Source organism: Budorcas taxicolor, chromosome 14 (genome assembly GCF_023091745.1).
Source record: "Budorcas taxicolor isolate Tak-1 chromosome 14, Takin1.1, whole genome shotgun sequence".
Taxonomy (NCBI): Eukaryota; Metazoa; Chordata; class Mammalia; order Artiodactyla; family Bovidae; genus Budorcas; species Budorcas taxicolor.
This window is the reverse complement of record NC_068923.1, coordinates 56,342,186-56,468,059: the sequence shown is the minus strand read 5'-3', so window position 1 is coordinate 56,468,059 and position 125,874 is coordinate 56,342,186. Positions and strand designations below refer to the sequence as shown.

At 42.9% G+C, this 125,874-nt stretch overlaps 1 protein-coding gene across 1 annotated transcript; it reads right to left on the bottom strand.

Moving 5' to 3' along the window:
* Positions 1 to 23,782: 23,782 nt before the first annotated feature.
* On the bottom strand, positions 23,783 to 74,205 carry LOC128059191 (uncharacterized). The gene is given in 18 exon segments (XM_052651577.1): positions 23,783 to 24,008; positions 24,098 to 24,285; positions 24,467 to 24,580; positions 71,393 to 71,746; positions 71,748 to 71,967; positions 71,969 to 72,020; positions 72,023 to 72,050; positions 72,096 to 72,257; positions 72,260 to 72,677; positions 72,679 to 72,779; positions 72,781 to 72,944; positions 72,947 to 73,055; positions 73,058 to 73,188; positions 73,191 to 73,367; positions 73,370 to 73,458; positions 73,460 to 73,663; positions 73,665 to 73,735; positions 73,984 to 74,205. Coding segments are annotated over 18 exon segments (3,030 nt in total).
* Positions 74,206 to 125,874: the final 51,669 nt, after the last annotated feature.

The following is a 125,874-nucleotide window of genomic DNA, read 5'->3' as shown; positions in this document are numbered from 1 at the left end:
AGGTTTATTTCCCATTCCCAGTAGTATGTCCCTTCCGCAGGGCCTGGACAGGATTTGCATATTGGGGTAAAACACTGTAGTCTTCACATGTGTTGCAGCGAGATATTTAGAGGCATGTTCTCCAAACCTCGGGGCCTCACCTCTGGGGACCTGCTTCCTCTTTCCACCACAGTCCCTGTGCAGTGGTAATGGGGAAGACCAAATGTGACTCCGTACTGGATCCCTTTCTCTTACTTTAGCCTTTGTATCTATTGCTTTTGCTACAAGGCTTCCCTGGTGGCTCAGCTGGTAAAGAATCTGCCTGCAATGCCAGAGACCCGGGTTCAATCCCTGGGTTGGGAAGATACCCTGGAGAAGGAAATGGCAACCCACTCCAGTATTCTTGCCTGGAGGAATCCCATGGACAGAGGAGCCTGGCAGGCTACAGTCCACGGGGTCGCAAAGAGTCAGACGTGACTGAGGAACTAACACACAAAACAAGTTAATCACCAAAGGGCTATTGCCTATATATAGCTTGAAGTACACATAAGGGTCCATCTCTGGGAGTTCTGCCTCCCATGCCTGAGTGTTAAGTTAAAATACCTCTTTTTAGCTCACAGGAAACATCCTGACCTGGCCAACCTGTAAATGGCTGCAAGAAATTAACACATCCCTTCCAGAGTCTTGGCCGGAACCAGAAAATATTCGCAGCAGTTTACTGCCTTTTTCGCTTTACCTCCTTACCACCCTTTCTTTGTTCCATGAAAGAAACTAGCATCCAAACCAGGGCAAGATGGAGACACTCGTCCACCATCATCTCAGTCTGCTGGCTTTCTAAATAAAGTCACTCTTCCTTGCCCCAACGCCTCTTGACTGATTGGACTGTCATGGGCTGAGCAGTACAGACTTGGTGGCACAGTGAGCTCATACTAGCGTTAGCAAAGGCGCCGAAACACCACAGAGTCTTCAAGTTGTTTTACTGCTTTCCATGTTCTCCCTGTCATCTCTCATCAATACACATTCAACACAAAATGCCTCCCCCAGTATAAGCCACATTTATACCTAAAAATAATTTTAGGGGTATATGGAAAATGTATTTTTCTGATTAGCCATTTCTAATTATACATTAACATGTGTGGTATTTATTAAAGAAAATTCTTTAAAATTTTTATTGATCCAAAATATGGTAAACTCCTGTTTAATCAGAGAGATGTCAGTTGCTCGGAAAAATGAAAATGTCTACGCAACCAAATCTTGCCTGCTGCTGCTGCTGCTGCTAAGTCACTTCAGTCATGTCTGACTCTGTGCGACCCCATAAATGGCAGCCCACCAGGCTCCCCCGTTCCTGGGATTCTCCAGGCAAGAACGCTGGAGTGTGTTGTCATTTCCTTCTCCAATACATGAAAGTGAAAAGTGAAAGTGAAGTCACTCAGTTGTGTCCGACTCTTAGCGACCCCATGGACTGCAGCCCACCAGGCTCCTCCACCTACGGGATTTTCCAGGCAAGAGTACTGGAGTGGGGTGCCATTGCCTTCTCCGAAATCTTGCCTAAAAACCTCTAAAATGGATTACTCAGTCTTCTGCCCCACTCCCACCCCCAGACATTTCCTGCTTTTCAAAATAGAGAATACTGAACAGGATTTAAAGTTTCCCTTGATGACTCAGGGCCACCATTATGGAAAACAAATTCATAATGATGTGATTTCCCAGGGATTATGAAGGTGAGTAGAGTTGCCAGTTCCTACTGAGTGGTCCAGGACCATTGCACTATTTGAAATTTTTAAACTTGTTACCTGTCACCTCCCTTGCTATTGCCTGAAGCTTTTTACTTATGCCAGTGTACCTGTTTCTTCTCGTAATCCCCATGCTGCCCTTAATCTAACTTCGCGGGACTGTGGCTGTACACTAACTGAGTCTCAGTGACTGTCCTTCAGCTCTTCTGTTTGCTTCAGGCATTTTGGCCCCTTCCTTCCTCTTCTGTCAGCTGTCAGTTTTATTGATGTCAGTGTTCTTTTCTGTGTCTAATTTAAATGCTTGTTTTACAGTAGTTTGGAAGAGGGTTGAGAGATATTTTGTAGAATTGCAGAAATGTGCACACATTTTGTGATATCTATTTTTCTATTTGAAGCCTTTTAACCCATTATTTTCAGGACCACCTCTCTGTTTTAGATGCCAAAAATTGCTATCAGTCTATCACTGAAATGAAAGGTTTTAGAAAAAAGAGAAAACAAATAAGAAAATAATTGAGGAGATTTTAGATCAATTTTAAGAGTATTCTGATACAATTTTCCAGGCCCGAAGCATCTAAGTAAATAAGTGATGGATGAATGGTTTGATTAATTATTTCTGCTTTGAACACTATTAGTACTGTACTTTGTGGATTTATTTCTTAGAGAGTTATTTACACTTTCTTAATAAATTGTAAATATCTCCAAGATGGGGATTATGTTTTACTCATTTTCGTGTCTTCTGTGCTCAACACAGTATCAGACACAGAGGAAATATCCGTCTGTATCTGTTTAATGCAAGCTAGTTGCAGTGTACACTGAATGGTCTCATTGGGTCTCATTTTGTCACCACTGTAGAAAAACCTCTATCAACAGAAAAGTTTAGATGGTCTCTGAACTCTGCCCCCCATGGTAGGAAGCAGACAGTTAGCAATGAGATTGGTACCAGTAATCTCCTGGCTTCCCTTCCACGTTGCTCTTCCCCACTCCCACCCCTCCCCTCACTGCCACCCCGTGCTTTCCGAGCCACCACTTGTTTTAGAGGCTTTGAACAGAAGCTCTGAGAGGCGATGCTATATGAACAGTTTTTATGTGTCCATCTGAGTCTCGTTCATGTCTCCTAATAATTTTCTAGCAAAAAGTGGTTGCTGGGCCTATATCTCCTACTTCAGCATTTTGCTGGCCTCCAGAGCAGGGACAGAAGCAGTAACTGTGTGTGTTACTTGACAGGACCTCTCATTATTTTATGTTAACTGGGCTCTTTTACTTCTCTGTTGGCACAAACATTCGAGTAGTCACTATATTCATTGCAACCAAGGAAGAAGTTCTTGAGCCTAAAGGATGTGGGAAGTTTGAGGAGACAGGAGAGGAAGGCCTGAATTCCATTTTTTGGGGGGTGGATCTTTCTGGTATGTTCATGAACTGCCCACAGGTCTGGTGCTTCAGTGCCCACTGCTTTTCTGCCTCTCGGTACTCTTCCCTCCATCACTCAGAGGTGCTGTTTACCCAAGTGTTGACAAGCAGCTTTTTCCTCAAGGATGCTGGAAAGATGGTTCCACTGAAGCTCATCTTTTGACTCCCTGTTCAATGGACCCCAAAGTGAACAAGAATGCCTCTTAATCTAAGTTTTTCCTCACAAAGAGATAATCTCTGCTCTTTGGTTTGAGAACCCCTCCTATGCCACCGTTCTCATAATTAACAATGGCTTGTTAAGCTTTTCTCCATGTCTATACACAAAACAATGTCACTCAGACATAGTGAGTAATTGCATGATTTACACAGTAAAACTTCCATCCGTTCCATCTGTGTTTCTTCTAGCCCAAGTCCCACGGATTAAGCTGTGACATGGTAGGTGAAATATTTCTATTATTTACCTAAAAATGTAAGCAGTGGGAGCTATGAAAGAGGCCCGGCTAGACTCACTTATGACATCAGACAGTCTTCTTACATATACCCTCATGGGCAAGGTCTAGGAATTTATTCATTCATTTATCTATTAGAACTTCAGAACATATATGTAGAACTGTTCTTTTTCTGTGTTCATCCCAAGTTGTAGTTAAAACAAAACAGCAACAACAATTAAAAAAACTTTTTAAAAGCCATTATCTAAACTTTTTTGGCGCTGATATAATCTATATGCTGGAAGTTCAGCTCTATGTATCTGATCCCCCAGGGATTAGATAAAGAGAGGGCACCCTGTTTTTGTGGACTTGAAAGTGACTTTAATTATAAGTACATAACTTCTAGATGGATATTCTGGCCCATTTGGCTTTAAAAAAATTGTTTTGATGTTGAATTGTATGAGATATATATATATATATATACACACACACACATATGTTAGATACTCACAAGTAAACTAAAAAATGGGAAGAAGACCTCAATAGACATTTTTCCAAAGAGGAAATTCAGGTAGCCAACAGCCACATGAAAAGATGCTCAACCTCAGCAATCATCAGGGAAACGCAAATCAAAACCACAATGAGGTATCACCTTACACCTGTCAGAATGGCTATAATCCAAAAGCACACACATAACCAAATGTCATCGAGGATGTGGAGAAAAGGGAACCCTCATACGCTGGTGGTGGTAATGTACATTGGTGCAGCCACTGTGGAAGACAGTTTGGAGGTTTCTCAAAAAGCTAGAAATAGAACTACTATATGACCCAGCAGTCCCACTCTGGTGTAGACATCCAAAATAAAAAAACTTAATTCAAGAAGATCCACGCACCTCAAAGTTTATAGCAGCATTATTTACAATAGCCAAGATATGGAAGCCACCTAGGTGTCCAACAACAGATGAATGGATAAAGATGTGATTATGTATGTCTACAATGGAATACTACTCAGCCATTACAAGAATGGAATTTTGCCATTTGCAGTAACATGATGGACATGGAGGACATTAAGTGAAAGAAGTCAGAAAAGACAAAGTCTATATGATATCTCTTATATGCAGGATCTAAAAACTACAGCAAACTAGTGGATATAAGAAGAAAGGAGCAAACTCAAAGATACAGAGAACTACTGGTTACCAGTGGGGGGGGGAGGGGCAATACAAGGTGGGGGAGGGGGAGGGAGACTCTACTGGGTAGAAATAGGCTCAAGGATGTATTAGATGACGTGGGGGATGTGGCCGATGTTTTGTAATAACTGTAAATGGAGAGTAACCTTTGAAAGTATATTAAATTTAAAAAAAAATTAAAACATTTTTTCCAGTGGAAAAACATCCAAACTTAATATTTCTGTCTCCAGCAAAGACAACACCCCCTCTTTGAATTTAAACCTATTACCCTTGTTATAGAAAGTACAAAAGTATACAATTCTCTATCTTAGATTTATTATCTCCATGTTTCTGGTGTTTCCTGGTCAATTCTTTATGATATGTTGTCACCTCTGTGGTAGATAACTTACCAGTAACCTTCGATAAGTTCTTGTCTAAAAGGCATAGAAAAGTATTATTAGTTAAAAATTGTTATTTTGTCACTGTATTTTTAGGTATTGAGGTTACACTACGAACCTCAATAATAGTATATTTTCCCTCTTCAAGTAGTTATCTCTCAAATACTAAAGGATTCATAAGTTGATTTGTGTCCCTCCTCATATAGCCTACTTTTATGTTCATTTTTAGTCATTTAAATGTTAATTTTGTAGGATTTATATCCTAAAATTCCAGGAGAAAATGAGCAATTTATAAAAATTACTACCTTGAATTCAGTCACTGCTAAGGAGGTCCAACCAATCCATCCTAAAGGAGATCAGTCCTGGGTGTTCATTGGAAGGACTGATGCTAAAGCTGAAACTCCAATACTTTGGCCACCTCATGCTAAGAGTTGACTCATTGGAAAAGACTCTGATGCTGGGAGGGATTGGGGGCAGGAGGAGAAGGGGACGACCGAGGATGAGATGGCTGGATGGCATCACCGACTCGATGGACATGAGTCTGAGTGAACTCTGGGAGTTGGTGATGGACAGGGAGGCCCGGCGTGCTGCGATTCAGGGGGTTGCAAAGAGTCGGACACGACTGAGCGACTGAACTGAACTGAACTGAAGATTTAATTTGTTCAATAGAATTATTCTCCTTGGCTCCTTTGGAACCTGAGTTATCTGGATATGTGTTTTTGTTGTTCAGTTGCTCAGTTGTGCCCTACTCTTTGTGACCCCATGACTGCAGCACACCAGGCTTCCCTGTCCTTCACTGTCTCCCAGAGTTTGCTCAAGCTCATGTCCATTGAACGATGATGGCATCCATCCATCTCATCTTCTGTTGTCCCCTTCTCCTTCTGCCCTCAATCTTTCCCAGCATCAGGGTTTTTTCCAGTGAGGTAGCTCTTTTCATAAGATGGCCAAAGTCTTGGAGCTTCAGCTTCAGCATCAGTCCTTCCAGTGAGTATTCAGGCTTGATTTCCTTTGGGACTGACTAGTTTGATCTCCTTGATCTGAATATATAAGCACCCAAATATCTCAAAACACTTGTCTCCAAGCTGACCCACTGTAACTAAGACCTCTCAGCCTCACATTGTGTAATCTCTGCCTGGAGATGCAGCGTCCAACCAACCTCTTCCTCTTCACCTCTCTTATATCACTTCCTGCCTCCTCATCATTGAAGCCTCAGATGGTCTGGCTTAATTAGACTTCTGGGTAGGCAAGACTCACCTAGGGCATTTCTGTGGTAGTAGGTGCTTAAAAGAAACAGAAGCAGCAGCAAACGATAACATATTTTCCAAGTAAGTAATATATTTTTAAATTTTCTCATGGCTTGTTGGATTCCTTTCCAGTTTTTCCTGGTCTTTTCACTTTGGTTTGTGCATGCATGTTTTAATATTCTCAAAATAGCTTATCTTGTCTTTGAATTTGTAGAGAACCCAGAAGGAGAATGGCGTCTTTCTGAAAAGCCAAATAACTCTGTCATATTGTAACAAACAGAACCTTTACTTGGGAGCAAAGTATGACTGTAGTTAAATGTTCTCCAGATGCTTGCTCTGCCACCAGAGTGTAAACAGATACTTTTCAGTCTGTATTTACCTCTTCAAAATGCATCCCTTTAAAACACACACGGGCACACACGCTTACAAAAGCCTTAAGAGGCTCTCGTCTCTAACTTTGGACAATTAGTAGTATTTTCCCCCTGTTTAGGGAGACTGAGGGATAAGAACCTGGCCTGTCCCCTGGAAGCTTGACCAGTTGTCTGGACTTCATGGAAACCCACCTGGACTGTGTGGTGGAGGTCCCTATTCCTGGGAGTAATCCTGCTCCCTGGAGGATTTCAGCGAGAAATACTCAACAAAGAGAAACAAGTGGAAAAGCTTAAACATCTCAATGAGCAGAATCCAGTATGAGCAACACCTCTGACAGTGTCTGAGTTTTCTACATCCTCAGAACAAGAGCATGATGCTTGAACTTTTCAGGGTTTCCTTGAAAGATAGTGTGGCCATTACAGTCCCTCTGGCACTACTGTGGAGACTGGGCTACAAGGGTGAGCCAAGCTGGTACAGACCTGGCCTCCCCGAGCTTCATTTCAGTGAGGAAACAGACTAGGTACACATATTCTCAAAAATAAATATATTAGCAGAAATTTGATAAGTGCCGTAAAGAAAAAGTTGTTTACATGAAACTATAACTGGGTGACTTGGTTTAGATCGAAGAACCTCAGTAAGGAAATATGGGGGAACCTGGGGGCAGGCACACGTATGAAGACCTGGAATTGTGGAAGAGCTTGGCCAGATGCAGACTGAAGAAACATCAGTGGGCAGAAGTGTCAGGATTATCATGGGGAGAGTATTTTTTCAGGAGAAAATCAATAATGATGGTTTTACAAAACTGACAACTTTGAAACTGTTTCTTTGAAGATGAAGAAAAATGTTAAATTTTAACTACTGCAGTCAAATTGTGACTTGGTTGTTGAAGCTGTGTAGTTACTAAGTTGTGTCTGACTCTTTTGCAACCCCATGGACTGTAGCCCACCAGGCTCCTCTGTCCATGGGATTTCCCAGGCAAGAATACTGGAGTAGATGGCCATTTCTTTCTCCAGGGGATCTTCCTGACCCAGGGATCCACCCTGTGTCTTCTGCATTGGCAGGTGTATTCTTTACTACTGAGCCACCAGGGAAGCCCACTTGGTTAGGGGTGACCCAGAAATATTTGTGTGAGCTGTATTTATCAAGGATTAGGTTCAACCGTCTGTAAGAGAAAAGCCAACGATAGTGGCTAAAGCTACAGAGAGGTTTCTTATTCTTAGTGACTGGTTGTTTGGTGGTTCAAGGTATCTGTGATTCTTGGGTCTTTTCCTCCTAGCTACATGGAGCTGCTTACGCTCCAGCTCAAGTCACTATCTCAATTTTCCAGGCAGTAACAGTGACTTGTGTGTCACAGGAAAGCAAAACTTCAGACAGAGTTTATCAGCAGACTTCACATAAATTTTATTGGTCAGAACAGTGGCACGTGACCACTCCACTTTGCCAGAGAAGATGGGAAACTTTCTAAAGCTAAGTATGAAAGTTAGGTTTAGGTTCTGTAATTAGGAAAAGGGGAAAGATGGGTGTTGGATGGACAATTAGTTGTGTTTGCAACTTACAGTTTTTAAGCCTACTCTGCAGGTGAAAATGCTTTTTTCTACACCCACGCAAAATTTGTCACATGTATTTCAATGACTCCCAACAATCTGAAAGAGTCTGTTGCAGCACTAACTGGACTTCATCCAAAATGAATCTTCTTTGATGAATCATCATTTAATTAACATTAGTGTTTTAACACAAATTTGCTTCCCCTTAGGGTTGTGTTTTGCCCTGTTCCCTAAAACTTGAGCATCAGATCAGCTTTGCTCCCTGTTACAAGCAGACAGTCTCGTATTGGCTTCTGTAGCCTGTTTGCTGTAGGTTCAGAGTGAAAGAAAACCAAGAAATAAACTTTCTGAGGTGGTTTAATCAATCCAAGATGCATGCCGTTTTCAGATCATCTGATCATCTGTTGCATTTGTATTTTAGAACTCTATAGCTTAGCTCTGCCCATCAGTATTTTCTGAAATCTTTGTTTAATTTGAACATACTTCTGGGTTGAACTGGAAGAGCTCAAGAAATGATCCGATCTGAGTGATGGAAGGTTCCAAAAGGTATCTGGACACCGCAACTTTTATCTTCATGGTCTCATGTTGTTACTCAGCCACGGTTGGGGTAGACAGTTCTGTGTGGGTTTTGGTATATCTTGTGCTGCCAGTGCCCCTTCAGCGCATAATCACATGTGGTAACCAGCCTAAGGGATGACCCTTGATTATCTCCACCTTCTGATATTCCCACTCTTGCATAGTCCTTCCCCACACTGTATCAGGATTGGTCTGTGTGGCCAACAGCATAGATACTACTGGCTAGGTCACAGACGACATCATAGCTTCTGCCTTACTGTCTGTCTTGGAACTTTCATACTGGGAGAAGCTAGCTGCCATGCTGTGAGGACACTCAAGCAGCCCTACGGAGAGACCCAGTGATGAGTAAATAAGGCCATCTGCCAACAGCCAGTGAGGAACTGCCACCAGCCGTGTGAGTGAGCCATCTTGGAAGCAGATCCCCCCCAGCCCTCATTGAGCCTTCTGTTGACAGAAGCCTGGGTCAACCTCTTGACTCCAACATCATGAGTGACCCTGAGCTAGAATTGCTCAGCTACTTCTATATACCTGACTCACAGAAACTATGAAATAATTGCTTGTGGTTTAAAGCTACTAACTTTGAAGGTTATCGATCAGGCAGCAGTAGCGATTATATCACGTGTTTTTGCTTTCTACCCTGGAGAACCACAGATGGGATGACTGTTGGCTTGGCCAAAGCATTCGCATAGATCAGGAAGTTAACACTCCTCAAGGTGATCTTTGACTGATGGGATGTGAACTAATGCACCTACGTCCTGTCTTTCAAGAGGATGATTCTGAAAGGCGTTAAGTGGGTTTCTTGGGTGGTCTCTGGACAGAATGAAGCCCTTGTTCCCATAGTTGTGTGTTCTCTTTGTTTTCTTCCTTTCTGTCTCTTACTCTCTGTCTCTTCCTTCCCAAGATCACCTCCCAAATTATCTATTTGCACACAAACCCTGGTGTCAAGCTCTTCCTCCAGGGAAACCCAAGCTGAGACCAGGAGTGTGTGAAAAATACCACCTGCCCCCAGGGCTGTTCTAAATGAAAACGTGCACTTTTGACTCGGTGGATGAGAGCAGCTGCCTAGCCTCGCTTGCATGGATGATACAAATAAAAAGGTTATTTTATTGGAGGGCTTCTTTAGCCATATAATAATAAACTCTTGTTTCTTTTTCTTGACTTAAAAAAAAATTGAGCATTTTAGACAATGTCAGCTTTGAAAATTTCCTAATTATACGTTTATATGTCAAGGGCCCTTATAACCCCTTTGTCTCGGCATTAATGAGGAATAAAATAACTCCTGAACCAAAAAAAAGAAAAGTACATTGTACATATTGCATTCCTCGGTCCTCAAAAAAAGAGAACTCATTCTCAATAGGCATCATTGCCAAGTTCAGGCACAGTTACGTTGCTTAGGAATTTGGTGTCCACAAAGGGAGTGCCCTCACCCTGCCAGCCTCCACGGTGGTCTGCTGGAAAAGTGTTTTCCTAAGGATAAAGAATTCGCACTTCTTTCACTATGGGGCAGGGAGTATCTTTCTTAATCTCTGTCCACATACAGTCATTCTGTATGTGGCATGTTTTGGGGTAATGGTGAAAGGAGTTCTTTCACCTGATCTCATTTTTTTAAAGCCAAAACCATTTTGTATTGCGGTATAGCCAGTTAACAATGTTGTGATAGTTTCAGGTGAACAGTGAAGGGACTCAGCCGTACATACACATGTATCCATTCTCCCCCAAACTCCCCTCACATCCAGCCTGGCACATAACACTGAGCAGAATTCCATGTGCTGTACAATAGGTTTTTGTTGGTTAGTAACAGTGGGAGGAGTTTTTTCAATTTCACACCAGCCATGGAACCCCAAGGACAAAGGTGGATCTTTTTTTTTTTTTTCTTTTTTCCAAACTTTAAACTTTTTATTTTGTATGCTGTATAGTGATTAACAATGTTGTGGTAGTTTCAGGTGAAAAAGGTGGATCTTTCAATGGATATCTTGGTCCATATGTCTCTTTCCCATGAAAAGAATTGTCATCATGCACTAGAATTTCTTTTCCTTAACCAAAAGAATTCTCTTGGAGCAACCTAGTTTTATGAACCTTCTGAAGTCTAAAGCCTTAAGTCCACTGTAATGGTCAGGTTCCTTTGACTTGGACACATCTTTACCAGTCTGAGAGATGGTCAACGAAAGGAGGACAGAGCTCGAGTCTAAGTCCTTTTTCAACTGATTCCCATCCAGGCTTCTATAAGCACCCATTTCCTTTTCATAGCTCCCACCCGCCTTACAATTCAGATTCACAGCTGTGAGGACCCTAACAACTATTCTGGTCAGGGATAACATTTTACTGTAAATTTGGGCTTGAATATGAAGATTACAGAATGAGAGAAAATCAAGTGGTAATGGAACAGAAACAGGGGCCACAGTGGAGGATAATGGGTTTTGGAATTACAGGATCTGAAATCCTGGTGAAGGACTATAGGTCATTATTCATTTATAGAATGCCACTAAGTGCCTGGGGCTTCCCAGGTGGTGCTAGTGGCAAAGAGCCTGCCTGCCAACCCAGGAGACATGAGAGACGTGGGTTCCATCCCTGGGTCGGGAAGATCCCCTGGAGGAGGGCATGGCAACCCATTCCAGTGTTCTTGCCTGGAGAATCCCATGGACAGAGGAGCCTGGTGAGCTACAGTCCACAGGGTCGCACAGAGTCAGACATGACCGGAGTGACTTAGCATGCACGCACGCATGCACTAAGTGCCCAATGTTGTACTGAATTAGGAAGGCAATGAAGGCACGGACCCTACCCTCAAGGAGCTCAGCCCAGTGAGAAACAGGACTCAATTTTTTAGAAGAATAAATGCAATTCTTAGTTGGCACCACTTTTGAAATTTTTCCAATGGGATGTTGGCAGACAAGAACAGTGGGTAAAGTCAGAGATCGATGCTATTATGTCCGTGACCATGATTCTAGTTCCAAACTCCTCTTTCCTGGTGGAATAACTACCGGACTATGTAATTGAAAGCTTTTTTGGAGAGTACCTGAAGAATATTAAGTCTCCACCAATCTCACCAAGTGGTTCTCCAACTTCAAGTCATTTTCCCTCACGACACAAAACCCTAGTTTCCGAGAACTTGCTTTCTCCTCCTTATCGCTCAGTGTTTTCATCATGACCCCCACCTTCACTTGCTCCTTCTGAGGGCAAGGCAGAGACGGCCGCCCTGGAGCTTGCCAGTGAACTGAGCCCCATTGAGAGCTGATCCTTTGACCACAGTATCAAAGCAGTCCAGCTGCAGATTAAGGAGAAGGCTCTGAAACTTTGGTTTAAGAGTCAGGTCATGGAGCTCTTTGAAGAGCTTGAGCTTTTGGAGGAAAAAAAAAAAGGTGAGGCAAGTTCCAAATGCACATGCATCATATTGAGATAAAAAGGAAGGGATATAAAATAAAGTGACAAACAGCAAGGTCACACTGTATAGCACAGGGAACTACATTCAGTATCTGTGGCAAGGCATAATGGAAAGAAACATGAAAAAGAGTACATACATATATGCATATATATGTGTGTGTATGTACAACTGAGTCGCTTTGCTGTACAGACGAACTAAACAACATTGTAAATCAACTCTACTTCAATAAAATTTTTAAAAAATAAAATTAAGTGACAGACATTTTAGCAAATATAACAGAGCATTCATATCTTACTGAGTGTTATTTCCTTCAGTGTAAGTTACCATGGTAGACAAAATACTCATTTCAACTCTGTCGCTATTGCTCAAAACAAATTCCTTTCAGAAGTGCCCATGAAGTTGGCAGAGTATTCTTTTGAATATGCTCAGTAGAAGGCATTTTTATCCTTTAAGAGAGGATTTACTTTTTTGTTAGAGTCAAAAGCCATTTAGAGCCAAATGTGATGGAATAAAGCTAGCAATTAAACTGGCTAATATTGTTTGTCACTCTAAAACAACAGGGCTGGTTTGGTACCTGGGCTTAAGCTAATTCTGAGGCAATTCCACAAAGCACCCTAAATGTATTTTGGTCACAAGTTTGTAGGGCTTCCATAACAAAGTAATATAGACAGAGGAGCTTCAATAACAAAAGCTTATTTTCTCACAGTTCTGGAGGCTAGAAGTCCAAGGTGAAGGTGTGGACAGGTTTGCTATCTAAAGTAGGGAAAACGGCTAGACCATTCAGGTATGACCTAAATCAAATCCCTTATGATTATACAATGCAAGTGAGAAATAGATTTAAGGGACTAGATCTGATAGATAGAGTGCCTGATGAACTATGGAATGAGGTTCGTGACATTGTACAGGAGACAGGGATCAAGACCATCCCCATGGAAAAGAAATGCAAAAAAGCAAAATAGCTGTCTGGGGAGGCCTTACAAATAGCTGTGAAAAGAACAGAGGCGAAAAGCAAAGGAGAAAAAGAAAGATATAAGCATCTGAATGCAGAGTTCCAGAGAATAGCAAGAAGAGATAAGAAAGCCTTCTTCAGTGATCAATGCAAAGAAATAGAGGAAAAGAATAGAATACGAAAGACTGGAGATCTCTTCAAGAAAATTAGAGACACCAAGGGAACATTTCATGCAAAGATGGGCTCGATAAAGGACAGAAATGATCTGGACCTAACAGAAGCAGAAGATATTAAGAAGAGGTGGCAAGAATACACAGAAGAACTGTACAAAAAAGATCTTCACGACCCAGATAATCATGATGGTGTGATCACTAATCTAGAGCCAGACATCCTGCAATGTGAAGTCAAGTGGGCCTTGGAAAGCATCACTATGAACAAAGCTAGTGGAGGTGATGGAATTCCAGTTGAGCTATTTCAAATCCTGAAAGATGATGCTGTGAAAGTGCTGCACTCAATATGCCAGCACATTTGGAAAACTCAGCAGTGGCCACAGGACTAGAAATCATCAGTTTTCATTCCAATTCCAAAGAAAGGCAATGCCAAAGAATGCTCAAACTACCGCACAATTGTACTCATCTCACATGCTAATAAAGTAATGCTCAAAATTCTCCAAGCCAGGCTTCAGCAATACGTGAACCGTGAACTCCCTGATGTTCAAGCTGGTTTTAGAAAAGGCAGAGGAACCAGAGATCAAATTGTCAACATCCGCTGGATCATGGAAAAAGCAAGGGAGTTCCAGAAAAACATCTATTTCTGTTTTATTGACTATGCCAAAGCCTTTGACTGTGTGGATCACAAAAACTGTGGAAAATTCTGAAAGAGATGGGAATACCAGACCACCTGACCTACCTCTTGAGATACCTGTATGCAGGTCAGGAAGCAACAGTTAGAATGGGGCATGGAACAACAGACTGGTTCCAAATAGGAAAAGGAGTACATCAAGGTTGTATATTGTCACCCTGCTTATTTAACTTATAGGCAGAGTACATCATGAGAAATGCTGGACTGGAAGAAACACAAGCTGGAATTGGTTCCAAATAGGAAAAGGAGTACATCAAGGTTGTATATTGTCACCCTGCTTATTTAACTTATATGCAGAGTACATCATGAGAAACGCTGGGCTGGAAGAAACACAAGCTGGAATCAAGATTGCTGGGAGAAACATCAATAACCTCAGATATGCAGATGACACCACCCTTATGGCAGAAAGTGAAGAGAAACTAAAAAGTCTGTTGATGAAAATGAAAGTGGAGAGTGAAAAAGTTGGCCTAAAACTCAACATTCAGAAACCGAAGATCATGGCATCCAGTTCCATTACTTCATGGGAAATAGATGGGAAAACATTGGAAACAGTGTCAGACTTTATCTTTTGGGCTCCAAAATCACTGCAGATGGTGATTGCAGCCATGAAATTAAAAGATGCTTACTCCTTGGAAGAAAAGTTATGACCAACCTAGATAGTATATTCAAAAGCAGAGACATTACTTTGCCGACTAAGGTCTGTCTAGTCAAGGCTATGGTTTTTCCTGTGGTCATGTATGGATGTGAGAGTTGGACTGTGAAGAAGGCTGAGCACTGAAGAGTTGATGCTTTTGAACTGTGGTGTTGGAGAAGACTCTTGAGAGTCCCTTGGACTGCAAGGAGATCCAACCAGTCCATTCTGAAGGAGATCAGCCCTGGGTGTTTTGGAAGGAATGATGCTAAAGCTGAAACTCCAGTACTTTGGCCACCTCATGGGAAGAGTTGACTCATTGGAAAAGACTTTGATGCTGGGAGGGATTGGGGGCAGGAGGAGAAGGGGACGACAGAGGATGAGATGGCTGGATGGCATCACTGAGTCGATGGACGTGAGTCTGAGTGAACTCCGGGAGTTGGTGATGGACAGGGAGGCCTGGCATGCTGTGATTCATGCGGTCACAAAGAGTCGGACACAACTGAGCAACTGAACTGAACTGAACTAAACTGAGGCCTCTCTTCCTGGCTTGTAGACTGTCATCTTCCTGCTATGTCCTCCCGTGGTCTTTCCTCTGTGTGTGTATCCCTGGTGTATCTATGTGCATTCAAATTCTTTTTTCTTATAAGGACATTAGTCAAAATAGTTTAGAGCCCACCCTAACAGCTTTCTTTAACTTAATCACCTCTTTGAAGGCCCTATCTCCAAATACAGTTATATTCTAAGACATGTGGGATTAGTGTTTCAGCATTTGAATTCTGTATAGAAGAATTCAGCCCTTAACACAATTCAGCTATTAACAACAGTCATCACTGAGTAAGTGTATAGCTTTTCATGTGCTCTAATCTGAAAGAAAGTGAAAGTTGCTCAGTCGTGTCCGACTCTTTGCAACCCCATGGACTATACAGTCCAAGGAATTCTCCAGGCCAGAATACTGGAGTGGGTAGCCTTTTTCTTCTCCAGGGGAGCTTCCCAACCCAGGGATCGAACCCAGGTCTTCTGAACTGCAAGTGGATTCTTTACCAGCCACACCACATGGGAAGCCCAAGAATACTGGAGTGGGTAGCCTATCCCTTCTCCAATAAATCTTCCCAATCCAGGAATTGAACCAGGGTCTCCTGCACTGCAGGTGGATTCTTTACCAACTGAGCTATCAGGGAAGCCCCACTCTTACCTGAAAGACCATGTAATTTTTACATGTAAGTACTGGCATGCTTGTTAAAAACTAATTACTTCCATCTATAAATGAGTGGGTAAACAAAATATTGTATATACATAAAATAGAACATTATTCAGCCATTAAAAGGAATGAAATTCTGACACATACTACAATGTGGACAAAACCTGAAATCGTTATGCTAAGTGAAATAAACCAGATATGATTCCACTTCTGTGAGATTCCTAGTCAAATACATAAAGACAGAGAATAGAAAGCATCTATCAGAGGCTGGGAGGAGGGGAGGATAGGGAGCTATTGCTTAATGGGTAGAGTTTCAGTTTGGGAGGATGAAAAAGTTGTGGAGATGGATGGTGGTGATGGATACACACAAGGCACTTAATGACACTGGACTACACTTAAAAATAGTTAAAATGTTAAATTTTAACTAACTTCTAGGTCTTTCTTAAGCATCTTGTATCTTCTCGATCTGTGCCTCTATTCTTTATCCAAGATCTTGGATCATCTTTACTATCATACTTGTAATTCTTTTTGGGTAGATAAGTTTTATGGTATTATATATATTTTCCCACAATAAAAAATGTTTTTAAGTGATTACTCTGTAGTTGTTGGTCAAGAAATAGAGCCTAAATTTTCCAGGAAATTAGGCTTAATATGGTCTGTCTATTAAAGACAAATGTGTAAACCTAGGGGTGTAGCTAGCCTAGGAACCCAGGAAAGTTGAAAGATTATAATTTAGGGTGTGTGTGTGTGTGTGTGTGTGTGTGTGTGTGTGTGTTTTCAACTGCTCAGTCATGTCTGACTCTTTGTGACCCCACAGACTGTAGTCCATCAGGCTCCTCTGTCCATGGAATTATTCTGGCAAGAATACTGGAGTGGGTTGCCATTTCCTTTGCCAGGGGATTTTTCTGACCCAGGGATTGAACCTGCATCTCCTGTATTACAGGTAGATTCTGTACCACTGCACCACCTAGGAAGCCCATAGTTCAGGGTGCCATGCTTTGATTATTTCTGAGCAATAATTGTCTCAATCATGTATAATAATAGCAGTTCTGTAGCCTCTGTTTCTGGCTTAGCAAGTAGTGCTATGAAGGTCCACATGAACCTTCCTGCCAAGAGTGGGCTATGTCCCAGTGTTGGTGTGCGATACTTTTGCCCCTGCTCAGGACCTGCTACTGCTACTGCTACTGCTGCTGCTAAGTCGCTTCAGTCATGTCTGACTCTGTGCAACCCCAGAGACGGCAGTCCACCAGGCTCCCCTGTCCCTGGGATTCTCCAGGCAAGAACACTGGAGTGGGTTGCCATTTCCTTCTCCAATGCATGAAAGTGAAAATTGAAAGTGAAGTCGCTCAGTCATGTCTGACTCTGAGCGACCCCATGGACTGCAGCCTACCAAGCTCCTCCATCCATGGGATTTTCCAGGCAAGAGTACGGAGTGGGGTGCCATTGCCTTCTCCTAATCTGGTTAAACCATAAAGCATATAAAATCTGGTTTATAATTCCCTTCCTTTCCTCTTTATCTGTCTGCTGAAATCATATTTCCCCTTCCCACTGGACAGTAAAATGCCTTCAGTGGTTAAATTTTGAAGTCCTAATCCTCTTGCCATCAGTTACTCATCTTACCCTCAGACTTGCCATCCAGGAAGCCAGGCATAAGCAACTAGAATTATCTTGACTTGCACCTCTTTCTGTTATAGCAAAGCTTCTAGTGATCTAATAATAGGTTTTCAAAGTGCCTGGAGATCATGGAAAGAAACACTCTCTACTATAAACTATATAGTGATTTTTGAAATGATTAAACTGGGGCAAATATATTAATTCCATCTATCACTTAAGAGAAAAACAAGTTCACATTAAGATGTAAATGACTGAAGGGTTTACTAGCAGAAGGCAATTCTTTAGGTCAGTGTTATAGCCATCACTTCTTATCGTCCTTGGGCATTTGGGGTCTCAGGGAACACTTTTTCTTTTCCAAGCATTGCGGTCAGAGAGGAATTTTATTAGAATGTGGCAGCCGTTAGTTCCTAGCTCTTTCCCACAATCAACCCAACCTACAGAAAATGTCATCAGAAAGCAAACAGGAAATCATTCCTTCTGTTGTCCTAATGCTCAACTAAGATAAGCCTTCTCAATTGGATTCTTCTTTCACATATGGAGAAATATAATCAATTTCCTGATCAATCTGGCCTCCCTGGATCTGTTTTTTTAAATAAATGAAAATTATACCAAAACAGACTTGCCTGTGAGTGTCCAGGAGTCCCCGGTGGAGGTGTGGGTCGGCGGTGGCCTGCTGCAGTTGGGGGCATTGAGTGTAGCCATGCGTGCATGGGACCTTTTGAAGGAGGTCACCATTATCTTCATTACCTTCACCATAGCTTGCTACTGCTAAGTCGCTTCAGTCATGTCCAACTCTGTGCAACCCCGTAGACAGCAGCCCACCAGGCTCCCCCATCCCTGGGATCCTCCAGGCAAGAATACTGGAGTGGGTTGCCATTTCCTTCTCCAACACATGAAAGTGAAAAATGAAAGCGAAGTCACTCAGTCGTGTCCGACTTCTAGCAACACCATGGATTGCAGCCTACCAGGCTCCTCTGTCCATGGGATTTTCCAGGCAAGAATACTGGAGTGGGTTCCAGGTAAATAACAGGGAGGGAATGCAGCCCCATCCATCAACAGAAAATTGGATTAAAGATTTACTGAGCATGGCTCCGCCCATCAGAGCAAGACCTAGTTTTCCCCTCAGTCTCTAACATCAGGAAGCTTCCATAAGCCTCTTATCCTTCTCTATCAGAGGGCAGACAGAATGAAAAGTACAATCACAGAAAACTAACCAATCTGATCACTCAGTGAAACTATGAGCCATGTCATGTAGGGCCACCCAAGACGGATGGGTCATGGTGGAAAGTTCTGAAAAAACGTGGTCCACTGGAGAAGGGAATGGCAAACCACTTCAGTATTCTTGCCTGGAGAACTCCATGAACAGTATGAAAAGGCAGAAAAAGATGAACTGATGATGAACTCCCCAGGTCGGTAGGTGCCCAATATCCTACTGGAGATCAGTGGAGAAATAACTCCAGAAAGAATGGAGATGGAGCCAAATCTAAAACAACACCCAGCTGTGGATGTGACTGGTTGTGGAAGTAAAGTCCAATGCTGTAAAGAGCAATATTGCATAGGAACCTGGAATGTTAGGTCCATGAATCAAGGCAAATTGGAAATGGTCACACAGGAGATGGCAAGAGTGAACATCGACATTTTAGGAATCAGTGAACTAAAATGGACTGGAATGGGTGAATTTAACTCAGATAGCCACTATATATACTACTGTGGGCAAGAATTCCTTAGAAGAAATAGGTTGTCATAGTCAACAAAAGAGTCCAAAATGCAGTACTTGGATGCATCTCAAAAACGACAGAATGATCTGTTTGTCTCCAACGCAAACCACTCAGTATCACAGTAATTCAAGCCTATGCACCAACCAGTAATGCTGAAGAAGCTGAAGTTGAACGGTTCTATGAAGACCTACAAGACCTTTTAGAACTAACACCTGAAAAAGATGTCCTTTTTATTATAGGGGACTGCAATGCAAAAGTAGGAAGTCAAGAAATACCTGGAGTAACAGGCAAATTTGGCCTTGGAGTACAGAATGAAGCAGGTCAAAGGCTAATAGAGTTTTTCCAAGAGAAAGCACTGGTCATAGCAAACACCCTTTTCCAACAACACAAGAGAAGATTCTACACATGGACATTACCAGATGGTCAACATCAAAATCAGACTGATTCTATTCTTTGCAGCCAAAGATGAAGAAGCTCTCTACAGTCAGCAAAAACAAGACTGGGAGCTGACTGTGGTTCAGATCATGAACTCCTTATTGCCAAATTCAGACTTAAATTGAAGAAAGTAGGGAAAACCACTAGACCATTTAGGTATGACCTAAATCAAATCTCTTACAATGGAAGTGAGAAATAGATTGAAGGAAAACAATAGAATGGGAAAGACTATAGATCTCTTCCAGAAAATTAGAGATACCAAGGGAACATTTCATGCAAAGATAGGCTCAATAAAGGACAGAAATGGTATGGACCTAACAGAAGCAGAAAATATTAAGAAGAGGTGGCAAGAATACACAGAAGAACTATACAAAAAAGATCTTCATGACCCAGATAACCATAATGGTGTGATCACTCACCTAGAGCCAGACGTCCTGCAATGTGAAGTCAAGTGGGCCTTAGGAAGCATCACTACAAACAAAGCTAGTGGAGGTGATGGAATTCCAGTTGAGCTATTTCAAATCCTAAAGGATGATGCTGTGAAAGTGCTGCACTCAATATGCCAGCACATTTGGAAAACTCAGCAGTGGCCACAGGACTAGAAATCATCAGTTTTCATTCCAATCCCAAAGAAAGGCAATGCCAAAGAAAGCTTAAACTACCACACAATTGCATTCATCTCACACGCTCAAAATTCTCCAAGCCAGGCTTCAATAGTACCTGAAATGTGAAGTTCCAGATGTTCAAGCTGCAACAGGAAAAGACAGAGGAACCAGAGATCAAATTGCCAACATCTGTTGGATCATCAAAAAAGCAAGAGAGTTCTAGAAAAACATCTACTTTTGTTTTATTGACTATGCCAAAGCCTTTGACTGTGTGGATCACAACAAACTGGAAAATTCTTAGAGAGATGGGACTACCAAACCACCTGACCTGCCTCTTGAGAAATCTGTGTGCAGGTCAGGAAGCAGCAGTTAGAACTGGACATGGAACAACAGACTGGTCCCAAATTGGGAAAGGAGTATGTCAAGGCTGTATATTGTCACCCTGCTTATTTAACTTTTACGCAGAGTACATCATGAGAAACACTGCGCTAGATGAAGCACAAGCTGGAATGAAGACTGCCGGGAGAAATATCAATAACCTCAGATATGCAGATGACATTACCCTTATGGCAGAAAGTGAAGAACTAAAGAGCCTCTTGATGAAAGTGAAAGAGGAAAGTGAAAAAGTTGGCTTAAAACTCAACATTCAGAAAACTAAGATCATGGCATCTGGTCCCATCACTTCATGGCAAATAGATGGGGAAACAATGGAAACACTGACAGACTTTATTTTCTTGGGCTCTAAAATCACTGCAGATGGTGATTGCAGCCATGAAATTGAAAGATTTGATCCTTGGAAGAAAAGCTAGACAGCATGTTAAACAGCCAGAGACACTACTTTGCCAACAAAGGTCTGTCTAGTCAAGGCTATGGTTTTTCAAGTAGTCATGTATGGATGTGAGAGTTGGACTATAAAGAAAGCTGAGCTCCGAAGCATTGATGCTTTTGAACTGTGGTGTTGGAGAAGACTCTTGAGAGTCCCTTGGACTACAAGGAGATCCAAACAGTCCATTCTAAAGGAAATCAGTCCTGAATATTCATTGGAAGGACTGATGCTGAAACTGAAACTCCAATACTTTGGCCATAATGCAAAGAACTGACTCATTTGAACAGATCCGGATGCTGGGAAAGGTTGAAGGTAGGAGGAGAAGGGGACAACAGAGGATGAGATGATTGGATGGCATCACCGACTTATGGGACATGAGTTTGAGTAAGCTCCAGGAATTGGTAATTGACAGGGAGTCCTGGCGAGCTTCAGTCCATGGGGTCACGAAAGGTCGGACACGACTGAGTGACTGAACTGCACGACATATTAGCCTGAACCCAAACTGCTCTATTTCTCTAGTGTTCTAGTGGTTAAGAATTTCCCTTGCAATGCAGGGGACATGGGCTTTATCCCTGGTTTGGAAACCAAGATCCCACATTCTGTGGCGCAGCTAAGGCAGCTTGGCACATCTACTGAGCCCACCCACACCCTCTGGAGCTGACCTGCTATGAGTAGAGAGTAAGTGGGCTGCAGGGAAACATCCCACATGACACAATGAAGACCTAATACAGCCAAATAAATAAATAGTAAAAAATAAAAGCAATAATGCCCTATTAAAGAAATGATTCTAGCTTTGTAAAAAAGTAAGCTTGTGTAAGTTGCTTCTAGCTACAAGAAAAACTTTTGGAAATACGATTCTCTGTAATGCAGAGTGTATTTTCCTTTCCAGAAAAGAATCTAATTTTTGAAGTGTCAGAAGCATTGTTATACAACAATCCATATTGAAGAAGGTCTCCTGGTATCAGACCCTGAAGGTCGCTTTAAGCTATGCTTTATGGAATATGCAAATAATGAATATCAAGTTATATCTTCTAAAATGTAAAATGATTCTACAGCAGCAACAAGGGCATCCATCACTTCTCTTCTCTCCTGTTTACTCCTACCCCTTTTCCATTAATATCAATGCATTAATGAATATCTAAGTATTTGTTGCTGTAGAAGGTATCACAACATCCCCGCCTCCCCCCGTGTTATTAAGATATACGTTCATACATCACTGTATAGGTTTAAGGTATGTAATGTAATGTTTTGACTTAGATATGTCATGAAATGATCACCACAGGTTTAGTTAATATCCATCACCTCATATGGATACAATTTTAAAGAAAGAAAAAAATGAAAATGTTTTTCCTTGTGGTCAGAATTCAGGATCTACTTTCTTAACATTTTTTGTATATATCATATAGCAGAGCTGTATGCTACAGCTCTGTTAGCTACAGAGATCATGTTGTAAACAACATCCCTAGTACTTGTTTATCTTACAACTGGAGGTTGGGTACCACAAGTTTGAGTTCTGGATCTGTGCTGAATCACTGGTACTATTGACCAAATTGTATCCCCTCCACCCAATTTATAGCTGAAGTCCTAACCCCTAATGTGAGTACATCAGAGACAGGATCTTTACGAAGTTGTTGTTTAGTCACTAAGTCGTGTCTGACTCTTTTGCCACCCTATGGATTGTAGCCTGCAAGGCTCCTCTGTTCACGGAATTCTCCAAGCAAGGACTGGGGTGGGTTGTCATTTCCTTCTCCAGGGTATCTTCCCAACCCAGGGATCAAACCCATGGTTCCTGCATTGGCAGGCGGATTCTTTACCGCTGAGCCACCAGGGAAGCCCCTTTAGGAAGTCTTTAAAGTTAAATGAAGTCCTAAGGGTGGGTGTTATGGGACTGTAGCCTTATAAGACGAGGAAGAGAAAGCCATTATGACAGAGTCGGTTAAACCTGATACTAACTGCAGCTTGAATGAGTTTCTGAATCTCCACCCACAAAACAGATGGTTGTGAGAGGTAAGGTAATAATAAATGGTGCATGGTAGGTACCAAGTAAATGGTGCTGCTCTGTTTTTGTTGGGAGGTGCAGAAATGGGTGTGGGCTTCCCGGGTGGCTCAGCGGTAAATAATCTGCCTGCAAAGTGACAGACCCAGGTTCCATCCCTGGGTGGGGAAGATCCCCTGGAGAAGGGAATGGCAACCAATTCCAGTATTCTTGCCTGGAGAATTCCATGGACAGAGGAGCCTGGCAGGTTACAGTGGTCGCAAAGAGTCGCTCTCCTAGGTGGGAAGCAGCTGTTCCCTTAGGCCTGTTCCTGAGGCCTAACACCAGTTAGGGAGCCCAGACACCGCAGGGCAGTTAGTGGTGACCCCTCAGCCCCTAAGAGTGAGTGATGCTGAGAGGGGTAAGGACCTCCTGTCTTTCCCAAGAGCTCAAGCTCTCTCTCCTGAAGCAGAATGAAGGTGATGGTGAAAGAAGCCACGTTTCAGTGGCTGCGTCAGAGAAGACTAAAAAATGTTGGGCAATTACTAATCCCTGAACAGGTAGTAGAAATTTAATCTAGGCCAGGGCCGGCTTGGGTTGATCCAAGTGCATTCCGGTTCTGACAGTTTCCAATGAAATGACTTTAAGATGGCTAGCATCTAATCGAATTGAGTGACAAGTCCCCTTTGAGACACACGTTAAATAAAAGGCAGAGGCTAATACTTGACCAAAGTGAATCTGGTTATCTCTGGAGGGCTGGCCTAGACGACTGGGTCAGGTTCTCCCCAGGGTTTCCTCTTGGCCTGTACGTTTCAGAGGAGTTGCACCAGGATAAGAGGCTGCAGGGGTATCTTGGGGGCGGGGGGCGATAGAGGACAGAGGCCAAGCGGGAGCCCCCGGGAGGCACCGGAGGCCGCCAGTCGCCGCGGGCAGCGCAGGGCTCGGGGCTGTGAAAGAGCAGCCTCGCTCTGCAGCCCCACACACGCGGGATCACCGGGGAACTGACGTTTCATTTACCGAGTGAGCGACTCTGAAAAAGGCCCCTGTGCCCAATTACCGCGGCGCGCGGTCTGCTCGGCGGCGGGCTGAGCCGGGCGGGGGACGGCGGAGGCATTCCCGGGAGCCGCGGGGAGCCGGGAGCTGGTGTGAAAAGCCGCCACCACGAAGCGGAGTCGTCACCCCATCGCCCCCGGCCGCCTGGGAATGCGCTGGCCCCGCCGCGGCCGCCAAAGGATGCTCGTCTCCCTCCCGCCCCGCAGTTCAAGCTCCCATCGTTTCTCAGGACCTTTCTCCTTCCTCTTTTCTCTTTCTTTCTTTTTTTTTTTTAAGGAATGTGCCAGTGGCATTTGCGAATAGGAAAAAAAGAAAAAGAAGAACAAATGAGGCTTGGTTTTCAGTCTCTCCCGCCCCAGGACTGGGCTCGCACTAAGGGGGTCCCCCGGGGCGGCCGCTGCTCCCCCAGCGACCTCGCGGGGTCCAACCGGTTCCCCGCCAGCTCCTGACGCCCGTGCCCAGATCGAGCTTGGTCGGAGCCAGTTTTCTGCAATTAGAGACAATATCTGAATCTCCAGCTTCACTGGTTTGTACTGAAAGATGTCGTGTTAATAAGGAAAAGCTGCACTCCAGCAGTCCCTTTGGCACGTAGGCGGGAGGCACCCTAATCACCGGATCGGTTAACCTGTTTACAGACACCTGACAGGAAGGTGGCCTGGGGGAAGGGACGGGACAATGGCCTGCAAGTCAGCAGCCTTGGGTTCGGTTTCCAACCTCGCCGCAGGCTCGCGGTGCCTTGCTTCCTCCAGTGAGAGAGCCTGGATAAAGCCGCTTTGAGAAAGCTGCATTGAGGATTAGCGAGATCCTATCTGCCTAGAGCCCTGCGGTTCTTGAAGGAAAATGCGGTGTAAATACAACTTGCTGAGCTTCTTTTCATCAGCAGCATCCTTGTTGCTGTTAATCTTGACTTCCTTTCCTTGTCAGTTTTGGCATCGTTACATAACCCGATGTGGAGATGCGTGTGCGTGCGTGCTTCCATGTGTGTTTGGGAGGTGGAGTGCATCTGGGTTCAGAATAAACGTTAACCCTTTAAAAACTAGTAAAACCAGGTAAACAACAGGCTGAGAAACTCCTTAAGTTGACAGATGAAAGTAATGGCTCAGTTTCATCTCAGTTGGTCCCTATTAATACATTTTTTTTCCCTCTCTTTCTGTGCTACATTCATTTTCAGAAGACTTCACTGAATGAATGATCAAGGGCATCAAAATTAAAGTTTTTTTTTTTCTTTTTGCTTGCTTGCTTCTCCATATGCAAATGGATAGGTCTAAGTTTTAAAAATTGTAAGGGACATGAGCAGAATTTAATATAAGAGATAATTAACTGCACTGAGTGAAGCATTCACCTGACATTACCTTACTCCTTTTGGACAACAAGGAATTAACCTGTACTCTGTCCAGTGCTAAGAGCTTGGTGTTGGGCTGGGAAAAACGAGACCTCTTGCTGTTAAGTTGCTTCACTGGTGGTTGACTCTGCATCCTTATGGAATATAGCCTACTCGAGTTTGAGTGAACTCCGGGAGTTAGTGATAGACAGGGAGGCCTGGTGTGCTGCGATTCATGGGGTCGCAAAGAGTCGGACACAACTGAGCGACTGAACTGAACTGAACTGAGGTTCCTCTGTCTATAGGATTCTCCAGGCAAGAATACTGGAGTGGGTTGCCATTTCCTCCTCCAGGGAATTTTCCTTGACCAGGGATGGAACCCAAATCTTTTACGTCTCTTGCATAGGCAGGCGGGTTCTTAACACTAGTGCCACCTGGGAAGTCCCTTCTAGGAACAGTATTCCACTCAGCCTGGGAGAGCTATGGCACGATGTTCAGTGACTACCTTGCTTTCAGCTACCCACATTCCCAGTGTCCTCCCATCCACCCCCCAAAGCCTTCGCATCAGTTTGCCTAGGGTAAAGCAGAAATTTCTGGACTAATAATGCTTTTAGTGTATTTTCCTGTTGGGGTCTGTGGGTCTGGTGCTTGCAGTTAAAGGAAAAAAAAAGATACAAACAAATAAACCTGTTAATCATAGATACTGCCACATTTCAAATAAAAATGTTGTATACTGGATTGGAGCAAGATATTAACAAGTAAACTACTATTATATATAAAATGAATTAGCTACAAGGATATATTGTACAGCACAGGGACTATAGCCAATATTTTATAATAATGGTAATGGAATATGACCTTTAAAAACTGTGAGTCACTATGTATGCCTGAAACATAATACTGTAAATCAACTATACTTTGATTTTTTTAAAAAAAGAACCTTTTGTTCTAAAGATTTAGACTGAAAGTGCTGTTTATTTTTCTGCAGTATTTTACCCTCCTAAAAATCCAAAAAAATCAACTCAATGCCTTTTATGTAACAGGTGGAATTATAGACTCTTAACAAGAAATGCATATCTCCTTTTATTCTAGTGCATGTTCTTGAGGGGTCACATGATAAGCAGTTACTTGCATTTAAAGAAAGTCTAAATCATATTCACCTCCGAGTCCCACATGGCAGAGACAGGTACCATGAAGCATCCTGTCCATTGACACAACTGGTGAAGCCCCTCTGTGTATGAAAACTGATCATTTTAGGAAATCACTAAATATAATATTGTCATAAACAGGTATCAGTCTGTCCATTGTGTTTGATTTATGCATGAAACAAAACAAAATACCTTAACTGAAATTTCAGGTAAGTGAAAGTCCTATAGATTATTATGAGTTTGCTGAATTGATCAGAAAGGTTAAAAGATGTAGTTTCTGTGTCTGGTTCTTACTCTCATGTTACTGGGCTTGCTTAAGTCACTTCACTGGTTAAAATAACGCTGGTGGTGATAAGGACAAAATGCTTTCTGTTTTCTTATAACGAAGTGAATTCACTCAAGCAATTGACTCCTACCTGAACAAAATTCTTATCAAATTAGAATGTACTTAAAAAAAAAAAAACCCAAGAAGACCACACAAGAGATTATATACCTTAATATTAGGACATTCCCACAGGCCTCCTCTCAGAGTCTATTTGCTTTACCTTGAGGTACAATGCAATGTGGTGTTGGAGAAGACTCTTGAGAGTCCCTTGGACTGCAAGGAGATCCAACCAGTCCACCCTAAAGGAAATCAGTCCTGAATATTCATTGGATGGACTGATGCTGAAGCTGAAACTCCAATACTTTGGCCACCTGGTACGAAGGGCTGACTTGTTGGAAGAGACCCAGATGCTGGGAAAGATTGAAGGCAGGAGAAGGGGATGACAGAGGATGAGATGGTTGGATGGCATCACCGACTCAATGGACATGAGTAAACTCTGGGAGTTGGTGATGGACACTAGTCCTGGCATGCTGCAGTTCATGGGGTCTCAAAGAGTTAGACATGACTGGGCAACTGAACTGAACTGAACTGAGGTACAATGCAAATGGTGTTAAACTTTTAATTCTCCATGCCACAATAGATAATTAGAATGGGGAAGATAAGATGTTGGCTGTAACTGATAACCTGAAAGTTTAAAGCCTAAAAAAAGAAGTGATAAGTATTAATAATTTTAAAAACAAGTAGTCATCTGTAGCTTTTGTGACTGTGCCCAAGCTTTTCAACATAAACTATCTGGGGGTCATCAGTATACATCAATATTTGTTGTTGTTTTCAGTTGCTAAGTCGTGTCTGACTCGGCAACCCTGTGAATTGCAGCAAGCCAGGCTTTCCTGTCCTTCACTATCTCCTGGAGTTTGCTCAAACTATCCAACCATCTTATCCTCTGTCATGCCCTTCTCCTTTTGCCTTCAATCTTTCCCAGTATCAGGGTCTTTTCCAATGAGTCAGCTCTTTGCATTAGGTGGCCAAAGTATTGGAGCTTCAGCTTCAGTATCAGTCCTTCCAATAAATGTTCAAGGTTGATTTCCTTTAGACTGACGGGTTTGATTTCCTTGCTGTCCAAGGGACTCTCATAATGCTCAATATAAACGATGATAATTATGAACTTTAATCATTAAGATCAAGTGAAACAGTTCTTTTTTGCACATTGTTTAGAAAACTGGAGATATAGAGAGTAATTTTATAAAGGTTTTTTATTGAAAATAGAAAGTTTCAGCAGTTAAAGAATAAGCTTCAGTTGGTTGTGAAATATACAAGTAGAATTCCTTACTTCTCAAGAATGTTAGACAAATGAAGCATTGCAATAGGAAAAACTAATAGCACCTTAGTTTTACATATTATAATGGATGGCCTCCAGTTAAACTCAGATTACAAGGAATGTTTTGTACAGTGCTGATTATAGGAAAGATTATCATCCACTAAATAATTCCCAGCTCACATCCTCTTTTCCTCTAGTTTTCCATCCAGGAAGCATCAAGGCCTGGCTTTGCTTAGTTTGTGAGATTCTGATCCAGAGGTGGTTGGCTAAAGATCATGAGTTCTAGACATGTTAGATTTGGGTCACCACATTGTCTGTGTAAGTCATTAAGGATTGGGATGCAGTTTGATAAAATCACAGAAAATATCTGGGAAATGAAAATTCAGAACTAACCACAAGAATTACATGGAAAGTTACATTAGAGGTACATGGAGCATATCAGACCACTGCTGGTTATGATCCAATAAATATGAAAAAAAAGAAGATCTGGGTTTATCTAAAGAGCTCAAAAAGGAGGAAACAATATCATAAGAGCTTGGTTCCTCCTGAGTCATACAAAGCGGAAAAGAACTTAGGTGGATGGAAATATAGTTTCAGAAATGAGATTCTGATATTAAGATTTTGTTTGGCTTAGCTCAGTTTCAAGGATAGCTAATGATTGTTTAAAAAATTGATTTAACACTTTAGTTGGACCTGGAAAATTTTTCATCTGGCATCTAATTTAAAGGGGAAAAAGCTCACAGATTTCCTTAGACTAAAAAACACAAAGTTACATTTATAAATTTGGTAATGGCAAAGCTTTCCTTTCATTGAAAAAAAAGATAAAGCAAACCACAACATTTAATCACTTGAAAAATAACTATATGTTTTCCCTCTAGTCAGTAATGTCTATTTTAAAACACAATAAAGTCCTCATCACAAGAAAAAATTTTGTAACTGTGTGATGACAAATGTTAATTGGTCTTACTGTGGTGATCATTTTGCAATATATACAAACAACAAATCATTATGTTATACCCCTGAAGGGCTTCCCTGGTGGCTCAGATGGAATAGAATCCGCCTGCAATGTGGAACACCTGGGTTTGGTCTCTGGATTAGGCATATCCTCTGGAGAAGGGAATGACAATCCATTCCAGTATTCTTGCCTGGAGAATTCCATGCACAGAGGAGTCTGGTGGGCTATAGTCCATGGGATCGCAAGGGTTGGACATGACTGAGCGATTAACATACACACACAGACACACACCTGAAACTAGTAATGTAATATGCCAATTATACCTCAATAAAACAAAAATCTAATGAGAAAGATATTTATTATCTTCTTCTTTAAATGAGAAAGCTAAAGCTTAAAAATGTAACTTGCCCTTGTATTCATTAATAGTAAAAGTGATGGAGGTCTGGTTTTGTTTTTCCATTTTTTAATTGAAGTATAGTTGATTTGCAATGTTGTGTAAGTTTTATATATACAGTGCAGTGATTCAGTTATACATATATATTATTTTTCAGACTCTTTTCCCTCATAGGTTGTTGCAAAATATTAAGTATAGTTCCTTGTGCTATACTGTAGGTCCTAGTTGGTTATCTATTTTATATACAATAGTGTGTATATGTTAATCCCAATCTCCTAATTTATCCCTCCACTACTTTCTCCTTTGGAAAACCATAAGTTTGTTTTCTATGTCTGTGGGTCTATTTCAGTTTTGTAAATAAGTTCATTTTTCTTTTTAGATTCCACATATATAGTGATATCATACGATATTTGTCTTTGCTTTGCTTTACTTCGGGAAGATCCCCTGGAGAAGGGTATGACAACCCACTCTAGTATTCTTGCCTGGTAAATCCCATGGACAGGGGAGCCTGGTGGGCTATAGTCCATGGGATCGCAAAGAGTCGGACATGACTGAGGCAGCGAACACTTTCACTTTCCCTCACTTTACTTAGTATTATAATCTCTATATCCATCCGTGTTGCCTGAGATGGCATTATTTCATTTTTTTTTATGGCTGAGTAAAAAGGCCCATGTTTTTCTACGGCCTGTGTTTCTCCATGTGCCTTCCCAAACAAATGAAACTCCATTTGCTTATACTGGCATCCAAGTCCTTGCATACATGTGTGCTAAGTTATTTTAGTCATGTCCGACTCTTTGCAACCCCATGGACTATAGCCTGCCAGGCTCCTCTGTCTATGGGATTCTCCAGGCAAGAATACTGGAGGGGATTGCCATCTCCATCTTGAGATCTTCCCAGCCCAGGGATCCAACCTGAGTCTCCTGCAGCTCCTGCATTGCAGATGGATTCTTTACTGCTGAGCCACGAGGAAAGCCCCATCCAAGTCCTTAGGCATCTACAAATATACAGACTAGGTTTTAATATTCAGTATCAACGAAGTGTCAGTTCTCTTTTCCCTCTTTTTTCAATAAAGACTCAAACTTTTCAGAGTATCAGTCTGGAGATTTTGTCAGGTGTCTGCACCTCCTTCGTTATTGCTGCGTTTGCTTTGTAGAATGCAGTTAGAGACACCTGATGAACGCAAGTGTAAGTTAAGAGACCTGTTCTTTCCGCGACTCAGAGAGCGGGAAAGAGTCCTATGTAATTGGACAAGAGGCTGGTATTGTATTCTGACACAGAAAAAGGATTTGGAGCCTTTTGTAGTTGTCTACTTTCTACCTCTTTGTTTAGTGGTTTGAGAAATTCTGAGGAGTACAATGAGGTAATAACGCCAAGTTTAGGTTTGTGAAAAAGAAAATTAGGAAGCACTTTACCCATGATATCAAATTTTCTTTTCTTGTCTTATTTTGTTAATCTACGTTCCTCATGATTTCTTTCCAAATAATAGTGTTTGTTCCTCAATGAGCTAACATTTTAATGATTCAAACTTCAAAAACTAAATAGGGAGAAGGTGGTGGCCTCTGGGAGGGCTCCTGCCAGTGGGTGCTCCCCAGAATTTCCACCGCCAGTGTCTTTGTCCCCTCAGTGGGCTGCCACTTCCCCTTGCCTCTGTAGGGGACCCACCAATACCAGCAGGAACATTGTGATCAGACTCATGTTGACCAAAGGCAACTGACTGGGAACAGAGTTTTCACAACCTTCCCCAGGAGGTGCTAGTGGTGAAGATTCCTCCTGCCAATGTAGGAGTTGCAAGAGGCATGGGTCTGACCCTTGACTCCGTCAGATCCCCTGGAGGAAGGCATGGCAACCCACTCCAGTGTTCTTGCCTGGGAGATCCCATTGTCAAAGGAGACTTGCAGGCTACAGATGGGGCCACAAAAAGTTGGAGATGACTGGGCAATTGAGCATACACTTTAGCATCTTGCTGGCACTCAGATATCTTCCATTGTTAGTCACTTACTGAACTTAACCCTCTCCTGCTTTCCTCTTCCCTAGCATAAAAGAAGCTTGAATTTTACCCCAAATTAGATGGTTCTTTAGGACATTAGTCTACCATCTTCTCCATTTACTGACTTTCCAACTAGTCTTTTTTCCTTGCCCCATCCCACAAATCAATACAAAATACATAGAAATTCAATTCTCTTCCTACTTCTCTCCCTTTCCAGTGTTGGTGGGAGAAGAGGGCAATCCGAAAATAACTCATGCGTTCTATTTACTATAATTTTTATATTAAAAAATTTCTTAATGTTAAAACCTCAAGAGCCAGACATAACATGCACATGAAATAGTACATTGTAAAAGGTTTCCTTTGTAATAAGAGAATCTCTGGTGTGGCAGGGTTCAGGCTCAAAGTTTCTGTGTATTCTTCAAGAATCCAGCCAAACACAGATGCATTGATCCTGTTTCTGTCTTTTTCAACAAAAGTGAACAGTGTCTTAACTAGCAGGATAAGAGAACTTACATATTATTTATTTTTGCTGCACCTCTTGGCTTGTGGAATCTTAGTTTCCCAACCAGGGACTGAACTTAGGCCACAGCAGTGGAAGTGCGGAGTCCTAACTAACCACTGGACTTCCAGGAAATTCCAAATATGTATTTTGCAGCTGAACATTCCAGAATGGATTTACTTGGGAAATATTATTGAAGGGCGATCAAGGGACACCCCTCTCCATTTTCTCACTTTTACCCTCCAAAGAAAAAGAAAGAACATAGGATTAGAATATAGGGCCCATACACAGAACAGATGGTTTTGGTAGCCAGTTCTGAGGTGACTTTCTAGAAAATTATAGCTAACAAGCTGCCACTTATACAAGTTATTGGCCTCAGAGAAGAAGGATCCCAATGGGTTTACTTTAGGGGATCTGGTAAATGTTAGGGAATTGAGGAATACAATTTAGAAACAGATTCAAAATGTGCAAACACATTTTCACTTCCTGTTTCCCTACATCTTAACACTGGAGTGTGCAGACTCAATCCTTACACCTTTTATCTGCTGATATACACTCACTTCTGCTCAAGTGATCTCATATGGTCTTATGAGACTTTTAACTAGACTTTAAACTATATATACATATGTATGTATATGTGTATATATCGCTTACACAACATGTGCTCCAGTATGTTGTCTGGTCAGAATTGTAAAACATTGTTATGAATGTCTGATCCCTTTATTTCTAACCTCCCACAGACTTCTGTCTCCACTTAACTGGGCCACTCACTCAGGCCAAAGATCTTGGAATCACCCTCCACTCCTCTCTTCGATGTACACTCCATGTCTGATTTCACACTAAATCCTTTTGTCTCTACCTTCAAAACATATCTAGACTCTAACCACTTACCACCTCTGCTTTATCCTCCTGGTCCAAGCTGCCATCGTCTGTCACCTGAGTTTCTGCACTAGCTTCCTAAGTGGTGGTCATCCTTCTCCCTTGGCTCCCGTAACAGTCTTTTCTCAACACAGAAGCCAGAGTGATCAATTAAAAACCAAAGTCCAGGACACTTTCCCGGTGGTCCAGTGGCTAAGAATCTGCCTTCCAATGCAGGGAACATGGGTTTGATCTATGGTCAGGGAACTAAGACCCCACATGCCCCAGGGCAACTGAGTCTGAGTGTCATAACTACTGATGCCTCTGCTCTCTAGAGCCTGTACTCTGCACAAAGAGAAGCCAGTGTATCACAACTAGATAAAGCCCACATGCTGCAATGAAGATCCAGCACAGCCAAAATAAGATAATAATAATAATAAAGTAAAAATAAATAAATTGAAAGCCTAAGCCAAATCCTGTCATATCTCTACTGAAGATGCACCATCTCATTCCACATAAATCCTGGTGTCCCTAGCACGGCCTAGAAGGTCCTACAAAACCTGCCATTAGCTCCCAAACCTCATTCCCACTATTTTCTCCAGCAGCCCCTCCATTCCAGCCACTCTGACCTTGAAGTTCATTAAACTCAGCAAAGCTAGTCCACTCAGGGCTTTGGCACTCACCAGTCCCTCTACCTGCAGTGATTTCCCACCTCTGCCTACTTAGATATCCATAAGCCTTCCTCTCTCATCTCTTCAAGTATTAATTTCTCGAGTCCTACTATGATCACCCGCTGCCCCACACTCTCCATCTCCTTCCCTTCGTTCTCTCCACGCACTCATGACCTTCTGTGATCATATATCATATACTTACTTACTTTGTTTATTGTCTATCCCCCTCCACCTTAGAATGTAAGCTCCATGAGGGCAGGGATGTTTTTCTTTGTTTTATTCACTGCTGTATCTCCAGTGCTTAGAATAGTGCTTGGTAATTGGTAGGTGCTCATTAAATACTTGTTGACTGAATGGATGAGTGTTTTAGGACCAGTAAAACTCTAGTTGGGTCAACAGTACTTCTGCCATTTCTCTCAATGCTTCTCAAAATCAAACAGATTACTCCGAAAAAACTCTTAGGTTAAACTTGTTATGCTAGTAGAAATGCGGTTTGTCTAGGTAAATAGCAGTTATAGCACGTTTTTGCAAAGGGTCTGGCCCTGGAACATTCTATGATCATCTTCTGTCAACAAGTATTTAATAGGTGTCTATTATGTGATTTCAGAGAAGGCAATGGCAACCCACTCCAGTACTCTTGCCTGGAAAATCCCACGGGCAGAGGAGCCTGGTGGGCTGCAGTCCATGGGGTCGCTAAGAGTCGGACATGACTGAGCGACTTCCTTTTCACTTTTCACTTTCATGCATTGGAGAAGGAAATGGCAACCCACTCCAGTGTTCTTGCCTGGAGAATCCCAGGGACGGGGGAGCCTGGTGGGCTGCCGTCTCTGGGGTTGCACAGAGTCGGACACGACTGAAGCAACTTAGCAGCAGCAGCATTATGTGATTTGGAGGATATAAAAAAGAAAAGAAAGAGACCTGGCTTTCAAGAAGCTTCTTTTTAGTAGGATTATTACTGCCTATAATACTGCATGTGATAAGTACCAAAAAGATCATAATAACACATAGCTCTATGGATAAAGTCGATATAGACAATACTTCCATAGCAGTGGTCACAAAAAGCTTTATGTAAGAGCATATATATTTTTTGCAAAAAACTAGTTTTCTGATTCCAATAATGGATCTTCTCCATGAGGATTTTTTAAATAGTCCAATTTATTTGTTTTTTAAAATAACTCTATTTATTCATCTATTTTTGGCTGTGTTGGTGTGGCCTTGCTCCAGTTGCAGCTTGTGGTATGAGGGCTTCTCACTGCAGTGATTTCTCTTGTCACAGGGCACGGGCTCTAGGCAGATATTTTATGAGTCTTGAAGCACCGTTAGGACTTGACACGTGGAGACAGATACTGAGATGCAGAGAAGATAGTGGCTGAGTGGGTGAAAGTTCATCATCCTTAGAAGGTTCCTCTTTGGGGGAGGAGGGAATAGTTTTGTCATTTTTAGCCATTTTTGCTTAAGTTCAGTTTGGCCAGAGAGGGTTATGTCTCCTGAAGAGAAAGTTTTGTAGGAAGAGGAATAGGGCTCCTTTCAATAACATAAAGTATCCAATAATACTTGGATATTCAGAAACTCAATTTGACAAATATTTATGCAGTCCCTAATTTGTATATTAAAAAGCAGAGACATTACTTTGCTGATGAACGTCTGTGTAGTCAAAGCTATGGCTTTTCCAGTAGTCATGTATGGATGTGAGAGTTGGAGCATAAAGAAAGCTGAGCACTGAAGAACTGATGCTTTTGAACTCTGGTTTTGGAGAAGACTCTTGAGAGCCCCTTGGACTGTAAGGAGATCCAACCAGTCAATCCTAAATGAAATCAGTCCTGAATTTTCATTGGAAGGACTGATGCTGAAGCTGAAGCTCCAATACTTCGGCCACCTGATGCGAAGAGCTGACTTGTTGGAAAAGACCCAGATGCTGGGAAAGATTGAAGGTGGAAGGAGAAGGGGATGACAGAGGATGAGATGGTTGGATGGCATCACTGACTCAATGGACATGAGTTTGAGCAAGCTCCGGGAGTTGGTGATGAATGGGGAAGCCTGGTGTGCTTCAGTCCCTGGGGACGCAAAGAGTTGGACATGACTGAGCTACTGAACTGAATATGTGCAAGGCTCTGTTTGGAAGAATACTGAAGTGGTTTGCCAATCCATTCTCCTTATTGACAAGTTCAGACTTAAATTGAAGAAAGTATTTCCATACTTTCTTCCCATACTTCAGAAAAAGAACGGTCTGAATACCTAGACCACTCAGTTATGACCTAAATCAAATCCCAGTTATACAGTAGAAATGACAAATAGATTCAGGGGATTAGATCTGATAGACAGAGTGCCTGAAGAACTAAGGACAGAGGTTTGTGACACTGTACAGGAGGCAGTGATCAAGACCATCCCCAAGAAAAAGAAATACAAAAAGGCAAGATGGTTGTGTGAGGAGGCCTTACAAATAGCTGAGAAAAGAAGTGAAAGGCAAAGGAGAAAAGGAAAGATGTACCCATTTGAATGCAGAGTTCCAAAGAACAGCAAGGAGAGATAAAGCCCTCCTCAGCAATCAATGCAAAGAAATAGAGGAAAACAATAGAATGGGAAGACTAGAGATCTCTTCAAGAAAGTTAGAGATATCAACGGAAAATTTCATGCAAAGATGGGCACAAGAAAGGACCGAAATGGAATGGACTTAACAGAAGCAAAGGATATTGAGAAGAGGTGGCAAAAATACACAGAAGAACTGTACAAAAAAGATCTTCATGACCAAGATAATCATGATCTAGGTGTGATCACTCACCTAGAGCCAGACATCCTGGAATGTGAAGTCAAGTGGGCCTTAGGAAGCATCATACGGACAAAGCTAGTGGAGGTGATGAAATTCCACTTGAGCTATTTCAAATCCTAAAAGATGATACTGTGAAAGTGCTGCACTCAATATGCCAGCAAATTTGGAAAACTCAACAGTGACCACAGGATTGGAAAAGTTCAGTTTTCATTCCAACCCCAAAGAAAGGCAATGCCAAATTAGTCGTGTCGGACTCTGTGCAACCCCATAGATGGCAGCCCATGAGGCTTCCCAGTCCCTGGGATTCTCCAGGCAAGATCATTGGAGTGGGTTGCCATTTCCTTCTCCGATGCATGAAAGTGAAAGTGAAAGAAAGTGAAGACACTCAGTTCTATCCTACTCTTAGCGACCCCATGGACTGCAGCCTACGAGGCTCCTCTGTCCATGGGATTTTCCAGGCAAGAGTACTGGAGTGGGTTGCCATTGCCTTCTCCAAAAGTGAAAGTGAAGTCACTCAGTCATGTCCGACTCTTTGCAACCCCATGGACTGTAGCCTACCAGGCTCCTCTGTCCATGGGATTTTCCAGGCAGTAGTACTGGAGTATATTGCCATTTCTTTCTCCAGGGGATCGTCCCGACCAAGGGATCGAACCGAGGTCTCCCGCATTGTAGACAGACGCTTTACCGTCTAAGCCACCAGGGAAGTATGTTCAAACTACCGCACAATTGCACTCATCTCACATGCTAGCAAAGTAATGCTCAAAATTCTCTAGCCAGGCTTCAACAGTATGTGAACTGTGAACTTCACAGAGATCAAATTGTCAACATCCGCTGGATCATAGAGAAAGCAAGAGAATTCCAGAAAAACATCTACTTCTGCTTTATTGCTTATGCCAAAGCCTTTGACTGTGTAGATCACAACAAACTGTGGAAAATTCTTACAGATGGGAATACCAGACCACCTTACGTACCTCCTGAGAAAACCGTATTCAGGTCAAGAAGCAACAGTTAGAATTGGACATGAAACAATAGACTGGTTCCAAATTAGGAAAGGAGTACGTCAAGGCTGTATTGTCACCCTGCTTATTTAACTTCCATGCAGAGTACATCATGCAAAATGCCAGGCTGGATGAAGCACAAGCTGGAATCAAGATTGCCGGGAGAAATATCAATAACCTCAGATATGCAAATGACACCACCCTTATGGCAGAAAGCAAAGAGGAAATAAAGAGCCTCTTGATGAAAGTGAAAGAGGAGAGTGAAAAAACTGTACTAAAACTCAACATTCAAAAAACGAAGATCATGGTATCCTTTCCCATCACTTCATGATAAATAGATAGGGAAACAATGGAAACAGTAAGGCACTTTATTTTTGAGGGGCTCCAAAATCACTGCAGATGGTGACTGCAGCCATGAAATTAAGACTCTTGCTCCTTGGAAGAAAGGCATTTTGCCAACAAAGGTCCATCTAGCCAAAGCCATGGTTTTACCAGTAGTTATGCACAGATGTGAGAATGGGACTGTAAAGGAAGCTAAGCACTGAAGAATTGATGCTTTTGAACTGTGGTGTTGGAGAAGACTCTTGAGAGTCCCTTGCACAGCAAGGAGATCCAACCAGTCCATCCTAAATGAAATCAGTCCTGAATATTCATTGTAAGGGCTGATGCTGAAGCTGAGACTCTAATACTTTGGCCACCTGATATGAAGTGCTGACTTGTTGGAAGAGACCCAGATGCTGGGAAAGATTAAAGGCAGGAGGAGAAGGGGACGACAAAGGAAGAGATGGTTGGACGGCATCTCCGACTCAATGGACATGAGTTTGAGCAGGCTCTGGGATTTGGTGGAGGACAGGGAAGCCTGGTGTGCTGCAGTCCATGGGGTCACAAAGAGTCAGACACAACTGAGCGACTGAACTGACTGTGTGGAAGAGGGGCACTGAGGGAGGCAGGAGGATGGCCCAGGAGCCACAGGATTGAACAGGCTGCACTTAGAAAAGGAATTAGCCTTTTGTAGAGTGGAGAGGGTACAAGACACATGGGAAGCAATAAAGTGCAAATGAATGCTTGGACGGCGAGACAAGGAAGGCAGACTGGTTTTTCCAAGAACTATGCTGGTGTTTGGAGAAAAGAAACTTGAAACACTAGTAGATGAAGGAGTTAGCTGGGTTCGTGGCTGGCATTTTCTGGAAGCATTTCGTATATATCCGTCTATCCACCTATCTATATCTATCCATCTCTCATCTATCCATCCATCTACCTACTTGCCTATCTATCTATCAAGGAAGATGGGGAAGGAAGGAGAGTGAGGAGGACAAGTGGAAGATGCAATGTCTTAGAATATCCGATCTTTAAAATTTTCTACCTTCCCCTGAAGTTAATACATGTCTCTCTAAGGTAAGAGACCAAATTGGATCAATGATAAAATTGACCAGATGCGACAACTACATAAGAGTAGTTTTCACCTGTTTCCTGTGGAATCATCATCATTGGAAGCGGTATTAGAAACTGCCTAGTCCAATCTGCTCCTAAGTGGGAAAATTGAGACCAGAGAATTTACTTTCCACCCATGTCTTTAACTTTTCCAAACTCAAAGAGCCAGCTTGTGATATGGCAGAAACCAACACAATTTTATAAAGCAATTATCATCTGCCAATTAGAAATAAGTAATAAGTAAATTTAAATTAAAAAAAAATCAAATAGCCAACTTACTGGAACGGTCCTGGTTCCCAGCCCTAGTCCACTGGTTGTTTCCCTTTACTGTGCCTCAGACCTGCAAGAGTCACTGCTTATTTTTCCAACTGGCCAATATAATTCTGCATTCTACTTTATAAAGTGTATATTTTTGTTTTGATGTTTATAAAGATCCTGTGACTTTATGTAATCCTCATATACAGCTGCGTTAGACCCCAATTAAGAGAAGCCTTGCTCTACACAAGACACTGCTTGTTGTTCTGCAAAGAGTCATTCCTTGGTGATTCAGGTCCTTAGGCTCTCCTTAAAATAAAGAATTATTCTCTACTTAGTGAGATTTTAGTTTTCAGTGAGGCCTCATCTTGTCTTTTATGAGGGAAAGAATATTCTCTCTTCCATTTAGCAAGCATTTGTTGCAAGACAGACAGGTTCCCAGCTCTTGGGGAATGTACACCCTTGACAAGAGAGAAATAATAAACTATGAACAGAAACTCCTTGTCATCACTTCCTGCATGAACTCCACATGATGAAAACACAATGAATCCTTCAGTCAAGGTCATTGGTTGGAAGGCAAGAAATGATACATAAAATGAAACCCTCTAAAGCAACATTGATAGAGAACAAACTAGTGGTTACTAGTAGGGAGAAGGAAGGGGAGAGGGGCAATATAGAGGTAGGGGATTAGAGGGGCACATTATTATGAATAAAATACATAAGCTACAAGAATATTGTACAACACAGGAAATATAGTCAGTATTTTATAATGACTGTAAAAGAAATATAACCTTTACAAATTGTGAATCACTATATTGTATACTTGCAACTTGTATGATATTGTGTATCAATTGTACTTCAACGAAAAAAAAAAGATTTTTGCCTGTTTAGAAAGAAAGTGACATTGATCTGGGTATAATTTTGACTCTGCCCAGACAAGTAAGGCTTTAAGGACTTTGAGATGAGACATTCACTTCACTTCAGTCTGTTTTCAAATATGATACAAGTGAGGCTGTGTAACTTGTTCCAGGTCACTTGACTCATTAATACCAGAATTAGGCTCATTAATACCAGAACATGGGCCGTCAGAGTCTTTTCGCCGAATCGCCCCTTGGAATTCCATGGCCAAATGCTGGCTGGGGGCACCCTGAGGACACAGCTCTCGCTGCCTGTGGTCTCAGGCGCAAGGCTGAGGATGTGCCGATTTTGTAGTTGGGAATGCCCCTGCTCTGACTTCTTCACAAAGCAGGAAGACTTCCTCCCTAGAATTAGAATCTGAGCGGCTCTTTCTTTTGAATTTTGAATCCCTGTCTTTTTTCCATTTAAAGAAAAGAGAACAGTGGCTGGCTATGTGCCTGTTCATGCTGTGTTAAGTGTCAAATCCATCACCAAGGGTAAACAGCTACAATAGGTGAAGTGGGATTAAGATAGTCCAGGCAAATCCCCACACCCTGGCACTTTTAATGGTTGAACAGAAAAGTAGAACAGAAGACATGTTGCCTAATGCTGCATTAGTTGCCTAATGCTTTATCTATAGACTGAATGCGTATCGTTTCATCTGAGCATGGAAGATAAGTGTCTCTGGGTGCAGAGTACAGCTTGTGCCCGTACTCTCAAAGGCTGGTTATTGTTGAAGATTATGTAAAAAGGCTGTTGAGAGCTCAAAAAAAAAAAAAAAAAAAGGCAAAAGAAAATCACAGAGTTCCGTTTGTTCCTGTTGTCAGACTGAGATAGCAGCCAAGAGAAGAAGGAAGGAAAGAAAGCCTAACACCCTGTCAGATAGCACATGAATGCACTGTGTGAGCCAACCTGCTCCATCTTTTAATTAGCACAGACCATGCCACTTACTGTCAGCCTCACAACCCAAGAGCCGGTGTTCTCACCAGCCTGTGGGTGACTGGGTTGGGGAACAGCTATGAAGTTTCCAGATTCACACTTTTCCACTGCATGACTGGAATAGGAGGCCTTCTTCCCATGCTTCTGTCTAATTGATGGCATCTTGTCCACCCACTCTCTCACAGGTGACCCTGCTGCTCCCTCCTCTCCCAGCCCCCATCCGTCATCTGGTCCTGTCAGTCTCTCTGCTAAACTCCTAAATCTACCTGCTGTTCTTAGCCTTCAACGCCACCTCTTAGTCTGAGCCACACTCATCACTCATGCTGAACTTCTGCAATACCTTCCTAAATGTTCTCCCAGTGTCCAATTTTGAAGTTTCCTTTAATCCATCTTCCACTCTGCAGGCGGTTCCCTTTTAAATTAGGAGGATGGGATGAACACGCACACACCCCTGTACATAAACTAGAAAAGCAACAAAGACCTAGTGTACAGCACAGGGGACTATACTCACCATTTGGTAATAGCCTATAAGGGAAAGGAATCTGAAAAATAATATATACATATATATTTAGAATATACATAGAGCATTCTTTATTTGCATATACATGGCTAATACGGACTGGGGGAGCATTTTGGGGGAGAAGGAGATCTGAGAAGGGGCACAGGAAGACCTTTGCAAGATAACTTGGGGGCTGTATAATTCTCTTCCTCCCCACCAACCTGTCCCACCTCCTCCCTTCTCAAGCCTCTAGGACTTCCCTTAACTTTCTTACTTCCAGAAGAACCTACTCAATAAGAAGGTATATCAAGATGAAGCTCTAACTTGCTTATGTCCACTTGGTTGGATTTTTACCTAATATTCCATTGTTTCTTCCTTTTCATTTTTTCATCTTCTTCTTCATCCTACAGTTACAGAATAAGTGGCTTTTTATTCTTTTCCAAAATTTACTCTCCACCCATGTCTGAATCCCAGCTCTCCCATCTCCCTTAAGACTTTAATCTCTTTATTGTGACTCCCCTCTTTTATTTCCATGTTCTCTTTCTCCACTGGTCCCTCTTCACTGCCTATACCCACGCTGTGTTCTCAAAAATCCTTCAAGTTTTTACTTTTGTCACGATTCTTTTTTCTACCTCCAATTTTTCTTCTATCTTGATTTCTTTTTTTACCATCAAATTCCTTGAGTTGTCCACACTTACCACTGTGGCCTTCTTTATATCTGCTATTTTTACACTCGTTGTACTGTTGTTTCTGTTTCCATAGTGACCTCCAAATAGCTACATCTAATCAACACGTGTGTGCATGCACATGATATTTTTGTATACTTTGTGTAAAGGATCATATTGGGTATGCAATGAGGTAGAGACATCATTCCAGCCCTCCTGGAGCCTAGATGCAGAGCAGTTAATACAGATTTACAATACAATAATTGGTTTTGGATATACTCACAGAGTATGATGAAATCACAGGGCAGTCTACCTAGAAGAAATAATAAATGCTTCACTAAGAAGTCAATCCTGGAGGAGGGAAGGAAGGATAAAGGGAGATTCGGATTGACAAATACCCACAATTATACAGAAGATAGGTAACTAATAAGAACCTGCTAAATAGCACTGGGAACTCGACTCAATACTCTGTAATGGCCTATATAGGAAAAAAATCTAAAAAACAAGAGTGGATATACGTATATGTATAACTGATTCACTTTGCTATACACCTGAAACTAACACAACATTGTAAATCAGCTATACTCCAATAACAATTAATTTAAAAAGAAAAAGTCAGTCCTTCAGCTGAGAGTTGCAGGAAGTAAAGGAGATTGATAAGGTTGAAAGTTCTAAGTGCTCTAAGGAAGGAGAGAACTGACACAATGATAGAGCAAAGCAAGAGACCTTCAAAGGGATGCAAATGAAAGAGGTGGACAAGGCATTCTGGAATAAGGTGATCCCTGAGCTGGAATTCTGAAACATGGGTCTGATGTGAGCATTTTGGAAGTCAGAAGGCTAAAAGCCTGAGTCCATGTCGAAAAGACTGCAAAGACTGCGAAAGGCCAGAGAGAATGTCATTTCCAAGTGGGAAGGCTCCATTTGTTTGAAGGAATCAAACGTGGAAAGGCAACAGCACCTGCACAAATGGCCTTTCTTAGGAGATTATCAGTTAGGCTGTCTCTACCTTTAATCATAGTCTTTCCAGGTGCTGCAATGCAGGAGCCTACCAATGCAGGAGACTCAGGGGACATGGTCCCATCCCTCGGTCAGGAAAATCCCCTGGAGGAGGAAATGACAACCCACTCCAGTATTCTTGCATGGAGAATTCCAAGGACAGAGGAGCCTGGTGGGCTACAGTCCATGGGGTCGAAAAGAGTTGGACATGACTGAGTGAGCACACACAGCTTTAATCACATGTAGTGCTTTTGCTGAATGAGAACACAGCAAAAGGGGTTGAGGGGCAGTGGGGATTCTGTAAATTCCCTTTCCTTGCAAACTGCCTCCATCTGCTTCATGTGATTTAATCTGCTCTAAATGAGGGAGGAACTATGTAACCAAACAGGTCTTTTTCCCTCCCTTGTTTCTATGTATTTTATTCATAAAGCAAACTATTTTGTATACCTTTCCCCTTTTCCATTTCTTAAATTCTCCCTGTCTTTTCCCCTTTGGGTCTTTTGGCAGACAGAAAGGGAACAATATTCCGTTTGTGAGGGAAAAGAGGACATGCGACAGAAAGGTTTAGAAACGGAAACAATGCCCCCCAATAAAGGACTTGTTCTTGGCTTCTCCCTCTCTGCACCCCACAGAGTTTTTCTGAACGGTATAGGACACTTCCCTTCATCCACTGACCCCAGGGAACCAGGAATGGTTTCTGTTGAGTGGTTTTTAAATTTCGGCCAATGTCACTATCAATTAGAACATCACACATTAAGAAGCAGGATTGCCCTGTGATCCAAATACAGTAAGCGAACATAAGAGTAAAACTGAGAGGGGGAAAAATGATTTGGATTTTGATCAAGACTTGGAGCCTTGCTGTTTTTCTTAGACATGCTGTGGCCGCTCCAGGATCAGTAAGGAAAACATTACCGAATGTTGAGTGAGGCTTAATCCCTGTGGGGAGGACACAAAGCGCAAGGGCCTGCCTTGGGCTGGCAGCCGCAGGTAAACAAGACAACACAATAAACGGTGGAGGGGAACCAGGCTGGAGGAGGAAGAATTTAACAACCTGGGGTTCTCTTGCCAGAAGAGAATGGTCCCCTTAGCAAGCACCTGCCAACTCCTTTTTAGCCAGCCATTAGAAATAAGGGGGCTTTCGGGGTAACGCAGTCTCTTTCTGTCTTAAAAGCTTTATCCAGATCACGCAGTTTATTGGCTTCATGAGAAACATTTCGTTGTGTGTCATGCACTATGCTGTTTGAATGAACTAAAGCCTCCATAAATAACTTATAAATGTAATTTGAATTCTCTGATAATCTAAATGTGGCAATACCATTTGTCCTCAGCACAGTTGCAAACTTGGTGAGGTCAGAGACTTAACCACTCGAGCACGTCTGTGTGCATATGTTTAACTGAGGTATAATTAACACCTATTAACAGATACAGATCTTCAGTATGCAGTTTCATGAGATAGGGCCATTCTGTTCCCTCATGTCACATGACCCCCATTCAAAACAAGTTATAAAACATTTCCATTATTCCAGAAATTTCCCTCATGACACTTTTCAGCCTTTCCTCATGCCCCCATCCCCAACAAAGCAACCACTTTCTGGATTCTGTCACCTTTGGTTAGTTTTGTCTGTCTTTGGATTTTATAGAAATAGAGTCAGATGGCTGATGGCCTCTTTGATCTGGCTTCTTTCCTTTACCGTGATGTTTCTGAGAGTGATCCACATGATGTGAATATTAGTAGTTTGGTTTTTTATAAGTAATATTCTATTGTATGACTATATTAATAATGTATCCATTCTCTTATTGAAGAACTTTTGGGTTGATTGGCATATCTCTTATCAATAAGTCTCCTTTTGTGGACATATATTTTCCTTTCTATTGGGAAATACCTAAGACTGAAATTGCTAGTTCATAGCAAACACCCTCTTCCAATAACACAAAAGAAGACTCTACACATGGACATCACCAGATGGTCAACACTGAAATCAGATCGATTATATTCTTTGCAGCCAAAGATGGAGAAGCTCTATACAGTCAGCAAAAGCAAGACCGGGAGCTGACCGTGGCTCAGATCATGAACTCCTTATTGCCAAATTCAGAATGAAATTGAAGAAAGTATGGAAAACCACTAGACCATTCAGGGATGACCTAAATCAAATTCCTTATGATTATACAATGGAGGTGAGAAATAGATTTAAGGGACTAGATCTGATAGACAGAATGCCTGATGAACTATGGACGGAGGTTCATGACATTGTACAGGAGACAGGGATCAAGACCATCCCCATGGAAAAGAAATGCAAAAGAGCAAAATAGCTGTCTGGGGAGGCCTTAGAAATAGCTGTGAAAAGAAGAGAAGTGAAAAGCAAAGGAGAAAAGGAAAGATATAAGCATCTGAATGCAAAGTTCCAAAGAATAGCAAGAAGAGATAAGAAAGCCTTCCTCAGCGATCAGTGCAAAGAAGTAGAGGAAAAGAACAGAATGGGAAAGACTAGAGATCTCTTCAAGAAAATTAGAGATGCCAAGGGAACATTTCATGCAAAGATGGGCTCGATAAAGGACAGAAATGGTATGGACCTAACAGAAGCAGAAGATATTAAGAAGAGGTGGCAAGAATACACAGAAGAACTGTACAAAAGAGATCCTCACAACCCAGATAATCACGATGGTGTGATCACTCACCTAGAGCCAGACATCCTGGAATGTGAAGTCAAGTGGGCCTTAGAAAGCATCACTACGAACAAAGCTAGTGGAGGTGATGGAATTCCAGTTGAGCTGTTTCAAATCCTGAAAGATGATGCTGTGAAAGTGCTGCACTCAATATGCCAGCAAATTTGGAAAACTCAGCAGTGGCCACAGGACTGGACAAGGTCAGTTTTCATTCCAATCCCAAAGAAAGGCAATGCCAAAGAATGCTCAAACTACCACACAATTGTACTCATCTCACATGCTAGTAAAGTAATGCTCAAAATTCTCCAAGCCAGGCTTCAGCAATACGTGAACTGTGAATTCCAGATGTTCAAGCTGGTTTTAGGAAAGGCAGAGGAACCAGAGATCAAATTGCCAACGTCCACTGGATCATCAAAAAAGCAAGAGAGTTCCAGAAAAACATCTATTTCTGCTTTATTGACTATGCCAAAGCCTTTGACTGTGTGGATCACAATTAACTGTGGAAAATTCTTCAAGAGATGGGAATACCAGACTATCTGACCTGCCTCTTGAGAAACCTACATGCAGGTCAGGAAGCAACAGTTAGAACTGGACATGGAACAACAGACTGGTTCCAAATAGGAAAAGGAGTATGTCAAGGCTGTATATTGTCACCCTGCTTATTTAATTTATATGCAGAGTACATCATGAGAAACACTGGGCTGGAAGAAACACAAGCTAGAATCAAGATTGCCAGGAGAAATATCAATAGCCTCAGATATGCAGATGACACCACCCTTATGGCAGAAAGTGAAGAGGAACTAAAAAGCCTCTTGATGAAAGTGAAAGAGGAGAGTGAAAAAGTTGGCTTAAAGCTCAACATTCAGAAAATGAAGATCATGGCATCTGGTCCCATCACTTCATGGGAAATAGATGGGGAAACAGTGGAAACAGTGTCAGACTTTATTTTTTTTGGCTCCAACATCACTGCAGATGGTGACTGCAGCCATGAAATTAAAAGACACTACTCCTTGGAAGAAAAGTTATGACCCACCTGGATAGCGTATTAAAAAGCAGAGACATTACTTTGCCAACCAAGGTCCGTCTAATCAAGGCTATGGTTTTTCCTGTGGTCACATATGGATGTGAGAGTTGGACTATAAAGAAAGCTGAGCGTCGAAGAATGGATGCTTTTGAACTGTGGTGTTGGAGAAGACTCTTGAGAGTCCCTTGGACTGCAAGGAGATCCAACCAGTCCATTCTAAAGGAGATTGGTCCTGGGTGTTCTTTGGAAGGACTGATGCTAAAGCTGAAACTCCAATACTTTGGCCACCTCCTGCAAAGAGTTAACTCATTGGAAAACATTCTGATGCTGGTAGGGATTGGGGGCAGTAACAGCAGGGGATGACAGAGGATGAGATGGCTGGATGGCATCACCGACTCGATGGACATGAGTTTGGGTGAACTCTGGGAGTTGGTGATGGACAGGGAGGCCTGAGATGCCGCAATTCGTGGGGTCGCAAAGAGTCGGACACGACTGACCAACTGAAATGAACTGAAGGTAGACATAAATTACATCACAAGACTCTTCCAGTCTTTCAAAGTGATTGCAACATTTTACATTTCTACTAGCAAGGCATGAGCATTTCAAGTATTCTAAATCTTCAACAATACATATTGTCAGTCTTTATTTTTCTACCATTTTTTGGGTATGAAATGGTATCTCATTGTGGTTTTCACTTGCATTTCCCTGTGCATTTTTGCATACTTTTATTGGACAATCATATTTTTTATTTTGTGATGTGTCTTTTTAAGTCTTCTGCCCCCTTTTAACATAGGTAGTTTGCCTTTTCATCGATAGTTTGTAAAGGGATTATATATTCTAGCTATGTCTTTGATCAGATACATGTATACAGTTACTTTTGCTATTCTGTGATTTGTCTGCTAATTTTCTTAATGTTACAGATAATATTAATTTCAGTAGAGTCTAATTTTTTTGGTTAGTGCTTTTTGTATTCAGTCTAAGAAATCTTTGTCTACCTCAAATTTGTAAAGATATTCTACGTTTTCTTCTAGATTCTTTATGATCCCAGTTTTCGTGTTTCGGTCTATGATGGATTGCAAATTAATTTTTGTATATAAAATGAAGTAGAGATTGCATTTTTGTCAATATAAACATTCAACTGTTCCAACTGTGCTGTGCTTTGTGGCTCGGTTGTGTCTGACTGTTTGTGACCCCACAGGCTGTAACCTGCCAGGCTCCTCTGTCCATGAGGATTCTCCAGGCAAGAATACTGGAGTGGGTTGCCATGCCCTCCTCGAAGGGATCTTTCCAACCCAGGGATCAAACCCAGGTCTCCACATCGCAGGCAGATTCTTTACTGTCTGAGCCACTAGGAAAAAAAACTTACGAAAAAAAAGACTTCTTTCCCTGTTGGGTTGACTTGGCACCTTAATTTGGAAATAGATTAACCATATATATGTGGATCTATTTCTGGACTCTGTTCTGTTTCATTGTTCTCTTTACCTGAAATCAACTCTGAATATCCACTGGAAGGTCTGTCGCTAAAGCTCTAATAGTTTGGAAAACTGATGTGAAGAGCTGAGCTGACCCATTGGAAAAGACCCTGATGCTGGGAAAGATTGAAGACTAAAGGAGAAGGAGGCGGCAGGGGATCAGATGGTTAGGTAGCATCACTGACTCAATGGACATGAATTTGAGCAAACTCTGGGAGATAGTGGAGGGTGGAGGAGTCTGGCATTCTGCAGTCCATGGGGTCGCAAAGGATTGGACGTGACTTAGCAACTGAACAATAACAATGTTGTTACTTATATTTTTGTTTCTAAATTCAGACCTGCAACTGCTCACATTGCCCACAAGCCAAATCCAAGCATAAAGCCTTTAATAGTACTTACATTTGTCTAGGGCCTAATACTTTTCAAAGCCTTTCTTATACTTACAGTAATACGTTAGCAGCATCGTTGTCATTGTTTAGTCGCTCAGTTGCGTCCATCTCTTTTGAGACCTCATGGACTGTAGCCCACCAGGGTCCTCTGTCCATGCAATTTCCCAGGCAAGAATACTGGAGCGGGTTGCCATTTCCTTCTCCAGGGGATCGTCCCCATGGAGGGTGGAGAACCCACATTTCCTGCATTGCAGGATCCTTTACTGCTGAGCCACTGGGGAAGTATTGAGTGAGTGAAGTCGCTCACTCGTGTCCAACTCTTTGCGACACCATGGACTGTAGCCCGCCAGGCTCCTCTGTCCATGGGATTTTCCAGGCAATAGTACTGGAGTGGATTGCCATTTCCTTCTCCAGGGGATCTTCCCAACCCAGGGATCGAACCCGGGTCTCCTGCATTGTAGACAGATGCTTTACCATCTGAGCCACCAGGGAAGTCCATTAGTAGCATTAATGCAGTTGGCTGTCTTTTACGTGCTAATATTGCTCTCTGTTCTTCCTACACATTTTTTCTCTTTAATCCTTATGAACCCTTTTACATAATATTATCTCCACTTTATTGATGAAGACACTGAGGTGTAAAGCAGTTGAACTACTCTAGCTTACTTAATACCACACAGCCAGTAAGTTCTATATCCGGATTTCAAACCAGTTCAATGGTCTTAAGAGTTTTTGCTATTAATACTACCCTCTACTGGACTTCCCTGGTGGCTCAGATGGTAAAGAAGCTGCCTATAACGCAGGAGGATACGAGTTTGATCCCTGGATCAGGAAGATCCCCTAGAGAAGGGAATTGCAACCCACTTAAATATTCTTACCTGGAGAATTCCATGGGCAGAGGAGCCTGGCGGGCTACAGTCCATGGGGTCACAAAAAAGTCAGACACGACTGAATTACTAATACTTTCACTTTCACTAATGGGGATACAATAAAGTATTGCAATCTACTTTTAGCTAAAATGTGCTCCTTGTAGAAAATTTAGAAAGGGTATTGTTTTAAGGGATAAATATCAATACCCTCAGATATGCAGATGACACCACCCGTAGGGAAGAAAACAAAGAGGAATTAAAGACCTTCTTGATGAAAGTGAAAGAAGAGAGTGAAAAAGCTGGATTAAAACTCAACATTCAAAAAACTAAGATCCTGGCATCGGTCCCATCACTTCATGGCAAATAGATGGGGAAACAATGAAAATAGTGACAGACTTTATTTTTTGGGGGCTCCAAAGTCACTGCAGATGGTGACTGCAGCCATGAAATTAAAAGACACTTGCTCCTTGGAAGAAAAGTTATGACAAACCTAGACAGCATACTAAAAAACAGACATTACTCTGCTGACAAAGGTCCGTCTAGTCAAGGCTATGGTTTTTCCAGTGGTCATGTTTGAATGTGAGAGTTGAACTATAAAGAAGCCTGAGTGCTGAATAATTGATGCTTCTGAACTGTGGTGTTGGAGAAGACTCTTGAGAGTCCCTTGGACTGCAAGGAGATCAAACCAGTCAATCCTAAATGAAATCAGTCCTGAATATTCATTGGAAGGACTGATGGTAAAGTTGAAGCTCCAATACTCTGGCCACTTGATGTGAAGAGCTGATGCATTAGAAAAGACCCTGATGCTGGGAAAGATTGAAGGAAGGAGGAGACGGGGATGACAGGGGATGAGATGGTTGGATGGCATCACTGACTCAATGGACATGAGTTTGAGCAAGCTCCAAGAGATGGTAAAGGAAAGGGAAGCCTGACGTGCTGCAATCTATGGGGTCGCAAAGAGTCAGACATGACTGAGCAATTGAAAAACAATTATTTTAAAGTAAAATCTTAACTGTATTTTTACTTATTTGGCAAGTGCTTATGCTGTTGTTTCCATCTATACATTGGTAGAAATCTTTGACTTTGTGGGTAAGATGTGAATCTAATTGCTTATTAAGTAGCAAAGAATAAACAGGGCAGCAAATGGGAATTGATGAAAAGTGGGAACTGGCTGCGTTTTGCACTAATCTAGCTGAAGGAGAAGAGTTGAAAAGGCTTCTGTGAGTGACCTTACTCAGCCTGGCTCAGTCCCTCTTTCGACTTGGTCACACTACCAGTCAGTGTTTCAGTGGAGCCATCAAAAAGAGTAAGTGTTCTGAGCTACCCCTTGCTTTCTTGGCTTCAAAAATGACTCTATTGAGGTGGGAGGTGAGAATTGACTCTCAAGTTTTGGTAAAAAACCAAAAAAGCAAATGGAGTGCCAAAGACATTTTCAAGGGAAGACTTCTGTATTTACCCAAAGTATTATAGTCAAGAGCTTGCCTCCTTGCATTCTTTGTAAGTTTGGTTGCCTAGAGAAAGAGATTGGCTCCCTTGGGGTTCATTGCCTTGAACAAACAACAGCTCGGGTGGGATGGCTCACACCTCTTAGTCCCAGCAGCCAAGGAGGGCAGGGGTCAAGTGTACAAGAGGAGAAAAAACCAACCTGGTCAGACTAGTTTGAATTATTTAAGGAACCCGAATCATACGTTTCTTTTCACTTTGATAACATTTCCGGGCTGTCATTTAAACACCACCTTAGACAGGAAAATCTTCTGCCATATTTGACAAAAAATAGGTCAGGTACTGGTTTAGAATTTTTTTTTTTTAGTAGGAGTGACAGCACTTGGATTTCCATTCACTCATTCCTAATTCAATAGGCATTTTTAATTAACTGTCCTGTGCTAATGCTGCCTGGTGAATATTTACCATCTCTGCATTACTGTTCAGATTATTTTCTTCTATTCTTCAAGAAGCAACAAGATAGAAATAGCATTATCACCTTGAAAATAATTAAGTTGGGGGATAGAGCAAGGGCAAATCAGTTGTTGTTGTTCAGCCACTAAGTCACGTCCGACTCTTTGTGACCCCTTAGATTGAAACATGCCAGGTTCCTCTGTCTTCCGTTATCTCCTGGAGTTTGCTCAAATTCATGTCCATTAATTTGGTGATGCTATCTAACCATCTCATCCTCTGCTGCTCCCTCCTCCTTTTGCCTTCAATCTTTCCTAGCATCAGGGTCTTTTCCAATGAGTTGGCTCTTTGTATCAAATGGCCAAAATATTAGAGCTTCCACTTCAGCATTAGTCCTTCCAATGAATATTCAGGCCTGATTTCCTTTAAGATTGACTGGTTTGATATCCCTGGAGTCCAAGTTACTCTCAAGAGTCTTCCCCAGCACCACAATTCAAAAGCATCAATTCTTCGGTGCTCAGCCTTCTTTATGGTCCAACCGTCACATCCATACATGACTACTGGAAAAACCATAGTTTTGACTTTATGGACCTTTGTTGGCATAGTGATGTCTCTGCTTTTTAATATGCTGTCTATATTTGTCATAGCTTTCCTTCCAAGGAGCAAGAGTCTTTTAATTTCATGGCTTCAGTCACTGTCCACAGTGATTTTGAAACCCAAGAAAATAAAATATGTCACTGCTTCCACTTTTTCCCTATCTTTTTGCCATGAAATGATGGGACTGGATGCCATGATCTTTGTTTATTGAATGTTGAGTTTTAAGCCAACTTTTTCCACTCTCCTCTTTCACTTTCAAGAAGCTCTTTAGTTCCTCCTCACTTTCTGCCATGAGAGTGATATCATCTTCATATCTGAGGTTGTTGATATTTCTGCTGGCAATCTTGATTTCAGTTTGTGATTCATCCAGCCCAGCATTTCGCTTGTAAGTTAAATAAGCAGGATGACAGTACATAGCCATGTCATACTCCTTTCCCAATTTTGAACCAGTCCATTGTTCCATGTCCAGTTCAAACTGTTGCTTCTTGGCCTGCATACAGGTTTCTTGGGAGACAAGTAAGGTGATCTGGTATTCCTATCTTTCTAAGAATTTTCCACAATTTGTTGTGATCTGCACGGTCAAAGGCTTTAGTGTAATCAATGGAGCAGAGGCAGATATTTTTATGGAACTCCCTTGCTTTCTCCGTGATTCAGTGAATGTTGGCAATTTGATCTCTGGTTGCTCTGACTTTTCTAAATCCTGTTTGTACATCTGGAAGTTCTCAATTCATGTACTGCTGAAGCCTAGCTTGAAGGATTTTGAGCATAACCTTGCTAGGATGTGAAGTGAGTGCAATTGTATTATACTTTGAACATTCTTTGGCATTGCCCTTTTAGGGGTTGGAACAAAAACTGATCTTTTATAACCCTGTAGCCACTGCTGAGTTTTCCAAATTTGCTGACATATTGAGTGCAGCACTTCAACACCATCATCTCTTAGGATTTTAAATAGCTCACCTGGAATTCCATCACCTCCACTAGCTTTGTTCTTAGTAGTGCTTCCGAAGACCCACTTGACTTCACACTCCAGGATATCTGGCTCTAGGTAAGTGACCTCACTCATGGTTATCCAGGTCATTAAGGCTTTTTTTTGTACAGTTCTTCTGTGTATTCTGGCCATCTCTTCTTATTCTTATCTGCTTTCATTAGGTCCTTACCATTTCTGCGCTTTATTGTGCTCATCCTTGAATGACATGTTCCCTTGATAACTCCAATTTTCTTGAAAAGATCCCTAGTCTTTCCTATGCTACTGGTTTCCTCTGTTTCTTTGCATTGTTCATTTAAGAAGTCCCTCTTATATCTCCTTGCTATTCTCTGGAACTCTGCATTCAGTTGGGTCTATCTTTCCCTTTCTCCACTTCTCTTCATCCTAATGGAGATTAGACCTGAGTGTTCATTGGAAGGACTGATGTTGAAGCTGAAACTCCAATACTTTGGCCACCTGATTCGAAGAGCTGACTCATTTGAAAAGCTCTGATGCTGGGAAAGATTGAAGGCAGGAGGAGAAGGGGACGACAGAGAATGAGATGGTTGGATGGCATCACCGACTCAATGGACAGGAGTTTGAGTAAACTCTGGGAGTTGGTGATGGACAGGGAGGCCTGGCGTGCTGCAGTCCATGGGATCACAAGGAGTTGGACACACCTGAGTGACTGAACTGAACTTCTTCCTCAGCTATTTGACAACCACTTCTTCAGACAACCACTTTGCCTTCTTGCATTTCTTTTTCTTTGGGATGGTTTTGGTCACTGCCTCCTGTACAATACTACAAATCCCCACCCATAGTTCTTCAGGCACTCTGTATACCAGATCTAATCCCTTGAATCTATTCATCACCTACACTGTAAAATCATAAAGGATTTGATTTTAAAACCACTGAGTGACCTAGTGGTTTTCCATGCTTTATTCAATGTAAGTCTAAATTTTGCAGTAAGGAGCTCATGTTCTGAACCACAGTCAGCTCCAGGTCCTGTTCCTGCTGATTATATAGAGCATCTCCGTCTTCTGTTGCAAAGAACAGAATCAATCTGATTTTAGTGTTGACCAATTGACCATCTGGTGATGTCCATGTGTAGAGTCCTCTCTTGTGTTGTTGAAAAGGGTGTTTGCTATGATTAGCATGTTCTCTTGACAAAACTTTGTTAGCCTTTGCCCTTCTTGATTTTGTATTCCAAGGCCAAACTTGCCTGTTACTCCAGGGATCTCTTGACTTCCTATTTTTGCATTCCAATCCTCTATGATTAAAAAAGATATCTGTTTCTGGTGTTATTTCTAGAAGATATTGAAGGTCTTCATAGAATTGGTCAACTTAAGATTCTTTGACATTAATGGTTGGGGCATAGACTTGGATTACAGTGATATTGAATGGTTTGCCTTAAAAACAAATGAAGATCATTCTGCTGTTTTTGAGATTGTACCCAAGCACTGCATTACAGACTCTTGTTGGCTATGAGGGTTACTCCATTTTTTTCTAAGGGATTCTTGCCCACAGTAGGAGATACAATGGTCATCTGAAATAAATTCGCTCATTTCTGTCCATTTTAGTTCACTGATTCCTAAGGTGTTGATGTTCAGTCTTGCCATCTCCTGCTTCAGTTCAGTTCAGTTCAGTCGCTCAGTCGTGTCCGACTCTTTGCGACCCCATGAATTGCAGCACGCCAGGCCTCCCTGTCCATCACCAACTCCCGGAGTTCACTCAGACTCACGTCCATCGACTCAGTGATGCCATCCAGTCATCTCATCCTCTGTTGTCCCCTTCTTCTCCTGCCCCCAATCCCTCCCAGCATCAGAGTCTTTTCCAATGAGTCAACTCTTCGCATGAGGTGGCCAAAGTACTGGAGCTTCAGCTTTAGCATCATTCCACTTCCAATTGACCTTGATTCATGGACCTAACATTCCAGGTTCCTATGCAATATTGTTCTTTATAGCATCAGGCTTTACTTCCATCACCAGTCACATCCATAACTGAGCTTCATTTCCACTTTGATCCAGCCACTTCACTCTTTCTGGAGCTATTAGTAATTGCCCTCCACTCTGCCCCAGTAGCATATTGGACACTTTCCAACCTGGGGAACTCATCTTCTAGTAACATATCTTTTTGCTTTTTCATACTTTTTCATGGGGTTCTCCTGGCAAGAGCACTGAAATGGTTTGTGATTTCTTCCTCCAGTGGACCACATTTTGTCACAACTCTTCACTATAACCTGTCTGTCTTGTGTGGTCCTACACAATGTGGCTCATAGCTTCACTGAGTTAGTTACCCAAGCCTCTTCACCATGACAAGGCTGTGATACATGAAGGAGCCAGATCTGTTAGGATATTTTAATGTATAAGAAGTTGGGTTTTTGATTGAGTTGGCCAAAAAGTTTGTTCAGGTTTTTCCATAATAGCTTATAGAAAAATTTTAATGAACTTTTTGGCCAACCCAATATATCTATTAGAGTAGCATGGAAACATATATACTACCATATGTAAAATAGATAGCCAGTGGGAATTTGCTGTATGACTCAGGGAATTCATACCGGCTCTGTGACAACCTGGAAGGATGGGATGGAGTAGGAGGAGGGAGGGAGGTTTCAGAGGGGGAGATATATGTACACTTATTGTTGATTCCTGTTGATGTGTGGCAGAAACCAGCCCAATACTATAAAGCAATTATCCTTTGATTAAAAATAAATTGAAAAAAAGGAAAAAATAGAAAGTTGAATATAATTATTCTTACAGTTCTATTTCAACATTAAGTTACATTAAGAATAGTATCCCATAGGTTTTGATAATATATTTGCTTTTATAACCATCAATATTTTTTCATCAATATATTGTTACAGTATCTTTGTGGTAAATTCGAGCACATTATAATTCATTTTTTTGTGCTATGATGGGTATTTGAGGTTATTGCAGGTATTTACAGATGCTTTATTTTTTAGTTTAAATGTTAACAGTTTTCTCAGTTTCATAAGCTGTTCAACTGTGTTCAGTTCAGTTCAGTTCAGTCACTCAGTCGTGTCCGACTATTTGCAACCCCAGCACGCCAGGCCTCCCTGTCCATCACCAACTCCCGGAGTTCACTCACTCAGACGTCCATTGAGTCAGTGACGCCATCCAGCCATCTCATCCTCTGTCGTCCCCTTCTCCTCCTGCCCCCAAACCCTCCCAGCATCAGAGTCTTTTCCAATGAGTCAACTCTTCACATGAGGTGGCCAAAGTACTGGAGTTTCAGCTTTAGCATCATTCCTTCCAAAGAAATCCCAGGGCTGATCTCCTTCAGAATGGACTGGTTGGATCTCCTTGCAGTCCAAGGGACTCTCAAGAGTCTTCTCCAACACCACAGTTCAAAAGCATCAATTCTTCGGCGCTCAGCTTTCTTCACAGTCCAACTCTCACTTCCATACATGACCACAGGAAAAACCATAGCCTTGACTAGACGAACCTTAGTCGGCAAAGTAATGTCTCTGCTTTTGAATATGCTATCTAAGTTGGTCATAACTTTTCTTCCAAGGAGTAAGCGTCTTTTAATTTCATGGCCGCAATCACCATCTGCAGTGATTTTGGAGCCCCAAAAAATAAAGTCTGACACTGTTTCCACTGTTTCCCCACCTATTTCCCAGGAAGTGATGGGACCAGATGCCATGATCTTCGTTTTCTGAATGTTGAGCTTTAAGCCAACTTTTTCACTCTCCACTTTCACTTTCATCAAGAGGCTTTTTAGTTCCTCTTCACTTTCTGCCATAAGGGTGGTGTCATCTGCATATCTGAGGTTATTGATATTTCTCCCAGCAATCTTGATGCCAGCTTGTGCTTCTTCCAGTCCAGGGTTTCTCAAGATGTACTCTGCATATAAGTTATATAAGCAGGGTGACAATATACAGCCTTGACGTACTCCTTTTCCTATTTGGAATCAGTCTGTTGTTCCATGTCCAGTTCTAACTGTTGCTTCCTGACTTGCATATAGGTTTCTGAAGAGGCTGGTCAGGCGGTCTGGTATTCCACCTGTGTACATGAATGTAAACTTGATTGATAAAGAAACCTGACTTTCTTTTGCCTGGGGCTGGCAGGAGTGATATTAAAATTTCTGCAAAGTTTCTCTAAAGTTTCATCAAACAACAGCATGCCAGGTCTGTTGGTCAGCACTACTGGTTTGTGGAAGTGGCCCTACCCTCTCATCGGCTCTCAGTCCTTTTCCAAAATACTTTTCGGTTTCTAGTTAAAGTACTGTTGCTGTGCCAGGACCATGAATTATGGCAGATATCTGAAGCCAGGACCAAGGACTGCCAAGGCTAGGCTGGGAACAGAACAAAGGGAGAGCAAGACCTGGGAGCTGGCAGGACCTCGGAGTGCTTAGAAACTAGCAGTTAAAACAGAGCCTGGGGAACAGTGATGATTCAGCGAACACGCAAATGCAGAGGTGCCCCTGGCCACGCAGGTCAGGAGAACAGTGAGGGGGCGCTGGCTGCCAGAAGCCCTGGGTGTGAAACTGATTTCCTTCTCTGGCAGGAAGCCTTTCCTGTGCTTGTCACTGCGTCTGAGTCTGGTCCCAGGTGTGCTGAGCAGGGTGGCCATGTGGAGGATGGCCAGCAATTCACCTCCAGAGAAGGGACAAGTATGGACCTGCCCGAGTTGCATGGGGCAGAGCTAGGTGGGTGGTGGCCTAAGTCTTCTTAGTCCTGGTTCTGGCTCCTTCCAGCAGACTGTGGTGCTGCTTCTGTTCTGGAAAGCTTTTCTGGTGCAATAGTGCCCCTCATTTTCTTCCAGCTCTAAGTAGCTTAGTCAGTTACAAGGCAGGAAGTTGAATAGCTTCAGGCTTTAGTCTCCTGGTTATTCTGGGGCTGTTTGATGTTAGCCCTTCTTTCAGACTGGGGCTTTCAAAAGAGCTTATTCTTTTTCTGCGGCAGAGAAATGACCAGGACACAGCCATAGTTTAAGTTCCAAGAACCCTTACATCTGTTTGCTTTCATGCATTCTGTGTACAAATACACACGAAGATTTTAAAAGAACGTTTCTTTCTTTAATTCTCCCACTCTCTCTTTTTAAAGTTTTTTTGTTTCTTTGCTTCTGTTCCCCTTAGTTCATTTTTATTCCATTAGATTATAATTGGGCTGATACTTCCAGTATGCTTATTCAGCCTGAGGGGCTAGTACAGGATTAGAAACAGTCTGAGCTTGACAGCCACCATAATTGTTCACTTATTTACTACTTAACACATAATACCAGGCTTGTTACTGTACTTCCCAGCAACTGGAGTGATACATCCTCAGCCTCTACCATAAAACCTTACAGTTTGCAGCCTCACACACAAATTTAGTCTCAATTGTAAAATCTTAAAAAAAAAGTGTAAATCTAATGCTTTGAAGTGTGAAAGTGTTAATCACTTCAGTCATGTCTGGTTGTTTGTGACCCCATGGGCTGTAGCCCACCAGGTTCCTCGGTCCATGGAATTCTCTAGGCAAGACTACTGGAGTGGGTTGTCATTCACTTCTCCAGGGGATTTTCCCAACCCTGAGATTGAACCAGGGTCTCTTGCATTGCAGTCAGATTCTTTACCATCTGAGCCACCATGAAGTAAATCTAATGCTTTGAAGAGTATCCAACTAAAGTAATAAAAAATATTACTTATGACAAATTCTTAGGGGAATCCATTTTGCTAAAAAGAGAACAAACTTCATAATAGGCATGCCAGTTATACTTAAATAGTATATCAAAGAAAATCACAGCACTAAAAATATTATGCTTTTACTTGTTCTACAGATTCTATAATCAGTTTTATATCATTCATTTAGTTAGTAAATTCTTTTTTCATCCATAAAATGCAAAAGTAAAAGTCATTTCTGTTTCTATCCACATTATATATAATCCAATTATAAATGTCATTGTGTCATTAGTTCCTGTATGTCCTGTATGTCCCCATGATCAATCAAGGTTTCCTTTTAGTAGGTATAATGGTCTTTTTGTGGATGTTCACACTCTCCTGAATATCAGTTGTGTCTTTTTTTGTCTAACAAAGATAAAAGCAGCTCTAGGACCTTAGCTTACCCACTCTAGTACTCTGGCCTGGAAAATCCCATGGGTGGAGGAGCCTGGTAGGCTGCAGTCCATGGGGTAGTGAAGTTTGGACACAACTGAGTGACTTCACTTTCACTTTTCACTTTCATGCATTGGAGAAGGAAATGGCAACCCACTCCAGTGTTCTCGCCCGGAGAATCCCAGGGACTGGGGAGCCTGGTAGGCTGCCGTCTATGGGGTGGCACAGAGTCGGACACAAATGAAGCGACTTTTAGCAGCAGCAGCAGCAGCAGGACCTTAGCTTGGCCAAGTAGAGGCTGTAGAATGTGTCACTCATGAATTTCTGAGTTCAAATGTGACATGATTTTTTTAAGAGATGATGGATTTAGAGCTCTGAGTTTGATCACCTCTGTTGTGTGACATTTTCCTTGGACTTGCAGAGAGCTCCAATCTTTATTCACCAAGGAACCAGCCTATCAATCCATGGCTTAAATTCAAATAAGACATTTTATAGTATAGGGAGAAGGAAGAAAAATCACACAAGGATGAGGAGTCAGGAAAGGAGTAATTTGTGGCTTTGGGACAATATACCTGCCTTGGCGCATTATAGCATAACCCTGGAAAGTCCACCACAAAAGTGTGTTTCCCCAGAGCCTCCAGTTAAGCCTCAAAGCACAGTCAATTTCCCTCTTATCCAGAGAAAATATTCTGTCTTTCTAAGAAGGCAGCATATGGGAGCTGCTGGGAAGGCCTTCCAGTCCAATTAAAAGGCAGCTAGAGCGAAGAACACAGGACTTCTGAAGATGTCTGATCTTTTCCCTATGATTTGCCACTAGAGCAGTTGACAGCCCGGACTTGCAATTACGGTGCAGAGACTGGTAGAGTTAGAGACCAGTCCAACAGGGAGGGAAGGTTTGACCATTTACATGCAGTTAATTATTAAGGACTGTCAGATGTCAGAATGGGAATTGGTAATATTGTGGTTAAACGCCCACCACATGTCTAATTTGAGTTGTGCCCACTACCTCCAGCACCAGTTCAAATTAAGTCCACATTAATGTCTGATGACTCACAGCTGTGCAGCATACAGCGCTGTGCTCTCGGGGGTGGGAGGGGCATTTGCATATCAGTTAGTGCCAGATACTGATTATGAAAGGAGGGCATCTCTCTTTGTTGGAAGAGGCACCATGTAAGCCAAAGCTGTAGTTATTATTAATATTTAAGACCATCATCACGGTTAAGAAAATGTGGATCTTTAAATAAGCCTCCCGATGCAATTTGTCTAGATTAAAAAAGGCCATTCCAGGGGAAACAATATACATGTTGTCAGTGAGTGCCAAATAGACCCCAAAGAGATCAGAGTATGGCCAAATGAGAATTGAAGTAAGCCTGTCTCTATAAAAATTCTCTTTTAAACTTGATGAGAGTTCATATTTGAGGCTGCCAAAATACTCTTTTTTTTTTGGATGATGACGATTTTGAATGTACTGTTCCAAGTCAGCCCCTGGAGCAGCAGCCTTGGTGCCCACCTGCCCAGCATTTGGTTAAGGGAGTTCTCCGGGGGTCTTCCACAATGCCAGCGATCTCACAGCAGGCTTCCACCCATCCAGACAGGCAGAGAGCAGGTGTCACTCGGCTTGGAGGCACACCCTGATGTTGTCTATGGACTTCGGAAGCTTTGAGAGTGATGGCCCATTTCCAGCAATCCGGAGGGCCGTATGGGGAACCCCTCATGCAGAAATATTTTGGGGTCCTGGGTATACATATGGTTTTGTGATATGTGGTCAGTGGTAAGCAGGAGGGGATGGAAATTGGTGGTGGCAGTAGGGAGCCAGGGGGGCCTGTTGGCATTCTCATCCTTGGCCCTTCCATGGGCTGGCTTGCAAGCAATGCCATGCTTAGAGCAAAGCTACAGTCAGGCACTATATCTTACAAAAAACAAGCACTTCTGAGAAGACCAAAACACACAGTTGCTATAGGCTCTTTAATTGGAAACCATACTGTCTCACCATTTATAAGCATATCAGCATGGGATCATTTCATAAAATCAAACCAAAGCTTAAAAAAAAAAATCATGCTCACTCTTGGTAACAGAGGTGTTTTGGTTTCTGTTTTGTTTGACTGAAAACCGTAAAAATATTTTAAAAGATAGATTAGGGCAAAATAGGACTGCAATAAGACTTAAGCATCTTCACTTGCTTGCTAAGTTGTGTCAGTTGTGTCCGACTCTTTGAGACCCTAAGCACCATAGCCTGCCAGGCTCCACTGTCTATGGGATTCTCCAGGCAAACATACTGTAGTGGGTTGCCACTTTCTTCTCCAGCGGATTTCCCCAAGCCAAGGATCCAACCTGAGTCTCTTAAGTCTCCTGCATTGGCTGGAGGGTCCTTTACCACTCCAGCGCCACCTGGGAAGCCCATAAGCATCTTCAACACTGACCAAAGAAGCATTAGGAAACCCAAGTGGATATGAATGTGTCAGAGGCTTGGATTTCCTACAAGAGAGCAGGAGCTGTGAAACAGAGACCTCTCTTGGGGCCAAGAGACTGACTGTTTGCATTGCAGTGCCTAAAAAACAGCCTGCATGGTGCCGGGGTGTGTGTGGGCGGGGAGGGGGGGTGGGCTCCAAGCAGGAGCAGGGGCCAAGGGCAGACCACAGCCTGGTCACTCTGGCTAGTGTTTTCTTTCTGTCCTCCAAGCGGGTGATTAGGAAGCCCAAACATAACGACCTGTTAGGGACAGAGATCACAGTGTCTGTGGTTTCCAGAAGCTGCTGCTGACATTGTCTTGACAAGAGCTCCAGCTCAGGGGTCACTCGGGTTGGAGCTGTGGACTCTGTGTCCTGAGAAAACTCCAGACCAGGGGGCTCGGGGGCATAAGGCAGAGTGTGAGGTTGCTCCCTTTCACCAGGTTTTTGTGTTTGAGCTGGACTGGTGCTGCTCTGTTCATTACTCATTTAAAGCAGAGTTGTTTTGGTTGTGACTGTGAAAACTGCAATGCTCCCTAAATATTAACCCGGCGTAACGGCTGTACAGTAATAATTCTGCCATGGGGGGCCAGTCTGAACTCTACTGAGGGGGTATGACAAACGCTTGTTTGGTGTTATATCTGTTCACAATGTCTTTTTTTTTTTTAGGTCCAGTCCTCTGCTTTCCCGTTTTCAGAAACAATGAATAGCCCCACCTTTCTGCTTTTGATTTCTATTTTTCTACCTTTCAAAAGCACACACTTGATGAGTTTTTCTACAGTCAGGAGCACCCTTCTTAAAGGGCTGAGTGGTAGAAAGATCGGGATAGAAATTACATTTGTGTTCCCAGGTCGATCAGTGGTAAAGAATCCAATGTAGGAGACATGAATTTGGTCGGGAAGATCCCCTGGAGGAGGGCACGACAACCCACTCCAGTATTCTTGCCTGGATAATCCCATGGACAGAGGAGCCTGGCAGGCTACAGTCCATGGGTTGCAAAGAGGTGGACGTGACTGAGCTACTAAGCACACAAGCATGCATGCAACATCTATGAAAAAGGTCTCATGCCTAAGAAGGTATAAACAATCTCTCAGGATGATACAAGCTGACACTTCAACTAAGGGAAAAGGTGGTCTCCAGGAGATGCAGAATGTTCCAGTCAGTTTGGTTCTGGCTGCTTAATGTGATCCTAGTCTTGGTGGAGCAAGTTCTTTGGTCCTAAAGAATGAAATCTGCCGAGGTGCTGACAAGGTTGCATTCTTGGTGGGTCAGGATGGGGGCCCAAACTTCACCATTCCCTCCTTTACTAACTGGATGGCCTTGAGTAAGTCTTTAACTCAGCATCTCGGTAACTTCACTGGCGAAATCGGGGAAATAGTAACACTCTCATAGGCTTGTTATGGGGGCTTCCCAGGTGGCTCAATGGTAAAGAATCCACCTGCAATGCAGGAGCTGCAGGAGCTGCAGGAGCTGCAGGAGCTGCAGGTTCAATCCCTGGTCGGGAAGATCCCCTGGAGAGGGGCAAGGCAACCCACTCCAGTATTCTTGCATGGACAGAGGAGCCTGGAGGGTTACTGTCCATAGTGTTGCAAGGGGTCAGACATGACTGACATGACTTAGCATGCACGCACGCGTTCTTGTTATGAGAAACCAGTGAAACAGTACACATAGCGCACAGTGTGGTGATAGCCCAGTATCAGACACATGCCAAGATCTCAATGCATACACCCTTCTTTCCTCTGTCTTTTCATCTATGACTTCACAGTGTTGTTGCTGTTGTTTAGTCACTAAGTCATGTCCAACTCTTTTGCAACCCCTTAGACTGAAGCCCGGCAGTCTCCTCTGTCCATGAGATTTACCAGGCAAGAATACTGGTGGGGGTTGCCATGCCTTTCTCCAGGGGATCTTCCCAACCCAGGGATCAAACTCACGTCTCCTGCATTGGCAGGTGGATTCTTTACCACTGAAACACCAGAGAAGCCTTTGACTTCATATTGGGGATATCTTAATGACAATCTCTTTCATTTTAGTTATTATGTACAGCTTTCAAAACAGTTTCATACAGATGGTGATTTTAGATAATGTGCTTTAAAATATATATACGTGTGTGTGTGTGTGTGTGTGTGTGTGTATTTGGTTGCACTAGGTTTTAGTTGTGGCATTAGGATGTTTAGTTTCAGCATGCATACTTTTAGCTGTGGCAGGTGGGATCTAGTTCCCCAAGCAGGGATTGAGCCTGTGCCTCCTGCTCTGGGGGCATTGGGAGTGGGGTAGAATCTTAGCCAATGGACCACCAGGGAAGTCCCAATAATGTATTTCTTAATTTTTTAATGCACTGACCACACAGGACATTTTTGATGATTTATTTAACTGTTTCATATCTGTCTACTCCTTAGAATATATACTAGCTTTTCAAAGACAGAGGCCATGCCTGCCTTGTTCACTTTGGTATCCTTGGTGCCCCCCATCACTGGCATAGAGATGCAGTTATCATTTGTTAGATAAATAAATTAACGCTTATGAAAACCCAGACTCACATGTGATGAGGGAGAGGGAAGCCCACTGGTAAGATAAGTAGCTGATGAGCAAAAAATTGTAGTTATCTATTCTCCCAGGTCCCCTGATTCTTGCTCTCTCATGCTTAGGCTTGCTCAGTCATGTCCAGCTCTTTGTGACCCCATGGACTATAGCCTGCCATGCTCCTCTGTCCATGGGATTTACCAGGCAAGAATACTGGAGTGGGTTGCCATTTTCTCCTCCAGGGGATCTTTCCAACCCAAGAATTGAACCCAGATCTCCTGTATTTTAGGCAGATACTTTAGCACTAGCACCACCTGGGAAGCCCCTTCTTGCTCTAATACTTACCCAATAACCTGAAGGGACTGGATTTTCCTGGCATGGCCTGGTCCAGGACTTGGATACATGAAGTCAGATCAAGTTGGATGAGAGAGGAGAGCAAGGATGGATCATGAAATGTCTGCTAAACCAGAATCCTTATAATTTCTATTTGGAAAACCTTCAGACAAGTTCACCACGAGCCTCAAATATCAGCCTCATCTGGGTCATGTCTTCTCTAGGCTCCAACGCTGCTGAATTCTCTCATGTCAGGTTTTGTGTATGTGATATTTCCTTTATCTTTTCTATCCTCCACTGCTATACACTCCCTCCTTTGCCTGCCTGACTCCTGTTTATTCATATCTCAGCTTAGAGACCATTTTATGTACCATATAAATTTAGTTTAGATCCTGGTTTTGTCGGTTGTTTAGTCTGTAAGTCATGTCTGACTCTTTTGTGACCCTATGGACTGTACCCCGCCAGGCTTTTTTGTTCATGCGATTTTTCAGGCAACAATACCTGAGTAGGTTGCCATTTCCTCTTCCAGGGGATCTTCTTGAACCAGGGATCGAATCTGCAACTCCGGCATTGCAGGCGCGTTCTTTATTGCTGAGCAACCAGGAAACCCAGATTCTGGTTTAAGTCTTTCCAAATCTTGTATTTCACCATCATCAAATTTTATGATGCTACAAAGGTCGGTTTTCATTCCAATTCCAAAGAAAGGAAATGCCAAAGAATGCTCAAACTACCGCACAATTGCACTCATCTCGCATGCTAATAAAGTAATGCTCAAAATTCTGCAAGTCAGGCTTCAGCAATACGTGAACCGTGAACTTCCTGATGTTCAAACTGGTTTTAGGAAAGGCAGAGGAACCAGAGATCAAATTGCCAACGTCCACTGGATCATGGAAAAAGCAAGAGAGTTCCAGAAAAACATCTATTTCTGCTTTATTGACTATGCCAAAGCCTTTGACTGTGTGGGTCACAATAAACTGGAAAATTCTGAAAGAGATGGGAATACCAGACCACCTGACCTTCCTCTTGAGAAATCTGTATGCAGGTCAGGAAGCAGCAGTTAGAACTGGACATGGAACAACAGACTGGTTCCAAACAGGAAAAGGAGTACGTCAAGGCTGTATATTGTCACCCTGCTTATTTAACTTCTATGCAGAGTACATCATGAGAAATGCTGGGTTGGAAGAAACACAAGCTGGAATCAAGACTGCCAGGAGAAATATCAATAACCTCAGATATGCAGATGACACCACCCTTATGGCAGAAAGTGAAGAGGAACTAAAAAGCCTCTTGATGAAAGTGAAAGTGGAGGGTGAAAAAGTTGGCCTAAAGCTCAACATTCATAAAATGAAGATCATGGCATCCAGTCCCATCATTTCATGGGAAATAGATGAGGAAACAGTGGAAACAGTGTCAGACTTTATTTTTTTGGTCTCCAAAATCACTGCAGATGGTGATTGCAGCCATGAAATTGAAAGACACTTACTCCTTGGAAGAAAAGTTATGATCAACCTAGACAGTATATTCAAAAGCAGAGACATTACTTTGCTGACTAAGGTCCGTCTAGTCAAGGCTATGGTTTTTCCTGTGGTCATGTATGGAAGTGAGAGTTGGACTGTGAAGAAGGCTGAGCGCCGAAGAATTGATGCTTTTGAACTGTGGTGTTGGAGAAGACTCTTGAGAGTCCCTTGGACTGCAAGGAGATCCAACCAGTCCATTCTGAAGAGATCAGCCCTGGGATTTCTTTGGAAGGAATGATGCTGAAGCTGAAGCTCCAGTACTTTGGCCACCTCATGCGAAGAGTTGACTCATTGGAAAAGACTCTGATGCTGGGAGGGATTGGGGGCAGGAGAAGAAGGGGACAACAGAAGATGAGATGACTGGATGGCATCACTGAGTCGATGGACGTGAGTCTGAGTGAACTCCGGGAGTTGGTGATGGACAGGGAGGCCTGGCATGCTGCGATTCATGGGGTTGCAAATAGTCGGACATGACTGAGTGACTGAACTGAACTGAACACTGTATTATAATTTCCTTACTTGTCTGTGTCACTCTCCAACCCATCCTAAGAGGGAAAAAAGTGTCTCATGTGCCCGGGACACAGCACAATGACTAGCATATTAAATATATGCTCAGAAAATATTTGTTGACTGAAAAGGCAAAGTAGAAAGGGAAAGTCTCATATAAACTCCTCTTCCCCACTGCTAAACACTTTTATTATTGGCAAGGCAGGTCAAATCACCAACTTAAAGATAGTATATCTGAGTGGGTCACCTAGACACTTACTCTATAGATATATGAAGATTAGAGAAAGTATTTTTAAATAACTTAAGACAGCATGCTTTAGATTCCATTTGTAGAATAAGCCCTTGATGCATCTTCTCTGTGTGGACTGGCTGTTTGTTCCATTTTTTTTTCTTTTATTAATTAATTTTTTTAAGTATATAGTTGCTTTAAAATGTTGTGTTAGCTTCTACTGCATAGCAAAATGAGTCAGCCATACATATACCTATGCCCCCTCCTTTTTGGATTTCCCTCCCATTCAGATCACCGCAGTACATTAACCAGAGTTCCTGTGCTCTTCACTATGCTCCCATCAGTTGTCTACTTTATATTAATACATAGTATCAATAGAGCTTATGAGTCAATCCCAATCTCCCAATTACTCTCACCTCCACCCTTTTCCCCCTTGGTATCCATACATCAGACTGGCTTTTTGAAAATCAGATGTACAAAGTTGGTTTGCCCGTCTTGGATTTCTCATTGCATCTATGTTGAGTATTTAGATTTCCCATGTCTCCACTACTTTGGCTCCATTTATAAAAGGAGATGAGGCCCGCCCTCTGGGATATCTCCATCTTTCTCTGGTCACCAGTCCAGGTGGGCAGCACAACACACGTGGGCCAGGTCTTAGAAAGGATATTTAGGAGCCTGTCAGTTAAATGAAGTATAAGCACTTCCAGGGTTTCCAGGATCTAAGCAACCAGGAACAATTCCCCACTGTTTGCAACTAAGACAAACAGAAAAAAATGTGGGGGAGGAGGAACACAGTCCGGTCTCTGATAAATAACCTTTCCATGTGAAGTGCACATCAGCCTGACATAAGTAATTAGCTGTCAGGTGCTGGGCTTTGCTGTCAGAGGCCAATTTTCAGATTAGTGTTAATTGCAGGGGGGGTCTGATGGCCTTTGCTCCCGCCCCCTCACCCCTTCAGTGGACTGCCTTCCCCAGCTTGCTGCCAGTTTGACTGGAGCCTGGGGTAATGGAGCTGGCAGGGTGGAATCAATTACTAGCCAATGAAGATTTTCCCACAGGTCTGGGCTTGGGAGAGGAGGGCTAGTCCTGCCGCCTAGACAGCTGGCCTGACTGTCCACTGGGAAGGGAGCCTGCAGAGGGGGAGAGGGGCTGCACTCAGCGATCACCTGCCCACCACCCAGACTTTATTGACGGGATTTGGCAGCGGTGCCTTTGCTACTTCTGCTTGTCCTCTCTCTCCTGGTTTTGTGTCTGCACTGACTTCTGGGTTAATCCCAACATCTCATCCAGATGAAAGCACAGACCCACGAATATCCCAATCCAATTTGTTAATGGGTCTCAACTCAAGAGGAAAAGGAAAAATGAAGATGGCATAGTGCTATTATAGTCTAACGGCCACACTTGGACGTGTTATTTGTGCAATTTAAAATTTTTAACATTTTTAATTACTAGGTTGGTGCTTTGTATAATTTTGATTCAGCTGAAGTCACCATATATAATTTATAATAGGACCTAGGTTTTATTGTCACTTCTGAAGTTTCAAGACATTCTGGGCTTTAGTCAACTTAGGATGCATTTTGAAAATCCCCCTCCAAGGTTTTCTGCTTAGCAGTTGGATGTTTTGCTCTCAATTACCTACTGTGGTCTATGCCGTGAGCTGAAATTTTGAGCAAGAATAAGCATTTGGATGCTGGAAAACTGTGCCTCATCTTTTTTCTTTTGCCTATGGTTCTTCATTATGCAGGTTAATTCAAACAAATAATTCAACATTATTTTAACAGTATTTTTGATCTTTCAAATGAAAGAGTTTATACTAGATAATATGTCCAAAATCCATTTGCCAATGAGGTATACATTTCAGAGAAATCTGGGTTTTTTAAAGATGCATTTAATTATTGAACTTGCTGAATAAAAGGCATTAAAACAAGCACATTGAAAGAGGGCTATAAAAACTAGCGCCACACTATAAAAATGAAAATATGCATAAAAATATTTTATTAATTTTTTACTTGATTTCCCTTTTTTTCCTTTTTCTTTTAGGAAATTAACATTCAGGATGTATTCCTCTCTCTGTTTCTCTGTTTTGTATGTAAAATTTCTATGGACTGTACAGGGAGTTTAGCTGTATAATTGAAATAGTCATTCATAAGAATCATTCAGTCCAAGATTAAATAATAATCTTGTTTATTACTAAATAAGCAAGAGTTGCAAAAGTCAAAGATGTGAGATTTTGCAGTTAAACAGGTCCATATTCCTTGGGTAACAACTTTCAGACAGTAGGCCTCTCAGGTTTCTTGGAAACATAACAGTTGGGATGAGAAATACCCGCCTGTAATCAAAGGAAGAGCATTATGGGAGATCTCCTCTTTCTCCCCATCAGGATGAGTGGGTCCTTGGTCTTTGCCCTGGAAGAAGGCTGGAGGTGGGGGCATAGGAGTAAGGTTAGGAATCTGAATCTAGCCTCCTATTCTCAGCATGGTGACACTGTGGGAGGGCTAACAGGTGACTTCTTTTATTAAAAAAAAAAAGAAAAATTTTATTTTGTATTGGGGTATAGTTGATTAACAATGTTGTGATAGTTTCAGGTGAAAAGCAAAGGGACTCAGCCAATATACATATACATGTATCCATTCTCCCCCAAACTCCCTTCCCATCCAGGCTGCCACATAACATCGAGCAGAGTTACAGTAGGTCCTTGCTGGTTATCCATTGTAAATACAGCAGTGTGTCTATGTCCATTCCAAACTCCCTAACTATCCCTAACCCCATCCTTCCCCTGTGGTAGTTCATTCTCTAAGTCTGTGAGTCTCTTTCTGTTTTGTAAGTTCATTTGTATCCTTTCTTTTTGATTTATTTGTATTCATTCATTCATTTGATAATTTCAGAATGACTCATTTGTATCATTCTACATATAAGGGATGTCATATGATATCTCTCCTTCTCTGACTTAACTTCACTCGATTTGATACTCTCTAGGTAGGCTGAAATGGCACCTCACTCCAGTACTCTTGCCTGGAAAATCCCATGGACGGAGGAGCCTGGAAGGCTGCAGTCCATGGGGTCACTGAGGGTCGGACATGACTGAGCGACTTCACTTTCACTTTTCACTTTCATGCATTGGAGAAGGAAATAGCAATCCACTCCAGTATTCCTGCCTGGAGAATGCCAGGGACGGGGGAGCCTGGTGGGCTGTCATCTCTGGGGTCGCACAGAGGTGGACATGACTGAAGCGCCGTAGCAGCAGCAGCAGGTCCGTTCATATTGCTGCAAATGGCATTATTCCATTCTTTTTAATAGCTGAGTAATGTTCCATTGTATATATTTGTCAGGTGACTTCTTTTAAACCACACCTGTAATGATGTTCAAGGATCCTAAATTCCACAATGAAAGGTTTGTGAGCACAGTCCTGTTAACCACTGTGGAAACTTGAGTCCCTGGTAATTGAAATTGACAATGATGTCAACACTTGTTTTTTAAGAGTCACTGCCAGATCATTCTGCCTGATTCCCAGCATGGAACAGTCTTGTATTAATCGGGATATAGTTGTTCTGTGATGTGACTCACTAACTTACTTTCTGCTTTTGGAACATTCATCCAATTTGTTTCATGATTTTGTTGGCTGGAAAATATTATTCTCCTCATTTTGAAAAATGGAGACAAAAGGCTGAGCCACAGGTTTCTCTTCTGGCCCATTGTGATATCCTGACAAATCACATTCTGAGTTCTTTTTCTTGTATGCCTCTGGTCTATAAGGTCCTCAAGAACATGGATTTCCTATTTCCTTGTTACCTGCAAAATCCAGTACACAGAAATCTAACAATAAATGTTGGGTAAATTTTTTTAAAAAGAGGGAGAAGGAGTGGAGTGAGAAGACAAAAGGACATCAGAAGGTAGAGCCCCTCCATGTGAGAATTATGGAATGCTGCCGCAGTTACAAGTGTATACTGAGCCATCATCAAGGTTGAGTGTCTTCCTGGTCCTTGTACTCCTAGCACTGCCATTAGACATAGAACTTAAGCCTAGCTCAGAAAGATTCAGAGCAAGTGTAGTGATTCAATAATAACAATGAAGTCAACCATCAACTGTATAACTGATTATGATTTATTTCTATGACTTTGTGAAACTTTTCATATAAATGTAACAGATACAAATTACTCCATGACCCTAAGACTCAAGAAATGTCACATTTATTTTTATGACTAAATGAATATAAATAGGCAAAGGTTAGCCCCAGTTGGACATGTCTCCAGTTTCAGTTATTGATTTAGGGTTCTCAATTCCTCCCTCTTGAGGTCATACAAGGTTTCTAGGGTATATATAATTCAGGGGAGAAATGGGCAAAGGCCTCTAGTCTTCAGCTTAATGTGTTTACTGAAGACAAGCTCATAATTGAAGCTCCTTCATCATCTCAAAGGAAAGTGACTCCTTTAGTGTGAGGCCAAGGGAGAGTCTCAGACATCAATCACAGCCTGTAAAGTCACAGACGCTGGTGTTGGGGTGTCAGATGCATATCTACTCTGCTAGAGGCCCTTAGAGGTGGGCCCTGGGTCTATCAAGCTACTCCTTGGACAACTTCTTCTACTCCAGATTTCAAATGATGGAGTGATTTTAAGAGACATCCCCCTCACCCTTTCTGTGATCAAGGGCTGTTACTTACACACTAACCTCCTCATCAGAAGTCCTCAAGTGATGTTTATTCTTCTTGATATCCTGTAACTTAAATACCACAAAGTAAAGTTAACACTACTTAAGTACTATGATATAAAGTCAATACATCTTATGTTTCAAGATAATGGGATAAAAGAGAGAAGAAAACCTCAAAGGTATATGTACATATTCATAACAAAACAAGGAGCAAATACTCATGAAAATTACAGTTCTCATTTTTGAAATTGGTCACTTGGTCATCCTGGTATTTACCTTCTTCTACTATTCCTTCTGTATTCTTTTTACCTTCAGCAAGCACCTCAGTTGGTCGTAGTTCTTTGCAAGGTGAAGTGACCCAAACCTTCATTCTGGATGGTTCTGGGCCAGTGGTAGTCTTGCCTCGATTTGGCTGTTGTAGTTTTTCATTGACCTTAATCACAAAGAGAATTCCCAGGGGATCTTCTCTATTCCAAACATACTCTTCCTCACCTCCATTGTAGAGTAGTAATCCCCTTTCTTCTTGGTGGCCAGGATCAGTCACACCAACCAGCTCACTGACTCCCTTCTTTGCCTGGTTCAGAGGCACAAAAAGCCCAAAGTGATGGGGGCGGCAGTATTAACTTCCAGTTCAATAAAATCATCATTGTATCCCCTGGTGGAAGCATTCTTCCCTTTAGAATGAATATCTACAGGCCATCTGAGCCTAAGGCCATGGGAACAGGAAGCAAACATTTGGCCAGTGGGTCATTAGTGGTAAGAATGAGTGATGCGACTCCTGTTTCCACCCCTTGATTCCTGGACCCTTGCATCCTGGCTATGGGACAGATAATATATTGGATGCTGATTCTGAGCCCACACAGTCTTCTGGAGAACCTCACCTACAAGTTACTGCCACCTAGCTGGTACTATAACTGAGTCTTCGAAAGGCAGTTTCACTGTGTACAGGACTGCTTGGCCCTATCACATATACATCACTTCCATTTGGTGTTGGAGTGCTGCTGTGCATGCCCAGCTTGATGGCTTAATGGGTCAGATAACCCTTAGTTCACAATGGGCAGCTCAGGTTGCCTGGTAGCTTGGCCCGGGGTCAAGAACTGAGTCTCTCTGAAGGCCCAATACGGCTGGCTGAGATCTGTTCATCAAAGGGAGAGTAGTTATCTGCAGAGGATGGCAGGGATTTGCTCAAAAATCCTAAGGAACTGCACCAACATTCACCTGTAGGGCCCCAAAGAGCCTCCTACCTGAAATGTCAATAGGACACCATTGGATCTGCCAGTTCATGTGGTCTTAGTGGCAAGGCAGCTGGCACAGTGGCCTGGGTCTTTTGCAGGGGCATCTCTTGTTCTGGGCCCCATTCAAAACTAAGATGTTTTGGGGTCATTTGATAAGTGGGCTGGAATAATACACTTAGATGAGGGGAATATTGTTGCCTCCAAAAATCCAAAGAGCCCCTGAGACATTGTGCCTGTTTTTTGGTTGTAGGAGGGATCAGATGCAACCACTTATCCTTTGCCTTAGAATAGGTATCTCGACCAGCTATACCACTAGACCCTTAAGAATTTCACTGCTGTGGAAGGCCCTTGAACTTTTGTCTAATTTGTTTCTTACCCTCTGACACATAAATGTCTTACTCACAAATCTTAAAGTAGTTGCTACTTCTTGCTCACTAGGTCCCATCAGCTTAATTTCATCATTACCATGAGCCAATGTGTATCTTGAGGAAGAGGGGGCCCTGTGAACTAGATTATGGCTTAGGGCAGGAGAGTTGATAGGTCTCTGAAGAGGGACAGTGAAGGTATATTGATCCCTTGCCAGATGAAGGCAAATTGCTTTTGGTGGGCCTTATGGATAGGAATGGAGGAAAAAGCATTTGCTAGATCAATAGTTGCCATCTGAGTTGCCAGAGAAGCCACTAGCTACCAGGGGATGTGTTAATTAGCACAAGCAGTGAAACCACATCTCTTACAGCAGCTGCAACCAGAGTCATCACCTGGCTGAGCTTAGGATGATCACCTGGTACTGCCCAAGACCTATTTATCTTCTGTGTCGAATAGGTGAAGGAGATGGGATTGTGGTGGAAATTACTGCCCTCTTATATTTCAAGTCCTTGATGGCGGCACTAATTTCTACAGTCTCTCTAATAATGTGGCACTGCTTTCAGCTTACTATTTTCTTAGGTAGAGGCAGTCTTAGTGGCTTCCACTTGGCATTTCTCACTATCAAAGTTCACAGATCAGGGAACCAATGTGAGAATTCTGCTAGCATCTAAGTATATCTATTCCAGTTACGCATTCCAGAACTCAGGAAATAACCAAGGATAGGTTCAGGACTCACTGGGCCTGCTGTGAGACAGACCTGACCAAACACTCCATCAATCACCTGACTTTCATAAGCTCATATTCTGACTGGTGGACCACAGCAACATTTTGGATCTCTTGGAATTAGTGTCAGTTTAGAGCCAGTGTCTAAATCCTAAAAGTTCTGATCACTTCCTTTTCCTAAATGCATAGTAGCCCTGATAAAAATGTAGGTCCCTTTGGGGAAGACTGGGAGAAAGATTAACAGTACACCTTTTAGCAGGGTACTGGAGTCCTCGCTTTCTTTTTTTGTTAAGTTTTTATTTCATAATCATAAACTTTGCAATCCAGCTGGAACCCAAAGAAAATATGGAACCCAAAGAACTGCAGTGGGAGCACAAAGACCACAGGATATTCCAAGCAGATGGGGGTGAAGGTGTGCTCTCCTGAGCTACGGAAGGAGTGGTCTGGTGGTTAAGATAAAACACAAGTGAAATTTATTAGCTTTGTCCACAGTCTGCAGTGGTGATTTTCTTGTTGGTCTCACCATTCCTGGGCTGAAGCACTCCATGGCTTTCACAACATTCATGCTGTCTTTCACCTTGTCAAAGACCACATGCTTGTCATCCGACCATTCAGTCCTGGCAGTGCGAATGAAAACCTGGGAGTCGTTTATCTCGCCATGGACAAGATGCCAGGACTCATATGTCCGGGACAAAATTCTTATCATCAAATTTCTCCCCATAGATGGACTTGCCACCAGTGCCATTATGGCATGTGAAGTTGCCACCTTGACACCTAAATCCTGGAATTATTCTATGAAATCAGGAACCTTTATAACTAGTACTCAGAGCACAAAAGTTTTCTGCTGTCTTTGGAAATTTGTCTGCAAACAACTCCAGTCTGTTAACATAGCTTTAAGGATTGGATGAGCAATCACTTCTTGGTTTCCAGGTCCCTTACCTCTAAGGAGACACCATCTAAGGGCTTGCCATTGATGGCAATGGGTTGACCATGGCTGACTGGCACGGGACGCTCCAGGGCAGCAACCTCTGTCAGACTTATCGGGCTCCTTTCTTAATAGGACTGGCCTCTCCTTCATTCAAGGGATTCTGGGTCTGTGGACTGGCTCAAGTCTTAGAGCTGATTAAAGGGCTATGACCCTCTGTTTTTATGATTCAGGTTAGACTTGTTTACTTGACCTAAAACTGCTCTGCTTATACAGATCAAGTAAGAATTTAGTAGGCTTCTGTAGTGGGGCTTCCCTAGCAGCTCACATGGTAAAAAAATCTGGCAGCAAGGCTGGAGACCTGGTTCGATCCCTGGGTCAGGAGGATCTTCTGGAGAAGGGAATGGTTACCCATTCCAGTATTCTTGCCTGGAGAATTCCATGGACAGAGGAACCTGGCAAGCTGCTCTGTATTAGTTAGGGTTCTCCAGAGAAACAGAACTGATAGAGCAGTGTGTCCAGATGGAGAGAGGGTCTTCAGCACCTCCTGGAGCTGCCCGTGGCCTCTACATGACCTGGATGTTGGGCGTGAGGGCGCCCACACAGGGCCGGCCATGGGCGAGTGCGGTGGCCTTACAGCAGAGACAGGGTGGGGCCAGGCACTGTGGGAGCCAGAGGGCCAGATGGAGGATGGGCAGAAACTCAGAGGGGCCAATCACTGAGGAAAGCCACGAGGGAGGCCAAGTCAGCGGGGAGGAGCCCCCTGCCCTGAATGGGCTGACAAAGAAGAGACCGCAAGTTTATCAGCGGCAGGATGCTAGCGACAGACACCAGCTGAACAATCAGGATGTCTCAAGCCAAAGATTCCCGGAGGAGTTCAGAGGAGCCAGTCTGCAGCTGGCTCAGTCCTCAGACCCAGTCACCCGACCTCCGTGAGGTCACGGGGCTGCCTGGAACACCTAGCCTTCTGGAGAGGATCGGGGAAGGAGAAGCATAAAGGCAGAGGCTGAGCATCACCTAAGGAACTAAGTGTATTGCATTGGGTTAAAGCTCAAGACAGAGATTTCGTTATTGTTTTCTCACAAACTAGCCAGTGGGACCAAATCAAATCAAATGCAGAGCGAAAAAAACCCATGCATTTCCTCTGCATATATGAGAGGCAGCGTGAGTACTTCTGTGGTCCCTATACGCCTATGACTCTTCTCTCAGCAACTGAAATCCTCTAAGCCGTCATCAGGCACATCCGCATTGGCTGGGGGAGGAGGAAGCACTGCGGTGGGAACCTGAGCACCGCCTTCACCTCTGGGGGCCCTTCCTTTCTCATTTGTAAGATGACAGTGGGGGTTCACATGTTCTGTAATTTTTTTTCCACCCCCAAGATTCTCTAACCAAATAAGAAAAGAAAAACATGTTCATGGGACTCTGCGGACTATGCTAGTGCTTTTCAAACCTTCCCTCCAGTTCTCTAGTGGCAGAGAAGAGACAGCGTGCATCTCTCGGGATTGTCCTGGATATGGCTTAGAGCAGCCCGCTGAGGTGTTTCCAGAAAGTTCCACAAAGTCTTGTGCTTTATCTCTCAAATTGTACATAAAGGTTATGTGATATTTTGTAATATATTTGCATTTGTTATGAACAGTAAAGCGTCTGCTTACAGTGCAGGAGACCCGGGTTCGATCCCTGGGTTGGGAAGATCCCCTGGAGAAGGAAATAGCAACCCACTCCAGTACTCTTGCCTGGAAAATTCCATGGACTGAAGAGCCTCGTAGGCTACAGTCCATGGGATCGCAGAGAGTCGGACACGACCGAGCGGCTTCAGTTTCAGTTTTAAGTTACTTACTGTTGACCAGGACTGATGAACTGGTATCTTGTCTGCCTTTATATCTTTGTCCTGTGGCTTCAATTACTTCCTAGTGCACTGCTCAGACCCTGGGGAGCACTTGTTAGAATCCCAGCATGGGAGCACCATGAGGATAGAATTAGGCTAGCACATTTTTCAACATAGAAGGTCAGGTCCTAGATCTAGTGAACAGAAAGAAAATCTATCCCACCCCTCCACTGACAGCTTCAGCCTCATCATGTAAAATCAGTTCAATTCAGTCACTCAGTCATGTCTGACTATTTGACACCATGGACTGTAGCCAGGCTTCCCTGTCACCAATGGTCCCTGAACATCACTCATGTAAAATAGAGATTCCTAATCAGGACTATCATAAGATATCACCTCTCACCCATTAGCATGACTACCATCAAAAGAACAGAAAATAACAAGTGTTGACGAGGACGTGAAAACACTGGAAGTCTTGTGCACTCTTGGTGGGAATGAAAAAGGAAGCAGCCACTATGGAAAGCATTATGGAGGTTCCTCTAAAAGCTCAAAATAGAACTACCATGTGTTCCGGCAATCCCATCTCTAAATGTATATCCCAAAATACTCAAAGCACAGCCTGAAAGAGATATTTACACATCGGTGTTCATTGCAACGTTATTCATGATAGCCAAGAGATGGAAGCAACCCAGATGTCTATTGACATCCAAATGGATAAACAAAATGTAGTGCACAGACTTTGTAACCTTAAAAAGGATGGAAACTCTATCTTATGTCTGACAAGGTTGAACCTTGCGGATATATTATGCTAAGTGTAATAAGCCAGTAGAGAAGGGACAGATACAGGATTCCACTTATGTGAAGCACCTAGAGCAGTCAAAATCACAGAAAGAGAAAGAAAAAGGGTGCTTGCCAAGGGCCAATGGGAGGAGGAAGGAAGAATTAGGAGGGTGCAGAGTTTCAGTGTTAGAAGATTTAAAAGCTCTAGAGATTTGTTTCACAATAGAAGTTGTACTTCTATACACTTAAACATGGTTAAGATGTCAAATTTAAGTTATATGTTTTTGACCACAGTAAAAGAAACAGTGACCTCATTTAGACGGTCAGGTTTCCTTTGAAAAAGAACAAGGCAAGATACTGGCCCACTAAATGTCAAGGTGAAATTTTCTTACAGCCCAAACCTGCTTCCTTCCCCAACTCCCTCCATCCCTATGAAGCCAGAGGATGGATCTTCCCATTGCTTGCTCCCCAAAGGTTATAAGTATGTGTGTGCCATCAGTGGAGGCCAGGTTAACAACTTGTGCAAATTTTACTGCCAGTTTGCCATTTCCATTTTCCAATTTCCTTACTTTTGTTAATGAAATTCGAATCACTTTAAAAGATATCGAGGTTAAGGAAGAATGCATCAAATCTTCCAGAATTCTTTTGGGTAGTGTCAATGCCGTTATTGGTGACTTTGGGGAATAAATGGGTACACCCACCTACACACACACCAATACACACATGCCCTCTCTTGTGCCCTTTCCAACTGCCCCAATCTCACCCCACAGCAAACATGATGAATTCACATCCTGAGGCGGGTGTACCACCAACAAAATCTGACCGGAGGAAACAATTTCAATTCAATCAGAGGCCTCCTGCGGTTGAAGTTTACAGGGAGTGCTGCCAAATCTCACTCTCTTGGCGGACAAACTGTGCAGACTTTGGGCCTGCTGGGAGGGTGAGGCATTTCTTACTTTCAAAAGAGGGTCGATCCAAGATGTTTGTATTATTTCAATACTGTTTTTCCTATGGAGCCGGGGGTTGGCGGGGTGGGGGTGGGAAGTTCTTTCCTTGTTCCTGATATTTTCCAGAGATCAAAATGAAAACACAATGCACTGAGAGTAATCAGCAAGCCTTCAGAAGAATTGTGTGTACTTTTGATTTCTATAAAATCCCCACAACACTTCTGTCACCTTTCATTCTGTGCAGAGGTACACAGCCCAGCCAGAGACTTAGATCCCAGCACAGATATCAGCTTCCTAGTCCTTCCGCATTTTTAGCAGGTATTTTGGAGGATCGTCAACACCAGGAAATGTTTTTCCTGGTTCATTTGCATTTGCTTTTCCACTGGACATGGTCCCGAAGAGTTAATAGCAGTCAGTTGCTACTCTGGGACATTTCTGTGTGAGATCAGCAACGTGGACCCGGACACATTTATAAAATATTACTCATACAACCTTCCACTTACTCAAACAGCAACCATTAATTTCTGCTGTGGTCCAGGCAGATGAAAGTGAAAGAGGAGAGTGAAAAAGTTGGCTTAAAGCTCAACATTCAGAAAACGAAGATCATGGCATCTGATCCCATCACTTCATGGGAAATAGATGGGGAAACAGTGGAAACAGTGTCAGACTTTATTTTTGGGGGCTCCAAAATCACTGCAGATAGTGATTGCAGCCATGAAATTAAAAGACGCTTACTCCTTGGAAGAAAAGTTATGACCAACCTAGACAGCATATTCAAAAGTAGAGACATTACTTTGCCGACTAAGGTCCGTCTAGTCAAGGCTATGGTTTTTCCAGTAGTCATGTGTGGATGTGAGAGTTGGACTGTGAAGAAGGCTGAGCGCCGAAGAATTGATGCTTTTGAACTGTGGTGTTGGAGAAGACTCTTGAGAGTCCCTTGGACTGCAAGGAGATCCAACCAGTCCATTCTGAAGGAGATCAGCCCTGGGACTTCTTTGGAAGGAATGATGCTAAAGCTGAAACTCCAGTACTTTGGCCACCTCATGCAAAGAGTTGACTCACTGGAAAAGACTCTGATGCTGGGAGGGATTGGGGGAAGGAGGAGAAAGGGATGACAGAGGATGAGGTGGCTGGATGGCATCACTGACTCAATGGACGTGAGTCTGAGTGAACTCCGGGAGTTGGTGATGGATAGGGAGGCCTGGCGTGCTGCGATTCATGGGGTCGCAAAGAGTTGGACATGACTGAGTGACTGAACTGAACTGAAGTGTGGTCCAGGCGTTATGCCTAGTACTGAGCACACAGAACAGAAAACTTCAGCGAGCTTCCAGTCTAGATGGGAAGAGGGACAAGCAGAAAGTGACAATACAGGGTGGAAAAGACCCAGAGACATTATGTCTGTTAGGTTTTCCTGGGCAGCAAGGAACAGAGTGCCTCTTGAATCTTTCATATAAGGACAACAGGAATCACAGGGCACCAGGAACAGATTTACCTGCCGGCCTCTGGGAAGTTAGCATGCTGTGTGAAAATGGGAAAGAGGTGCAGGATCCCAGGCAGCTCTCGTAATTGTTGGGGTGACTCAGGTTCTCTCTGCGTCTCCCACGTCTCATTTTACTCTTATGTTCTTTCTCTACTGTACGACTCCTACTTATGCATCGTGGCTGCTTACTGATAAAGTCCTCTGGATGCCTCTTTCAGCTTCTTCCCCCGATACCAAGTGTCCAATCTGGTGGTGTTCCATGTCTAATAAAATCACCTTATCTCTACAGGGTAAAGTTTTTATTCTACCTCACTCACAGACCACCTCTAGATAGAATCTCGTTGGTCTGAGGTTTCCATGGTACTGTCCACTGTGGACAAGGGACAGGCCATCGAGCATGATTAGCTTCATGTGAGAGGCACACGGAGCAGCTTCCTATAGGGAGTTCCTGGGCAAGCAGTTAGAGGGGCTGTCATCAAAGCAGTCACTGTGGATATGGTAACCGCGAAACCGAAAATCTAGGATACACATTTAAAAAAAAAAAAGGAATTTGACCATAATACTAAAGAAAGTCATATACAACAACCCCTGTGTACATACACACTTATTTTAAGTAGATGATCTCTTAAGTTCAAATGCATTCCAACAACCTTGAATTTTTTATTCCCTCCCACCCTTTCTTTAATGTTTTTGACTTATTTTACATCTTTTCCTGTTTTGTGCTTAACTACTTTATTGTGGATACAGATGACTGAACTACTTTTGTCTTTTCACCTTTCTACTAACTTTATAAGCGGTTCATCTACTACCTTCACTGTATTTTTGCCTTTACCAAAGAGACTTTTCCTTTCATAATCTTCGTATTTCTAGATGTGGTCTTGTCTTTACTGCTTAGTGGAGTCCTTTTAGCGTTTGTTGTTAAGGTGGTTTAGTAGGGCTCATTTATTGCTTAGTGGAGTCCTTTTAGCGTTTGTTGTTAAGCTGGTTCAGTAGGGCTGATTTCTTTTATCTTTTGATTGTCTGTAAAACTTTGATCTCTCCTTCAAATCTGAGTGATAGCTCTGCCAGGTAGAGTATTCTTGGTTTTTACGTTTTCTTTCATCACTTTGGCTATATTGTTTTACTCCTTTCTCTCCTTATTGCTAACAAGTCAGCTGATAGTCTTATGTGGGTTCTCTTGTATATAACTAGTTGCTTTTCCTTTGTTACTTGAGACTCAGAATAAAGATTTTCTCTTTATCTTTAATTTTTGGCATTTTACTTATAATATGTCTTGATGGGACTCTCTGTGCTTCCTAGACCCGGATGTCTGTTTCCTCTCCCAGGTTAGGGAAGTCTTCAGCTATTATTTCTTCAAATAAATTCCCTGCCTCTTTCCCTCTCTCTTCTCCTTTTGGCACCCCTATAATGTGAATGCTAGTATGCTTCATGTTATTTCAGAGGTCTCTTACGCTACCCTCAATTTTAAAAATTCTTTTTTCTGTGCGGCTTGGGTGATTTCCACTACTCTTTCAATTCATTCCACTGTACTATCTAATCTACTTGAAAGTCGATTTCTTCAAATGTATTTTTTATTTCACATATTGTATTCTTCAGCTCTGTTTGGCTCTTCTTTATATTTTCTAACTTCTTGTTAAACTCTCACTGTGTTCATCCATTCTCCTGAGTTCACTGACCATCTTTATTACCTAGGACTTTGTTGGGTAGATGGCTTATCTTTACTTTGCTTAGTTCTTCTGGGTTTGTCTCATTCCTTTGTTTGGAACATATTCCTGTGTCTCCTCATTTTGCCTAAGTCTCTGTTATTCCCATGAATTGGGTAAGTCAGTTATTTTTCTTTTTTTCCCTATCTTGGAGAAGTGGCTTTATGTAGGAGACATCCTGTCCCAGCACCACACTCCCCTCTGGTCATCAGAATGATATGTTCTAGGGGTTCCTTATATGCAGACTGTGTGGGCCCTTCTGTTGTGGTGGAGCTAACTACCATGGGTGTGCTGAATGGCAGGGCTGCCCTCCAGTCTCATTGGCTGCCAGGCCCTGCCTCGAATGGTAGCTGGTGGCCTGCTGGTAGATGGGGTCATGTTCCAGCATGGCTGGCTATGTGGCCTGAGGGTCCTGTGGCTGGCCTGCTGGTGGGTGGGCAAGCCTCCAGTGCTAATAGGGTGGAGAGAGGACTCCAAAATGGTACTTGCCAGTCTCAGTATCCTTGTGGTAGAGCGAGCTCCTCAAATTTCTGATGCCAGCACGCATGTCCCCAGAGTGAGCTCCAGTTGTCTCCTGCTGCTCTAGAAGGCTCTCCAAGATCAGCAAAGGGGTCTGACCCAGGCTCCTTTCAATTTACTGGCTCTGCACTGGGTCTCAGCTCATGTGAGACTGTGTGTGTGTGTGTCCTGCAAGAGTGGAATATTTGTTTCCTACAGACCTCCACATCTTCTGTATGTAAGCCCTGCTAGCCTTCAAGGCCACAGATTCCGGGGGTTTCTTCCTGGTGCAGGACCCCAGGACTGGGGAGCCTGACATAGGGTTTGGATCCTTTGTACTTTGGTTAGAACCGCTACGATAATGATTATCCTATTTATACATTGTCTACCTTGGCTTTGTGGATCTTGACGGTACTGCTCCTCTGCCCCTCCTACCTATCTTGTTCTGGTTCCTTCTTCTCTTTTTTAAATTAATTAATTAATTTTTGACTATGCTAAGTCTTCATTGATGTGTGTGGGTGTTCTTTAGTTGTGGTGAGTGGGAGATACTCTTTTTTTTAAGTTTATTTTTTTAATTGGAGGAAAATTGCTTTATAATATTGTGTTGGTTTCTGCTATACAACAGTGCAAATCAGCCATAATTATACATATATCACTTCCCTCTTGAGCCTCCCTCCCCTCACCCTACTAGGCCATCACAGAGCGCCAGACGACCTAAATAGACATTTCTCCAAAGAAGACATACAGATGGCGAATAAACACATGAAAAGATGCTCAACATCACTGATTATTAGAGAAATGCAAATCAAAACTACAGTGAGGGAGCTGCTCTTCATTGCAGTGCACAGGCTTCTCATTGCAGTGGGAAAATAAAAAGGCTTAGAATCAATATGCAACACAGATCTTCCAAGAACATGGCTTTTCCAGTGGTTCCCTTGATGGTTAAGTTTGATTTTTCATGTTGGAGCACTACAGGGGCAATTGAGAATCAGAGAATAAACTTCATGCGTCTTACGGAAGCTTTCATTTTATTAGAAATTATGGGAGAATTTTATATTCATACAAACATGAATGTATGATAGATAGACTGAAAAACAGTCAAGATTTTTAAAGACATGAAATTGAATTTGAATTTCATGCTAGTGGATGGGTTATTTGTGGAAAAGATCCTGTAGATTCCTTATTAGGGGCCATGGGAAACTCCGTGAATAATGTCAAGATTTCTACCTAGAATCATAATCCTGTCCCTTGTTAGTTTTTAAGTAATATTTTCTTCTTTGTCAAGTACACCCTGTGTGAATATATGACATTTAATAACATGCCAGATTCTCCAGGCTTCCCAGGCAGTGCTAGTGGTAAAGAACCCACCTGCCCAGTGCAAGAGACATAAGAGACACGGGTTTGATCCTTGGGTTGGGAAGATCCCCTGGAGAAGGAAATAGCAACCCACTCTAGTATTCTTGCTTGGAGAATCCCCTAGACAGAGGAGCCTGGTGGGTCACAAAGAGTTGGACACAACTGAAGCAACTTAGCATTCACACAGATTCTCCAGGGCTTCTTGATTCATAGATGCAGAGGAAGAATAACAATCACGAGATTAACCTCAGCATGCTTGTTGCATATCTATGACATGCTTGGTTAAGTATGTTTTCTAAATATGGTTCCTTTTTTATTTGCCTTGCTAAGATAAATGGGAAGGAAGTGGGAGAGACCAGGATGGAGGAAAATGGAAATGGCAAAGCTATTTCCAGTGTTTAAAAAAGGATGGGGTTGTGAGAAGAGAGTGCATTCAAGAAGCAAGGCTTAGCACTAGGCATGTTGGCTCTCATGCAGTCCAGTTAGCCTGCCCAGGGACAATGGCTTGACAATCACCAAGGTGAGTAAACACAGACAACTCCTGGATCCAAGCCCAGGTTCACGACATCACCCCACACCTTTAGTCCCTCCTCCAGCTCAAGTTCATAGCTCAGCAGTGGGGCAATTGGCAACAAAATACAAAGAACAACTGGAAAGGGAAATGAAAATTTATTACTAGCTTCAGTTTTCTCTGGGGGAAATAATGTAGGCTTTTCTTATGTATGAGAGGAAGGCCCAGACTACAGGATGAATCCTGTTAGGACATGCAGACTCTGTAGCAGTACAAGGTAGTCACTTCAGGTGGTTTCCTCTCCAGCTATGAAGGCATGAATATCAAATGGCATTTGAGAGACAACAAAGCTTTGTATAAATGTTAGCCCTCTGGGCTGTTGAGATGCATTCTAGAGTATGAAGCCTCATAAATAGCTAGTTTGGAAACCCCTGCCCTGCTCTGTGCTTGATCCCTGGTGTTCTACCCTTAGAGCTGGATCAGGTTGACTCTTTGAACCTTGTGAAATTGTAAATATCCCTGGGAAGGGTGTTAACTTTTCTGCGTCACTGTGTGGTTGTGAAAGAAGAGAGTGGAACATGGCAGCTGATCTTAGTTCTAGTTACAGCTCTGCCGCTGGAGTTCTGTGACCATGGGCATGGCAATTCTTTCCATTTCCATGACCTCATCTGTACACACAGAGACTGAACTAGACAATCTCTAATGTTCCCTTCAGGTTCCGCTTTCTATGAGTCAAGGAGGAAAGGCAGTGTGAGCAGGAACTTCAGAATGGGGATCTGAGTGAGCAAGGGGGATTCCGCCCTCAGGGCAAAGGGCCCCAAATGGAAAGGCAGGCACCCAAATGCCAGATTTGGCTGTACATCTATCTAAATGATCATAACGGTAATAAGAGCTATTGTTAGAGCCTGTTCGGTGCTCCTGCTGTCTTATTACCCTTTATCTTAAGTACTCAGGGCTTCCCTCGTGGCTCTGACAGTAAGGAATCTGCCTGCAATGCAGGAGATCCAGGTTTGATGCCTGTGTTGGGAAAAACCCTGGAGAAGGGACTGGCAACCCACTCCAGTATTCTTGCCTGGAGAATTCCATGGAGAGAGGCGCCTGGTGGGCTGCAGTCCATGGGGTCACCAAGAGTCAGACACAACAGTTTCACTTTCACTTCAGTATTCATGATTGAGGAGAACTGCTGATGTGTGGCGGAGAAGGAAATGGCAACCCACTCCAGTATTCTTGGCCTGGAGAATCCCAGGGACGGGGAGCCTGATGGGCTGCCATCTATGGGGTCGCACAGAGTTGGACACGACTGAAGTGACTTAGCAGCAGCAGCAGCTGATGTGTGGGACCACAATACATGCATCCCTGAGTAGTTCTGCACTGTCTCCTAAGTCCTACAAACATCCTTGAGAATCAGCCAGTGCCAATCTGCCTCCATGGTGTGGTGGGAGAGATGTGTTTGTACTTATCCAGCTTATTAGCCTTACCTCATCTCAAGAACTTGCCAGATACAAAAGGTGACAATAGACCTGCGTTGGGATGGAACTAAATTTGAGGACAAACAGTTGAGAAGGTATGGAATACCCAGATGTTGTTGTCCAGCAGGCAATTGGAAACATGGGTCCAGGGGTGAGGAGAGACCTGAATTTAGGAGTTATTTATACACAAGGGGTAATTGGTGGCCATGATCTTCCAAGTTTTTTTTTTTTATATGAAACATACTCATTGCATATTTTATTTCCTTTTATCTACAGCATAAATTGGAGTTTCCCTGGTGGCTAAGGTGGCAAAGAATCTGCTTGTAATGCAGGACACCTGGGTTCAATCTCTGGGTTAGCAAGATCCCCTGGATAAGGGAATGGCAACCCACTCCAGTATTCTTACCTGGGAAATCCCAGGGACAGAAGAGTCTGGAGGGCTACAGTCCATGGGGTCGCAAAGTGTCAGATACAACTGAGTGACTAACACACATACACAGCATAAATTAGATGGCATGACACAGAACTTGACAAATATTTGAATGATTTATGTGTGCCAAAGTCCTAAACGTAGCTACTTCTGATCAAATGGCTCAGGAGATGGTTAGGGCTGAAATTAGGATGTGTCTTGATGAGAACAGTTTTCAATTCTGATTGTGTTCTTCCCACAATGTCTCCACTGGTAAAACAGGGAGAGCTCAGTCTGTTTCATTTCAATTAAGACAGAGCTCCCTAGTCAGTAGGAGGTTTAGGGGAGTCTTCAGGCTCTTTGAGGTGGAGGTGCAGGGCTGAGAGGCAAGGAGGATGTGGGGAAGCTGGCTAGCGCTAGCATGCATGTGTTAAATTGCATCTGACTCTTCGAGACCCCATGGATTGTAGCCCACCAGGAGCCTCTGTTCATGGGATTTGCCAGGCATGAATATTGGAATGAGTTCCAGGGACTGAACCCAGTTTCTTGCATTGGCAGGCAGATTCTTTACCACTGCACCACCTGGGAAGACTGTGGAGGTGGGGGACGTGGTACCAATTTCTGTCCACTCCTCAGAAAGGCTAGTGCTGGGACTTCTCTTTCTTGGCCTTTCCCAGTCCGCCCCAGTAAGCTCAGGGTCTCCTTGCAAAGAGAGACCCTGGCTGGCGCTCTCTGGCTAGAGGCATCTTGCTGGCATAAGAGACACACGGAGATGATTGCTGACCTTCTTATGGGAACCTCTGTAGAGATAAAATGACTTACTTTTTTTTGTTCTTAGTGTCTCTGGTGCCTATAACTTTCACAGTAATCATGACATTTGTGTTTATCATTAATATTCCAGCTGGAAACATCCTCTTTTCCCCCTCTTGTCCCTGCCATGGCCCATCTGCAGTTCAGGTTATCACCTTTCTCAGAATCTCCATAAAAGCCCAGTATTGGTGAGTTAGTCTGATGGTTTCCACACCCCTCTTCTCTGTTTTCTACTTCCTACTGCAGTTTAGGGGAAGATGATTTTATGCCATAGATACCTCATTCATCAATGCTGTCTTCTGTCTCCCTACACATGTCCACTATCACAGACCTTGAATAACTGTTTTCATTCAGCCATTTAGCCCATTACTTCTCTGACCAGCGGGCTAAACCCAAGTATCTCTCAGACTCCTGTGCTGTCATTAACATGCTTCTTGTTTAACTCAAAACAGCTGTTCCTCCCCCGCCTCCCGTCCCCAATCTCTCCTCTTAGACAAACCTTGCTGACCCAGAAACTTTGGGAAAAAAATTATTTCTGAACAAGTAAAGAGTTCTGGAAAGATAAGGATTTGCCTCTTTCAGTATGGAAACATCTTTAACCTTAACCATTTGAATGGAAATTTTCTAGGACGTAAAATGTTTAACTTTTTCCTGATGTACTGGGATCATTACAGTAAACAAAGGTTTTGTACTCTGCTGTCATGCAATGGGGCCCTGAAGATCTTTTGGGGTAAAACAGTCCTAGATTTTTGTGGTTCTGAAGTTATCTGATAAACTTTTAAAAAATTGGAGTATAGTTGATTTATAATATTGTTTCAGGTGTACAGTGAAGTGATTCAAATATAAAAAGGAATATATATTCCATTTTAGATTTTTTTTTCATTGAAAGCCTTTTTTTGCAAGCTATTATTTGTTGAAATTTTGTAAGCTTTTAAATTGACTATCTCTATACTTTTTATCAGGTCATTAGCTACCACTTCTCTTTGTCAATATAACCCATTTTGAGACACTCTTTAATTCTAACTTTCAGTATTCACCTTGGGCATAGAATACCAGTGCACTCACACACACACACACACATATACAAACTCAAGCATGTGTGCGTTTGCCTGTATGTTAGAACTGTGTGCAAAGAATTGTGAACAAGAACTTGAGAGTTTTTCTATGAGTAAACTGAGTAGATTGTGAGTCCTCTATTTTGATTTTCCAGAGGGAAGTTTTGTTCATGTTTTTGCTCATTCTAGTAATAAAAAGTTGCAAGACAAATCTTTTTGGACTTTGTTGAAAAGTTACTCCTAGATTTCTAGGGGCAATCTATCTTTCTAGAAACTTCTTCCTCAGTTTCATTATTTGTTATCACTTTATTCTAGAGTAGGCAACTGTCATTAAAAAGGGATTTTTTTATGAGAAATTTTTTGCCCCATTGTCCCAACTTCACATACAAACTATTTCACCTACTATCTTTAAAAATATTATCATGATATTTTTAAACAATTGTCATTAAAAAAAAAAAATCCACAGGTGCAAAAACAAACTGCAACCACGAGAGCTAAATCTCTCTCTCTCCCTTGTTGTCCTCTTTGGCAGAATTCTGTGGAAAGCTGAGTAAATGAACAGGGCTGTTTGACAGAGTGAAACCCATACCAGCCCTATTGAGCAATGTCTTGAACGTAAGTCCTTTTCAACTAAACAGAGGTATATTTTCTTTTATATTGTTGACTTTGACCCTGTAGCTTAGCAGAGAACACTTGTGCAACATTTTCTGGATCAATTGATCATCTGCTCAGAGTAGACAGGCATGTTTCTCATCATTAACGGGAAACCAAACCCATCGACATAATCCTCCATTCTGCTTTGTTTCTCTTCATGCTGTAGATTCTGAAATATTAATGAAGGGATATGAAAGCAATGGGCTTCATTCTCACACCCAGCCCCAGTGGAAGCAGAGGCAGAGAGTGGGAAGATGAGAAATGTCCTCATTTTGCAAAACAAAGTGCTTCTCCAAGTTGCCTTTTTCCTGAACTATCTGCCTCTGCCACTCCCAAGGTGATTGCTTAAAATACAGATTCCAGGGCCCATTCTACACTTACTCTACCTGGAGGACGGGGCTTTGTGATTTGCATTTTAAATCAACCAGATGATATCTTTGTTTTTTGTTGACCTACCAATTTCTATGTGTCTGACTCTCACGTAAATACTACAAATTGTTAAGCTCAGTTAAATACTCAGAGAATACTAAATCATCATTGAACTTTACTCTTGCAAATGTAATACCTTTCACTTATAAAGCAGCATTGAAAACAATTTTATTGAAGTATAGTTGATTTACAATATTGTATTAATTTCTTCCATACAGCAAAGTGATTCAGTTATATATATACACAGGTACATTCTTTTTCACATTATTTTCCATTATGGTTTGTCATCATAGGAAACTGAATACAGTTCCCTGTGCTATAGAGTAGGACCTTGTTGATTATCCATTGTATACGTAAAAATTTGCATCTGTTAACCTCAAACTCCCAGTCCACCCTCCCCCACCCCCTCTCCTTGCAACCACAAGCCTGTTCTCTGTGTCCATGAGTCTGTTTCTGTTTCATAGATAAGTTCATTTGTGTCATATTTTAGATTCGACATATAAGTGATATCACATGGTATTTATCTTTCTCTTTCTGACTCACTTCACTTAGTAGGATCATTGCTAGCTGCCTCCATGTTGCTGCAAATGGCATATTTTGTTCTTTTTTTATGGCTGAGTAGTATTCCATTGTATTACATATGTACCTCATCTTCTTAATCCATTCATCTGTCAACATTTACGTTGTTTCCATGTCTTTGCTGTTGTAAATAGTTACATAGCAGCATTTTTAACCATTCAAAATGTTTTCTATATATTACCCTCTGAGGCAGGCAGGGGAGGTATTATTACCACCATTTTAGAAATGTGATTGAGTCCCCTGCAGTTTAATAACTTGGACGAACTGTGCTGGGATTTATCAGCCTGAAGTTAGTACTGGTGCTCAGATTTTCTAGCCTTATTTCACTGCACACTTGATGTTATAAGACCCAAGACACAGAGAAAGCTTATTAAAGTGTTTCTTAGAAATAGTGTTCAGGAAATAGTGTTCCTGAGCTGAAATCAGCACCTTCGGAATGCCTCCACGTGCTGTTGAGGGTGCTGTGCATTTGCTTCTAAAAGATGGAAGCCAAGACGGAGCCCTGGGCACCAAGGAGCAACAGGAATCTTCAAAACAACAACAAAAAATCTCATTCCTCTTTTGTTCGTCCCTTTCAATTTTCTGACCTTTTCCCTCCACTCCCTCTTTCTTGTAAAGACTCAAACTCTGAAATAATTATATGAAATTAAGTCGGTAAAAACCGGGCTTGTTTCCTTGAGATTGATGTGTTAACATTGGGGGCAGATTTCTCAGGACTCAGGGAGACTATTATTTCTGAGCTTGGCTGCAGAAATCTTCCTCTTTCCCTGGGCAAGGTAGAATCTCCACCCACGCCCACCCCCTCAAAACGGTGTTTCTTCATTCCATGACCCTTCTCTCCACGGCGCATCCTGACTGGGAGCAGAATGCATGTAGAAGTGTTTTTAGGCACCCAAGGTATCGCTCACACTAGTCGGAACTACCTACTGTGGAGAGAGAGACTGAATTCTAATGGAGGGTTTCTTTGCACCATGTTTGATGTAAAGGTTTGATTCTTCAGGATGGCAAGCCTCAGACTCTGGGAGTCTGGAGGAAGTGAGGAAAATACCAGCTCTATATCAAGAGATAAGCAAGCGAGTTGGTTGTTAGTCAAAATAATTTTTTTCATGCAAAATGTACCACTGTAAAAAAGTAGTAACAGGGTTTCCCTGGTGGTCCAGTGGCTAGGACTCTGGGCTCCCAGTCCAGGCGGCCAGGGTTCGATCCCTGGTCAAGAAACTAGAATTCATGTGCTGCAATAAAATTTGAAGATCCTGCAGGTAGCAGCCAAATAAGGTATAAAAACAAAAAAGTAATAACAGTTTAAAAAAAAACCCCCCCCATCACTGTGTGAAATAAAATTAACAAAAGATGGAAAGATCCCTGCACTTCTTTGCATTGAAAAATGACTTGGGTGCTCAGTGCTGAATCTCCAAGTTCCTGAGGCCGCCCTGGAGGAGGGGGCGGGGGTCAGGTTTGGGAGGTGCCAGCCTGCCGTGACACATCATTCCTAATGATGATGCCTTTGTAAACTCTTTCCCTTTCGCTTCACAGGACTTGTAAAAGGTACCCGCAAGCCTCTGCCTTCCTGTGCCTCCCGGCCCTGAAGTAGAAATCTTGCAGGAAGTGCAGAGCAAAGTTCAAAGCGTTCTCCATCAAAAGAAAGTGCGCCTGACCTGGTGTAACATGATTACGTGACAATTAGCCACCCCCCCAAAAAAAGCCAGGCCTACTACTGGATTGTGCTGGCTCCTTGCAATCTTCACATTTCTAAGAGCTATTTATCACTTCCCTGTTCAGGATAAAGATGCACTCCCCCAAACTGAACACCACTTAGGGTCTAACCCCTGGAGGAGGGCATGGCAACACACTCCAGTATTCTTGCCTGGAGAATCTCCATGGACGGGGAGCCTGGAGGGTTACACTCCACGGGGTGGCAAAGAGTCCCACAGGACAACAATTTAGCAAGCATGCAGGCAGGGTCAAAGCAGCTGGTAGTTTGGGGCTGTCTGGGGATGGAGAGTTATAAAGAGGTGGTGATGAGATGTCCCCACCAGATTCAGAGGCGAAGAGATGAGCTTATAGGAGAGAGGATAAAGAAAAAAGAAAAGCGAGGATCTGCAGACCCGGGGGCAGACTCTGAGCTCTGGCGATTTTCTGTGTGACTGCGAAGTTTCTTTCCTTGCTATAAAACAAGCCCAGTTCAACCGATGTTAAAAGAGGGTTAAAAGGGGCCATAAATCTTTCTGGGCAATGAAGATCCACGGAAAACTCAGCCTGATGTCTTTTACATCTGTTTCAGGTTCTCAGCCTCATCGGACTCAGCTGCCTTTTCTCCAGAGATAACTTACGAGCCCAGTTCAACCCGCTGAGTGGCGGATATAGGGTGTCACACCCCTCGGAGCCCCGAGGATGAGGGGTGAGCGTCCTGAGGCTGGCCCACTGACACCCTGTAAGTCTACACCCCGGAGCGGTGGAGGGGAGGCGTTGGGACTGACAGCGTCAATGGGCAGCGCACACACAGCCGGGAGAGGGGAGCCTGGGCGGGTGGGAGCGCGCAGGCTGAGGTTGGTCACACGGAGATTGAGTTTCAGCTGAATTAGATCAGAGCTGTGGGAAACAGCACCTCCTTCACACACACAGCCGGTCTCCTCGGATGATGTGGGAGGGCGGCTGGGGAGACGGAGGCAGGCAGCTGCGCTGAGCTCCCAAGTACAGCCCGCAGCAGCCCTCAGGGACCTTAATTACTGTCTCCCTGCCCCCAGCGCAGGGAGGCGGGGGGCTTTAGGCGGAGAGGCTCCGGGGTATCAGGGAGAGATGGGGCGGTCAGCGCTGAGGGCACATCGCGGTGTGGGAGTGAGTCTGTGTGTGTCTTTGAAGGACGACGGCGTGATGATGGAAGTATGGGAACGGCGCTGTACTTTAGGTCCACAGCTGCACGAGGCAAACTGCAGAAGGGATTTCGGTGCCGTTAACGCCGTATCTTCAGGGTTTTGATGTTTCATAGCATTTCACTAACATGCAACTTGAGCTTTCATGAATACCATAGCTGTGTTCGCTGTTACCCACTGGTCCTCTAATCACCTGTCTCTGCTTAATAGCCCAACACCATTTCAGTGACCCAGAATACCAGCTTTTTTAGGGGAGGCATTGAAGAAGTGGAAGATGGAGGGGAAGTTTTCAAATTAAAACGGGGACCCTTGCAGTCCGATTAAAAAGGGCAAGAAGTCAGCGGCTTTGAAATCCGCCTCGTCTGGATGACTGGGAAAAGCCGCTCTAGGAGACAGTGGAAACACCCTTGTTCTAAACTAGCACCAGAGTGGCTTTCTCCAGGGCAGGGAGCGCCTGGCATTCGGTCCAGGACGTTTGAATCAGAGAGCCTTCAAATGATCCTTTTTTCTTTTCCTGTCACTCAACAAGAGGCTGGAGGCAAAAAATTCGTCCAGGAACTTCCCCTGAACCAAGCAGAAAACAACAGGAGGCTGCCCAGAGAGCTCCCTAACCTTTTTGGTTTGCGTGTCAATTTCAAGCTCACTGCGGCTGATGAGAAAATGAAAATGACCTCGAACAATTGCTCACTGAAGATGCCATATTTGTTACCATACAGGGTGCTGTGCTTAGTTGCTCAGTTGTATCTGACTCTTTACAACCCGCAGGGTTCCCCCCACATAATGCTCTATTTCTTAGAGAGAGAATTTTCTGGAGTTTACACAGCGTTGTGGGACTGAGGAAACCAACCAGGCTGCTCCCAGTGGATGGCTTGTCACCCCTCAGTAAAGAGATACCCAGAACAGAAACAGTCTGCTGTTCAGGATCTGACTCAACATTTGAATTCTTAGGCAGTTGCCGCTTTCCTGGATTTCTTGTGATTCACAAAAAGAGACGATTCAAACCCTAGCAAGAACTCAGGTGTTGTTTTGAATTCTTCTAGCTTAGGTGGATTCCCCAAAAGGGCATAGGGAAAGTTTTCAGGGAGCCCATGAGTCATCCACAATTAAAAATGTGTATGTAAAAATGCTCAGAGAAGGCAATGGCACCCCACTCCAGTACTCTTGCCTGGAAAATCCCGTGGGTGGAGGAGCCTGGTAGGCTGCAGTCCATGGGGTCGCGGAGAGTCGGATACAACTGAGCCACTTCACTTTCACTTTTCACTTGCATGCATTGGAGGAGGAAATGGCAACCCACTCCAGTGTTCTTGCCTGGAGAATCCTAGGGATGGGGGAGCCTGGTGGGCTGTCATCTATGGGGTCGCACAGAGTCAGACACGACTGAAGTGACTTAGCAGCAGCAAAAATGCTGTATGACTTCCCCTGTCCCCGGGAAGAGTTCTTACATCTTCAACAGATTTTCAGGACCCTAAGACTCTGATTTAAGAACTACTGGTTTTACTTTTTACATTTTATTTGTTTATTTTTGGTTATGCCGGGCCTTCCTTGCTGCATGTGGTCTTTCTCTAGTAGCAGACAGCAGGGACTGGGCTCTGGGCGCAGCGCCTGGGCTGCTCACTGCCACGGCTTCACTTGCTGTAGAGCACCGGCTCTAGGCACGCAGGCTTCAGGAGCTGCAGCACACAGGTTTGTTAGGCACGCGGGCTTCAGGAGCTGCAGCACGCAGGTTCGTTAGGCACGCGGGCTTCAGTAGCTGCGGCCCGCAGGTTCGTTAGTCGCGGTGCATGGTCTTAGCTCCTCTGCTGCACGTGCAGTCTTCCCGGATCAGGGGTCAAACTCGTGTCCCCTGAGTTGGCAGACAGATTCTTATCCACTGCAACACCAGGGAAGTCTAGAACTACTGTTTTATATTGAAGATTTTTCAAAGGCAATTTCAGTGGTTGGAGGGGGACATTGGCCTCCCTCAGTCATAGGTTCTACAAAGAAAAATATATTGTGCCACAGTGGAGGCTGGCTGTTGGCTTCATGTAACTCAGTAACTGAGGGCGCACAAAAGCAGAGTGTCCACAGAGTCACTGCTGATGTGAGTACGCTGAGCGTGGGGTATGCCTATCCCTGGAATTGATCCAGGCATTTGACACCTTGATCCCAGAAACTGTGGCAGTGTTCTGGGAGGATTATACTGTTGAAGAGAGAAAACATAAATGAGAACCTTAAAGAGCTTACAGTCTAGTCCAAACTTGCTAAACCTCTTAGAAAAGGAAGTTAGATAAATACAGAGTGAGATTGGATTCATCCCATGGAAAGAATGTGCCCTGGCCTGCGGTGGTACAAACCTCTTTCTGCCAAGGAAGGGAAGGGTTCCTGGGGGAAGAGGTGGTTGTCATAAAATGTCTTGAAAAATGACAAAGATACCAGAATTACCACAGTCCTCTGTTTGGAGTTCCAAATTTGATGTTTAGCTGAAAATTGTAGACATGTTTTGCCTTAAGAAAATCCAAATTTTAGGGACTTTCCTAGTGGTGCAGTGGATAAGAATCTGCCTACCAATGCAGGGGACATGGGTTCAATCTCTAGTCTGGGAAGATCCCACATGCTGCAGAGCAAATAAGCCCATGTGACGCAACTACTGAAGCCCGTGCTCTGCAACAATAGGAACCACCACAGTGAGAAGCCTCTGCACTGCAATGAAGAGTAGCCCCCACTCAGTGTAAGTAGAGAAAGCCCACATGCAGCAACGAAAACCCAATGCAACCAAAAAGAAATAAATTTTAAAAAGGAAAATCCAATTTGTATAAATAAACTGATTTCGAGAAGCAGACAAATTGGGGATGGTGATAATTTACATCAAATAATAGCTATTCTTGATGCCAGATTCCTATGAATGAAATTTTACATATTGTATTTCAAGTAACCTTATGACAACTCGGTGGAGAGGTACTTGTTTTCCCATTTATCAGATAAGGCTTAAGAAGCTTAAAAAACTTCTTTGCTGTTACTTCTCAACTGAGTGGCAGAGAGACCAAGGCTGAAAGCTAGATGAGGCCATCTCCAAAGGCCATTACCTTCTAGTCTCCACTAGGTAGCTTCTCAGCCCAGAGGAATCTGTTGCTTTGCTCAAAATGTCAAGACTCCAAATTCATCTTATAGATGACTTGATTTTCAAACATCAAGGAAAAAAAGAAATGGCTATTAACCCAGTGCCTGCCATCTCCCTGATACTATGCCAGGAGACACAAGTCCCTCATTTTGTAAAAAATGAAATTTGACAAAAAATTCAATTCTTGTGGAATATTTTCAAAATACATTGATCAAAGTCAGTTCTATACAGGCAAGTTGTCTCTCACTAAAAAAAAAAAAAAAAAAAAAAAATCACAAACTGGTCAAAACTTTCCCAGGGCAGAGGGTGGATGGCACTATTTTATATCCTATGCCTAGTAGAGTATCTGCCATAGCTCAGTAAGTAATTACTGAATGAATAAGCAAGTATTTAACACAAGGGTGAACTATTTTGAGAACAGTGATTAAGAAGTCTTATTCCTTAAAATGGAACCAGGAGGGCTTCCCTGGGGGTCCAGTGGTTAAGAATCTGCCTGCCAATGCAGAGGACGTGGGTTCAATCACTGGTCCGGGAAGATTCCACAAGCCTATGCACCACGACTAATGAGCCGATATGCCCTAGAGCCCTTGCTCAGCAACAAGAGAAGCCACTGCAATGAGAAGCCTGTGGACCACAACTAGAGAGTAGCCCCTGCTCATAGCAAACTAGAGGAGGCCCAAGCACAGCCATAAATAAATAAATACAAATTTGAAAAACAGAAGTAGGACATGGGCACTGGCCATGAAGATATGGGCATAGCTCATTATACACCAAAAGTGGACTTGTTTGCAGAAAACTAAGAATAGTCAGAGAGAAAATAAGCTGCGGAGAGCTTGATTTTGCAACTTGAAAAACTATACTTGGCTTTTCTATTGTTTGTTTCTATTCAGACTGAGGAAATGAAAAGCTCTTGCTAGTTGAAACTTCTACCCTGATAAAAAATAATAGCTACCCTTTTCAGAGATCTCAATGAACAAGGCTTGTGATTTGCTTTCATTACAGCACTGGGATCTATATGATTTCAAGCATAATTTCTGCCTTCTCCCCTCTCTCAGCATGTATGTGTGTGTGTTTGATAAATATTGACATGTCAGGGATCTTCGGTATTGGGGAATTAACTTTTAATTTTTTGCTTGGGAGTGCAGATAGTTAATAAAAATATAATGCTGTTGGTGAACCAGAGCTTGAAAGAATGAACCACTTTTGAGGCCAGCAATCATGGGCTTGAATTGCAGCTTAAGAAAGGTCATTTCTGTTGAAAAGTATCCGGAAGCAAGTGCTACCAAGGGGAACTATGCCTTTTCCAGACTTGAATATACGCTTAAAGCTGTGGATAACCATCCCTCTTGCGAAATGCAGGGATTCAAGCACTTAGAGCGTTGATGTAGATGCTATCTTAAGACTGTTTGCAGGTCTCTGGTGTGGTCAGAGTTCATGGAAGGTAAAGTGGTATGAAAAGTTAGCTGCCTTTACATGGAGAGACCCAGGCTGGGTAAACCCAAGGAGGAACACACCGAGACACATAGTAATCAAACTGACAAAAATTAAAGACAAAGATAAAATATTAAAAACAACAAGAGAAAAATGACAAATAACCTACAAGGGAACTCCCATCAGGCTATCAGCTGATTTCTCAACAGAAACTCTCCAAGCCAGAAGGGGATGGCATGATATATTTAAAGTGATGAAAGGAAAGAACCTACAACCGATAATACTTTACCCAGCGTGACTCTCATTGGGATTTTATGGAGAAAGCAAAAGCTTTCCAGAGAAGCAAAAGTTAAAAGAATTGAGCACTACCAAACCAGCTTTACAATAAATGCTAAAGGAACTTCTCTAGGCAGGAAATGCAAGAGAAGGAAAAGACTGGCAGAAAACAAGCCCCAAACAGTTAAGAAAATGGTAATAGGATCATACATATCAATAATTACCATAAATGTAAATAGATTAAATGCATCAACCAAAAGACGTAGACTGACTGAGTGGATGAAAACATGTGCATGGATGCACTTCCACTTATCACATCACTCTGCTGGATCCCCTAAATTTTATGTAATTATTTTATATTTTTAGGCTAATCATGTTCCCATTATGGCTTGCAACTGTAATTATCTTTTTTTTTCTGTCTGCCTATTGATTGTGAAAACTGATAAACATCTTTTACTATTGTGATTATGTAACAATTATTCACTTAATACCACTGTGTCATGATTGGTCAACAGAAAAATAATGGAACTGTGTATCACCAAAGCTATGATTTAATAGAAAAACCTATAATCACTTTTTAAAATCTAGATGCACATCAAAATTATCTTGGAACTTTTTGAAAAGTACAAATGCCCAGGTATTGCTTTTGCTCTCCAGAGTCCCAGATATATTTCTAATGAGTAGTCATGTTTTAAAACAACTGGATTATATGATGATCTTTTACTTTAATCTAGTTTGTTTCACTTTTTCTATCTCATATTCAGTGCTCCCATTTCATTTAGTTTCAGTTCAGTTCAGTTCAGTCGCTCAGTCGTGTCCAACTCTTTGCGACCCCATGAACCGCAGCACGCCAGGCCTCCCTGTCTATCACCAACTTCCGGAGTTTACTCAAACACATGTCCATTAAGTCAATCATGCCATCCAACCATCTCATCCTCTGTCATCCCCTTCTCCTCCTGCCTTCAATCTTTCCCAGCATCAGGGTCTTTTCAATGAGTCAGTTCTTTGCATCAGGTGGCCAAAGTATTGGAGTTTCAGCTTCAGCATCAGTCCTTCCAATGAATATTCAGAACTGATTTCCTTCAGGATGGACTGATTGGATCTTCTTGCAGTCCAAGGGACTCTCAAGAGTCTTCTCCAACATCACAGTTCAAAAGCATCAGTTCTTCGGTGCTCAGCTTTCTTTATAGTCCAACTCTCACTTCCATACTTGACCACTGGAAAAACCATAGCTTTGGCTAGATGGATCTTTGTTGGCAAAGTAATGTCTCTGCTTTTTAATATGCTCTCTAGGTTGGTCATAACTTTTCTTCCATTTAATTATGTTTCTTCTTTTAGTTTATGTTTTCCAATTTCTCCATCTCTTTTTTCTTTTCTTTTTTTGATGTTCTTTCTCAAGCCTTTATCAAGCATAGTAGAAAAGCTTTTGTATACATATATATAAATAATATGTATAATATATATATTTTAGAAGTCTTATGAATCTTTGTCTAACTAAAAAGTTTATGACATTTTGATTCCACTTGTTTGACTTAGAATGAATAGAATGCTAGATTTCTAATTTTAAAAATAGATATGCAACAAGCAACAAGAGTTTACTGTATAGCACAGGGAACTATATCTTGTAATAACTGAATAGCACAGGGAATTATATCTCGTAATAACCTATAATGTAATGATGTAATAATAATGTAATAATCTATAATGGAAAATAATTTCAAAAATAATATGTGTATATGTATAACTGAATCACCTTGCTGTGCACCTGAAACATTGTGAGTCAACAAGACTTCAACAAAATATATATACTAAGGAAGAAAAACGTTAGCTGCTTCTGGTTTTTAGCTCAATCTTTGCTTGCGTGTATCTCTTCGGGCCAATAGCAGAGCATGGTAGAGTCTGGAAGAGGCAATGCAACAGGGAAGAAACTTTGTATTCTATTACAGATTAATCACTAAAGAAATGTTGCCTATGAGCTTAAATTATAGGTGATGGTGCATCTCTGGCTACACTGCTTCCCAGGTAATAAGTGTCAAGCTCTGTTTAGTTCACAGGAAACATCCTGACTAGGCTCACCTGTGAATAACGCCAAGAAGGAAGAAATTAAGTATCCCTTCCAGAGTCTGACCAGAACCAGGGAATGTTTGATTTTACTGCCTCCCCTTTTAGTATAAAAGATGTCTGAATTCTAACTCAGGTAAGATGGTTCTTTGGGACTCTAGTCCAGCATCTTCTTGGTCTGCTAGCTTTCTGAATAAAATCAGTATCCCTCCTTGCCGCAACAGCTCTTCTCTTGTTTTATTGGCCTGTCATATGGCGAGCAGCAAGAGCTTGGACTCAGTAATAGCAATAATGATCAGATTCAAGGCTCTTCAGCAAGCTTCTCTCGGGCTTCCCTGGTGGTCCAATGGTGAAGAATTTGCCTTGCAATGCAAGGGACAGCAGTTCGATCCCTGGTCCAGCAAGATCCCACATGCCGTGGAGCAACTGAACCCAGTGCCACAACTACTGAGCCCACGCTCTAGAACCCGTGAACTGCAACTACAGAGCCCACTCAAGGCAACTACTGAAGCCTGTGTGCCTAGAACTTGTGCTCTGCAACAAGAGAAGCCGCTGCGATGAGAAGCCCAGGCACTGCAACAAAAAGTAACTCCCGCTTGCCACAGCCAGAGAAAGCCCTTGTGCAGCAACAAAGACACAGCATGGCCAAAAAGTAAGTAAATAAAATAAATAAATCTTGCTTCCCTAGTGGTTCAGCTGGTAAAGAATTTGCCTGCAGTGCCGGAGACCTGGGTTCAATCACTGGGTTGGGAAGACCCCCTGGAGAAGGGAATGGCTACCCACCCCATGGATAGTCCATGGGGTCACAGTCAGATGTGACTGAGCGACTTTCACTTTAAAAAAATTTATCTTATTGCCTGCTCCACAGGATACAAGTACATATCCCAATGAGGTTGTTCCAAGGATTGAGCCATCTTTCTTTCCTTTCTTCCTTCCTCCTCTTTCTTCTATTCATTTACTAAATCTTGTTTTTTTAACACACCTTATCTGGTGTGACGGAACATACAAATAAGCACTCCAAGTCCAGGGGGCAGTATAGGTTAGAGTTACACACAGCTGTTGGTTGAGCAGGGCAGAGGAGGACCCAATCATTGGCAGTCAGGGACAAGGAGGATTTTTCCAGAGGATATGATCTTAAACTGAGCTTTGATGAGCACAAGAAAAGTTTTTTAGGAACAAAAGAGATGGTAAGGCTCTCCAGGCTGATGGTATGCCATGTGTAAAAGCATGGAGGGGTTGGGGAGAGGGCAGGCAAGGGAAATTGTGGCAGATGTTGAGGGTGGATGTCATCCTACCAGGACCCTGAGCTGTATATGGAGCCATCATGGGAGATGATGTCAGACTGGGTAAGATTTGCTAACATTTACTGTGCACCTGCTCTTTTCTATGCATTGTTCTAACGGCTTTCTTTATTGACTTAGTTCATCATTACAACAGCCCCATGAGGTAGGTATTAACATGTCCCCTATTTTACAGGTTCACAGGGAGATCAAGTATCTGTCCCAAGAGCACACAGTTAGAGAGAAGCCAGGATTCACCCCAGACAGTTTGACTCCAGAGCCTGTAGTCTTGATGGCTATGCCAGGCTGCTGCTCTGACAGCCTCAGGTTTGCCTTGACAAGTGGCCAGGGAGAGACTCTTTCCTACCCACTGGTCCAGGTTAAAGTGGAAGTTACCATGAATGTGGATACCAGTTTTTCCTTCTTTAGATCAAACTTGCTCATTCTGTTTTAATATCAAAATATCAATGCTGAGGGTAGGGACCATGTCTGTTTTATTCACTGATGCATGTTCAGTACCAAGCACAGCACCTGTTACACAGTAAGTACTTATTAAAGGTTTATGGGATAAACAATTAATTCATTGATTTTTACCTATTAGTCTTATGATGAAGAAGTGAATTCAGACTTCTTCGGTGTAATATTTCTTTTCTTAATTAAACAAAAGCAAAGCACGCCACTAAAACATTGTCACATATCATATATACAGTTGGAATTCTATGACACAGTCAGACACAAGACAAAGCTTACAGAGATTAGTTTCTTCCAAAAGTATTAATCAATTGCATGTGTGTATTCCACTTCTGTGTCACAGTTATTTCTCTTTATTTAATACGTGCATTCTTCAGTTTGGGGCTTCCCAGGTGGCTCAGTGATAAAGAATCCACCTGCAATGCTGGAGACATGGATTCAATCCCTAGATGGAGAAGATCCCCTGGAGGAGGAAACGGCAACCCACTCCAGTATTCTTGCCTGGAGAACTCCATGGACAGAGGAGACTTGCGAGCTATAGTCCATGGCATCACAAAGAGTTGGATACGACTTAGCGACCAAACAACATCAACAACAAAATTCATCAATTTGTAGATTATCCAAGCTTCCCACTCCTCTCCCAGTTAACATAAATCAAAAGGAAGGTCCTGTGTGCCTATGATTTTCATAGAATCTATGATGCTTCTTTTGATGATGATCAACAGTTGACTACATTAAACTTTAAAGCTGCAAAAGATTGGGTAAGTGATACAATTAGGTTATACCATGGTCCAAGAGTGGAACTTGCTTAGCGACATTAATGCATCGATTGCTTCCAATATATTTCAGTGTTTTGAAGGAAGTGGCTCTTTCCTTTGCAAGAAAATAAAGAGCATGGTAGAAATAGAGACGTGTGCTTGTGGTTTGGTCAGCAAGGAAGGCAAGGCCTTATGTGCTTTGTCCATCAACACTGATAAGCTGTGACATCAGGAGGCGAGGAGGCTCTCCAGCTGTTCCACCTACGCTGGGTCCCAAGTGCCATCATCCCCCACAGGAAGCTGAGGAAGCCCAGAGAAAGAGGAGTGCCGTGAATACACAATCTTCTCCTCAAATGGAGTTTTAGAAATTGGGACCCATGTATGCCTCTGGCCGATTCATGTTGATGTGTGGCTAAAACCATCACAGTATTGTAAAGTAATTACCCTCCAATTAAAATAAATGAATAAATTTTTAAAAGTACTACAATCTGAGGCGGGGGGAGTTATTACGATGGAAAAAAAAAGAAATTATGTGAGTATCCATATATTTTGAACTTCAAGAGAACTTTAGTTTTCTGGGTTTCTTCCTTGTAGCACAAAAGTACATGTTTTGAACATCTCAGTTGGTACAGTTTCTGTAGAAAAACTTTTATCAAAAAAAGCCAAAATTAAAAAACAAAAGACAGTCAAAACTAGAACAAGATAATTGTTTTTTATGAAAAAAAAAAAAAACACTTTTATTTCTTAAGCATATGTGTGGTTTCAACAGTATTAGATGCCTTTCATCCAATTATGAAAACTATAAATGACTATCACTATCTTGATTTATGTGCTTTACCATTTTGCTGTTGTTGTTTAGTTGTTAAGTCATGTCTGACTCTTTTGTGACCCCATGGACTGCAGCCTGCCAGGCTCCTCTGTCCATGGGATTTCCTAGGCAAGAAGACTGGAGTGGGCTGCCATTTCCTTTTCCAGGGGATGTTCCCCATGGAGCGATCAAAGCTGTGTCTCCTACATTGGCAGGCAGATTCTTTACCACGGAACCACCTGGGAAGCCCATGCTTTATCGTTTACAAATATACAAACATCAATTACAAGATTTTTATTTGTTCGTTTGGCTCTCATAAGCCCTTTCTCAAATGAGAAGAGGTATCATTTTTCTGTTTTAGCAAATGAGGAGACTGAGGTTCAGGGCAGATCCCAGCTGAGGGGATTTATCTAGGGCCATGAAAAATAATGTAGCCCAAACAGGAACCCAGTTCAGATTTTAACCTGCGGCCGATCCATTCTGTGGATAAATCAAGAGAAGCAGGGTAGTTGTTACTGAGTGTCCACCATGGGTTAGATAATTTCAAACACGCTACCTCATCTACAACCTCCAGGGTAGGGAACTATTATCAAAGATAAAGAAACTAAGGTTCAGAGAGGACCCATGACTTCTTAGATGCTTAGTAAATGGCTGAGCCCTTTCACTGAGAAATAATAGATAACCCTGGGAAGAGAGGGGTTGTTTCACTGTCAAGTCACTGACAAATCTTGAGAATGCAAAGCCAGGCAGAATTTCTCACAAAAGGAAGCTTATTTGTAAAAGGAGAGTTTGGGAGCCCCCACCCCCTTTGGGGGCTATTTTGAGGAGTATTTTCTTTTCCTTTTCAGGAACCATATCTTTGCTCCGTCACCTGCAAACAGACTTCAGAACAATGAAAACCACCCTCTGCAGGATATTGATTCTGATGGAACAAAAGTTGGTTAAGCAAATGGTGGCTTTTAACTGGAGGAGTTCCAGATCTTTCCTTAGTTCCGTCTCTCCACGAAAATGAGCTCTATCCTCACAAATCTACAGAAAACCCGAGTCAGAAGGAAGATTTACGATGGGAGACACTGGCCGGAAGACGGCTATCTGGCAGACTATCCAGAAGCTCATCTTTGTGTTATTAGAGAAACACTCTCTCTCGACAGGATATAGCCTGGTTATCGCGTAATCTTCTCAAGTTTCATCCCCATTCTGCTTACAAATGCCCCCAATATAAAGAGATGCATTTCATTAAGACAGTCTTTTTAAGAGGCAGTTTATCCCAGCTGTTGCTGTCTGTCTTAAACACCTACCTTTTCACCCTCGTGTGGAGTTTACATGTTGATAAGTGCTGTAAAAAGGGAACTTAAGAACTCTCAGCAAAGGAAAAACACCAAGGCTGTCGGTGGAATAGAAGTAAAAAAAAAAAAAAAAAAAAAGAGCCCAGGAAGCTTAATGTTCCAGAACCACGCCCCACCCCACCCCACCCCACCCCCTCCTCAGAGAGGAGACCCAGGTTAAGGCTTGCTTGCCCTGGGGGCTTGGGGTGACCCCAAACACTAGGGGCTGTAAACACTTTTCCAGTCACATAAACAGGAGGGATTCTTTGCCTGACACTTTGGAATTTTCCTGTCAGGAGCCGGTGGCAAAACAGAAGTGATAGATGTAGGTAGAAACAGGAGAACCAGACTTGGATCGGACTTGGAAGGTTTCCGGCTCCCCTCCCCCAGACCTCTCTCTCCTCAGCACCTGATTTGCACTCCCAGTTGGCCCAGTGGGATTTGCCGGCAAATGACCTGTGGGCTTTCTCTTGCTCCTGGCTCTGTAAGCACAGCCAGAGGCTCTTGGTTTGTGTGTGCTTAGTCACTCAGTCGTGTCCAACTCTTTGTGACCCCATGGACTGTAGCGCCTGCCAGGCTCCTCTGTCCGTGAGATTCTCCAGGCAAGAATACTGGAGTGGGTTGTCACCTCCTCCTCCAGGGGATCTTCCCAACCCAGGGATTGAACCCAGGTCTCCCGCATTGCAGGCAGATTGTTTTAACCATCTGAGCCACCAGGGAAGAGGCTCTTGAAGGGCCACTATGTCTGGAAGATTTTCATTGTGAGGGGTCAGGAAGTTAGTATTGAGTGCTCAATGGGGAAAACAAGGGAGTGGGTTCCAGAGCCCTGCCAGCATCCCATGCAGCCTACATTAACTGATGGGGATGTGGGGTGGGGGGAGATGCTCCTTTGTTGGAGAGGAAGTAACCTGGGACTCCAGTCCACCCGATCCTGCATGAGGGGCTGTGGTGTTTGAAGTTGGGACTGGTGGGCTCAGGAAGCTGGCTGCATCAGGTTCCCATTAGCTCAGGCAGTGACACAGTGGGTTCACACCATGACATGGTAGCAATTAAGCCTTCTGCTACTGGTCCTTACCCTGGGGTGAGGTTCTTTTCTTCCTCACCCATGTGACTTCAAGCCGCCCTGGTTTCCTTACGGCTCGATTTCCTGCAGATTCCTGTTACTTCTGTCTACTCTTCTGTGACCACTTATTAGACCACACAAATTGCAACAATTGTCTCCATCACACAGACTCTGTCCCAGATCCGCAATGCATCTAGGAGGGATACTGCCTCTCTCTGAAATGTGAGAGTTACTTCCTATGTAAATAGTTGGATTACCCCAAATCAGAGTTCATTCAATATTGAGGGAAAATATACTAATCATCATACATGCATACCCTGAAGCAAACTAAATTATTCCTCCCCACTCACATTACTTAAAACTGTGGTTTAAAACAATTGTCTCCATCTTCAATGATGAGAAAGGGAAGACACAAAGAAATGACAGCGCTATGAAGTGGAAAATTTAAAAGATAAAATTATTATTTCTTTTTTCAAGGAAGAAGAATATTTCTACATATAGAAAAAGCATCTGGGGTTGAACTTTGAAAAACTGCAAGAATTTGGAAACTTGGAAGTCAGTGGGATGAAGAAAAGGGCATATTAGGAGAACAAACAAAAGCTTAAACACTGATGGATGCTGTGAAAAGTAAGACTATATAGTTGCCCCTCGGTGTCCGTGGGGATTGGTTCCAGGAGCCCCTGCAAAGGGTGCTCAAATCTAAGGATGCTCAAGTCCCTTATATTGAATGGTGAAGGATTAATACAGACAGTCCTCTGCTGTGTCTGTGGTTGGGTGAATCCACGGATGCAAACCCTGAGGATGCAAGCTTTGCGAACATGGAGGGCCAGCTGTACAAGACACAGTTTCTGCATTCAAGAGGCAGGAAAAGAAGCATGGGTAGGAAATAATTTAGAGGACAATGTAAGACATGGTACAGGTAAATCACTTCAGATTTAGGTAATGAACTGCGCTATGTAAACAATCAGTGCTCTTTCAAGTAAGGGAATTGTCAACATTCAAAGAAAGAGCTGGGTCAGACTTGAGGAGGAGTGGGATGTAGTTAGATGTTTAGGGCTGAATGAAGGGCATTGATAGGAAGGAAAAATGAATGGAATGAGAATTAGGCAGGCCATGTGCTGGAGACCAGTGGTTTTCAACCCTCAGTGTGTTGAGAACCCTCCAGGGGATCTCTTAACATAGGTGGGCTCCACACTGGTGATTCTGATTTAGTGGGTCTGGTATGGGGTATGATGAGTGGTATTTCTATTAATAGTAAGTTCCCTGGTGATTCGAGTGCTCCTGGCTCAGGAAATCACCCTTTGAGAAGGACTGCTGTAGACAGATCAGCATGCCCCAAGCCCAAGCACTTATCTGGCAGAAATACTGGAAAATCAGACTGTCCAGGGAAATCCACCCAAGAAGTACTAAAAGCAAGTATGCTGTTAACTCTCTTTATTTTCCTTACTGGTGATTCTCCATCTGAGTGGCGCAATAAAGTTTTTTTTTTTTTTTGCCAATTCCCAGATGGCTTCTTGGTTGAGAATGAATTATTGTGAAAAAAATGAGGTTTTAGTGCCTCCAGAAGAAACTACTGTGGTTAAAGCTGGATGTTGTTGTTTAGTCGCTCAGTCATGTCCTACTCTTTGCGACCGCATGGACTGTAGCCCACCAGGTTCCTTTGTCCATGGGATTTCCCAGGCAAGAATACTGGAGTGGGTTGCCATTTTCTTCTCCAGGGGATTGTCCAGATCCAGGGATAGAACCCCCATCTCCAGGTGGATTCTTTACTCCTGAGCGACCATGGAAGCCCTAAAGCTGGACATTGGTTCCAAAAAGACAGCTTTCATGATCCCTTCTATAGCAAGCATATTTCTTAAATAGCTTTGCAGCTACCAGCAAGTGTGGTCTTCTATGGGATTGCTGTTCTGGAGCTTTACATACTGGATGGCCATCCCACCTTAGAATCCAAGCATTAAAAACACTGGCCAGGACCTCCCTGGTGGTCCAGTGGTAAAGAATTTGCCTGCCAGTGTAGGGGAAATAGGTTCTATCCCTGGTCCCTGGTCTGGGAAGATTCCACATGCTGCAGGGCATCTAAGCTTGAGAGCCACAACTACTGAGCCCATGTGCCCCAGAGTCCCTGCTTCGCAACAAGAGAGGACACCGAAATGAAAAGTTCCTGCTCACCACAACTAGAGAAAAGCCCATATACAGCAACGAAGACCCAGCACAGCCAAAAATAATAAATAAATAATTTTTAAAAACCCCACTGACCAAAGCTACCTTGCAAAATCATGCATTTTTCTTTTCTCAAAGATTTACATCCTTTATTGTCTCAAATATTATGTAAACATGTTTTAATACCCCTTCCATAATCTTTCTGCTTTTGCATATTTAGTGAAACCTTACCACCATTGTTTCCCCTTATTTTTGCAGGAAAAAAAAAAAAAAAAAGCAATTCTGGTTAATGTGAAAAAAAAAAAAACATGTCTAAATGTGAAAATGTTTAAAAAATGTCTTCCTTTTGTCTGAAAACAATTTCATAATCTTTTTTCTATTGCATGGAGTTAGTCATGAGTTTCTCCAGGACTGTGCTGGCTTGACTGAGGTAGGACTAGTTTCCTGTATACTTTACATAATATTATGTGTATTTAAAGATCAAGTTCAGGTTATAGTATGCTATCCGTTGCAGATGGAAATGTGCAGTGTACTTTCCAATATTTCTTTTAATCTTTTGACAATTTAAGATGAGTTGTGTAGTATGCAAACCACAGTAATTAGACATCATCACTATAAACACAGTTAATAGCATGATTCATATTTATGAAGTACTAATGTTATATGAATACCAAAAATACATGATTGTACTGTTCAAATTTTGAATTGAGCAAATAGACAAAATAACAAGGAGGGCAATTTATTTTATAGCAGTGAACCAAATTGATCTGTTTTTCATAATTCAATAAATGAAAGACAGCTAAGGTATATCCATTTTTAGGGTATTTATGTAGAGAAAAATGACATATTTTCATGTAATTGGGGCTAACAGTGCTCATTTATTCCTAAAAGCTAAGAAAAGGGAATTTTGCAGATAAGAGATAGGTAGGAAAATACTGCATGTGTTCAGATCTCAAGAGGGCCTTTGAGGGCACGGCTGAGGAATTCACAGTGACTTGATGACAGGGTAAGAGCAAAATCCTGGATTTGTCAGAGTTCCTGATTACTTGACCAGGACTCTATACTATGTCAAGGGGGCACTGGTGGATTAGAAAAGAATTTTTTTTTAAATTTACCATAGTTTTATTACCTACTGGCATTTATTACCACCCCATCTCACACTTTAAGCAACTTAGTAAAACAGTATCTTGAATGAAAATGAGTTAAATGCAAGAAAGTTTTTTTTTCTCTAACCCAATAGAAAAGATGTCATTAAAAATTTTTTTTCCTTGGTCAGGTGTATTTTTCTGTGAAGAATATTTATTAAACAGAGATCGTGTCTCCGTTCATGGATGACATCTGGTACACATTTTCGCTTGTGTGTTCCAGCTAGTGCATTTATATCTTGTGTTTGTTAGCTGTAGACATGGAAATTTCCAGCACAATACAGAAAGTTGTCAATGCCAGGTGTCACTTTAGAGAAAGGAGACTAGACTTTAAACAAATACATCGGTTAATTCATTTAAATGTCCTTTCTCACACTCGCCAGGGAGAACAAACTTCTCGTTTACACTGTACTCTCAAAACTATGTTAGAATTCCTCCAGTGTTTGCCCTCAGGCTAGTTAATGAGTCTTCCCCCCACCATCCAGCTACCCAAGAGATTTGGTCTCATTATTTAATCGTCACTTTGGTTTTGACCCAAAGTACAATACTCAGTTTGGTTGACTACCTCACTTATCAAACAATGCTTAAACGGTTCTTGGTTCTTTCAAAAAAAAAATCAAAACCACCAAAATTAAATCCATGTGGAGAGACGATGACATGATAAAAGTAAGGAGATATGAAGGAAAGGGCCAAGAGGAGGTCAGGAACGCTGTGGGAAACAGCAGCATCCTCAGAATCCTTTCGGCCTTCCAAGGAGACTCTACCGACGGCATTAATTATGATGTTTGTGGAAAATGGTGTGGCCGTTTCCCTGGTGGCTCAAGATTCCGCCTGTAATACAGGCGACGTGGGTTTCATCCCTGGGTTGAGAAGATCCCCCAGAGGTGGAAATGGCCATCCACTCCAGTATTCTTGCAGGGAAATTGTCATGGATAGAGGAGCCTGGTGGGTTGCAGTCCGTGATGTCACAAAAAGTCAGACCTGACTGATGTGACTGAGAATGCACACACGGAATGGAGGAAGAGATAGGGCTTTGGGGATGGACATGTTCACTCTGCTATATTTAAACTGGGTAACCGAGAAGGTCCTACTGTAGAGCACAGGGAACTCTGCTCAATGTTATGCGGCGGCCTGGACGGGAGGCGAGTTTGGAGGAGAATGGATACTTGTATATGTATGGCTGAACCCCTTTGCTGTCTGCCTGAAACTATCACAACTATCAAACTATCACAAGTATAGCTAATCAGCTATACTCCAAATGGCAACACACTCCAGTATTCTCTTCTGGGAAATTCCATGGACAGAGGAACCTGGCAGGCTACAGTCCATGGGGTCGCACAGCTGAGCACACAGCACACACATATAAACTAAAAAGTTTAAAAAGAATAAGTGAAAAATACAACATTAAAAATAACGGCGCATTCCCCCCTCCCCCCCCCCCCCCCACTGTCACATCTTGTGCACAAAATCCCATCTGGGATTCATATGCTTAGAAGTCTCCATTTTAAATATTTGTATAACAAAAATAAAAGGGAACTATCTAGTGAGTCCTGGACAGAGGATGTTGGAATGGATACTTCTTAGTCCTGGAAACTCTCCTGTTTGCGTGCTTTCATTTCCCTCTTTCTCTCCTTACTTCCCTCGGCTGCATCCCCTGCTCAGTCCCTTCGATCCTCTACTCCCTTCTCAGTCCTCTGATCCCTTGATCACTGGCCTCCCCCAGCCCTGCGCCTTGGCAGAGCCCACCTGGACAGGCTGACGCTGCCTGTAGGCAGTGGACTCTGGTCTGCCCTTTTCTTGTCCCCCGTGTCTCTCCCACACCCCACAGAGTCTTATCCCCAAACTTCACAGCTCCCCTTGTATCACCATTCCCTCCCTCCCTTTGCCTTGTACTTCCCAGAAAAAAAAATTAGATATAATAAAAGACATTTTTGAAAAAGAAAGGAAGGAAAGAAACACTAAACAGAAAGAAAGAGAATCAAAGAAACAAGAAGGAAGCAGAGAGCGAGAACAGAGCGCAGCACCGTGGCTGGGGGCCATCACCCCAGTTGCATGCTTATCTTGTAATCCCGTCCCTTTAGCTCTCCTCCACTTTCTTTGCAGAGGAAACTGTTCCCTTTCTCCTTCCAAGGCTGTCCTTACCACCCTCAACCCCCTCCCCCACACCCGCCCTGAGCAGGCTTAGGCTTTATCAAAGACTTCTCTTCTCCTTCTGGAACTTTTGTTGCCAGCTATCTCCTATCTATCTCCCTTTTAGAAAGCTATAGTTTCTCATCTTTCCTCTTCTCAAAAATAAAAACAACTTCCTTCAGCTTTCCTTCCTTCTCAAGCTATTGTCAAGCTCTCTCCTTCTGATTCCACCCACAGGTCTGGAAAGAAAGTCCCTACTTTCCTCTACGCTGTGTTCACAGAGCCTCAGTCTGTACCCGCCCAGCTCCTTGATCAAACCTGGTCTCAGTCAGCCCACTGGAGGAGGAGGACTGCTGGGTGTGCATACAGCTCTGCTACTTACTAGCTGTGTGGTCTTGGACAAGTTACTGCACCTGTCTGTGCCCCAGTTTCCTCATCTGGAAAATGGGGACAGTGATACTTTTGCTCCTTAAGAAACTTGGTGGCAGTGGTTTAGTCACCCAGTAGTGTCCGACTCTTTGTGACCCCATGGACTCGAGCCCATCAGGCTCTTCTGTCCTTGGGATTTCCCGGGCAAGAATATTGGAGTGGCTGGCCATTTCCTTCTCCAGGGGATCTTCCAGACTCATGGATGAAACCCATGTCTCCTGCTTGGCAGGTGGATTCTTTACCACTGAGCCACCTGGGAAACCCCTTTAATAAACTTACATTTATTTAATTACTTATTTTATTTGGGTGTACCAGGTCATAGTTGTAGCATGTGGGAGCTAGTTCACTGACTAGGGATCGAACCTGGGCCCCCCTGCATTGGGAGCATGGAATTTTAGCCCCTGGACCACCAGGGAAGTCCCAGCTTATGTTTATGAATGCAATAATGATAGAATAATAATTTGGTTATAGAGTTTGGTAAGGATAATGCACAAGAAAGGCGAAGAGAGACTGTACAAGAAAGATGACTCATACTGAGCCAGCCCCCTAGAATGCCCTTGTCTCCAATCCCGTAAAGTCCTTGTGAGTCATTTTAGTCCTGGTTCACAATCTATTTCTTCCTTAGATCATTCCCTGCCTGTCTGCACTGCCTTTGGAAATAGCATCTGTATGCTTGGTGCCCAGGGATTTAACCTTAGAACTTCTGCAGTTCAGCATTGCCTTACCTTGTCGGGTAGTTAGCTATGAACTCGCCCATCTCCTCTACAATGCTGTGTTTTACTATGCTTATTGTATTAGTTTGCTAGGGCTTCTATAACTAAGTGCCATAGGCAGTGCGACTCAACCAATAGAAAATTATTTTCTTATAATTTTAGAGGCTGGAAGTCTGAGCTCAAGGTATCAGAAGGACTGGGTTCTTCTGAGTTCTCTCACTGGCTTGCAGATGGCCATCTTCTCCATGTGTCTTCATGGGGTCTTCCTTCTGAAGGTGTTTGTGTCCTAATCTCTTCTTCCCATAAGGACACCAGTTATATTGTATTAGGATCCAGCCTAATGACCTCATTTTAACTTGACCTCTTTAAAGACTCTGTCTCAAATGCAAGTCACATCCTGAAGTACTAAGGGTTAGAACTTCAATATAGGAATTTTGGTGGGGGTCACAATTCAGTCCATAATACTGATTGTTGACACCCCAATGACCTAACAAGGTGCCTGTCACATTTGTGTCATGAATTAATTAAACAACATGAGAAGAAACCAGGGAAGGGGAAATAAGGCAGGATGCAGAGAAAAACAATTCCTAAAACCTACTTCTGATAGGATCTTTGGAAAGTCGTGGAGAAAGCAAGGAAGGTTAGTCATCACCTCTAAATGGTTTCCTTTCAATAACATGTCCTCACACCACAGTTATTTCTTTAGAGTTGGGTTTCATTCTTCTAGCAAAATGATACCCTTGGGAAGGATGACTTAATAGAAAGACAAAATGGGGCAAGGCATTCTGCTTTTATTACTACTATGAAGCTTCAGGGCTTCCCTGGTGGCTTAGATGGTAAAGAATCTGCCTGCAATGCAGAAGACTGGGGTTTGATCCCTGTGTTGGGAAAATCTCCTGGAGAAGGGTATGACTACCCACTCTAGTATTCTTGCCTGGAGAATTCCATGGACAGAGGAGCCTAGCGGGCTACAGTACATGGGGTCACAGAGAGTCAGACATGACTGAGCAACTCTCTCTTTCACTTTTCATGAAGTCCTCATGTAGTAGAAAGTACATGTTAGCTATTGAAGGTTTTATTGTTGTCATCATCATCATCATTGTGGGCTCCAAGCTCTATGAGGAGAGGTTATTTCACACCTCATTTATTGCTGCACTTCCTGTTCTCAACAAACTTAGTGAAAAGTAGAAGCTCGATATACGTGTTCAATAAAGGAAGATACTTCACCTCTGAGGCTTTTTTCCTCATCTCTGCGAAGGACTAATGTTTGTTGAGCCCTTACTGTGTGTGAGGCCTCGTGTATTTTTTAATGTGGATCATTTCATTTTCATCCTCACACCAGTCATTCGAGGTGAATACTGTTTTGAAACAGAGGCAAGATACCAGTCAAAGGCACACAGCTAACAAACAGAAGAGCTCAGAGTTTGTCAGACTCAAACTTGAAATACCAACCAACATGTTTTCGTGCCTTCTTCCCATCCAGAAAGAGGGTGGAAAGCTCCTATCTTCATGGGCCTGTTGAGAGGATTCAATGGCAATTTAAGTGCCTGCTATATAGAGGGAGCTCAGTTGTTATCAACTCCTCCACCTCACTCTGTACAATTCACCTTGCTGAGCAGACAAAGGCTCTAGGATCTATCTTTCAACCAAAAGCTCTGTCCAAGAGTGGTCCAGTGGTTAAGAATCCACCAGCCAATGCAGGAGACACGGGGTAGATCCCTGGTCTGGGAGGATTCCACAGGGCAACTAAGCCTGTGCACCACAGCTACTGAGTCTGTGCTCTGGAGCCCATGCCTCACAACTACTGCAGCCCAAGTGTACCCTAAAGCTCATGCTCTGCAACAAGAGAAGGCATCGCAATGAGAAGCCTGTGTAAGCAGTAGAGCATAGCCCCGGCTCTCTGCAACTAGAGAAAGCCCAAGTGCAGCAACAAAGACCCAGTGCAAACAAAAATAAATGAATAAATAAAATTATTAAAAAAACCCTACTCTGCTCAGGTCCTCCATTAATCCAAGCCCTCTGCAGGCACTGTCCCATTTTTCTGCTTCCCTTCAGCAAGAAGTGCTCTGTACTCAGGAGATGTCTCTACTTCATTTTCTCATCACCCATTTTCTCTTGAATCCACTCAAACCAGGCTTCTGCCTCATCTCTCTTCTGAAACTGCTCTTAGCATAAGAACCAAATACCTCTGATATCAGCCTCCACCCTGTCTGATTTTCCACAACCTCTTAGCATCAGTCGGCAGAGCTAATGACTCTCCTCAAAAACTTCTTTTCTCCGTGCTTCCTGGCTTTGGTTTCACTTCCCTAGATACTCTTCGTAATCCCCTTTGTGGCCTCCAGTGGTCAGGAAGTCACGTCCAGAGTCGTGACTTACATGCCATCTCTGTGTGGATGGTTCCAAATTTCTGTCTTTAGCCCTGACTTCTCTGTGGAGTTTCATGTACCCAGCTTCCCATAGGACATCGCCACTTGCCAGTCTAATAGACATCCTTAAATCAACATAAAACACAATTTGTGTGTCTGTATTTCCTTTCCTTTCTCTATTCAGACCTTTTACATTCTTTCTCACTCAAGTAATGACTCTATTCCTTGGTCAGAATAAAAATCTAAGTCACCCTTAATTCCTTATTTTTGCTTATCCTACTTTCAGTCCATCAAAAAGTCCTGTTGAAGGTTTTGCCTCTAAAGTGTATCTCAAATTCATCTGAAATCTCTCCTTGGAACTGAAATAAAATCCAGAGTTTTGACAGGCTTTCTGTCGTCTAGCCCCTGCCTGCCTCTCGGACCTTCAGCCTGCCCTCAGTCTCCCCTATGCCAGGAGCTTCAGGCCCACTGGACTGTATTCCTTGAACATAGAGGAATTATTTCTGCCTCAGGGCCTTTGCACTTACTGTTTTTTCTGCTTGGAATTCTTCATCCCAGATCTTCACATGACTGACTCCTTATCATTCAGGTCTCAACTAAATGTCATCTTCTTAGAGCAGATTTCCATGAGCACTTTGGAAATTTCCACAAGCTTTCCACTCAGAGCTTCATGTCTGTTAGTTAGGAAAGTGTTTGGCTGTGAATAAGAGTAAACCTAACATTGGCATAAACTGATAGATCCGTGTGTATGAATTAAGACATCCAGGGGAGTTATGTCAGGGGCGTGCATGGCTCAGTGATGCCATCAAGGACTCAGGCTCTTTCTCACTTTCTACCCTGCCAGCCTTAACTTTGTAACTTTCTTGTGTGTTAGCTGCTCAGTTGTGTCTGACTCTGGGATCCCGCAGACTGAAGCCTACCAGACTTCTCTATCCGTGGGATTCTCCAGGCAAGAATACAGGAGTGGGTTGCCATTCCCTTCTGCAGGGGATCTTCCCAACCCAGGGATCGAACCTGGGCCTCCTGCATTGTAGGCAGATTCTTTACCATCTGAGCCACCAGAGAAGCTCACCAGTCACTTTCTCACTTGTGGTATTTACTTCAAGGTCCCAAGCCAGCTGCTGCACCTCGGGGATTATGTCTGTGTCTCAAACAAAGAGAAAATAAAGTTCAAAGGACCAAAATCTTCTCTTATGTGGCTCTGCATTTTGCGGGGGCAGGGAAACCCTCCTCAGGATATTCTGCTTGAAGTCACAGACTAGAGTCTTGCCCCTCCCCCCAGCAGTAAGGGATGTTGGAGACACAAGCATTTAATCTTTCCACCATATACACTAGAGAGTGCAAAGGAGGAGGGTGCTGGGAATAATTCGAGCCAGCCAATCCTGGTCACCTTTTATATCATGTAGCTCTGCTTGCTTTTTTCATAGAACTTATGATTATCTGAAATTAATTACCTTGTTATTTACCAGTTTTCTTACTTATGGTTTGCTTTTATTTATGGTAAGCTACACTATCCCTGGTGGCTCAGACAGTAAAGAATCTGCCTACAGTGCAGGAGACTCGGGTCTGATCCCTTGGTCAGAAAGATCCCCTGGAGGAGGGCATGGCAACCCATTCTAGTATTCTTGCCTGGAGAATCCCATGGACAGAGGAGCCTGGAGGGCTACAGTCCACAGGGTCTCAAAGAGTCAGACATAAATGAGAGACTAATCCACGCAAGAATAGTGAGCTTATTTCTTTTGTCTCTGACTTTGTCTAGAACAATCCCTAACACATAGTAGGCATTCAAAAACTATCTGCTGACTGTTGAATAAACAAGCAAAAATAAATAGGGAAAATGTGCTTCCATGGTATAAATGGATCTCTGTTACCCATGAGACACAAATCGCTAGATAAATCAGTTTAACCGAGAGTGTCCTAGGCAGATGGACGGGTGGGTCATCAGGACACTGCTGAGTGCTCTCCTCATCTGAGGAGTAACTGGTTCTGTTCACTGCGGTTGTATTGATAGGATGGATGGTGTCTTCTGGTTAGGTCCACACTCCCTCTCAAAGTTGCCCGTCCTCAACTGGCAGGACGTCCATGGGTTAGAGAGAAGCTAAATGGCCTCCCACAGTCTTCAGGCACTGGGCATGTTCATCTGGATTTGCTGAGCTTCACACACAAGCTCTACGATATTATGTAAACTGTGTCTGGCATCTAGCAGGCTGGGTTAGGCTCGTGCTAAGTTTCTACATCAGCCCAAGGTTCTGTTTGAAAGAAAAGATTTAGCGGTTCAAGCTCAAGGTGGAATGTGGTCACTGCTGGGATCTAGATGTGACTGGTGATGGCTGGTTCATTAATAGAGTGGTTGGTCCATTTTGCAGGGGGCACTGAGGGGCCTCATGGGGCTTGCTCACCCTAAGAAAGAGGTAGGCTACTAAGCTGAACTCAGTACCAACATCTCAATGATTCTCAAAGAGAAGAGATTCTGAATACTGCCTCTTGACTTAAGGAGCTGTAAATAAATATTGGAAGACACATTTTCACTACAAACCCAGGTACAAGGTGCAAAGTCACACTGCTTCTGCACCTGGGAAACAGGTGACACACAGGAAGGAAAGGCTGTTCTTCCCCCTTCTTCACCGCTCACATCTACAACTTTGAGGCATGGAAGGCATCAAAGAACACAGAACCACTTTGGCTTGTTGGGGCCCCCAATGTGTTAGCCGCATTCCAGCAACTTCTTCCTGATCACATTGAAGACATCACCAGAAACTCTCAGACATAAACTGGAGAGACCTGCTGGGGATGGAGCTGCTACCACAGACAGCAGGAGGAAGGTGTCTGTGGCATAACTCACAATTGGAACTCATTTTAAATGTCAGCTCCAACCCCCATTTCAGGCTGATGAAGCCCAGGGAAAATGGGCTACACACATTGACTAAATGAATGAGTATTTACCGCGTAGATGCTGAGAAGGAAACAGATACAGTCCCTACTTTCATAGAGTTAAATACAGTATACATGGAGAGAGAGAGAGAGAAAAGATAGACTGCAACCACAGAATTGATGAGAGGGCTGAACACTGGATACGGGCTTCCCAGGTGGTGCTAGTGGTAAAGAACCTGCTTGCCAATGCAGATGTAAGGGATGCCAGTTCCATCCCTGGGCTGGGAAGATCCTCCAGAGAAGGAAATGGCAACCCACTCCAGTATTCTTGCCTGGAGAATCCCATGGACAGAGGAGCCTGGCAGGTTACAGTCCATAGGGTCGCACAGAGTCGGACACAACTGCAGAGACTTAGCATGCACAAAAATTGGATAGAAAAAAGAAAAATTAACAACAAATACGTAAGAAATCACTGTACTTTCTGCCCAATTTTGTTGTGAATCTAAAAGAAGTCCTAAAAATGAAACATTTTTTAAAGTAAAATCAGCAAAATTAATTGAGGATATTGAAGAAGACTCAGAAGTTTGAGGAAAGTTACTCTTAGGAAGCGGATTCCAACAGTTCTCCATCTCCATCTCTGCAACTTCAAATCATAGCCAGCACTGCCAGGAGCCAACTGCCCCTTCTTCTCCCCGCACCCAACCCCCCGCCCCCCCCCCCCCCAACTCAGTCCAGTCCTTTCTGTCCCCTCCTCATGCACCTAGAGTTCCACTGCCTTTATCACACAAGTGATAGCCTGGCAAAGGTGACTTAGTGCATTGTCCCTGTGGCTGGACTGTGTCTGCAGCCCAGGCTCTGCATGGCATCGCCTATCAGTGAGCCCGCTGCAGGGACTTGAGAACCATCCACTGACTGCCTGACAGTGAATGAATGAAGCGGAGTCACATTACAACAGGTGAGGTTTAGGTCGGACAGACATGCTTCTTGTCAGGTTCCTGAGAAGCTAAGACAGCTGTGAGGGGGTGGCTGTGGTTCACACCGAGTCAGGCTCAGCTGGGGGTGGGGGTGGGGGGAAGGATTAACCCCTTGGCTGCAGCAAAGTTCCCAGGAACGAGTCTGTTTCTGCCACAGAGGCAAGGTCAGTCCAGCTCACTGGCCATGCAGGGACTTTGCAAATATACCAAGATTTAGAATCCTAAAAATGGAGGATGCCACCATGCATAGGACTCGCATGAACCTTAAAACCAAATGCTAAAATCATTCTACTATTTGCTACCTTGACCAGATAAAGGACAAGCCATGTATGTGTGTGTGTGTGCACGCACCCGCACGCAATCAGTTTGTTAAATTCTGCAAAAATATTCCGAATTTTTGTGAAAGACACATTTACTCAGGCTACTCTCGTGTGCTCAGTTGCTCAGTCATGTCTGACTCTTTGTGACCCCAGGGACTGACTAGCCCTCAAGGCTCCTCTATCCATGGGATTTCCCAGGCAAGACTACTGGAGTGGGTTGCCACTTCCTTCTCCAGGGGATCTTCCCAACCAAGAGATCAAATGGTGTCTCTTGCATTAGCAGGCAGATTCTTTACCACTGAGCCACCAGGGAAACCACATCTTAAAAAACAGCATTTGTCTTAAAGTCACCTTCTCATGGCAGGTGCTGTCCTGACTAGGTGTGCAAAGATTAGAAGGCAGATGTGGGGAATACGACTGACCAAGAATGAGGAAGGAAATGCACTATTTGGCAATACTGAGAAAGCAGGGTTGAAAACAGCAAAGTGGAAAAAGGGGGGACTGAACAGTAATCAGAGCACACCTTGCTCATTGTTTGTCTGCTTTGACCAGGATCCTCGACAGAAATGTGTTTGCCATTAAGACCCAGTCTGGGACTTCCCTGGTGGTGCAGTGGATAAGAATCTACCTGTCAATGCAGGCAACACAGGTTTGATCACTAGTCCGGGAAGATTCCACATGCCTGTGGGCAACTGAGCCCCCTGTACCACAACTATTGAGCCTGAGTGCCCTAGAACCATGCCCTGCAACAAAGAGTAGCCCCTGCTTTCCACAGCTAGAGAAAAAAACCTGAGCAAAAGCAAAAGAGACCCATTGCATCCCCAAAATAAATAAATAAGCCATAGGAAAAAAAGACCTGGTCTGTAATGAAGGCAGGACTGATGCTGAAGCCTCCTGATGTGAAGAGCTGATTCATTGGAAAAGACCCTGAGGCTGGGAAAGATTAAAGGCAAAAAGAGAGGGCAACAGAGGATGAGATGGTTGGACGGCATCACTGACTCGATGGACATGAATTTAAGCAAACTCGGGGAGATAGTGACAGATAGGAAAGCCTGGCATACTGCAGTCCATGAGATCACGGAGTTGGACTCAAGTTAGCAACTGAGCAACAATAATAACGGGGGTACATTACCTACCTGCCAACTCATCTGCAATAAAAGAATCTGAAAGTACATACGTGTGTGAGTGTGTAATGGAATCACTGTTCTGTCCACCTGAAATTAACATTACATTGTAAATCAACTGTACTTCCATTAAAAAGTTTTTTAATGTAAAAAAAGTGTCACAATAGTTACCTTTACTATGTGCAATGCACTCTGATATTTTCTATTATACTCTGAAGTATAGAGTACTATTTCTTTTTCCAAAATGCTAGTCACATCCATGAAACTGAGTGGACTGTGGCCACCTGTTTTGAAATCCCTGCCCCCCAAACTTTAGACGGAGTGAGCTATGTGCTTCTCTCAGTGAATCACCCTCCTTTCTGTGAGGTGAGTCACCATCAGGGCCCAGCGGTCTTTCCAGTAAGAAAGCTGGATGAACCATCTTCATGCTGCTCCCGGCAGGTTTAGCTCATTCACCCTGGGCTCCCAAAGTGCACTGAGTGAAGGGTCAGAGGATGGAGGCTACCTCCTGCCTGTCCCCCAACCTCAATGAGTCTCTGGCCTCTCGTCCTTACAAAATGGACATTCCCCCAAAAGCTCATGGATTCAGACCCTGTCACAGGATGAAATTTATTATCCTTTGGTTCAAAGTTATGACAAAGTCTTGTCTGAGAAATGTGAAGCGAATCAAGTGATGTTCTTGAGACCCACCCAGAAAACGTCCGTATCTTTCCATTGTACTTGAAGATGTTAAACAAGCTCGGGGCACTGGGAGAGTAAAGTCCACCCCACCCCAACTCTAAGTTCCCTTTTCTCAGATAATCTGAATCCAAAGAATGTTACCTGAGTCATTTCCTTGCTTATTTAGAGAGGCAATGCTTGGCATCAGACCAGAAACAAAAATCAGACAAAAATGACTGGACAACGGAGAAAGGATCACTTTGGGGTTTCTCCAAAGTCACAGCAGGGAGGAGACATTGCACCTCCACGTCTGAGGTCTGAGTCCTGCTAATCGGGAAAATATCTGATTGTCAGTATGTTATTGGACGGTGCTGTGTGTATGTCAGGCATGTTTTAGCGACTAAACAACAACAACAATGCTGAGAAAAGAAGTGAATATTCTAGTGTTAGTGTTATTAAGTAAGACATGACCTTAAGATCCCCGAGTAAGGAGACAGGAGGTCTGGAGCCTTTGCTGGTGCCGAAGCTTAGCTCTGGGAGGTGGACAGGCACCAGATGTTTCTAGTACCTACGAGGAGTCATGGGGTATATTGGGGGTTGTTTGAAAGTAGTTGTGGGGCAAATGACAAAGGACTTACTGGAGTGCCCCCTCTCTCAGGAGGCTAGTACCTTGAAGTTTTGCTTTTATGTAGTTCAAGGGCAGCTGACAAGAGTCAGAAAGCCCACTGTGTCCTCCTATACTGTGGTCCTCCGCAGACATGACGCCAGCCCCTCAGGAGCCAGCTTTGTGTACACACTGCTGGACCACGTGAGAGTCATGGGGAGCGGTGGCTGGTGGGATCTGTGTCCAGGAAAAGGTGTGAATGTGAGTTCCGCCCTTTTCTTTCAGGCTGCCCTGGAGACCTCCCACTTAGAAGCACAGAGAACAGACTGCAGAAAGAGTCAGCCCTCTGATGGCACAGGCCTAAGCAAAGGCACCCCCTTGGGGAAGGAAAAACAGGCTCAGTGGACCTGGGTTATGAGAGTGATAAGGTTTGGAGAAATCCCAAAGAGGTCTGTTCTGTGTTGTATGGTCATTGGGCTGATTTTTAAATTTTTTTTTTTAAAGAAGTTTCTTCGGTGATGCCACACAGCATGTGGCATCTTAGTTCCCCAACCAGGGATTGAACCTGTGCCCCCTTTATTGGAAGTATGGAGTTTTAACCACTGGACCACCAGGAAAGTCCCTTTGTGGCTGATTTTTGTTTCTGATCTGTGGTGTCTTTAGGCTCCCATTTATTCTACTACTTTAAAGATGTAACAACTCCTGGAATTTATTTTACAGCATTTTTATTCCTGAAGTTTTTCTGTTTTTTGGTGTTTTTTTCCCCCTCTAAAATGCTGGCTATGCTTTCAGAAAATTAGACTTAATTTAAAACCTTACTACGTTTAGCTCTTTATATTAGAAAAGACATGATATTAGCAACCCATGTAGGAGACTGGCTGAGATTTACATATATTAATATTTGCATGTGTAAGATGCTGTATATAATAATATAATATTTATAATAATATATAACAATACTTGTATGTGTAAGCAACTGCCTAGGGTATAACTTCCTAGAGGGTCAGGGCCAAGGCTACTGCCTGTGACCTTAGGCTTAGCAACCACACTCAATACACAGATGTGAATAGTGAATGAAAGGGCAGATCTTGATCATAGAGTAGAGTCACTGTGAATCAGAAAAGGCTCTGAATATTATGTAATTACAAGGAAGCTAAAATGAAACAGTTGTGATTATAAGGGAAAAGTCAACCTTATAGCATCAGTGGGAGAACACAGTAAATCTGTGTTCCTGTTTCCTCCAGATTTAAGAAATCAGCAGCAAGGTGTAAGGCTTATAAGAGTTTCAGCAATATGTTCACTTTATAGAGTATTTCAATGCCAAGCTGTTAATCATAAAGTTACAATGCAGTTGCCACATGGCTATGGACTGCTATTATTTTTATTTATTTATTTAATTTTTGGCCCCACTCAGGCTTCCTCTAGCTGCAGGGAGCAAGCGGGGCGACGCTAGTTGCGGTGTGTGGGCCTCTCACTGCAGTGGGTTCTCTTGTTGCAGAGCGCAGTCTCTAGGCGGGGGCTCAGTAGTTATGGCTCATGGCTCTGATTGCTCTGTGGCAGGTGGGGTCTTCCTAGGCCAGGGATCAAACCCATGTTCCCTGCATTGGCAGGCAGATTCTTAACCACTGGGCCACCAGAGAAGCCCCATCCAGCCATGCCTCAAAGTTTCACGAGTAGGTGGGTATTTCTACTACATTTATCAGATGAGGAAAGTAAAACTGGAAGAGTTTACAATTCAAGATTATTACTTGACACTTTTGGGGAGCTTTCAAAACATTTTCTCTTGCTCCATCTCATTTAGTCATAGTAACATTCCTACAAGATGATGATATTATTATTAGTTTTGTTGAGGTAGAAAAGGGTTGAGAGAAGCTAGTAGCTCAATATTGCCCTGCATCTGTCTCCAGATAGGTGTGCTGGGCCATACAACATCAATATATGTTATTATTTTTATTTTTGCCTTTTATATACACACCAGTGAGCCTTGTGGTAGACCAACTTCATGTTTATCCCTTCAGTAGATTGTGAGCTGCTGGAGTATAAACATATTCATCAATATATATTTGATTCACTTAAATATTTTTGAGCACTGGTATGTACCATACTCTGGGGTACAGAGAACAGGACAAACTCATTGTCTTCCCTTTTGGAGGTCTAGAATGTTTCCAGCAGAGATCAGCATTTGCAGAGTCGAACTGAAATTAGAACTGATGGAAATAACCACATTTCCTGGCGATGGCCCTGGTGTATAAGTAAAGTTAGACCATAAAGGCTGTGTAGGTCTAAGGCCGGTGAGAATCCTAACTTGGGCTGAAGATTCATTATCTGGGGTCACTGCCAAGACAGCAGACAAGACGTGGAAAGGATATATCGCAGATAAGGATGTGAGTGGAGTGACAAGACCACAGGCAGGTAGTCTTGACAACCCAGTCAATGGAAGACCCACAGGTTAGAGAAAACCCCGGAACAGAAGGCTGCTTCCAGATGTATTATGGGATGGGCCGAAGCATGGTGGCATGCACTCTGGATCTGCCCTGTGACATGGCAAGGAAATTCTTGCTGCACCTGCCATAGACTCATCCTTCCACATTTCTTTTTCCTACTTTGTTTTCAGGCCTATTCCAATGAACCAAAGGATTTTGGAAATAAAACCTTTGCAGTAACTCAGGCAAGACTTTGATGGTGTCCTGAACGAGATCATTATTGGTAATGGGGATGGAGAGAAGTGTGTGAGTTTTGAAATATTTAGGAAGAACAGACTGGACTTGATGATTGTTTGGATCTGCAAAATATATCAGTAAGGATGATGATTTCCATTGCTTATAATTGACATCTTTCCTCTTTCTTTTTTCTAATTCTACAAATATTTACTGAACTTACATTATCTGTTTGGCATTGAGCTGGGCACCAGGAATAGATAGCAGAAAATAGTCTTACGTAAGTTTGGGGAAAAAGGACAGGAAATTTTTCAGCCCAAGCCTGACAATCACAAAGTAAAAGTAAAAGTGTCAGTTGCTCAGCTGTGTCTGACTCTTTGTGACCCCATGGACTATAGCCCACTAGGCTCCCCTGTACATGGAATTCTCCAGGCAAGAATACTGGAGTGGGTAGCCATTCCCTTCTCCAGGGGATCTTCCAGACCCAGGGATTGAACCCAGGTCTCCTGCATTACAGGCAGATTCTTTACCATCTGAGCCACCAGGGAAGCCCCTTGAAAATCACAAAGAACACTGGTAAAAACAAAGGAAATGTATTTTCTCAAAGAATAGAAGACTGAAGGTTAGGATTCACTTTAGGGTTTGTGAATTCAACAGCCCAACATTCTTTGTCTTTCCACCTTGGCATCCACAGCATTGGCTTCAAACTGAGGCTGGTTTCCCATCACATCGAGAGACAACTGTCCCCAGGGATATGTTTTTGTTCATGTGGGATGAAGGTGGGGTGGGGGTGGGGGTATTGCCTTCTCTTCCTGAGAAGTTCCAAACAAGCCTCTTCTCAGGGTTCTTTGGCCTAGATTGCCTTAGACCTGCCCTCCCTGAACCCATCAGTCGCTAGCAGGGGACATGAGTTTACTGTTATGGACTTAGCCTCATAAGAGGGGATTGGTGGAGGGGCAGGTGGAACAGACGCTGGGAAGCCTATCGCAATGTCCCCTAGCTTAGGTAACTAGGTCATGATGGCGCCCTTTACTGGTTTAGAAATTTGGGAAGGAGAATTGGTCTGGGGAGAAGAGAAGCTTATTTTTGAACTTGCATCCTGATGCTTCCATTTAGTAAGAGTCCAGAGGATACTGAAGTCACTGGGGAATTTCTGAGGACACATTCTAGATGAGAAGAGGATGAACCCTAGAAGCTATACACTCTTCTATGAGTTTCTTCCATTGCCAACCCAGATGCTATCCTAGCTGTGTTAAGGATGGCTCTGCCACACTGTGGCAAAACCACGTGTGAACATTTTTCTACTTCCAAGGGAGTCCTCAGTTAATTTCTCCTTATTAAGTCACCTCAGCATCATGCTTCAAGCCCAGATGAGACTGTGTATGAGTGAGGTTTGTGACATTTGTTGTCACTTGGTAATTTTAGGTTTGCTGATATAACCATTTTTAAAAAATATTAATATTTATTTATGGCTGCATCAGGTCTTCATTGTAGTATGCCAGCTTTTCTCTAGTTTGGGGATGTGGGCTTAGTTGTAATATGTAGGATCTTAGTTCCCTGACCAGGAATTGAAATTGAGTCTCGTGCATTGGAAGGCAGATTCTTAACCACTGAACCACCAGGAAGTCCCAGTGGATGCAATCTTGAATGGGCTTTTTCACTTCCCTAAAGCTACTTTTGCAATCATTCTGATGCCATGAGGAGATGGGAGTGTACGAAGACATATTGCTCCAAATGCAAGGTCTAGCCTGTGTTGTGTATGGAATTCACAAGTAACAAGTAAGGAGATCTCGGGACTCAGTATACTGCAGGGATTAGGAATGTAGATGGTAAACTCAGATTGCCTGGCTTCAAGTCTCAGCTCTACCACTACAAATTGTGTGACCTCAAGCCAAGCTTACTCTGTGCCTCAGTGTTTTCATCTGCAAAGTGGGTTTGATTCCGATGATAGTACTAGAATCTATCTCACAGACTGGTTCAGTTCAGTTCAGTTCAGTCACTCAGTCGTGTCCAACTCTTTGCAACCCCATGAATCACAGCACGCCAGGCCTCCCTGTCCATCACCAACTCCCGGAGTTCACTCAGACTCACGTCCATCGACTCAGTGATGCCATCCAGCCATCTCATTCTCTGTCGTCCCCTTCTCCTCCTGCCCCCAATCCCTCCCAGCATCACAGTCTTTTCCAATGAGTCAACTCTTTGCAGGAGGTGGCCAAAGTATTGGAGTTTCAGCTTTAGCATTATTTCTTCCAAAGAACACCCAGGGCTGATCTCCTTTAGAATGGACTGGTTGGATCTCCTTGCAGTCCAAGGGACTCTCAAGAGTCTTCTCCAACACCACAGTTCAAAAGCATCAATTCTTTGGCGCTCAGCTTTCTTCACAGTCCAACTCTCACATCCATACATGACCACAGGAAAAACCATAGCCTTGACTAGACGGACCTTAGTCAGCAAAGTAATGTCTCTGCTTTTGAATATGCTATCTAGGTTGGTCATAACTTTTCTTCCAAGGAGTAAGCGTCTTTTAATTTCATGGCTGCAATCACCATCTGCAGTGATTTTGGAGCCCCCCAAAAATAAAGTCTGACACTGTTTCCACTGTTTCCCCATCTATTTCCCATGAAACGATGGGACCAGATGCCATGATCTTCGTTTTCTGAATGTTGAGCTTTAAACCAACTTTTTCACTCTCCACTTCCACTTTCATCAAGAGGCTTTTTAGTTTCTCTTCACTTTCTGCCATAAGGGTGGTGTTATCTGCATATCTGAGGTTAGGAAAACAACAGAATGGGAAAGACTGGAGATCTCTTCAAGAAAATTAGAGATACCAAGGGAACATTTCATGCAAAGATGGGCTTGATAAAGGACAGAATGGCATGGACCTAACAGAAGCAGAAGATATTAAGAAGAGGTGGCAAGAATACACAGAAGAACTGTACAAAAAAGATCTTCACAACCAAGATAATCATGATGGTGTGATCACTCACCTAGAGCCAGATATCCTGGAATGTGAAGTCAAGTGGGCCTTAGAAAGCATCACTATGAACAAAGCTGGTGGAGGTGATGGAATTCCAGTGGAGCTATTTCAAATCCAGGAAGATGATGCTGTGAAAGTGCTGCACTCAATATGTCAGCAAATTTGGAAAACTCAGCAGTGGCCACAGGACTGGAAAATGTCAGTTTTCATTCCAATTCCAAAGAAAGGAAATGACAAAGAATGCTCAAACTACCGCACAATTGCATTCATCTCACACACTAGCAAAGTAATGCTCAAAATTCTCCAAGCCAGGCTTCAGCAATACATAAACTGTGAACTCCCAGATGTTCAAGCTGGTTTTAGAAAAGGCAGAGGAACCAGAGATCAAATTGGCAACATCCGCTGGATCATGGA